The following is a 144,179-nucleotide window of genomic DNA, read 5'->3' on the forward strand; positions in this document are numbered from 1 at the left end:
TGTGAAAAAATATAATTTTTTATTTTTCGGCTCTGCGTTGTAAACTTCTGTGAAGCACTTGGTGGCTTAAAGTGCTCACCACACATCTAGATAAGTTCTTTAGGGGTTCTACTTTCCAAAATGGTGTCACTTGTGGGGGTTTCAATGTTTAGGCACATCAGGGGCTCTCCAAACGCAGCATGGTGTCCCATCTCAATTTCAGTCAATTTTGCATTGAAAAGTAAAACGGCGCTCCTTCCCTTCCGAGCTCTGCCATGCGCTCAAACAGTGGTTTACCCCCACATATGGGGTATGGGCATACTCAAGACAAATTCTACAACAACTTTTGGGGTCCATTTTCTCCTGTTACTTTTATTAGAATAAAACAAATTGGAGCTGAAGTAAATTTTTTGTGAAAAAAAGTTAAATGTTAATTTTTTTTTAAACATTCCAAAAATTCCTGTGAAACACCTGAAGGGTTAATAAACTTCTTGAATGTGGTTTTGATCACTTTGAGGGGTGAAGTTTTTAGAATGGTGTCACACTTGGTTATTTTTTTATCATATAGACCCCTCAAAATGACTTCAAATGTGATGTGGTCCCTAAAAAAAATGGTGTTGTAAAAACGAGAAATTGATGGTCAAATTTTAACCCTTATAACTCCCTAACAAAAAAAAATGTTGGTTCCAAAATTGTGCTGATGTAAAGTAGACATGTGGGAAATGTTACTTTTTAAGTATTTTGTGTGACATATCTCTGTGATTTAAGGGCATAAAAATTCAAAGTTGGAAAATTGCAAAATTTTTTAAATTTTCGCCAAATTTCTTTTTTTTTCACAAATAAACACAGGTAATATCAAAGAAATGTTACAACTATCATAAAGTACAATATGTCACGAGAAAACAGTGTCAGAATTATCAGGATCCGTTGAAGCGTTCCAGAGTTATGACCTCATAAAGGGACAGTGGTCAGAATTGTAAAAATTGGTCCGGTCCTTAACGTGCAAACCACCCTTGAGGGTAAAGGGGTTAATAAAGTTGTGACACCATATCCGCAGTGAGAGCCCCACTGCCAGAAGGAAATTAACCTTATTCCTCCCAGCAGGTTCGGTCCTTCAGTCATAGGGTTGGCGCCACCACGGTTTCAGTCACTGCTCTGTACCTGGAGAGCAGCGGTTGTAACTGTGCCCCCGACACTGACTGACAACGGGCTCTAATGCTGCTCTGGTGCCCTGCACAAAATATGGTATTATTGGTACTTTTGGTCCTAGTATAGTGAATTTTGACCTGTAACAGGATGGTTCTTATATTCAGACCCTATGTAGTGATTAATATAGTAATGATTTGGTGGTTTTTCATCCCTTACCATTTTCTTGCTGGCTGAAAGCTTTATCTTTATTATAGCGTATAAGGAGAAATCTGTCAATCAGCAGCTTTTGTGTGGGGTGTGCAGTGTTAACATGATGTTCAGCGATATAGAGAAAATTATTTGTGTTTTATACTACTGATATTGATATAATTTAGGCACTATGCCATTGTTATGCATTGCAAAATTACCGCGTATACTCGAGTATAAGCCGACCCGAGTATAAGCCGACCCCCCTAATTTTGCCACAAAAAACTGGGCAAACTTAATGACTCGAGTATAAGCCTAGGGTGGAAAATGCAGCAGCTACTTGTAAATTTCAAAAATAAAAATAGATACCAATAAAAGTAAAATTAATTGAGACGTCAGTAGGTTGTGTTTTTGAATATCCATATTGAATCAGGAGCCCCATATAATGCTTCATACAGTTCATGATGGCCCCTTAAGATGCTCCATACAGTTCATGATGGCCCCATAGGATGCTCCATATACAAATATGCCCCATATAATGCTCCATGCAGTTCATTATGGCCCCATAAGAGGCTCCATATACAAATGTGCCACATGTAATGCTCCATGCAGTTCATTATGGCCCCATAGATGCTCCATATCCAAATATGCCCCATATAATGCTCCATACAGTTCATTATGGCCCCATAAGATGCTCCATATAACAATGTGCCACATATAATGCTGCTGCTGCAATAAAAAAAATGACATACTCACCTGTCGTTGCTGTCACGGGAAGCCTAGGTGGGCAAGAGCTAGTAACCTGGGCCCCTGCAATTTCCCTCAGACTAGGGAAATCCTGACTGACCCTCTACCTAGAGTTTACACTGATGGTGTGCATGTCTAGGCCTCCACCCTCTCCCTGTCTCCTGTTTCAACCCTAGGGGGAAAACACCACCCTCCACCCAGTGAAGAGATAATACACCAATACCCACAGTTAGCACAGACAAGGATAACGGAAAATATACACCACGCCGCAGTCACTCAGGAATACACTATAAATGCACAGGGCAAAGTAAATACAAATATAGGAAGGAGTAAATAAGACAAAGGGAAATACACCACCAGATACGATACTCCAACTCCTAGCTCACCACTCCAGACCGAGATAACCACGCACTAGACAGAAGCTATCGGCGACGCCCAATGTTCAGGAGAACTATTTAAAGGCAGTGGGCATGGCCCAGCTTCCAATCTGAGCACCAGGTAAATTAACCCTGGATCAGCTAGATAAAATCTAGCCAACGCCAATGAGCGCATAGTGGTCAAAAGCGGAATTACCGCTGTCTGTCGAACGACCTGGTCTGAACAGTGTCCGACATGACAGTTGCTGCTTCTCAGCGTCCCGTCTCTCCGCACTGACTGTTCAGGCCGAGGGCGGCGCGCACACTAATATGTCATCGCGCCTTCTGACCTGAACAGTCACTGCAGAGGACGCGTGGACGACTGAGCGGCGCCGACGCTGGAACGAGGGACAGGTGAATATGAAATACTCACCTGCTCCCGGCGCGGTCCCTGGCAGCTTCTCACGGACAGATGGTCTGCGGGCGCGGCAACTTCTTCCTCTGTCAGCGATCACTGGTACCGCTCATTACAGGAATTAATATGTGGCTCCACCTCCATGGGAGTGGAGTCCATATTCATTACTTTAATGAGTGGTACCACATGACCGCTGAACAGGGGAAGAAGGTGCCGGTGCTGGAGACCATGGGACATGCATGGACCGCGTCAGGAGTGCCAGTAGCAGGTGAGTATGTAACATTCGTCGCTTCCCCTCACCCGCAGGCCCCCCCGCCGACCATGACCCAAGTATAAGCCAAGAGGGGCACTTTCAGCCCATTTTTTGGGGCTGAAAATCTTGGCTTATACTCGAGTATATACGGTATAATAACTAGTCAAGGCGAAAGTGTTGTGTGCGGAGATAGCTTCTCTGTTATCAATAAAGAGAGTAATATTCTTTATTTCCATTAGATTAAATCCTTGAAAGTTTAAACTTTCCTTGTCTGGTGACATATTATTACACAGTGGCAGGGATGCAGTTAATGCATTATTATACATCACAGTTATCATGTAGGCATAGTAGATGTGAATGAGCAATCTGTATTTTACAGCCGACAGTCCATTCTAACACCTAACATGTATTATTATTTATTTATACAGTATAGCACCATTGATTCCATGGTGCTGTATATGAGAAGGGGTTACATACAAATAACATATATCACTTACAGTAAGCAAACTAACAATGACAGACTGATACAGACGGGAGAGGACACTGCCCTTGCGGGCTTAAATTCTACAGGATGGTGGGAAAGGAGATAGTAGGTTGGGGGGTTGCAGCAGCTCCGCTGTTGTTGAGGTGGTAGCTCAGGTAGTGGTGAGGAGGCAGCGGGGTCAATGCAGGCTGTAAGCTTTCTTGAAGAGGTGGGTTTTCCGGTTCCATCTGAAGGATCCAAATGTGGTTGATAGTTGGACATGTTGGGGCTAGTAGCGTACCTACCAGGGGGCAGAGTGGGCGGTCGCCCAATGCCCCGTGCTGTGAGGGGGCCCAACCGGAGCTACGCTACTGCAACTGTATCAGCGCGTGCAGCACGCTGATACAGTTACATTCTGCAGCAGAGCAGATCTCCCTGCTCTGTTGCCCGGCCGCTATGGGGCCCCTGAGCAGGAGGGGAGCCCCAGTGCCAGCAGTGGGCCCCCTGCCCATCATCGGAACATCAGCATTTAGCCGATACAGCTGATCGCATTGATGGGAGAAGGAGCGTAGCGCTCCTTCTCCCATCATCCCCCTCTCAGCATCTGATGTCACCGACGCAGACACTGACAGGGGGCACGATGACGTCACTAGCCGGCGCCCGCTGTCAGGAGATGAGAGGGCACTCAGAGCTGCGGAGGAAGAGAGGTGAGTATTTATTTTTTACGGGTGCTGCCTTATACTACAAGTGCTGCCTTATACTACAGGATCTGCCTATGGGGGTGCTGCCTTATATTTGAGGGTCTGCCTATAGGGGTGCTGCCTTATATTACATGATTTGCCTATAGGAGTGCTGCCTTATATTACAGGGTCTGCCTGTAGGGGTGCTGCCTTATATTACAGGGTCTGCCTATATGAGTTCTGTCTTATACTACAGGATCTGCCTATGCGGGTGCTGCTTTATACTACAGGGGGTGCTGCTTTATACTACAGGGTTTGCCTATAGGGGTGCTGCCTTATATTACAAGGTCTGCCTATGGGGGTGCTGTCTTATACTACAGGATCTGCCTATGGGGGTTCTGCCTTATACTACAGAGTCTGCCTATAGGGGTGTTGCCTTGTACTAAAGGGTCTGCCTATGGGGGTACTGCCTTATACTACAGGGTCTGCCTATAGGGGTGCTGCCTTATACTACAGGATCTGCCTATGGGGGTGCTGCTTTATACTGCAGGGTCTGCCTATAGGGGTGCTGCCTTATATTACAGGGTCTGCCTATGTGAGTGCTGTCTTATACTACAGGATCTGCCTATGGGGGTGCTGCCTTATACTACAGGGTCTGCCTATAGGGGTACTGTCTTATACTACAGGATCTGCCTATGGGTGTGCTGCCTTATATTACAGGGTCTGTCTATAGGGGTGTTGCCTTATATTACAGGGTCTGCCTATTGGGGTGCTGTCTTATACTACAGGATCTGCCTATGAGGGTGCAGCCTTATATTACAGGGTCTAACTATGGGGGTGCTGTCTTATACTACAGGGTCTGCCTATGGGGGTGCTGCTTTATACTACGGGGGTGCTGCTTTATACTACAGGGTCTGCCTATAGGGGTGCTGTCTTATACTACAGGATCTGCCTATGGGGGTGCTGCCTTATACTACAGGGTCTCCGTATAGGGGTGCTTTCTTATACTACAGGATCTGCATATGGAGGTGCTGCCTTATACTACAGGGTCTGCCTATAGGGGTGCTGCCTTATACTACAGAGTCTGCCTATGGGGTACTGCCTATACTACAGGGTCTGCCTATGGGGGTGCTGCTTTATACTACAGGGTCTGCCTATGGGGTGCTGCCTGATATTACAGAGTCTGCCTATGGGTGCTGCCTTGTGCTATAGAGTCTGACTATGGGTGCTGCCTTGTGCAATAGAGTTGGCCTATGGCGATGCATTATACAGTATAGTGTTTGACTATGTGGGCTGCCTTGTGCTATAGAGTCTTCCTTATGAGGGGTGCATTATACAATATATAGTAGGCCTATGGGGAGTGCATTATACTATATGGAGGCTTATGGGGAGTGCTTTATACTACATTTAGGACTATCTGGCACATTATACTATATGGAGGCAATCTAGGGGACCATCATATAGTGTGGAGATTACAGTGAGGGGGCCATCATACTGTGTTGGAGCCATCAAACAGTTTGGAGGCTACTAAGGGGTCACTATACTATGTGGGTATACACATAGATACAGTGAGGGGCATTATACTGTGTATAAGAGAGCATCATACTGTGTATAGGGGAGCTGTACAGGGGGAGACTTGGGACATTATTAAATGTAAAGTGGGCACTTATTGTTATGGTGAACTCCGGTTACTGTTACTATCAAAGGGGCACACACAGGACATTATTACTTTCTAGAGGGCAAAATATGAGCACTATTTTCTAGACCACTTGCGCACTGCATTACTATATTATAGAGGGTTGCTTTAAAATTTAGAGGGCACAGAGAACCACACAGCAGGTGCAGTAATAGGGACATATATACGGCAGCAGCGGCTCAGTATTGGGAAATCAGCAGGATGAAGAATTTCTGCAGGTTGGCAATAGATGGTTATGGCTGGAATATGAGAAGTGAGACGTGTCTTTGATGCATTCTCTGCAGACGAGTCCTGGCTGGAAGAAGTTGTGTCGGTCTGGGCCAGATGGAAAAGACGGAAAAAATTAACGATGCCAGCAGAAAGAACGTCAGTGGTAAGTCATTATCTGTAACTGTGCTGTGAACTCTTATACAGCATGTTCTGGTATCTACCACTGACCATATGGTGGTAATATCCATGTTGGTCTTTATATAGAGATTATCTTCAGTAACAGCGCTGTCATCTGCTGAGGTTCTCCTCCACTACTAAGGTGCGTCACCCAGATGTAATCAAGGTTACCTGGTTAGGGGCCCACTCAGAAGCTTCGCCCCCCTGAGTCAAAACCCTAGCTACGCCTCTGGTTGGGGCACAGAATTCCATTTTAGTAGATTGAGGGTTGAGGAAAGGAAAGATTCTGGAAATATTTGTGAGCTGGAGGTGCAAAGAGCTTGGATGTGTGGTTTAAAGGACAGGGCAGAGTCAAGGGTTGCTCAGAGGCAGTGGACTTCCGGTATGGGGGAAATCGTGATGTAATTTATTGTGATAGATAGATCAGGTAAGGAAGATCTGTGAGATGGAGGAAAGATGATGAGTTCAAATTTGTCCACATTGAGTTTGAGGAAGCGAGAGGAGAAGAAGGAGGATATGGCTGATAGACACTCCGGTATTCTGGACAGCAGAGAAGTGACGTCTGGGCCAGAGAGGTAGATCTGAGTGTCATCAGTATAAAGGTAGTACTGGAATTCATGGGAGTTGTCCCAGGCCAAGTGTATAGATTGAAAAGAGTAGGAGTCCTAGAACAGAGCCTTGGGGGACTCCAACAGAGAGAGGGTGGGATGAGGAGGTAGTGTGGAAGTGGGAGACGCTGAATGTGCGGTTGGAAAGGTATGAGGAGATCCAGGATAGGGCGAGGTCTCTGATGCCAAAGGAAGAGAGGATCTGTAGTAGGAGGCAGTGGTTTTCTGTGTCAAAAGCAAAGGACTGATCTAGAAGGAGGAGTATAGAGTATTGTCCGTTAGCTTTGGCTGTAAGTAGGTCTTTAGTAATTTTGATCAGGGCAGTCTCAGTGGAATGATGGTTTTCAAGCGAATGGGAGCAGCGATATTGGGTGATAACTGGACATAGAGGTTGGGCCAAGGGTTGGCTTTTTAAGGGTAGGTGTGATTGTGGCATGTTTGAAAGCAGAAGGGAAGGTACCAGAAATTAGTGATATGTTGAAGAAATGGGTTAGGGATGAGGTAAGTGTGCTGGTGAGGTTGGGGAGGAGGTGTGATGAGATGGGGTCTAGTGCACAAGTGGTGAGGTATAATTTGGAGAGGAGACAATTATGTCAATTCTACTGGTGGACTCTACTCCAACACTGCATATATACCATATACATACAGTGGGTTCAGAAACTATTCAGACCCCTTTAAACTTTTCACTCTGTTTCTTTGCAGCCATTTGGTAAATTCAAAAATGTTCATTTTTTTCACATTAATGTACACTCTGCACCCCATCTTGACTGAAAAAAGCAGAAAGGTAGAAATTTTTGAAAATGTAATAAAAAAGAAAACTGAAATATCACATGGTCATAAGTATTCAGACCCTTTGCTCAGACACTCATATTTAAGTCACATGCTGTCCATTTCCTTGTGATCCTCCTTGAGATGGTTCTACCCCTTCATTGGAGGCAAGCTGTGTTTAATTAAACTGATAGGACTTGATTTGGAAAGGCACAAACCTGTCCATATAAGACCTCACAGTTCACAGTGCATGTCAGACCAAATGAGAATTATGAGGTCAAAGGAACTGGCCAAGGAGCTCAGAGATGAATTGTGGCAAGGCACAGATTTAGCCAAGGTTACAACAGAATTTCTGCAGTACTCAAGGTTCCTAAGAGCACAGTGGCCTCCATAACCCTTAAATGGAAGAAGTATGGGACTACCAGTAGTCTTCCCAGACCTGGCCATCCAGCCAAACTGAGCAATCGTGGGAGAAGAGCCTTGATGAGAGAGGTAAAGAAGAACCCCAAGATCACTGTGGCTGAGCTCCAGAGAAGCAGTAGGGAGATGGGAGAAAGTTCCACAAAGTCAACTATCACTGCAGCCCCCCACCAGTCGGGCCTTTATGGCAGAGTGGCCCGACGGAAGCCTTTTCTCAGTGCAAGACATATGAAAGCTCGCATAGAGTTTGCTAACAAACGCATGAAGGACTCCCAGACTATGAGAAATAAGATTCTCTGGTCTGATGAGTCGAAGATACACCATTTTGGTGATAATTCTAAGCAGCATGTGTGGAGAAAACCAGGCACTGCTCATCACCTGCCCAAAACAATCACAACAGTGAAATATGGTGGTTGCAGCATCATGCTATGGGGGTGCTTTTCAGCTGCAGGGTCACGATGACTGGTTGTCATTGAATGAAACATGAATGCGGCCAAGAACATAGATATCCTGGAAGAAAACCTCTTCCAGAGTGCTCTGGACCTCTGACTTGGCCAATGGTTCACCTTCCAACAAGACAATGACCCTAAGCACACAACTAAACCAGCAAAGGAGTGGCTTCAGAACAACTCTGTGACCATTCTTGACTGGCCCAGCCAGAGCCCTGACCTAAACCCAATTGAGCATCTCTGGAGAGACCTGAAAATGGCTGTCTACCAATGTTCATCATCCAACCTGACGGAACTGGAGAGGATCTGCAAGGAAAAATGGCAGAGGATCCCCAAATCCAGGTGTGAAAACATGTTGGATCATTCCCAAGAAGACTCATGGCTGTACTAGCTCAAAAGGGTGCTTCTACTCAATACTGAGCAAAGCATCTAAATACTTATGACCATGTGATATTTCAGTTTTTCTTTTTCAACCCCTTTCTGACATCTGATGTACTATCCCGTCGAGATGACCATCGACGGGATAGTACGTCATACGCGATTAGCAGCACTCACAGGGGGAGCACGGCCGATTGTGGCCGGGTGTCAGCTGATTATCACAGCTGACATCCGGCACTATGTGCCAGGAGCAGTCACGGACCACCCCCGGCATATTTACCCCCAGAACACTGCGATCAAACATGATCGCAGCGTTTCGGTGGTATAGGGAAGCATCGCGCAGGGAGGTGGCTCCCTGCGTGCTTCCCTGAGACCCTCAAAACAATGCGACATGATAGCGTTGTTCCGAGGGTCTCCTACATTCTCCTCCCTGCAGGCTCCGGATCCAAGATGGCTGTGGGTGTCCTTCCGGGTCCTGCAGGGAGGTGGTTTGCGAGTGCCTGCTGAGAACAGGCGCAGACAAACCTCCTGTATTGCCTGTCAGATCACTGATCTGACACAGTGCTCTGCAAAGTGTCAGATCAACGATCTGACAATATAGTGATGTCCCACCTTGAGACAATGTAAAAAAGAAAAAAAAATTACACTATGTAAAAATATTTTTTTTTAATTCCTAAATAAAGAAAAAATAAATATTGTTCCAATGAATACATTTCTTTAAGTAAATTAAAAAAACAGTAAAAGTACACATATTTAGTATTGCTGCGTTCGTAACGACCCGACATATAAAACTGTCCAACTAGTTAACCCCTTCAGTGAACAACGTAAAAAAAGGCAAAAAACAATGCTTTATCATCATACTTAAATTCAAAGTCATGAGTCTGACCAGACGTGTCTGACCATCTTTCAAATTCCATCTTTTAAATTACAGATTTTTAATTACTATGAATTAGACTAGAACTCCATGATGCACTTACCCATTCATCACTCCTGTACTATCATCATCCTCCTCACCACCTGTATCATCTAATCGAGTTACTTTGTCTACCCACAGGTATGCTCATCTACTCAGCTTTTCCTGCTATGTCTGTCTATATGAAGTGCATATAATCTCCACCTGGTATGCTCATGTACTCAGCTTTTCCTGCTATGTCTGTCTATATGAAGTGCATATAATCTCCAGCTGGTATGCTCAACTACTCAGCTTTTCCTGCTATGTCTGTCTATATGAAGTGCATATAATCTCCACCTGGTATGCTCATCTGCTCAGCTTTTCCTGCTATGTCTTTCTATGTGAAGTGCATATAATCTCCACCTGGTATTCTTTGCTTACCCATTATTTTCTATCCATATGTACTTCATTCCTCTTGCTTCTCCCTTGAATACCTGAGTGGTCAATCTACCCCACCCCCTCTTTATGACCTGGCTTAACTGTGAACATGTGCTCTGGACACACATGTGTTGTGAACTATACTTTTTGGCTCCCTCTTGTGGTCACTAGTGATTTGGCACTTGGATTGTCTTTTACCAGGTTGGTACTCACCTGCTTCGTTAGGCCTGGGGTGTTGCTATTTAAACTTCCTGGATTCTCAGTCCAGTGCCTGGCATCGTTGTAATCAGTTCACTTCTGTTTGCTCCTGTCTTCAGGTCCTGGTTCTTTGCAAGATAAGCTAAGTCCTGCTTTCGTACTTTTGATCATTGCATTGTTCATATTTTTTGTCCAGCTTGTACAAAATGTGATTCCTGATATCGCTGGAAGCTCTAGGGGGCTGATATTCTCCCCCCACACCGTCAGTCGGTTTGGGGGTTCTTGGATATTCAGCGTGGATATTTTGCAGGGTTTTTTGCTGACCATATAAGTCTTCTTACTGTATTCTGCTATTAGTCAGTGGCCCTCTCTTTGCTAAATCTGGTTCATTCTTACGTTTGTCTTTTCTTCTTACCTCACCGTTATTATTTGTTGGGGGCTTGTATTACTTTGGGGTCTTTTCTCTGGAGGCAAGAGAGGTCTTATTTTCCCTGATAGGGTTAGTTAGTTCTCCGGCTGGCGTGAGACGTCTAGGATCAACGTAGGCACGTTCCCCGGCTGCTGTTAGTGTTTGCGCTAGGATCAGGTATATGGTCAGCCTAGTTACCACTTCCCTATGAGCTGGTATTTATGTTTTGCAGACTTGCTGTAATCTCTGAGGTCCCCTGCCATTGGGATCATAACAGTATGCCAGGCCTATAAATAGTTAATGCATTGCTGAAGTGGGATTAAAAGAAAAGAAGTTCTGAGTTTTTTTTTTTCTTCTTTTTCTTCCTCCCCTTTATCTCTGAGTGTCTTGAAGCTTTGCTGCAGACATGAATGTTCAGACCTTGATTACTAGTGTGGATCAGCTTGCTGCACGTGTGCAGGGCATTCAGGATTTTGTTGTTAGCAGTCCTATGTCAGAGCCTAAGATACCTATTCCTGAGCTGTTCTCTGGAGATCGATTTAAATTTAGGAATTTTAGGAATAATTGTAAATTGTTTCTATCTTTGAAACCTCGTTCGTCTGGAGATTCAGCTCAGCAAGTTAAAATTGTTATCTCCTTCTTGCGTGGCGACCCTCAGGATTGGGCTTTCTCGTTAGCGCCAGGAGATCCTGCATTGGCGGATGTTGATGCGTTTTTTCTGGCGCTCGGATTGCTTTATGAGGAGCCTAATCTTGAAATTCAGGCAGAAAAAGCTCTACTGGCCATCTCTCAGGGCCAGGATGAAGCTGAGGTGTACTGCCAAAAATTTCGGAAATGGTCCGTGCTTACTCGATGGAATGAATGTGCTCTGGCCGCAAAATTTCAGAAATGGCCTTTCTGAAGCCACTAAGAATGTGATGGTGGGTTTTACAATTCCTACAAGTCTGAATGATTCTATGGCGCTGGCTATTCAGATTGATCGGCGTTTGCGGGAGCGCAAATCCGCTAAACCTCTGGCGGTGTTGTCTGAACAGACACCTGTCTCAATGCAATGCGATAGAATCCTGACTAGAACCGAACGACAAAATCATAGACGTCAGAATGGGCTGTGTTTTTACTGTGGTGATTCTACACGTTATATCAGCATGCTCTAAACGCCTAACCAAGGTTGTCAGTCCTGTCACCATTGGTAATTTGCAGCCTAAATTTATTTTGTCTGTGACTTTAAATTGTTCATTGTCTTCCTACCCCGTTATGGCATTTGTGGATTCAGGTGCTGCCCTGAGTCTTATGGACTAGGGTTGAGCGACTTTCATTTTTTTAAGATCGAGTAGGGTTTTGGGAAACCCGATTTTGTCCAGAGTCGAGTCGAGTGCAGTCGGCCGATTATCGCTAAAAGTCGGGGATCGACCGAAACACGAAACCCAATGCAAGTCAATGGGGAAGCATAGTCGGCAGTGAGTGGAGGCCAGGAAAACACCTACAGTGCCCATTTTAATGCCAAAAACATCCATTCTTGTTTCTGAAGCTTGCCAATCTTAATTAACTGTATAATAATAGTTGGGCATAGGGAATTGGGGGAAAGTTGTGGGGGGAGTAGGGCTGGCTCAAGTTTTTCGTGGGCCCAGGAAATGCGGACTACGTCACGGCGGTGTTGCAGGGAAAGGTAAGTATTTAAAAGTTGCAAGTGCTGTGATCCTGAGCAAGCAGGGGGGGGCCCACTCGTTCGCATTGCCACTGGCACAGGGCCCCTCAAAGTACGGCGGTGTGTTTGCATGGCGGGGGCGCCTCCCACCAGCAGCGACACTTTTGCGTACTCTGAGGGGCCCTGTGCCAGTGACGTCGCCAACGAGTATGCCCCCCCACCTGATGAAGGAACCTGCACTTTCATCTGCACCTTCCTCTTTGTCCCTGTGTAAGGTGGTATAACATGCGGGAAGGGGAACCTTACTTTCAGCAGGGACAGATTCTGGCTGTGTAGAGTACAAGGGGAATGTAGTGGTCTAGGTCAATGTACCAGCAGACTCATTTAGCAGTGGCTGGGCAATGGGCAGGATGAGGAGGAAACAGATATAGGGCCAAAGAATAAAGTAGGCTACATGCAGTTCAAAATTGGTAACAGGACTAAACAGGCGGCATTGCTTTGTTCAGTGGAGTAGCAAACCCAAGAGCAGCAGACACTGTTTCAAGGGCCTAACCACACTAGTAGGCCAAATGCAGTTTAATATCTGATAGTATAGGGCGAAAGCCAGAATGTGGAAGCTCAGCTTTGTTCAGTTGAGGACAACACCAGGGAGGGGCAGACACCTTTAGTAGGCCGGAAAAGCCTATTGCATTTTTTAAAATGGTAATTTGGAGCAGAAGGTTGAAGCTCAGCTTTATTTAGTTGAGGGCAACACCAGGGAGGGGCAGAAGCCGTTAGTAGGCCCTAACCACCATTTTTTTTTTTAAAACCACTTAATGAGAGCCGGAAGGTTGAAGCTCAGCTTTATTTAGTTGAGGACAACACCAGGCAGGGGCACACAGACAGACACCTTTAGTAGGCCGGAAAAGCCTATTGCATTTTTCAAAATGGTAATTTGGAGCAGAAGGTTGAAGCTCAGCTTTATTTAGTTGAGGGCAACACCAGGCAGGGGCACACAGACAGACACCTTTAGTAGGCCGGAAAAGCCTATTGCATTTTTCAAAATGGTAATTTGGAGCAGAAGGTTGAAGCTCAGCTTTATTTAGTTGAGGGCAACACCAGGGAGGGGCAGAAGCCGTTAGTAGGCCCTAACCACCATTTTTTTTTTTTAAAACCACTTAATGAGAGCCGGAAGGTTGAAGCTCAGCTTTATTTAGTTGAGGACAACACCAGGCAGGGGCACACAGACAGACACCTTTAGTAGGCCGGAAAAGCCTATTGCATTTTTCAAAATGGTAATTTGGAGCAGAAGGTTGAAGCTCAGCTTTATTTAGTTGAGGGCAACACCAGGCAGGGGCACACAGACAGACACCTTTAGTAGGCCAGAAAAGCCTATTGCATTTTTCAAAATGGTAATTTGGAGCAGAAGGTTGAAGCTCAGCTTTATTTAGTTGAGGGCAACACCAGGGAGGGGCAGAAGCCGTTAGTAGGCCCTAACCACCATTTTTTTTTTTTAAAACCACTTAATGAGAGCCGGAAGGTTGAAGCTCAGCTTTATTTAGTTGAGGACAACACCAGGCAGGGGCACACAGACAGACACCTTTAGTAGGCCGGAAAAGCCTATTGCATTTTTCAAAATGGTAATTTGGAGCAGAAGGTTGAAGCTCAGCTTTATTTAGTTGAGGGCAACACCAGGGAGGGGCAGAAGCCGTTAGTAGGCCCTAACCACCATTTTGTTTTTTAAAAACCACTTAATGAGAGCCGGAAGGTTGAAGCTCAGCTTTATTCAGTTGAGGACAACACCAGGCAGGGGCACACAGACAGACACCTTTAGTAGGCCGGAAAAGCCTATTGCATTTTTCAAAATGGTAATTTGGAGCAGAAGGTTGAAGCTCAGCTTTATTTAGTTGAGGGCAACACCAGGCAGGGGCACACAGACAGACACTTTTAGTAGGCCGGAAAAGCCTATTGCATTTTTCAAAATGGTAATTTGGAGCAGAAGGTTGAAGCTCAGCTTTATTTAGTTGAGGGCAACACCAGGGAGGGGCAGAAGCCGTTAGTAGGCCCTAACCACCATTTTTTTTTTCTTAAAACCACTTAATGAGAGCCGGAAGGTTGAAGCTCAGCTTTATTTAGTTGAGGACAACACCAGGGAGGGGCAGAAGCCGTTAGTAGGCCCTAACCACCATTTTTTTTTTTAAAACCACTTAATGAGAGCCGGAAGGTTGAAGCTCAGCTTTATTTAGTTGAGGACAACACCAGGCAGGGGCACACAGACAGACACCTTTAGTAGGCCGGAAAAGCCTATTGCATTTTTCAAAATGGTAATTTGGAGCAGAAGGTTGAAGCTCAGCTTTATTTAGTTGAGGGCAACACCAGGGAGGGGCAGAAGCCGTTAGTAGGCCCTAACCAAAGTTGAAGGCCAAATGCAGTTTAATTTCTGATACTATAGGCCGAAAGCCAGAAGGTGGAAGCTCCGATTTAGACAGTGGAGGACAATTTGAATTAGGGACTGCAGACAGACTTAGTAGGCTGTCCCCTGTGGACCATGCATCCACCACATTAACCCATTGCGCCGTAATGGACACGTAATCTTCCGTGGCCATGCCTACATGTCCATGCGTCTGTTGTCAGGTGCACCTTTGTACTCACAGATTGCCAGAGTGCATGGACAATGCGGTCTTCTACATGCTGGTGGAGGGTTGGGATGGCTTTTCTCGCAAAAGAAGTGTCGACTCGTTAGCTTGTAGCGTGGTACAGCGTAGTCCATCATGGCCTTATTAATAGTAAATAAAATATATAACTAGGCTCTATGAACTTTTAAATAGGTTCCAGGGGTACACGGGCAGCATTGGTGTGGTCAGTGGAGGAGTATTGCAAGTAGGGGCTGCAGACAGGCTATCAAAGGCCTAAAATAACAAACAGTAGGCAGTCATGGCAGTTTTACATCGGTTACATGGATACACAGGCAGGCACTCCAGGCAGCATTGTGGTCAGTGGAGGAGTATTGCAAGTAGGGGCCGCAGACAGGCTATCAAAGGCCTAAAATAACAAACAATAGGCTCATGGCAGTTTTACAGCGGTTACATGGATACACGGGCAGGCAGCTTGGTGGTGGTGAGTGGAGGAGTATTTAAAGTAGGGACCGCAGACAGGCTTCAAAGGCCTAACATAAGAAAATGGGCTGGCTGTAGGCACTTTATAATTGGTTCCAGGGGTACACGGGCAGCAGTGGTCTGGTCAGTGGAGGAGTATTGCAAGTAGGGGCTGCAGACAGGCTACCAAAGGCCTAAAATAACAAACAGTAGGCAGTCATGGCAGTTTTACATCGGTTACATGGATACACAGGCAGGCACTCCAGGCAGCATTGTGGTCAGTGGAGGAGTATTGCAAGTAGGGGCCGCAGACAGGCTATCAAAGGCCTAAAATAACAAACAATAGGCTCATGGCAGTTTTACAGCGGTTACATGGATACACGGGCAGGCAGCTTGGTGGTCAGTGGAGGAGTATTTAAAGTAGGGACCGCAGACAGGCTATCAAAGGCCTAACATAACAAACAATAGGCTCATGGCAGTTTTACAGCGGTTACATGGATACACGGGCAGGCAGCTTGGTGGTGGTGAGTGGAGGAGTATTTAAAGTAGGGACCGCAGACAGGCTATCAAAGGCCTAAAATAACAAACAATAGGCTTATGGCAGTTTTACAGCGGTTACATGGATACACGGGCAGGCAGCTTGGTGGTCAGTGGAGGAGTATTTAAAGTAGGGACCGCAGACAGGCTATCAAAGGCCTAAAATAACAAACAATAGGCTCATGGCAGCTTTACAGCGGTTACATGGATACACAGGCAGCTTGGTGGTGAGTGGAGGAGTAGTGCAAGGAGTGTCTGTCCCAGTACTCCCAAAATATAAATAGATGTTAATGTCTCGCAAAACAACCAAAACAAAAAAAAAGGTGGCATACTTAGGTACAGGGGTGGGCTCATCTACTGAGTTTCTGACATAGTAATTTGGCAGTAACTATTTAATGGTGCCAATATAGGACACAGACACAGACTACTTTAAGTTGCATCATAGATGTCTACAAATTTGTATTGTCAGTGCCAGACATTGAATGATGTCAGCGAATAGACTAAAGATTGGTGGAGCTGTGCGACATAATTTTGGACGTGGTAGAGCACATTTTGAGCTGGGGTAGGGGGGAACTCTCTTGAGGCCGGCGGGACCGCCCCAGGGCCCCTCATGTTACAACGGTGTGTCTGACGTTGGGTGCGCACCACCACCGCCAGAGACACTACATTGTACTATGAGGGACCCAGTAGCAATGCCGTCAACCAAAAGCGAGCACACCCACCTCTTCAGACAAACAGCAGTCTCACGGGTGCTTGCGCCAAGTCGCGATACCACGGCCCCGTGTGGGGAGTTTTGCCATTTAGGGAGGTGTAAACATGTCGTATGCTGTACAATCAGCTGCAGCAAATTAGACATTAGAAAAGTAATTCACAGGCAAGAGCTTTTCATAGGAAAGCTAGGTGTCGGCCGGGCAAGGTGGGGCAAAAGATTTCGAAATCCAGTTGTGGTTCATTTTAATGAATGTTAGATCGTCAACATTTTGGGTAGCCAGACGAGTCCTTTTTTCGGTTAATATTGAACCTGCAGCACTGAATACTCTTTCTGATAGGACACTTGCTGCCGGGCAAGCAAGCTCCTGCAATGCATATTCTGCCAATTCTGGCCAGGTGTCTAATTTGGAGGCCCAGTAATCAAATGGGAATGACGGTTGAGGGAGAACATCGATAAGGGATGAAAAATAGTTAGTAACCATACTGGACAAATGTTGTCTCCTGTCACTTTCAATTGATGCAGCAGTACCTGTCCTGTCTGCGGTCATAGCAAAATCACTCCACAACCTGGTCAGAAAACCCCTCTGTCCAACGCCACTTCTGATGTGTGCACCCCTAACACTCCTAGTCTGCTGCCCCCTGGAGCTCGTGTGAGAACGATCACGTGCGCTGTGTGCTGGGAATGCCTGAAGCAAACGGTCAACAAGAGTTGATTGTTTGGTTGCTAATATTAGTTCCAAGTTCTCATGTGGCATAATATTTTGCAATTTGCCTTTATAGCGTGGATCAAGGAGGCAGGCCAACCAGTAATCGTCATCGTTCATCATTTTCGTAATGCGTGTGTCCCTTTTTAGGATACGTAAGGCATAATCCGCCATGTGGGCCAAAGTTCCAGTTGTCAAATCTCCGGTTGTGATTGGTTGAGGGGCAGTTGCAGGCAAATCTACGTCACTTGTGTCCCTCAAAAAACCAGAACCCGGCCGTGACACGCAACCAATTTCCTGTGCCCCCGGGAAAGGTTCGGCATTAAAAATATACTCATCCCCATCATCCTCCTCGTCCTCCACCTCCTCTTCGCCCGCTACCTCGTCCTGTACACTGCCCTGACCAGACAATGGCTGACTGTCATCAAGGCTTTCCTCTTCCTCTGGTGCAGACGCCTGCTCCTTTATGTGCGTCAAACTTTGCATCAGCAGACGCATTAGGGGGATGCTCATGCTTATTACGGCGTTGTCTGCACTAACCAGCCGTGTGCATTCCTCAAAACACTGAAGGACTTGACACATGTCTTGTATCTTAGACCACTGCACACCTGACAACTCCATGTCTGCCATCCTACTGCCTGCCCGTGTATCCTCCCACAAATAAATAACAGCACGCCTCTGTTCGCACAGTCTCTGAAGCATGTGCAGTGTTGAGTTCCACCTTGTTGCAACGTCTATGATTAGGCGATGCTGGGGAAGGTTCAAAGACCGCTGATAGGTCTGCATACGGCTGGCGTGTACAGGCGAACGTCGGATATGTGAGCAAAGTGCACGCACTTTGAGGAGCAGGTCGGAGAACCCAGGATAAGTTTTCAATAAGCACTGCACCACCAGGTTTAAGGTGTGAGCCAGGCAAGGAATGTGTTTCAGTTGGGAAAGGGAGATGGCAGCCATGAAATTCCTTCCGTTATCACTCACTACCTTGCCTGCCTCAAGATCTACTGTGCCCAGCCACGACTGTGTTTCTTGTTGCAAGAACTCGGACAGAACTTCCGCGGTGTGTCTGTTGTCGCCCAAGCACTTCATAGCCAATACAGCCTGCTGACGCTTGGCAGTAGCTGGCCCATAATGGGACAACTGGTGTGCAACAGTGTCATCTGCCGATGGAGTGGTTGGCAGACTGCGTTCTGTGGAAGAGCTGTAGCTTCTGCAGGAGGACGAGGAGGAGGAGGAGGAGGGGGTGCGAACGCCTACAGCCAACTGTTTCCTAGACCGTGGGCTAGGCACAACTGTCCCTAAATTGATGTCGCCTGTGGACCCTGCATCCACCACATTCACCCAGTGTGCCATGATGGACACATAACGTCCCTGGCCATGCCTACTGGTCCATGCATCTGTAGTCAGGTGCACCTTTGTACTCACAGATTGCCTGAGTGCATGGACGATGCGCTGTTTAACATGCTGGTGCAGGGCTGGGATGGCTTTTCTGGAAAAAAAGTGTCGACTGGGTAGCTCGTATCGTGGTTCAGCGTACTCCATCAGGGCTTTGAAAGCTTCGCTTTCAACTAACCGGTAGGGCATCATCTCTAACGAGATTAGTCTAGCTATGTGGGCGTTAAAACCCTGTGTACGCGGATGCGAGGATAAGTACTTCCTTTTTCTAACCAGAGTCTCATGTAGGGTGAGCTGGACTGGAGAGCTGGAGATCGTGGAACTTTCGGGTGTGCCGGTGTACATGGCAGACTGAGAGACGGTTGGAGACGGTATTGTTTCCGCCGGTGCCCTAGATGCAATATTTCCTCCTACAAAACTGGTGATTCCCTGACCCTGACTGCTTTTGGCTGGCAAAGAAACCTGCACAGATACTGCCGGTGGTGCGGAAAATGGTGGCCTTACAGTGACGGAAGGGATGTTGCGTTGCTGACTAGCTTCATTGGCCGAGGGTGCTACAACCTTGAGGGACGTTTGGTAGTTAGTCCAGGCTTGAAAATGCATGGTGGTTAAGTGTCTATGCATGCAACTAGTATTTAGACTTTTCAGATTCTGACCTCTGCTTAAGCTAGTTGAACATTTTTGACAGATGACTTTGCGCTGATCAGTTGGATGTTGTTTAAAAAAATGCCAGACTGCACTCTTCCTAGACTCGGATCCCTTTTCAGGGATTGCAGACTGAGCTTTAACCGGATGGCAACGCTGTGCTCCAACAGGTTTTGGCTTTGACACGCGTTTTGGGCCAGATACGGGCCCGGCAGATGGAACCTGTTGCGATGTTGATGCCTGCTGCGGCCCCTCCTCCACCTCCGCTTCTGAACTACTGCCGCCTGCACCCTGTTCCCCCAATGGCTGCCAATCGGGGTCAATAACTGGGTCATCTATTACCTCCTCTTCGAGCTCGTGTGCAACTTCGTCTGTGTCACTGTGTCGGTCGGTGGTATAGCGTTCGTGGCGGGGCAACATAGTCTCATCAGGGTCTGATTGTGGATCTGTACCCTGAGAGGGCAATGTGGTGGTCTGAGTCAAAGGAGCAGCATAGTACTCTGGCTGTGGCTGTGCATCAGTGCACTCCATGTCAGAATATACTTGTAATGGGCATGGCCTGTTAAATGTTTCACTTTCTAAGCCAGGGACGGTATGTGTAAAGAGCTCCATGGAGTGACCCGTTGTGTCGCCTGCTGCATCCTTCTCTCTTGTTGTAGTTTTTGCTGAGGAGGACAAGGAAGCGACTTGTCCCTGACCGTGAACATCCACAAGCGACGCGCTGCTTTTACATTTACCAGTTTCGGAAGAGGAGGCAAAAGAGCTAGAGGCTGAGTCTGCAATGTAAGCCAAAACTTGCTGTTGCTGCTCCGACTTTAAAAGCGGTTTTCCTACTCCCAGAAAAGAGAGCGTTCGAGGCCTTGTGTAGCCTGACGACGAAACTGGCTCCACAGCTCCAGACTTAGGTGGAATATTTTTATCCCCACGACCACCTGATGCTCCACTACCACTACCATCATTACCAGCTGACAATGAACGCCCACGACGACCTCTTGCACCAGACTTCCTCATTGTTTTAAAATCTTAACCAAAGTAACTTTATTTGTTGCTGTCAAACAACTTACACGGTGAGCTATAACTTCAGTATGATTTCAATATCCCTTAACAGGTTGGTGAGACCACAAGGAAAATCAGGCACAATGTTACACACTCTGTTTTCTGTGGCACAAAATCACAGAGATGACACACACGCAGGACTGTCACTCAAGCACTAATGTCAATATTAATCTCCCACCTAATTTATGTTTTTTTTTTTTTCAGGGAGACTTTAGAAACCAAATAATATTAAAAAAAAAAAAAAAAAAAGGCTTTCTATGGCCCACAATTAGAGAGAGAGAGGTGGCACACCCAGGAGTCAAGACTGGCACACAAGCTGAAAGGGCAATATTACTCTCCCACTGTTTTTTTATGTTTTTTTTTTTTTCAGGGAGACTTTAGAAACCCAATAATATTTAAAAAAAAAAATAAATAGGCTTTCTATGGCCCACTGAATGAAAGGGAGAGAGGTGGCACACCCAGGAGTCAAGACTGGCACACAAGCTGAAAGGGCAATATTACTCTCCCACTGTTTTTTTATGTATTTTTTGTTTTTTAAGGGAGACTTTAGAAACCCAATAATATTAAAAAAAATAAATAAATAGGCTTTCTATGGCCCACTGAATGAAAGGGAGAGAGGTGGCACACCCAGGAGTCAAGACTGGCACACAAGCTGAAAGGGCAATATTACTCTCCCACTGTTTTTTTATGTATTTTTTGTTTTTTAAGGGAGACTTTAGAAACCCAATAATATTTAAAAAAAAAATAAATAGGCTTTCTATGGCCCACTGAATGAGAGGGAGAGAGGTGGCACACCCAGGAGTCAAGACTGGCACACAAGCTGAAAGGGCAATATTACTCTCCCACTGTTTTTTTAGTTTTTTTTTTTTTTTTCAGGGAGACTTTAGAAACCAAATAATATTAAAAAAAAAAAAAAAAAAAAATAGGCTTGCTATAGCCCACTGAATGAGAGATAGCACACACAGCAGTGGCACACAAGCCCTGACTGAGGCCAATATTTTTCTCCCACTGATTGATGTAGTGTTTTTGTGTTGAGGTAGAATTTAGAACACAAATCACGGAAAAAATAAATAGGCTTTCTATGGCCCACTGAATGAGAGGGAGAGAGGTGGCACACCCAGGAGTCAAGACTGGCACACAAGCTGAAAGGGCAATATTACTCTCCCACTGTTTTTTTTATGTATTTTTTGTTTTTTAAGGGAGACTTTAGAAACCCAATAATATTTTTAAAAAAAAATAAATAGGCTTTCTATGGCCCACTGAATGAGAGGGAGAGAGGTGGCACACCCAGGAGTCAAGACTGGCACACAAGCTGAAAGGGCAATATTACCCTCCCACTGTTTTTTATGTATTTTTTGTTTTTTAAGGGAGACTTTAGAAACCTAATAATATTTTAAAAAAAAATAAATAGGCTTTCTATGGCCCACTGAATGAGAGGGAGAGAGGTGGCACACCCAGGAGTCAAGACTGGCACACAAGCTGAAAGGGCAATATTACTCTCCCACTGTTTTTTTAGGTTTTTTTTTTTTTTTTCAGGGAGACTTTAGAAACCAAATAATATTAAAAAAAAAAAAATATATAGGCTTGCTATAGCCCACTGAATGAGAGATAGCACACACAGCAGTGGCACACAAGCCCTGACTGAGGCCAATATTTTTCTCCCACTGATTGATGTAGTGTTTTTGTGTTGAGGTAGAATTTAGAACACAAATCACGGAAAAAATAAATAGGCTTTCTATGGCCCACTGAATGAGAGGGAGAGAGGTGGCACACCCAGGAGTCAAGACTGGCACACAAGCTGAAAGGGCAATATTACTCTCCCACTGTTTTTTTATGTATTTTTTGTTTTTTAAGGGAGACTTTAGAAACCCAATAATATTTAAAAAAAAAAAATAAATAGGCTTTCTATAGCCCACTGAATGAAAGGGAGAGAGGTGGCACACCCAGGAGTCAAGACTGGCACACAAGCTGAAAGGGCAATATTACTCTCCCACTGTTTTTTTAGTTTTTTTTTTTTTTTTTCAGGGAGACTTTAGAAACCAAATAATATTAAAAAAAAAAAAAAAAAAAATAGGCTTGCTATAGCCCACTGAATGAGAGATAGCACACACAGCAGTGGCACACAAGCCCTGACTGAGGCCAATATTTTTCTCCCACTGATTGATGTAGTGTTTTTGTGTTGAGGTAGAATTTAGAACACAAATCACGGAAAAAATAAATAGGCTTTCTATGGCCCACTGAATGAAAGGGAGAGAGGTGGCACACCCAGGAGTCAAGACTGGCACACAAGCTGAAAGGGCAATATTACTCTCCCACTGTTTTTTTAGGTTTTTTTTTTTTTTCAGGGAGACTTTAGAAACCAAATAATATAAAAAAAAAAAAAAAAAAAAAATAGGCTTGCTATAGCCCACTGAATGAGAGATAGCACACACAGCAGTGGCACACAAGCCCTGACTGAGGCCAATATTTTTCTCCCACTGATTGATGTAGTGTTTTTGTGTTGAGGTAGATTTTAGAACACAAATCACGGAAAAAATAAATAGGCTTTCTATGGCCCACTCAGTGAGAGATGGCACACACAGGGATGGCACTGTAGCAGAAATGCCAATCTTAATCTCCCACAAAAAAAAACAAAAAAAAAAAAAAAACTGTCCTACAATTACTATCTCCCTGCAGTAATGTAAGCCAGGTATGGCAGGCAGCAATAGGAGTGGACTGATGCACAAATTAAATAAAAAGTGTGGACAAACAAAAAAGATAGCTGTGCAGAAAGGAAGGAACAAGAGGATATGTGCTTTGAAAAAAGCAGTTGGTTTCCACAGTGGCGTACACACAGCAATACAGCTATCACGGAGCCTTCTAGGGCAGCCCAATGAGCTACAGCGCTGAGGGGAAAAAAAAAAAAAAATAGCTTCCACAGTCCCTGCACACCGAAGGTGGTGTTGGACAGTGGAAATCGCTGCAGCACAAGCGGTTTGGTGGTTAGTGGACCCTGCCTAACGCTCTCCCTGCTTCTGACAAAGCGGCAGCAACCTGTCCCTAAGCTCAGATCAGCAGCAGTAAGATGGCGGTCGGCGGGAACGCCCCTTTATAGCCCCTGTGACGCCGCAGACAGCAAGCCAATCACTGCAATGCCCTTCTCTAAGATGGTGGGGACCAGGATCTATGTCATCACGCTGCCCACACTCTGCGTTCACCTTCATTGGCTGAGAAATGGCGCTTTTCGCGTCATTGAAACGCGACTTTGGCGCGAAAGTCGCGTACCGCATGGCCGACAAGCACAGGGGTCGGATCGGGTTTCATGAGACGCCGACTTAGCCAAAAGTCGGCGACTTTTGAAAATGATCGACCCGTTTCGCTCAACCCTATTATGGACTTGTCGTTTGCCAAGCGCTGCGGTTTTGTTCTGGAGCCTTTAAAGGTTCCGATTCCTCTCAGAGGAATTGATGCTACGCCACTGGCGGAAAATAAACCGCAGTATTGGACACAAGTGACCATGTGCATGACTCCTGAACATCGGGAGGTGATTCGTTTTCTTGTTCTGCATAAAATGAATGATTTGGTCATTTTAGGTCTGCCATGGTTACAGACCCATAATCCTGTTTTGGATTGGAAGGCTATGTCTGTCTCAAGTTGGGGTTGTCAGGGAATTCATGACGATTCTCCGCCGGTGTCTATTGCTACTTCTACTCCTTCAGAAGTTCCTGAGTATTTGTGTGACTATCAGAATGTATTCAGGGAGTCCAGGTCCAGTGCTCTTCCTCCTCATAGGGACTGTGACTGTGCTATAGATTTGATTCCTGGCAGTAAATTTCCTAAGGGACGATTATTTAATTTGTCTGTACCCGAGCATGCCGCGATGCGTTCTTATGTCAAGGAGTCTTTGGAGAAGGGGCATATTCGTCCATCCTCTTCCCCTCTCGGTGCGGGATTCTTTTTTGTGGCCAAGAAAGACGGGTCTTTGAGACCTTGTATAGACTATCGGCTTCTGAATAAAATCACTGTTAAGTTTCAGTATCCTTTGCCACTATTGTCAGACTTGTTTGCTCGGATTAAGGGCGCCAAGTGGTTCACCAAGATAGATCTTCGTGGTGCGTACAACCTTGTGCGCATTAGGCAGGGAGATGAATGGAAAACTGCATTCAATACGCCCAAAGGTCATTTTGAATACTTGGTGATGCCCTTTGGGCTCTCTAATGCCCCTTCAGTGTTTCAGTCCTTTATGCATGATATCTTTCGGAAGTATCTGGATAAATTTTTGATTGTGTATCTGGATGATATTCTAGTTTTCTCGGATGATTGGGATTCTCATGTAAAGCAGGTCAGGATGGTGTTTCAGGTTTTCCGTGATAACGCTTTGTTTGTGAAGGGCTCAAAGTGTCTCTTTGGAGTGCAGAAGGTTTCCTTTTTGGGTTTTATTTTCTCCCCTTCTGCTGTGGAGATGGACCCAGTCAAGGTCCGAGCTATTCATGATTGGACTCAGCCCACGTCTGTTAAGAGTCTTCAGAAGTTCTTCAGGTTCGCTAATTTCTACCGTCGCTTTATCGCTAATTTTTCTAGCGTTGTTAAACCTTTGACGGATATGACCAAGAAAGGTTCTGATGTCGCTAATTGGGCTCCTGCAGCCGTGGAGGCCTTCCAGGAGCTGCAGCGCCGGTTTACTTCGGCGCCTGTTTTGTGCCAGCCTGATGTCTCACTTCCCTTTCAGGTTGAAGTGGATGCTTCTGAGATCGGTGCTGGGGCTGTTTTGTCGCAGAGAGGCTCTGGTTTTTCTGTGATGAGACCATGTGCCTTTTTCTCTAGGAAGTTTTCGCCTGCTGAGCAGAACTATGATGTTGGTAATCGGGAGTTGTTGGCCATGAAGTGGGCATTTGAGGAGTGGCGTCATTGGCTCGAGGGTGCTAAGCATCGTGTGGTGGTCTTGACTGATCACAAGAATCTGATGTATCTCGAGTCTGCTAAGCGCCTGAATCCTAGACAGGCTCGTTGGTCATTGTTTTTCTCTCGTTTTGACTTTGTGGTCTCGTATCTGCCTGGTTCGAAGAATGTTAAGGCTGATGCTCTCTCTAGGAGCTTTGTGCCTGACTCTCCTGGAGTCTCGGAGCCAGCTGGTATTCTTAAAGAGGGAGTGGTCGTGTCGGCCATATCTCCGGATTTGCGACGTGTGTTGCAGAGATTTCAGGCTGGTAGACCTGACTCTTGTCCACCTGACAGACTGTTTGTTCCTCATAAGTGGACCAGCAGAGTCATTTCCAAGGTTCATTCCTCGGTGTTGGCAGGGCATCCGGGAATTTTTGGTACCCGAGATTTGGTGGCCAGGTCCTTTTGGTGGCCTTCCTTGTCACGGGATGTGCAGTCATTTGTGCAGTCCTGTGGGACTTGTGCTCGGGCTAAGCCTTGTTGTTCTCGTGCTAGCGGGTTGCTTTTGCCCTTGCCCATCCCGAAGAGGCCTTGGACACACATTTCCATGGATTTCATTTCTGATCTTCCGGTGTCTCAAGGAATGTCTGTCATCTGGGTGGTGTGTGATCGTTTTTCCAAGATGGTCCATTTGGTACCCTTGCCTAAGTTGCCTTCCTCTTCCGATCTGGTTCCTTTGTTTTTTCAGAATGTGGTTCGTTTACACGGCATTCCGGAGAATATCGTGTCCGACAGAGGATCCCAGTTTGTGTCCAGATTCTGGCGATCTTTTTGTGCTAAAATGGGCATTGATTTGTCGTTTTCATCTGCCTTCCATCCTCAGACTAATGGTCAAACGGAGCGAACTAATCAGACACTGGAGGCTTATTTGAGATGTTTTGTTTCTGCGGACCAGGATGATTGGGTGACCTTCTTGCCATTGGCAGAGTTTGCCCTTAATAATCGGGCTAGTTCCGCTACTTTGGTTTCGCCATTCTTCTGCAACTCTGGTTTTCATCCTCGTTTCTCCTCGGGTCATGTTGAGTCTTCTGACTGTCCTGGGGTGGATTCCGTGGTGGATAGGTTGCAGCGGATTTGGAATCATGTGGTGGACAACTTGAAGTTGTCACAGGAGAAGGCTCAGCGTTTTGCCAACCGCCGTCGCGGTGTGGGCCCCCGACTTCGTGTTGGGGATTTGGTTTGGTTGTCTTCTCGGTATGTCCCTCTGAAGGTTTCCTCTCCTAAGTTTAAGCCTTGCTTTATTGGTCCTTATAAAATTTTGGAAGTTCTTAACCCGGTTTCTTTTCGTTTGGATCTTCCGGTGTCGTTTGCCATTCACAACGTGTTCCATAGGTCTTTGTTGCAGCGGTACGTTGTGCCTGTGGTTCCTGCTGTTGAGCCTCCTGCTCCGGTGTTGGTTGAGGGCGAGTTGGAGTACGTGGTGGAGAAGATCTTGGATTCTCGTCTCTCTAGACGGAGGCTCCAGTATTTGGTCAAATGGAAGGGCTATGGTCAGGAGGATAATTCCTGGGTGGCCGCCTCTGATGTTCATGCGGCCGATTTGGTTCGTGCCTTCCACGCTGCTCATCCTGGTCGCCCTGGTGGTCTTGGTGAGGGTTCGGTGACCCCTCCTTAAAGGGGGGGGTACTGTTGTGAACTATACTTTTTGGCTCCCTTTTGTGGTCACTAGTGATTTGGCACTTGGATTGTCTTTTACCAGGTTGGTACTCACCTGCTTCGTTAGGCCTGGGGTGTTGCTATTTTCCTGGATTCTCAGTCCAGTGCCTGGCATCATTGTAATCAGTTCACTTCTGTTTGTTCCTGTCTTCAGGTCCTGGTTCTTTGCAAGATAAGCTAAGTCCTGCTTTCGTACTTTTGATCATTGCATTGTTCATATTTTTTGTCCAGCTTGTACAAAATGTGATTCCTGATATCGCTGGAAGCTCTAGGGGGCTGATATTCTCCCCCCACACCGTCAGTCGGTTTGGGGGTTCTTGGATATTCAGCGTGGATATTTTGCAGGGTTTTTTGCTGACCATATAAGTCTTCTTACTGTATTCTGCTATTAGTCAGTGGCCCTCTCTTTGCTAAATCTGGTTCATTCTTATGTTTGTCTTCTCTTCTTACCTCACCGTTATTATTTGTTGGGGGCTTGTATTACTTTGGGGTCTTTTCTCTGGAGGCAAGAGAGGTCTTATTTTCCCTGATAGGGTTAGTTAGTTCTCCGGCTGGCGTGAGACGTCTAGGATCAACGTAGGCACGTTCCCCGGCTGCTGTTAGTGTTTGCGCTAGGATCAGGTATATGGTCAGCCTAGTTACCACTTCCCTATGAGCTGGTATTTATGTTTTGCAGACTTGCTGTAATCTCTGAGGTCCCCTGCCATTGGGATCATAACACACATGCCCACATCCCCTCTCAGCTGCGAGCCCTTAGGTGCACATAAATTCAAAGCCATGAGTCTGACCAGACGTGTCTGACCATCTTTCAAATTCCATCTTTTAAATTACAGATTTTTAATTACTATGAATTAGACTAGAACTCCATGATGCACTTACCCATTCATCACTGCTGTACTATCATCATCCTCATCACCACCTGTATCATCTAATCGAGTTGTTTTGTCTACCCACAGGTATGCTCATCTTAGCTTTTCATGCTATGTCTGTCTATATGAAGTGCATACAATCTCCACCTGTTATGCTCATCTACTCAGCTTTTCCTGCTATGTCTGTCTATATGAAGTGTATATAATCTCCACCTGGTATTGTTTGCTTATGCAGCGCCCCAGGGTCCTGGCCATTGCAGTAATGTCATTCTTCCACCAGGGAGAGTGATGTTATGTCTGAAGGCAATAAAGGAGATCCCTTTACCAGGTATCACAAACTATACAACAAATTTCACACTCCACTCCACCAGGGGGAGCTATGCTCCTATTTATTAGGGCACTCTTCACAATCAGGTAAAACTGGTGGTCTGGATAGGAAGTTAGGCAGAAGCTGACTGGGCTTCACCCAGGCAGCACCTGTCAGGCAGACAGAGGGGAAGGAGGAACACCTAATAGCTGCTGACAGGGTGGTCCCTGACAGGGGTGGGATCCTGTCAGAGGCCTAGACAGAAGGCCACGGAGCTGCGCCTGCCCCACGTGCGGCAGCATCCTAAGAAAGAGACACGAACAGCGAACTGTATTGTAGAGGGTGAGAAACAAAGTCATAGCAAAAGGAGAGGAAAACAGAAGGAGTTCTGCCCTTCTTTCTGATGCATATCCGGTAGCCGGAACACCGAGGGAGCAACCGTCTCCAAGCCTTGCTCCAGAGACCGGCAGGACAGCTAATTCCAAGTTACTGATCCGCCCTACACCCAGGAGGCATGGTGGCAACTTGTGGGGGCCGGGGCGTGCTAGAGTCCCTGTAAAAAGCCTCAGGCCATCAGTCATGTGGGTTTGTTCCTATCCATCTGGGGCACAAAGAGAGAGAGACATAACATCTAGAACACCAACATCAGTTGTGAGGACCTTACCGAGAAGCTCAGCAGGAAGGCACTACAACACCCAGGCGCTAGAGGAAGGCTACTGATTTCCACCTGGATAAGGGGACTCTGGGTTTGCCTTCAGACCGGCCGGACTCTGCCTGCCCTGTGATCTGGTGCTCTGGACTGTGGACGCTGAAGCCTTCAGTAAAGGTAAAGAGACTGCAACCTTGTGTCCTCGTTCTTCACTGCACCTCACACCATCCACCATCTACACATTGGGAAGCCCTGGGGACATACTTCACCTGTGGGAAGGTATACCATCTAGCTGCCATAACATCACCCCAGCGGACCCCTTAATGCAGCTTCGGTCACCCTGACTGAATACCACAGGTGGCGTCACGAACATTTCCCCTTTAAAGACCTTTCTCCCATTTACAATGGACCTCCCGAGGGCCACGGACCAGGTCAGCCACCATGACATCCCCCCGAGAACCGAAGGACCCGGTACCGAGTACCCCTTGCCCTACACGGGGGCGCTCCACTTACCCATTATTTTCTATCCATATGTACTTCATTTCTCTTGCTTCTCCCTTGCATACCTGAGTGGTCAATCTACCCCACCCCCTCTTTATGACCTGGCTTAACTGTGAACTATGAATTAGACTAGAATTGGACTGGAATTGACTGGAAGGTAAAGGAATAGAAATCTACTATAATGTTTCTGTTTCTTTTAACATTCACCCCCATACTACTTTATTTCTTCCTATCTCCTGTAATCCCTCCACCCAGTAAGGAACTAGTCATTTCTTCCTCCATCCTCCCCAGCCACCTCACCTCCTCCACAGAACTGTTCCTCCACATACAATCCTTTTTCTCCAGACACACACGGCCACACCGCGTCCTATCCAGCTCCCAACTTCTAACGCTCTGTCTGCTGCTCCTCATTGCTGGTGACGTATCCCCTAATCCCGGCCCTCCTCAACACATCCCCACACTCATTTCTAATCCCCTGCCATGATCCTCCACACATCTTCGCAACCGCAGTAACCTCATTCCCATTCATCCAGCCCCACTCCCCTGGTCCCCCTACCTGGAGCACTGTGGAACGCACGCTCTGTCTGCAATAAACTGTCATTTATCCATGACCTATTTATCAATAACAAACTCCTTCCTCTGCATCACTGAAACCTGGCTCACCCCCTCTGATTCAGCCTCTCCAGCTGCGCTTTCCTATGGTGAATTCCACCTCTCTCACACCCCTTGCCCCAGCAACAAACGTGGTGGAGGAGTTGGCTTGCTCCTGTCCAATACCTGCTCCTTTACCCCAATTCCACTACCACCCTCCGCTACTCTTCCCTCATTCGAGGTGCACTCCCTCAGCATCTACTCCCCTTCCAACCTCCAGCTGGGTGTCATCTACCGCCCCCCAGAACTAGCCATCTCCACCTTTCTTGACCACTTCTCCACCTGGCTACTTCATTTCCTCTCAGCCGACATCCCCACTATCATCATGGGTGACTTCAATATCCCCATTGACACTTCCACCTCATCCGCCTCTAAACTTTTCTCGCTCACTGCCTCCTTTGGTCTCACTCAATGGTCATCCGCAGCCACCCATAAAGATGGCCACACATTGGACCTCATTTTCACCCACCTCTGTTCCCTTACAATCTCACTTACTCACCTGTTATGACCCCAATGGCAGAGGGTCTCAAAAGTACATACCAAGTCTGCAAACATAAAAAACCAGCTCATAGGGCATTGGTAACTGGGCTAACCGTATATCTAATCCTAGCACCACAAATAGCAGCAGCCGGGGAACGTGCCTACGTTGGTTCTAGACGTCTCGCGCCAGCCGGAGAACTAACTAACCCTAGAAGGGAAAAGATAGACCTTTCTTGCCTCCAGAGAAAAGACCCCAAAAGTTGGATACAAGCCCCCCACAAATAATAACGGTGAGGTAAGGAGAAAAGACAAACGTAAGAATGAACTAGATATTTAGCAAAGAGAGGCCCACTGACTAATAGCAGAATATAGTAAGATGACTTATACGGTCAGCAAAAACCCTATCAAAATTTCCACGCTGGATATTCAAGAACCCCCGAACCGTCTAACGGCCCGGGGGGAGAATACCAGCCCCCTAGAGCTTCCAGCAAAATCAGGAATCACATTTAGTACAAGCTGGACAGAAAATAAGAGCAATACAGATAACCAAAAAACAAGGAAGCAGGACTTAGCTTAATTTTGCAATAACCAGGACCAGCAGACAGGAGCAAACAGAAAGGATCTGATTACAACGATGCCAGGCACTGGACTGAGGATCCAGGAAGTTTATATAGCAACACCCCTGGACTAACGACCCAGGTGGGTGCCAAACTGAGGAAAGACAATCCCAGAGTCATATCACTAGTGACCACAAGAGGGAGCCAAAAAAGTCTAATTCACAACACTCACCCCTCCCCCTGTGTGACCACAACCTACTGACATGTTCTTCCCTCTCCCCTCCTAGTGCGCAACCTCCACTCCACAAACTCACTCACCCTCGCAGAAATCTCAACCACCTCAATTTCCACTCACTCTCCAAGTCCCTTCTCCCTCTTACAGACATAGCTTACTTCCATGACACAGATGCTGCTGCCACTTTTTATAACACCACAATAACAGCTACACTTGATTTGGCCACCCCCCTCACGCATAGCAAAACTCGTGGAATCAACAGGCAGCCCTGGTTAACCAGCCTGACCAAAGAACTGAGACGGGCTTCCAGGGTCGCTGAGCGGAGATGGATGTGATCTCGTTCTGCTGGTCACTTCACTGCATACAAGCAGTCCCTCGCCAACTTCAAGTCCACGCTCACTGCCGCAAAACAAACTTATTTCTCATCTCTCATATCCTCCCTGACTCACAACCCTAAACAGCTCTTCAACACTTTCAATTCTCTACTTCGCCCTCCAGCATCTCCTCCCTCCCCTATCATTTCTGCTGAAGAATTTGCCTCTTTCTTTAAGCAGAAGATCGATAACATCAGACAAAGCTTTGGCCACCAGCTCACAATGCCCCTCCTCTTGACTTCTCAGCCCTGTTCCAAAGCCAGCTTCTCCACCATGACAGATGATCAGCTCTCCATCCTTCTGTCAAGATCACATCTTACCACTTGCACGCATGACCCGCTCCCGTCCCATCTCATCCATAACCTCGCAAAAGTCTTCATCCCAACCCTAACACAACTCTTCAACCTCTCACTTACAAACGGTGTCTTCCCCTCATCCTTCAAACATGCATCAATCACACCTATCCTCAAAAAACCCTCCCTCTACCCATCCTCTGTGTCCAGCTATCGCCTGATATCCCTTCTCCCTTATGCCTCAAAACTACTGGAACGGCATGTCCATCTTGAACTGTCCTCCCACCTATCCTCCTGCTTCCTCTTTGACTGGTTACAATCTGGCTTCCGACCACATCACTCAACTGAAACTGCCCTATCTAAAGTGACCAATGACCTACTAACCGCCAAGAGCAAGCCACCCTACTCTGTCCTCCTCCTCCTGGACCTGTCTTCAGCCTTCGACACTGTGGATCACTCCCTCCTGTTACAGATTCTCTCATCTCTTGGCATCACAGACTTGGCCCTATCCTGGATCTCATCATATCTAACAGACTGGACATTCAGTGTCTCCCTCTCCCACACCACCTCCTCATCTTGCCCCCTGTCTGTCGGTGTTCCCCAAGGCTCAGTTCTAGGATCCCTATTCTTCTCCATCTACACCTTCGGCCTGGGACAGCTCATAGAATCCCACGGTTTACAATATCATCTCTACACTGATGACACACAGATCTACCTTTCTGGACACCTGACCTCACTTCCTTACTGACCACTTTCCCACAATGTCTGTCTGCTCTTTCATCCTTCTTCTATGCTTGTTTTCTAAGACTGAACATGGACAAAACAGAATTCATCATCTTTCCCCCACCTCACTCTACCCCTCCACCTGACCTATCCATCAATGTCAATGGCTGCTCATTTTCCCTGGTCCCACACGCTGAATGCCTCAGTGTGATCCTTGACTCTACCCTCTCTTTCAAGCCACATATCCAAGCCCTTGCCTCCTCTTGCCGGTTCCAACTCAAAAACATTTCCCGGATCTGTGCATTCCTTGACCATGAAACCACAAAAACACTTGTACATGCCCTTATCATCTCCCACCTCGACTACTGCAACCTCCTACTCTCTGGCCTCCCCTCTAGCACTCTGACACCACTCCAATCCATCCTAAACTCTGCTGCCCGACTAATCCACCTGTCTCACCATTATTCCCCAACTCTCCTACTGTATCCTCACCCATCCTATGTAGACTGTGAGCCCTCGTGGGCAGGGTCCTCTCTCCTCCTGTACTTTTGTGTGCCTTGTTTTACTCATGTTTATTGTACTTGTCTTCAGGAAGCCGACCTCTGTCAATTCTTTGTTACACGCTACCTCTGCTCACCATCCAGCCACTGTGAGGGCCGTCCCGGTCGGACAGTTTCTCAGGATGCGGCGAATTTGCTCCTCTGAGACCAAATTCGAACTACAGGTGGGGGATCTCAAACAGAGGTTTAAGGCCCGTGGCTACAGCCACAGATCTATTAAAACTGGCTATGACCGCGCAAGGGCAACCCCACGGAGTGATCTTCTGCACCGTACTACTCAACGTCGTGCTGCGAGTAAGGGTGGACCGATAAGATTCATTTCCACCTACAACCACAAGTGGGAGAACATGCGCTCTATCTTTGTTAAACATTGGCCTGTCCTCTACACTGAGCCCTCCCTGCGTGCTGCCCTGGGTAATTATCCCCTTATGACTCCTAAAAGATGTAGGAATCTTAATGATTTGTTGGTCAGGAGCCATTACATTCTGGCCCCAACAAACCCCTTTGGTACGGGGGCCCCCGTCCGGGGTGTGTTCCATGTGGGCGCTGTCTTGCCTGCGCCAATGTCCTTCGCTGCTCTGACTTTACCTCAAGTGATGGTTTGAGAACATTTCAAATTAGACAGCGCATAACTTGCAGTACCACCAATGTCATCTATTATGCTACCTGTCCATGTCCAAAAATGTATGTTGGACTCACCACCCGTGAATTCAGGGTTCGCGTGCGGGAGCACGTGCGGGACATTGGCGTGGCCAAGACGGCGCTCTCAATAACCGACCTAAAAACAATTCCACGCCATTTTAGGTTACACCACAACTGTAATGATAAATTGCTCTCGGTTAGTACTTCACCTCGGCAGTAGAGGTGGTGACTAGTGTTGAGCGATACCGTCCGATACTTGAAAGTATCGGTATCGGAAAGTATCGGCCGATACCGGCAAAGTATCGGATCTAATCCGATACCGATACCCGATACCAATACAAGTCAATGGGACTCATGTATCGGACGGTATTCCTGATGGTTCCCAGGGTCTGAAGGAGAGGAAACTCTCCTTCAGGCCCTGGGAACCATATTAATGTGTAAAATAAAGAATTAAAATAAAAAATATTGCTATACTCACCTCTCCGACGCAGCCTGGACCTCACCGAGGGAACCGGCAGCGTTGTTTGCTTAAAATTCGCGCGTTTACTTCCTTACGTGAAGTCCCGGCTTGTGATTGGTCGCGTGCCGCCCATGTGGCCGCGACGCGACCAATCACAGCAAGCCGTGACGTAATTTTAGGTCCTTCAGGATTTTAAAATTACGTTCTGGCTTGTGATTGGTCGTGTCGCGGTCACATGGGCGACGCGACCAATCACAAGCCGTGATGTCACGGGAGGCTGGACACGCGCGCATTTTAAAATGCGCGCTTGTCCTGCCTCCCATGACGTCACGGCTTGTGATTGGTCGCTTCGCGACCAATCACAAGCCAGAACGTAATTTTAAAATCCTGAAGGACCTAAAATTACGTCACGGCTTGCTGTGATTGGTCGCGTCGCGGCCACATGGGCAACGCGACCAATCACAAGCCGGGACGTCACGGGAGGCAGGACAAGCGCGCATTTTAAAATGCGCGCGTGTCCAGCCTCCCGTGACGTCACGGCTTGTGATTGGTCGCGTCGCCCATGTGACCGCGACGCGACCAATCACAAGCCAGAACGTAATTTTAAAATCCTGAAGGACCTAAAATTACGTCACGGCTTGCTGTGATTGGTCGCGTCGCGGCCACATGGGCGGCACGCGACCAATCACAAGCCGGGACTTCAAGTAAGGAAGTAAACGCGCGAATTTTAAGCAAACAACGCTGCCGGTTCCCTCGCTGAGGTCCAGGCTGCGTCGGAGAGGTGAGTATAGCAATATTTTTTATTTTAATTCTCTCTTTTACACATTATTACATTAATGTTGTTTCGATACCGATACCCGATACAACAAAAGTATCGGATCTCGGTATCGGAATTCCGATACCCGCAAGTATCGGCCGATACCCGATACTTGCGGTATCGGAATGCTCAACACTAGTGGTGACTATAAAAAACGCCTTGCACAGATTGAATCCAGGTGGATTTTTCTACTTGATACTCTGACCCCGAGGGGTCTGAACAAATCCTTAAGCTTCACTCCTTATCTCTAGTACAGTTTGAGATTAGTCTTTGTTGTGCCTCATCTTTGTCCCTCGGGACTTTTTTGTTTTTAGTTTATTTTCTTGTTCATGGTTTTAAAACCCCTTAATGACAGCCAATACGTCTTTTAACTGACCTGAGATATATGAGAATAGCCTCCCCATACAGGTGACAATCTAGCAGCTGTCGGCTGTACACTATAGCTGACAACTTGCTGCATCAGCCACGATCAGTGTTTGCACCTTGCATATCTGTTTAACCCCTTAGATGCTGCTGTCAATAGTGACTACATCATTATAAATGGTTAACAGAGTGTGGGGGCTTCCTCTTTATCCCAATTGGTGCCCTCAGATCATGATCGTGTGGTCCTGATGTTTGCGATGGCTATTCATGACCAATTTGCGGCCTTAGAGTCTAACGGCTGTAGTAATCTGTTCAGAAGTTAGAGGCTTTAAGGTGGTAAAAATACACATTTTCATTCCTGTCATGCCACCTTGCATTAATTCCTGTAAAGCACCTGAAGAGTTAATAAACTACCTGACAGCAGTTTTCAATACGTCAGGGGGTGCGGTTTTTAAATTGGTATAACGTTTGGGGGTTTCCCAATATATAGGACCCCTAAAGTCACTTCAAACATGGATAAGTTCCTAAAAAAATAAATTTTGTAAATTTCCTTGAAAAAATGAAAAATTGCTGCTACATTTTAAATCCTCCTAAAATGCTAACAAACTAAAATAACATTTTATAAATGGTGCTGATGTAAAGCCGACATGTGGGAAATGTTATTTATTAATGTTTTGCTGGTGTATGACTTTCTGGATTAAAGGGATAATCATTCAAAGTTTGAAAATTGCTAATTTTTTTACATTTTTCTCAAATTCCTGATATTTTTTATAAATAAACACAAAAGATATTGACTTAAATTTACCATTATCATAAAGTATAACGTGTCACGAAAAAACAATATCAAAATCACTGGGATTTGTTGAAGCGTTCCAGAGTTATTACCACATAAAGTGACACTGGTCAGATTTCAAAAATTTGGCTCCGTCACTAAGGGGTTAATGTTCTTTTTGTTTTTTTATCACCAGTAACACTTTCGCATCTATGGGCCCTCCCTTGATCCCTGCTTCAGTTGGAACATATGCAATATAAAAAAATTCTATCTATATCTTGCTGTTTGAAACTATGGACCCTTTTTCCCTTTTTCTGGTTCTGAGCCAGCTACCCTGATGTACGGGATATGCAATGGACTACGTTTATATGTATATTGTATGCATGTATACATTTTGCTGTTTTTGTATTATGTATATTTCTACAAAATAGGGGGCTTTATGTAGCTATGTTGGTGCCGCTTATGTTATTGTTATTTTTATGTCCTGTTCCCTTCCTCTTTACTCTAGTGTACTATAATGGTGGGGATCTATTTGGGGTCTTGATTTATCTTTGTATGTGGCACGGCACCCCTGTGCTATGATTTGGCACCTTAGTATATTTTACTGTCAAGATCGCCCTTATTTATGCATTTTTCATAGGGTTAGATTTTTCTTCTCTTCCGTATTAGCCGTTGCAGCATCCGCCTTTGTGTGCTCACCCGTGCGGCCGTGCGCATCGCGCTGTGTACGGGCGGCTCCGGTCTGTGGGCGGGCGTCTCAGTGCCACGTGCACGATCTCCAGGGCTTTGCCTGGCGCTTGCGCACTGGGTCTGACGCCCGTCCCCCATTCCTGACCCGTCAGTCGCAGTGCGCATGCGCCGTTGGCGCCGCTCGGATTGGCTGGGATCGCACATGTGACCGGGGTCGAGGGGGGGTTATTAGCAGGTCCTGCACCGCCATATACCTCATCTCCTTGAGAAAGAGGCGTGGTAAAGCCGCGAAAGGCGCGTCGGGGCGCTTTTTTGTTCCGGTGGGACCCCCCTTCTTTGCCCTCCTTATCGGTAAGCTCACCGGTGGTATCTACCATACTATTATGCACTACCTACCATCTTTATTACAGCCTCTTCTGGCTACTGCACTGGCTTAAGATATACCCTGGTTTGCTCAGCTTTACTCTTTTTGTGAGGGGCTTTTTCTGCTCTCCTTTTATGATTATTCATGTACTTATATATGGGGGCAATATAGGGGGGACCTCCCCTTCTTGTGCTTGACTGGGTAATACCAACTATTTGGAATGTATTACTGTTTTAAACTTTTGTATCAATAAAAGATATTTATTTATATAATACTATATGCTCCTTATTTCCTCCTGTCTATTTGTGTATATTTGCCCAGTTCACATATAAAGCGCCATGGAATAAATGGCACTATAAAAATGTATTATAATAATAATAATAATAATAATAATACCGCCGAACAAAAAGTGGAATAACACCCGATCAAAAAGACAGATATAAATAAACATGGTACCGCTGAAAAAGTCATCTTGTCCCACAAAAAACGAGCCACCATACAGCATGATCAGCGAAAAAAAAAAGTTATAGCCCTCAGAATAAAGCGATGCAAAAATAATTATTTCTTATATATAATAGATTTTATTGTATAAAAGCGCCAAAACATAAAAAAATGATATACATGAGGTATCGCTGTAATCGTACTAACCTGAAGAGTAAAACTGCTTTAATAATTTTACCAAGCGCAGAACGGTATAAACGCCCCAAAAGAAATTCATGAATTGCTGGGATTTGTTCATTCTGCCTAACGAAAATCAGAATAAAAAGCGATCAAAAAATGTCATGTGCCCTAAAATGGTACTATACTAATAAAAACATCAACTCATCCCGCAAAAAACAAGACCTCACATGACTCTGTGGACCAAAATATGGAAAAATTATAGCTATCAAAATGTGGTGACGCAAAAACTATTTTTTGCAATGAAAAGCATCTTTTAGTGTGTGACAGCTGCCAAACATAAAAACCTGCTATAAAAACCCGCTATAAATAGTAAATCCAATGCCCCTTTATCACCCCCTTAGTTAGGGAAAAATAATAAAATAAAAAAAATGTATTTTCCATTTTCCCATTAGGGTTAAGGTTAGGGTTGGGGCTAAAGTTAGGGTTAGGGTTGGGGCTAAAGTTAGGGTTGGGGCTAAAGTTAGGGTTAGGGTTGGGGCTAAAGTTAGGGTTAGGGTTTGGATTATGTTTATGGTTGGGTTAGGGGTGTGTCAGGGTTAGTGGTATGGTTAGGGTTATAGTTAGGGTTGTGATTAGGGTTAGGGGTGTGTTGGGGTTAGGGGTGTGGTTAGGGTTGGGAATAGGGTAAGGGGTGTATTGGGGTTAGGGTTGGAGCTAAAATTGGGGGGTTTCCATTGTTTAGGCACATCAGGGGCTCTGCAAACGCAACGTGAGGCCCACAGACCATTCCATCAAAGTCTGCATTCCAAAACGCCACTTCTTCCCTTCCGAGCCCCAACGTGCGCCCAAACAATGGTTTACGCCCACATATGGGGTATCAGTGTACTCAGGATAAATTGGACAACAACTTTTGTGGTCCGATTTCTCCTGTTACCCTTGGGAAAATAAAAGTTTGGGGGCTAAAAAAATCATTTTTGTGGGAAAAAAAATATTTTTTTTTTTCACGGCTCTGCGTTATAAACTTTAGTGAAACACTTGGGGGTTCAAAGTTCTCACAACTAGTGTTGAGCATTCCGATACTGCAAGTATCCGGTATCAGCCGATACTTACGGTATCGGAATTCCGATACCGAGATCCGATACTTTTGTGGTATCGGGAATCGGAAGTTCCCAGTGTATGGTTCCCAGGGTCTGAAGGAGAGGAAACTCTCCTTCAGGCCCTGGGATCCATATCCATGTAAAAAATAAAGAATTAAAATAAAAAATAGGGATATACTCACCCTCTGACGCGCCCTGGTAGTAACCGGCAGCCTGCTTTGCTTAAAATGAGCGCGTTCAGCACCTTCCATGACGTCACGGCTTCTGATTGGTCGCGTGCCGCTCATGTGACCGCCACGCGACCAATCACAAGCCGTGACGTCATTCTCAGGTCCTAAATTCCTAATTCTAGGAATTTAGGACCTGAGAATGACGTCACGGCTTGTGATTGGTCGCGTGGCGGTCACATGAGCGGCACGCAACCAATCAGAAGCCGTGACATCATGGAAAGCCCTAAACGCGCTCATTTTAAGCAAAGAAGGCTGCCGGTTACCAGTGGTGATGTCCAGGGGCCTCCGGAGAGGTGAGTATATCAATATTTTTTATTTTAATTCTTTATTTTACACAGTAATATGGATCCCAGGGCCTGAAGGAGAGTTTCCTCTCCTTCAGACCCTGGGAACCATCAGGATACCTTCCGATACTTGGTGTCCCATTGACTTGTATTGGTATCGGGTATCGGTATCGGCGATATCCGATACTTTTCGGGTATCGGCCGATACTATCCGATACCGATACTTTCAAGTATCGGACGGTATCGCTCAACACTACTCACAACACATCTAGATAAGTTCCAAAGCGGGTCTAGTTTCCAATATGGGGTCACTTGTGGGGGGTTTCTACTCTTTAGGTACATAAGGGGCTCTGCAAATGCAACATGACGCCTGCAGACCGTTCCATCTAAGTCTGCATTCCAAAACGGTGCTCCTTCCATACCGAGCTCTGCCATGCATCCAAACGGTGGCTCCCCTGTCATGATCTCCATGGCCAGAGAACTAGCATAAGCCTCAATAGGAACAAGCTCTTGGAAGATGTAACTATACTGACCATGAACTAAACCTACCGCATCATCTAGAAGTAGCCAGGTAGCATGTCCTACTTTTTATCCCTATATGCCCAGCGCCGGCCGGAGAACTAAATAATGCTAGCAGAGGGAAATATAAGACCTGACTCACCTCTAGAGAAATGCCCAAAAAGGAGACAGAGGCCCCCCACATATATTGGCGGTGATATGAGATGAAACAACAAACGCAGCAGGAAAATAGTTTTAGCAAATTTGAGGTCCGCTTTCTAGATAGCAGAAGACAGAAAGCATACTTTCATGGTCAGTAGAAAACCCTAACAAAACACATCCAGAAATTACTTTAGGACTCTGGCATTAACTCATAATACCAGAGTGGCAATTCCTGATCAACAAGAGCTTTCCAGACACAGTAACGAAACTGCAGCTGTGAACTGGAACCAAAATACAAAAACAAAACATGGACGAATGTCCAACTTATCTAGTAGATGTCTGGGAGCAGGAACAAGCACAGAGAGGCTTCTGATAACATTGTTGACCGGCAAGCATCTAACAGAGAAGCCAGGTTATATAGCGACACCCAGATCTAATCAGAACAGGTGAACAGGGAAGATGATGTCACAAGTTCAATTCCACCAGTAGCCACCGGGGGAGCCCAGAATCCAAATTCACAACAGTACCCCCCCCTCAAGGAGGGGGCACCGAACCCTCACCAGAACCACCAGGGCGATCAGGATGGGCCCTATGAAAGGCACGAACCAGATCAGAGGCATGAACATCAGATGCAGTGACCCAAGAATTATCCTCCTGGCCGTATCCCTTCCACTTGACCAGATACTGGAGTCTCCGTCTGGAAACACGGGAGTCTAGGATTTTTTCCACAACGTACTCCAACTCACCCTCAACCAACACCGGAGCAGGAGGCTCAACGGAAGGCACAACCGGTGCCTCATACCTGCGCAATAACGACCGATGAAAAACGTTATGAATAGAAAAGGATGCAGGGAGGTCCAAACGGAAGGAAACAGGGTTAAGAATCTCCAATATTTTATACGGACCGATGAACCGAGGCTTAAACTTAGGAGATGAGACCCTCATAGGGACAAAACGAGAAGACAACCACACCAAATCTCCAACACAAAGCCGAGGACCAACACGACGGTGACGGTTGGCAAAAAGCTGAGTCTTCTCCTGGGACAACTTTAAATTGTCCATCACCTGCCCCCAGATATGATGCAATCTCTCCACCACCGCATCCACTCCAGGAAAATCCGAGGATTCCATCTGACCGGAGGAAAATCGAGGGTGGAACCCCGAATTACAGAAAAACGGGGACACCAAAGTGGCAGAGCTGGCCCGATTATTGAGGGCGAACTCCGCCAATGGCAAAAAAGCAACCCAATCATCCTGGTCAGCAGACACAAAACACCTCAGATATGTCTCCAGGGTCTGATTAGTCCGCTCGGTCTGGCCATTAGTCTGAGGGTGAAAAGCAGACGAAAAAGACAAATCTATGCCCATCCTAGCACAGAATGCCCGCCAAAATCTAGACACAAATTGGGTTCCTCTGTCAGAAACGATATTCTCAGGAATACCATGCAAACGAACAACATTTTGAAAAAACAGGGGCACACACTCGGAAGAAGAAGGCAATTTGGGCAGGGGAACCAAATGGACCATCTTAGAAAAACGGTCACACACCACCCAGATGACAGACATCTTCTGAGAAACAGGCAGATCTGAAATAAAATCCATCGAGATGTGTGTCCAAGGCCTCTTAGGAATAGGCAAGGGCAACAATAATCCACTAGCCCGAGAACAACAAGGCTTGGCCCGAGCACAAACGTCACAAGACTGCACAAAGCCTCGCACATCTCGTGACAGGGAAGGCCACCAGAAGGATCTTGCCACCAAATCCCTGGTACCAAAAATTCCAGGATGACCTGCCAATGCAGAAGAATGTACCTCAGAGATGACTCTACTGGTCCAATCATCAGGAACAAACAACCTATCAGGCGGACAACGATCCGGTCTATCCGCCTGAAACTCCTGCAAGGCCCGCCGCAGGTCTGGAGAAACGGCTGACAAGATAACTCCCTCCTTAAGAATACCTGTGGGGTCAGAGTTGCCGGGTGAATCAGGCTCAAAACTCCTAGAAAGGGCATCCGCCTTAACATTCTTAGAACCCGGTAGGTACGATACCACAAAATTAAACCGAGAGAAAAATAATGACCAGCGCGCCTGTCTAGGATTCAGGCGCCTGGCGGTCTCAAGATAGATCAAATTTTTGTGGTCAGTCAATACCACCACCTGATGTCTGGCCCCCTCGAGCCAATGGCGCCACTCCTCAAACGCCCACTTCATGGCCAAAAGCTCCCGATTCCCAACATCATAATTCCGCTCAGCGGGCGAAAATTTACGGGAAAAGAAGGCACAAGGCCTCATCACGGCGCAGTCAGAACTTTTCTGCGACAACACTGCCCCAGCCCCGATCTCAGAAGCGTCGACCTCAACCTGAAAAGGAAGAGTCACATCAGGCTGACGCAACACAGGGGCAGAAGAAAAACGGCGCTTAAGCTCCTGAAAGGCCTCCACAGCATCAGTGGACCAATTAGCAACATCAGCACCCTGTCTAGTCAAATCGGTCAATGGCTTAACGACATCCGAAAAACCAGAAATAAATCGACGATAAAAGTTGGCAAAGCCCAAAAATTTCTGAAGACTTTTAAGAGAAGAGGGCTGCGTCCAATCACAAATAGCTTGAACCTTGACAGGATCCATCTCAATGGAAGAGGGAGAAAAAATATATCCCAAAAAGGAAATTCTCTGAACCCCAAAAACGCACTTAGAACCCTTGACACACAGAGAATTAGACCGCAAAACCTGAAAAACCCTCTTAACTTGCCGGACATGAGAGTCCCAATCATCCGAAAAAATCAGAATATCATCCAGATACACTATCATAAATTTATCCAAAAAATCGCGGAAAATATCATGCATAAAGGACTGGAAGACTGAAGGGGCATTAGAAAGACCAAAAGGCATCACCAAATACTCAAAGTGGCCCTCGGGCGTATTAAATGCGGTTTTCCACTCATCCCCCTGCCTGATCCGCACCAAATTATACGCCCCACGGAGATCAATCTTAGAGAACCACTTGGCCCCCTTTATGCGAGCAAACAAATCAGTCAGCAACGGCAATGGGTATTGATATTTAACCGTGATTTTATTCAAAAGCCGATAATCAATACATGGTCTCAAAGAGCCGTCTTTTTTTGACACAAAGAAAAAACCGGCTCCTAAGGGAGATGACGATGGACGAATATGTCCCTTTTCCAAGGACTCCTTTATATATTCTCGCATAGCAGTATGTTCAGGCACAGACAGATTAAATAAACGACCCTTTGGGTATTTACTACCCGGAATTAAATCTATAGCACAATCGCACTCACGGTGCGGAGGTAGTGAACCCAGCTTGGGTTCTTCAAAGACGTCACGATAATCAGACAGGAACTCAGGGATTTCAGAGGGAATAGATGATGAAATGGACACCAAAGGTACGTCCCCATGAGTCCCCTTACATCCCCAGCTCAACACAGACATAGCTCTCCAGTCAAGGACTGGGTTGTGAGACTGCAGCCATGGCAATCCCAGCACCAAATCATCATGTAGATTATACAGCACCAGAAAACGAATAGTCTCCTGGTGATCCGGATTAATACACATAGTCACTTGTGTCCAGTATTGTGGTTTATTATTAGCCAATGGGGTGGAGTCAATCCCCTTCAGAGGAATAAGAGTCTCCAAAGGCTCTAAATCATACCCACAACGATTGGCAAAGGACCAATCCATAAGACTCAAAGCGGCGCCAGAGTCGATATAGGCGTCCGTAGTAATAGATGACAAAGAGCAAATCAGGGTCACAGACAAAATAAATTTAGACTGTAAAGTGCCAATGGGAACGGATTTATCAAGCTTTTTAGTACGCTTAAAGCATGCTGATATAACATGAGTAGAATCCCCACAATAGAAACACAACCCATTTTTCCGTCTAAAATTCTGCCGCTCGCTTCTGGACAGAATTCTATCACACTGCATGTTTTCTGGCGTCTTCTCAGTGGACACCGCCAGATGGTGCACTGGTTTGCGCTCCCGCAGACGCCTATCGATCTGAATGGCCATTGTCATGGACTCATTCAGACTTGCAGGCACAGGGAACCCCACCATAACATCCTTAATGGCATCAGAAAGACCCTCTCTGAAAGTAGCCGCCAAGGCACACTCATTCCACTGAGTAAGCACAGACCATTTACGGAATTTTTGGCAGTAAATTTCAGCTTCATCTTGCCCCTGCGATAGGGACATCAAAGTTTTTTCTGCCTGAAGTTCCAAATGAGGTTCCTCATACAGCAAGCCCAAGGCCAGAAAAAACGCATCCACATTGCGCAACGCAGGATCCCCTGGTGCCAATGCAAAAGCCCAATCTTGAGGGTCGCCGCGGAGCAAGGAAATCACAATCCCAACCTGCTGTGCAGGGTCTCCAGCAGAACGAGATTTCAGGGACAAAAATAACTTACAATTATTTCTAAAATTCTGAAAGCTAGATCTATTCCCTGAGAAGAATTCCGGCAAAGGAATTCTCGGCTCTGATACCGGAGCATGAACAACAAAATCCTGCAAACTTTGCACTTTCGTGGCGAGATTATTCAAACCTGCAGTTACACTCTGTAGATCCATTATAGACAGGTGAACATAGAGCCATTCAAAGATTAGAAGGAGAGAGAAAAAAAAAGAAAGACTGCAGCATAGACAGACTGGCAAGTGATCCAATTAAGAGCACACTAACTACTAGAGAAAAAAAAAAAAAAAAAAAAAAATTTCAGCAGACTTCTTATTTCTCTCCTTTCTCAGCCAAGGATTTTAACCCTTTAGTGGGCCGGTCAAACTGTCATGATCTCCATGGCCAGAGAACTAGCATAAGCCTCAATAGGAACAAGCTCTTGGAAGATGTAACTATACTGACCATGAACTAAACCTACCGCATCATCTAGAAGTAGCCAGGTAGCATGTCCTACTTTTTATCCCTATATGCCCAGCGCCGGCCGGAGAACTAAATAATGCTAGCAGAGGGAAATATAAGACCTGACTCACCTCTAGAGAAATGCCCAAAAAGGAGACAGAGGCCCCCCACATATATTGGCGGTGATATGAGATGAAACAACAAACGCAGCAGGAAAATAGTTTTAGCAAATTTGAGGTCCGCTTTCTAGATAGCAGAAGACAGAAAGCATACTTTCATGGTCAGTAGAAAACCCTAACAAAACACATCCAGAAATTACTTTAGGACTCTGGCATTAACTCATAATACCAGAGTGGCAATTCCTGATCAACAAGAGCTTTCCAGACACAGTAACGAAACTGCAGCTGTGAACTGGAACCAAAATACAAAAACAAAACATGGACGAATGTCCAACTTATCTAGTAGATGTCTGGGAGCAGGAACAAGCACAGAGAGGCTTCTGATAACATTGTTGACCGGCAAGCATCTAACAGAGAAGCCAGGTTATATAGCGACACCCAGATCTAATCAGAACAGGTGAACAGGGAAGATGATGTCACAAGTTCAATTCCACCAGTAGCCACCGGGGGAGCCCAGAATCCAAATTCACAACACTCCCCCCCACATATGGGGTATCAGCCTATTCAGGACAAATTGTACAACAACTTTTGGGGTCCAATTTCTCCGGATACCCTTTGGAAAATAAAAAATTGGTGGCGAAAATATCATTTTTGTAAAAAAAAAGATTTTTAAATTTTCACAGCTCTATATTATAAACTTTAATGAAGCAATTGGGGGTTCAAAGTGCAAACCACACATCTAGATAAGCTCCTTAGGTGGTATAATTTCCAAAATGGGGTCACTTGTTGCGGGTTTCCACAGTTTAGGCACATCAGGGGCTCTCCAAACGAGACATGGCGTCTGATCTCAATTCCAGCTAATTCTGCGTTGAAAAAGTCAAACGGTGCTCCTTCACTTCTGAGCTCTGCCATGCGCCCAAACAGTGGTTTACTCCCACATATGGGGTATCAACGTACTCAGGACAAATTGGACAACAATTTTCGTGGTCCAATTTCTCCTGTTACCCTTGGGAAAATAAAAAATTGGGGTGAAAAGATCATTTTTGTAAAAAAAATATGATTTTTTATTTTTACAGCTCTACATTATTAACTTCTGTGAAGCACTTGGGGGTTCAAAGTGCTCACCACACATCTAGATACGTTCCTTAGGGTGTCTACTTTCCAAAATGGTGTCACTTGTGGGAAGTTTCCACTGTTTAGGCACATCAGGGGCTCTCCAAACGTGACATGGCATCCTATCTGTTGTGTATCCGCTTTTTGGGCTCCCCTGGTGGTTGCTGGTGGTACTGGTGACTTGTTTGTACTTTGCTGCTTCTGTTCACCTGCTTCCATCAGTGTTTGGGAGTTTCCTATTTAGCCTTGCTCTCCAGTCATTTCCTTGCCGGTCATCATTGTAACCAGAGCCTTCGGTTGCATGTTCCTGCTACTAGTCTGCTGATCAGCTAAGTGGACTTTGTCCTTTTGTTTTGTACCTTTTGTCCAGTTTGCAGTTTTTGTAATTCTCTGTAGCTGGAAGCTCTTGCGGGCTGAAATTGCCACTCCTGTGTCATGAGTTGACACAGGAGTCTTAAAGTAATTTCAGGATGGTTTTTGAAAGGGTTTTCAGTTGACCGTGAAGTCCTCTTTTGTATCCTTCTGCTATCTAGTAAGTGGACCTCTCTTTGCTAAATCTACTTTCATACTGTGTATGTATTTTCCTCTTAATTCACCGTTATTACATGTGGGGGGCTGCTATCATCTTTTGGGGTATTTCCCTAGAGGTAAGCCAGGTCTGTTTCTTCCTCTACCAGGCGTAGTTAGTCCTCCGGCTGGCGCGTGGCATATAGGAAGCCGTAGGTATGCTCCCTGGCTACTGTTAGTTGTGTGGTAGATTTAGCTCACGGTCAACTCGAGTTTCCATCACCCGAGAGCTCGTTCGTTACTTATATGTTTCTTACGTTCCCTTGCCATTGGGAACCATGACAGTATGACCGGCCTGTGTTAAACTTATTGGCAGAAGAAAGGAGAGAAAAAAGAAGTCTGTAAAATTTTTTTTTTTTCCCTTTTTCCTCTATGCTTGCTCCATAGTTGGATCAGTTGTATTTCAGCTTTAATTACAGCCTTTGCCTTTCTCTCCTTATAATCCTTGAATGGCTCTGAGCTCACCTGTTTAAAGATGGATCCTCAGAGTTTGGCTGCAGGTTTAAATAATCTTGCTACGAAGGTTCAAAATTTACAAGATTTTGTTTTACATGCTCCTATTTCTGAATCTAAAATCCCTACACCAGAGGTGTTTTCCGGAGATAGATCTCGGTTTTTGAATTTCAAATATAATTGTAAATTATTCCTTTCTCTCAGACCTCACTCCTCAGGAGATCCTGTCCAGCAGGTTAAGATTGTAATCTCTTTGCTGCGAGGTGACCCTCAAAATTGGGCATTTTCATTGGCACCAGGGGATCCTGCGTTGCTCAATGTGGATGCGTTTTTCCTGGCTTTAGGGTTGCTTTATGAGGAACCTAATTTGGAGATTCAAGCTGAAAAAGCTTTGATAGCCCTATCTCAAGGGCAAGATGAAGCGGAGATATACTGCCAAAAATTTCGTAGGTGGTCTGTGCTTACTCAGTGGAATGAGTGCGCCTTAGCGGCAAATTTCAGAGAGGGCCTTTCTGATGCCGTTAAAGATGTTATGGTCGGGTTCTCTGCGCCTACAGGTCTGAATGAGTCCATGACAATGGCAATTCAGATTGATCGGCGTTTGCGGGAGCGCAAACCCGTGCACCATTTGGCGGTATCTTCTGAAGAGACGCCAGAGAAAATGCAATGTGACAGAGTTATGTCCAGAAGCGAGCGGCAGAATTATAGGCGTAAAAGTGGGTTATGCTTCTATTGTGGTGATTCTGCTCATGTTATATCGGCATGCTCTAAGCGTACTAGGAAGGTTGACAAGTCCATTTCAATTGGCACTTTACAGTCCAAATTTATTTTGTCTGTAACCTTGATTTGTTCATTATCAGTTATTACCGTGGATGCCTATGTGGACTCTGGCGCCGCTCTGAGTCTTATGGACTGGTCCTTTGCCAGGCGCTGTGGGTTTGATTTAGAGCCTCTGGAAGTCCCTATACCTCTGAAGGGTATTGATTCTACACCTTTGGCTTGTAATAAACCACAGTTCTGGACGCAAGTGACTATGCGTATGACTCCAGACCATCAGGAGGTGATTCGCTTCCTTGTGTTGTACAATTTACATGATGTTTTGGTGCTTGGATTACCATGGTTACAGTCTCATAACCCAGTCCTTGACTGGAAGGCTATGTCTGTGTTAAGCTGGGGATGTCGGGGGGCTCATGGGGACACTCCTATGGTGTCCATTTCGTCATCTATTCCATCTGAGATTCCGGCATTTTTGTCTGATTATCGTGATATTTTTGAAGAGCCTAAGATTGGTTCACTCCCTCCTCACAGGGATTGTGATTGCGCCATAGATCTGATTCCTGGCAGTAAATTTCCAAAGGGTCGTTTGTTTAACCTATCTGTACCTGAACATGCTGCTATGCGCGAGTATATTAAGGAGTCCCTGGAAAAGGGACATATTCGTCCTTCTTCATCACCTTTAGGAGCCGGTTTTTTCTTTGTCTCTAAAAAGGATGGCTCTCTGAGGCCTTGTATTGATTATCGTCTCCTGAATAAAATTACAGTCAAATATCAGTATCCGTTGCCTTTGCTGACTGATTTGTTTGCTCGCATAAGGGGGGCTAAGTGGTTCTCTAAGATTGATCTTCGTGGGGCGTATAATTTGGTGCGAATTAAGCAGGGGGATGAGTGGAAGACCGCATTTAATACGCCTGAGGGCCATTTTGAGTATTTGGTAATGCCTTTTGGCCTTTCTAATGCACCTTCTGTCTTTCAGTCCTTAATGCATGATATTTTCCGTGAATATTTGGATAAATTTATGATTGTGTACTTGGATGATATTTTGATTTTTTCTGATGACTGGGAGTCTCATGTTCAGCAGGTCAGGAGGGTTTTTCAGGTTTTGCGGGAGAATTCTTTGTGTGTAAACCATTGTAAACCTGTGCACCATTTGGCGGTGTCTACTGAGAAGACGCCAGAAAATATGCAATGTGATAGAATTCTGTCCAGAAGCGAGCGGCAGAATTTTAGACGAAAAAATGGGTTGTGCTTCTATTGTGGTGATTCAACTCATGTTATATCAGCATGCTCTAAGCGTACTAAGAAGCTTGACAAGTCTGTTTCAATTAGCACTTTACAGTCTAAGTTTATTCTATCTGTGACCCTGATTTGTTCTTTATCATCTATTACCGCGGACGCCTATGTCGACTCTGGCGCCGCTTTGAGTCTTATGGATTGGTCCTTTGCCAAACGCTGTGGGTATGATTTGGAGCCTTTGGAAGCTCCTATACCTCTGAAGGGGATTGACTCCACCCCATTGGCTAATAATAAACCACAATACTGGACACAAGTAACTATGCGTATTAATCCGGATCACCAGGAGATTATTCGCTTTCTGGTGCTGTATAATCTACATGATGTTTTGGTGCTAGGATTGCCATGGCTGCAATCTCATAACCCAGTCCTCGACTGGAAAGCTATGTCTGTGTTAAGCTGGGGATGTAAAGGGACTCATGGGGACGTACCTTTGGTTTCCATTTCATCATCTATTCCCTCTGAGATTCCTGAATTCTTGTCTGACTATCGTGACGTTTTTGAAGAACCCAAGCTTGGTTCACTACCTCCGCACCGGGAGTGCGATTGTGCCATAGATTTGATCCCGGGTAGTAAATACCCTAAGGGTCGTTTATTTAATCTGTCTGTGCCTGAACACGCTGCTATGCGAGAATATATAAAGGAGTCCTTGGAAAAGGGACATATTCGTCCTTCGTCATCTCCCTTAGGAGCCGGTTTTTTCTTTGTGTCTAAGAAAGATGGCTCTTTGAGGCCGTGTATTGATTATCGGCTTTTGAATAAAATCACGGTTAAATATCAATATCCGTTACCACTGCTGACTGATTTGTTTGCTCGTATAAAGGGGGCCAAGTGGTTCTCTAAGATTGATCTCCGTGGGGCGTATAATTTGGTGCGAATCAAGCAGGGGGATGAGTGGAAAACCGCATTTAATACGCCCGAGGGCCACTTTGAGTATTTGGTGATGCCTTTTGGTCTTTCAAATGCCCCTTCAGTCTTCCAGTCCTTTATGCATGACATTTTCCGCGATTATTTGGATAAATTTATGATTGTGTATCTGGATGATATTCTGATTTTTTCGGATGACTGGGACTCTCATGTCCAGCAGGTCAGGAGGGTTTTTCAGGTTTTGCGGTCTAATTCCTTGTGTGTGAAGGGTTCTAAGTGCGTTTTTGGGGTTCAAAAGATTTCCTTCTTGGGATACATTTTTTCCCCCTCTTCCATCGAGATGGATCCTGTCAAGGTTCAGGCTATTTGTGATTGGACGCAACCCTCTTCTCTTAAGAGTCTTCAGAAATTTTTGGGCTTTGCTAACTTTTATCGTCGATTTATTGCTGGTTTTTCTGATGTTGTTAAACCATTGAGTGATTTGACTAAGAAGGGTGCTGATGTTGCTGATTGGTCCCCTGATGCTGTGGAGGCCTTTCGGGAGCTTAAGCGCCGCTTTTCTTCCGCCCCTGTGTTGCGTCAGCCTGATGTTGCTCTTCCTTTTCAGGTTGAGGTCGACGCTTCTGAAATCGGAGCTGGGGCGGTGTTGTCGCAGAGAAGTTCCGACTGCCCCGTGATGAGACCTTGTGCTTTTTTTTCCCGTAAATTTTCGCCCGCCGAGCGGAATTATGATATTGGGAATCGGGAGCTTTTGGCCATGAAGTGGGCTTTTGAGGAGTGGCGTCACTGGCTTGAGGGGGCCAGACATCAGGTGGTGGTATTGACTGACCACAAAAATTTAATTTACCTTGAGTCTGCCAGGCGCCTGAATCCTAGACAGGCGCGCTGGTCGTTGTTTTTCTCTCGGTTTAATTTTGTGGTGTCATACCTACCGGGTTCTAAGAATGTTAAGGCGGATGCCCTTTCTAGGAGTTTTGAGCCTGACTCCCCTGGTAATTCTGAGCCCACAGGTATCCTTAAGGATGGAGTGATATTGTCTGCCGTTTCTCCAGACCTGCGGCGGGCCTTGCAGGAGTTTCAGGCGGATAGACCGGATCGTTGCCCACCTGGTAGACTGTTTGTTCCTGATGATTGGACCAGTAGAGTCATCTCTGAGGTTCATTCTTCTGCGTTGGCAGGTCATCCTGGAATCTTTGGTACCAGGGATTTGGTGGCAAGGTCCTTCTGGTGGCCTTCCCTGTCACGAGATGTGCGAGGCTTTGTGCAGTCTTGTGACGTTTGTGCTCGGGCCAAGCCTTGTTGTTCTCGGGCTAGTGGATTGTTGTTGCCCTTGCCTATTCCGAAGAGGCCTTGGACGCACATCTCGATGGATTTTATTTCGGATCTGCCTGTTTCTCAGAAGATGTCTGTCATCTGGGTGGTGTGTGACCGTTTCTCTAAGATGGTCCATTTGGTTCCCTTGCCTAAGTTGCCTTCTTCTTCCGAGTTGGTTCCTCTGTTTTTTCAAAATGTTGTTCGTTTGCATGGTATTCCGGAGAATATCGTTTCTGACAGAGGGACCCAATTCGTGTCTAGATTTTGGCGGGCATTCTGTGCTAGGATGGGCATAGATTTGTCTTTTTCGTCTGCTTTCCATCCTCAGACTAATGGCCAGACCGAGCGGACTAATCAGACCTTGGAGACATATTTGAGGTGTTTTGTGTCTGCGGATCAGGATGATTGGGTTGCTTTTTTGCCATTGGCGGAGTTCGCCCTCAATAATCGGGCCAGCTCTGCCACCTTGGTGTCCCCGTTTTTCTGTAATTCGGGGTTTCATCCTCGATTTTCCTCCGGTCAGGTGGAATCTTCGGATTGTCCTGGAGTGGATGCTGTGGTGGAGAGGTTGCATCAGATTTGGGGGCAGGTAGTGGACAATTTGAAGTTGTCCCAGGAGAAGACTCAGCTTTTTGCCAACCGCCGTCGTCGTGTTGGTCCTCGGCTTTGTGTTGGGGACTTGGTGTGGCTGTCTTCTCGTTTTGTCCCTATGAGGGTTTCTTCTCCTAAGTTTAAGCCTCGGTTCATCGGCCCGTACAAGATATTGGAGATTCTTAACCCTGTGTCCTTCCGTTTGGACCTCCCTGCATCTTTTTCTATTCATAATGTTTTTCATCGGTCATTATTGCGCAGGTATGAGGTACCGGTTGTGCCTTCCGTTGAGCCTCCTGCTCCGGTGTTGGTTGAGGGTGAGTTGGAGTACGTTGTGGAAAAGATCTTAGACTCCCGTGTTTCCAGACGGAAACTCCAGTATCTGGTCAAATGGAAGGGATACGGTCAGGAGGATAATTCTTGGGTGACTGCCTCTGATGTTCATGCCTCCGATCTTGTCCGTGCCTTTCATAGGGCTCATCCTGATCGCCCTGGTGGTTCTGGTGAGGGTTCGGTGCTCCCTCCTTGAGGGGGGGGTACTGTTGTGAAATTGGATTCTGGGCTCCCCCGGTGGCCACTGGTGGAATTGAACTTGTGTGCATCATCCTCTCTGTTCACCTGTTCCCATCAGGATGTGGGAGTCTCTATATAACCTTGCTCCTCTATCAGTTTCATGCCGGTCAACAATGTAATCAGAAGCCTTTCTTTGCATGTTCCTGCTACTAGACAACTCCCAGCTAAGTTGGACTTTCGTCCTTGTTTGTTTTTGCATTTTGTTCCAGTTCACAGCTGCTGTTTCGTTACTGTGTCTGGAAAGCTCTTGTGATCTGAAATTGCCACTCTGGTGTTATGAGTTAATACTAGAGTCTTAAAGTAATTTCTGGATGGTGTTTTGATAGGGTTTTCAGCTGACCATGAAAGTGCCCTTTCTGTCTTCCTGCTATCTAGTAAGCGGACCTCGATTTTGCTAAACCTATTTTCATACTACGTTTGTCATTTCATCTAAAATCACCGCCAATATATGTGGGGGCCTCTGTCTGCCTTTTGGGGAAATTTCTCTAGAGGTGAGCCAGGACTGTATTTTCCTCTGCTAGGATTAGTTAGTCCTCCGGCTGGCGCTGGGCGTCTAGGGATAAAACGTAGGCACGCTACCCGGCCACTGTTAATTGTGCGGCAGGTTTAGTTCATGGTCAGTTTAGATTCCATCTTCCAAGAGCTAGTTCTTATATATGCTGGGCTATGTTCTCTCGCCATTGAGAATCATGACACGTCGCGGTCACATGGGCAACACGACCAATCACAAGCCGTGACGTCACGGGAGGCTGGACATGCGCGCATTTTAAAATGCGTGCGTCTCCTGCCTCCCGTGATGTCACGGCTTGTGATTGGTCGCGTCGCCCATGTGACCGCGACGCGACCAATCACAACGCCGGAACGTAATTTTAAAATCCTGAAGGACCTGAATTACGTCACGGCTTGCTGTGATTGGTTGCGTCGCGGCCACATGGGCGGCACGCGACCAATCAGAAGCCGTGACGTCACGGAAGGAAGTTAAAGCGCGAATTTTAAGCAAACAACGCTGCCGGTTCCCTCGGTAAGGTGCAGGCTGCGTCGGAGAGGTGAGTATAGCAATATTTTTTATTTTAATTCTTTCTTTTACACATTAATGTTGTTTCGATACCGATACCCGATACCACAAAAGTATCGGATCTCGGTATCGGAATTCCGATACAGCAAATATCGGCCGATACCCGATACTTGCGGTATCGGAATGCTCAACACTAGTTGTGATTAGAATTATGGATCGGGTTGAGATTAGGGTTAGGGGTGTGTTGGAGTTAGGGTTGGAGTTATAATTTGGGGGTTTCCACTGTTTAGGTACATCAGGGGGTCTCCAAACACGACAGCCAATTTTGCGCTAAAAAAGTCAAATGGTGCTCCCTCCCTTCTGAGCTCTGCCGTGCGCCCAAACAGTGGTTTACCCCCACATATGGGGCATCAGCGTACACGGGATAAATTGGACAACAACTGTTGGGGTCCAATTTCTCCTGTTACCCTTGTGAAAATAAAAACTTGGGGGCTAAAAATCTTTTTTGTGGGAAAAAAAAATATTTTTTTATTTTCGCTACTCTGCATTATAAACTTCTGTGAAGCACTTGAGCATTCAAAGTTCTCACCACATATCTAGATAAGTTCCTTAGGGGGTCTAGTTTCCAAAATTTGGTCACTTGTGGGGGGTTTCTACTGTTCAGGTACATCAGGGGCTCTGCAAACACAACATAACACCCACAGACAATTCTATCAAAGTCTGAATTCCAAAATGGCGCTCCTTCTCTTCCGAGCTCTGCCGTGTGCCAAAACAGTGGTTTACCCCCACATATGGGGTACCAGCATACTCAGGACAAATTGGAGAACAAATATTGGCATCCAATTTTTCTTGTTACCCTTGTGAAAATAAAAACTTGGGGGCTAAAAAATAATTTTTGTGGAAAAAAAAATATTTTCTATTTTCACTACTCTGCATTATAAACTTCTGTGAAGCACTTGGGCATTCAGAGTTCTCACTACATATCTAGATAAGTTCCTTGGGGGGTCTAGTTTTCAAAATGGGGTCACTTGTGGGGGGTTTCTACTGTTTAGGTACATCAGTGGCTCTGCAAACGCAACATAACGCCCGCAGACCATTCTATCAAAGCCTGCATTTCAAAATGGCGCTCCTTCCCTTCCGAGCTCTGCCGTGCGCCCAAACAGTGGTTTACCCCCACATATTGGGTACCAGCATACTCAGGACAAATTGGACAACAACTTTTGGGGTCCAATTTCTCTTGTTACCCTTGTGAAAATAAAAACTTGGGAGCTTAAAAATCTTTATTGTTAACCCCTTCATGACCCAGCCTATTTTGGCCTTAATGACCTGGCCGTTTTTTGCAATTCTGACCAGTGTCCCTTTATGAGATAATAACTCAGGAATGCTTCAACGGATCCTAGCGATTCTGAGATTGTTTTTTCGTGACATATTGGGCATCATGTTAGTGTTAAATTTAGGTCAATAATTTCTGAGTTTATTTGTGAAAAAAACGGAAATTTGGCGAAAATTTTGAAAATTTTGCAATTTTCACATTTTGAATTTTTATTCTGTTAAACCAGAGAGTTATGTGACACAAAATAGTTAATAAATAACATTTCCCACATGTCTACTTTACATCAGCACAATTTTGGAAACAAATTTTTTTTTTGCTAGGAAGTTATAAGGGTTAAAATTTGACCAGTGATTTCTAATTTTTACAACAAAATTTACAAAACCATTTTTTTAGGGACCACCTCACATTTGAAGTCTTTTTGAGGGTTCTATATGGCTGAAAATACCCAAAAGTGACACCATTCTAAAAACTGCACCCCTCAAGGTGCTCAAAACCACATTCACGAAGTTTATTAACCCTTCAGGTGTTTCACAGCAGCAGAAGCAATATGGAAGTAAAAAATGAACATTTAACTTTTTAGTCACAAAAATGATCTTTTAGCAACAATTTTTTTATTTTCCCAAGGGTAAAAGGAGAAACTGGACTACGAACGATGTTGTGCAATTTGTCCTGAGTACGCTGATACCTCATATGTGGGGGTAAACCACTGTTTGGGCGCACGGCAGGGCTCGGAAGGAAAGGAGCGCCATTTGACTTTTTGAATGAAAAATTGGCTCCAATCTTTGGCGGACACCTTGTCGCGTTTGGAGAGCCCCCGTGTACCTAAACATTGGAGCTCCCCCACAAGTGACCCCATTTTGGAAACTAGACCCCCCAAGGAACTTATCTAGAAGCATAGTGAGCACTTTAAACCCCCAGGTGCTTCACAAATTGATCCGTAAAAATGAAAAAGTACTTTTTTTTTCACAAAAAAATTATTTTAGCCTCAATTTTTTCATTTTCACATGGGCAACAGGATAAAATGGATCCTAAAATTTGTTGGACAATTTCTCCTGAGTACACTGATACCTCACATGTGGGGGTAAACCACTTTTTGGGCACATGGTAAGGCTCGGAAGGGAAGGAGCGCCATTTGACTTTTTGAATGAAAAATTATCTCCATCGCTAGCGGACACCATGTCGCGTTTGGAGAGCCCCTGTGTGCCTAAACATTGGAGCTACCCCTCAAGTGACCCCATTTTGGAAACTAGACCCCCCAAGGAACTTATCTAGAAGCATAGTGAGCACTTTAAACCCTCAGGTGCTTCACAAATTGATCCGTAAAAATGAAAAAGTACTTTTTTTTTCACACAACATTTTTTTAGCCTCAATTTTTTCATTTTCACATGGGCAACAGGATAAAATGGATCCTAAAATTTGTTGGACAATTTCTCCTGAGTACACCGATACCTCACATGTGGGGGTAAACCACTGTTTGGGCACATGGTAAGGCTCGGAAGGGAAGGAGTGCCATTTGACTTTTTGAATGGAAAATTAGCTCCAATCGTTAGCGGACACCATGTCGCGTTTGGAGAGCCCCTGTGTGCCTAAACATTGGAGCTCCCCTACAAGTGACCCCATTTTGGAAACTAGACCCCCAAGGAACTTATCTAGATGCATAGTGAGCATTTAAAACCCCCAGGTGCTTCACAGAAGTTTATAACGCAGAGCCGTGAAAATAAAAAATAATTTTTCTTTCCTCAAAAATGATTTTTAGCCTGGAATTTTTTATTTTCCCAAGGGTAGTAGGAGAAATTGGACCCCAAATGTTGTTGTCCAGTTTGTCCTGAGTACGATGATACCCCATATGTGGGGGTAAACCACTGTTTGGGCACATGGTAAGGCTCGGAAGGGAAGGAGCGCCATTTGACTTTTTGAATGAAAAATTATCTCCATCGCTAGCGGACACCATGTCGCGTTTGGAGAGCCCCTGTGTGCCTAAACATTGGAGCTACCCCTCAAGTGACCCCATTTTGGAAACTAGACCCCCCAAGGAACTTATCTAGAAGCATAGTGAGCACTTTAAACCGTCAGGTACTTCACAAATTGATCCGTAAAAATGAAAAAGTACTTTTTTTTCACACAAAATTTCTTTTAGCCTCAATTTTTTCATTTTCACATGGGCAACAGGATAAATTGGATCCTAAAATTTGTTGGACAATTTCTCCTGAGTACACCGATACCTCACATGTGGGGGTAAACCACTGTTTGGGCACATGGTAAGGCTCGGAAGGGAAGGAGCGCCATTTGACTTTTTGAATGGAAAATTAGCTCCAATCGTTAGCGGACACCATGTCGCGTTTGGAGAGCCCCTGTGTGCCTAAACATTGGAGCTCCCCTACAAGTGACCCCATTTTGGAAACTAGACCCCCAAGGAACTTATCTAGATGCATAGTGAGCACTTAAAACCCCCAGGTGCTTCACAGAAGTTTATAACGCAGAGCCGTGAAAATAAAAAATATTTTTCTTTCCTCAAAAATGATTTTTAGTCTGGAATTTTTTATTTTCCCAAGGGTAATAGGAGAAATTGGACCCCAAATGTTGTTGTCCAGTTTGTTTTGAGTACGATGATACCCCATATGTGGGGGTAAACCACTGTTTGGGCGCACAGCAGGGCTAGGAAGGGAAGGCACGCCATTTGGCTTTTTGAATGGAAAATTAGCTCCAATCATTAGCGGACACCATGTCGCGTTTGGAGAGCCCTTGTGTGCCTAAACATTGGAGCTCCCCCACAAGTGACCCCATTTTGGAAACTAGACCTCCCAAGGAACTAATCTAGATGTGTGGTGAGCACTTTGAACTCCCAAGTGCTTCACAGAAGTTTATAACGCAGAGCCATGAAAATAAAAAATAATTTTTCTTTTCTCAAAAATTATTTTTTAGCCCACAATTTTTTATTTTCCCAAGGGTAACAGGAGAAATTGGATGCCAAACGTTGTTGTCCAGTTTCTCCTGAGTACGCTGATACCCCATATGTGGGGGTAAACCAATGTTTTGGCACACGTCGGGGTTCGGAAGGGAAGTAGTGACATTTTGAAATGCAGACTTTGATGGAATGCTCTGCGGGCGTCAGGTTGCGTTTGCAGAGCCCCTGATGTGCCTAAACAGTAGGAACTCCCCACAAGTGACCCCATTTTGGAAACTAGACCTCGAAGGGAACTTATCTAGATGTGTGGTGAGCACTTTGAACCCCCAAGTGCTTCACAGAAGTTTATAACGCAGAGCCGTGAAAATAATAAATGTATTTCCTTTCCTCACAAATATTTTTTTAGCCCAGAATTTTTTAATTTTCCCAAGGGTAACAGGAGAAATTTGACCACAAAAGTTGTTGTACAGTTTCTCCTGAGTACGCTGATACCCCATATGTGGGGGTAAACCACTGTTTGGGCACATGCCGGGGCTCGGAAGGGAAGTAGTGACGTTTTGGAATGCAGACTTTGATGGAATGGTCTGTGGGCATCATGTTACGTTTGCAGAGCCCCTGATGTGCCTAAACAGTAGAAACCCCCCACAAGTGACCCCATTTTGGAAACTAGACCCTCCAAGGAACTTATCTAGATGTGTGGTGAGCACTTTCAACCCCCAAGTGTTTCACAGAAGTTTATAACGCAGAGCCGTGAAAATAAAAAATAATTGTTCTTTCCTCAAAAATTATGTTTTAGCAAGTAATTTTTTATTTTTGCAAGGGTATCAGGAGAAATTGGACCCCAATAGTTGTTGCCCAGTTTGTCCCGAGTACGCTGGTACCCCATATGTGGGGGTAAACCACTGTTTGGGCGCACGTCAGGGCTCGGAAGGGAAGTAGTGACATTTGAAATGCAGACTTTGATGGAATGGTCTGCGGGCGTCATGTTGCATTTGCAGAGCCCCTGATGTGCCTAAACAGTAGAAACACCCCACAAGTGACCCCATTTTGGAAACTAGACCCCCCAAGGAACTTATATAGATGTGTGGTGAGCACTTTCAACCCCCAAGTGTTTCACAGAAGTTTATAACGCAGAGCCGTGAAAATAAAAAATAATTGTTCTTTCCTCAAAAATTATGTTTTAGCAAGTAATTTTTTATTTTTGCAAGGGTATCAGGAGAAATTGGACCCCAATAGTTGTTGCCCAGTTTGTCCTGAGTATGCTGGTACCCCATATGTGGGGGTAAACCACTGTTTGGGCGCACGTCAGGGCTTGGAAGGGAAGTAGTGACATTTGAAATGCAGACTTTGATGGAATGGTCTGCGGGCGTCATGTTGCATTTGCAGAGCCCTTGATGTGCCTAAACAGTAGAAACACCCCACAAGTGACCCCATTTTGGAAACTAGACCCCCCAAGGAACTTATCTAGATGTGTGGTGAGCACTTTCAACCCCCAAGTGTTTCACAGAAGTTTATAACGCAGAGCCGTGAAAATAAAAAATAATCGTTCTTTCCTCAAAAATTATGTTTTAGCAAGTAATTTTTTATTTTTGCAAGGATATCAGGAGAAATTGGACCCCAACAGTTGTTGCCCAGTTTGTCCTGAGTACGCTGGTACCCCATATGTGGGGGTAAACCACTGTTTGGGCGCACGTCGGGGCTTGGAAGGGAGGGAGCACCATTTGACTTTTTGAACGCAAGATTGGCTGGAATCAATGGTGGCGCCATGTTACGTTTGTAGACCCCTGATGTGCCTAAACAGTGGAAACCCCTCAATTCTAACTTCAACGCTAACCCCAACACACCCCTAACCCTAATTCCAACTGTAGCCATAACCCTAATCACAACCCTAACCCCAACACACCCCTAACCACAACCCTAACCCTGACACAGCCGTAACCCTAATCCCAACCCTAACCCTAATCCTAACCCTAATCCCAACCCTAACCCTAATCCCAACCCTAACCACAACTGTAACCCCAACACACCCCTAACCCTATCCATAACCCCAACCACAAGCCTAATCTTAACCCTATTTCCAACCCGAGCCCTAATTCCAACCCTAACTCTAATTCCAACCCTAACCCTAAGGCTATGTGCCCACGTTGCGGATTCGTGTGAGATTTTTCCGCACGATTTTTGAAAAATCTGCAGGTAAAAGGCACTGCGTTTTAGCTGCGGATTTACAGTGGATTTCCAGTGTTTTTTTGTGCGGATTTCATCTGCGGATTCCTATTGAGGAACAGGTGTAAAACGCTGCGGAATTCGCACAAAGAATTGACATGCTGCGGAAAATACAACGCAGCGTTTCCGCACGGAATTTTCCGCACCAAGGGCACAGCGGATTTGGTTTTCCATAGGTTTACATGGTTCTGTAAACCTCATGGAAAACTGCTACGAATTCGCAGCGGCCAATCCGCTGCGGATCTGCGGCCAATCCGCTGCACATCCGCGGCCAATCCGCTGCGGATCGGCAGCCAAATCCGCACTGTGTGCACATGCCCTAACCCTACCCCTAACCCTAACCCTAACCCTACCCCTAACCCTAACCCTAGTTCTAACCCTAACCCTAGTGGAAAAAGAAAAAAAAATATTTTCTTTTTTTTATTATTGTCCCTACCTATGGGGGTGATAAAGGGGAGGGGGGCTATTTATTATTTTTTTATTTTGATCGCTGTGATAGAACCTATCACAGCGATCAAAATGTACTTGTAATGAATCTGCCGGCCGGCATTTTGGAAGATGGCGGCGCCCATGGAGAAGACGGACGGGCACCGGGAGCCTCGGTAAGTATAAGGGGAGGAGATCGGGGCACGGGGGGGCGTCGGAGCACAGGGGGGTGGCATAGGAGCACGGGGGGAGCGGACAGCAGGACGGGGGAGCGGAGCACAGGACGGAGGGGACTACGGGACAGATCGGTGGCTTGGGGGGGCGATCGGTGGGGTGGGGGGGTCACATCAGTGTTTCCAGCCATGGCCGATGATATTGCAGCATCGGCCATGGCTGGATTGTAATATTTCACCAGTTTTTCAGGTGAAATATTACAAATCGCTCTGATTGGCATTTTCACTTTCAACAGCCAATCAGAGCGATCGTAGCCACGGGGGGGTGAAGCCACCCCCCCCTGGGCTGATGTACTACTCCCCCTGTCCCTGCAGATCGGGTGAAATTGGAGTTAACCCTTTCACCCAATCTGCAGGGACGCGATCATTCCATGATGCCACATAGGCGTCATGGGTCAGATTGGCATGGGTTTTCATGACGCCTACGTGGCGTCATGGGTCGGGAAGGGGTTAAAAAAATATTTTTTTATTTTCACGACTCTGCATTATAAACTTCTGTGATGCACTTGGGCATTCAAAGTTCTCACTACACATCTAGATAAATTCCATGGGGGTCTAGTTTCCAAAATGGGGTCACTTTTGGGGGGTTTCTACTGTTTAGGCACATCAGGGGCTCTCCAAACGCGACATGGCGTCCGATCTCAATTCCAGTCAATTTTGCATTGAAAAGTCAAATGGCGCTCCTTTGCTTCCGAGCTCAGCCATGCGCCCAAACAGTGGTTTACCTCCACATATGGGGTGTCGGCGTACTCAAGACAAATTGTACAACAACTTCTGGGGTCCATTTTCTCCTGTTACCCTTGGTAAAATAAAAATTTGGAGGCAAAAAGATCATTTTTGTAGAAAAAATGCGATTTTTTTATTTTCACGGCTCTACATTATAAACTTCTGTGAAGCACCTGGGGGTTTAAAGTGCTCACCACACATCTGGATAAGTTCCTTAAGGGGTCTAGTTTCCAAAATGGTGTCATTTGTGGGGGGTCTCCACTGTTTAGGCACATCAGCGGCTCTCCAAACGTGACATGGCGTCCGATCTCAATTCCAGCCAATTCTACATTGAAAAAGTAAAACGACACTCCTTCTCTTCCAAGCTCTGCGGTGCGCCCAAACAGTGGTTTACCCCCACATATGGGGTATCGACGTACTCAGGAGAAATTGCACAACAACTTTTGTGGTCTAATTTCTCCTGTTACCCTTGTTAAAATAAAAATTTTGGTGCAAAAAGATCATTTTTGTAGAAAAAATGCAATTTTTTTATTTTCACGGGTCTACGTTATAAACTTCTGTGAAGCACTTGGGGGTTCAAAGTGCTCACCACACATCTAGATAAGTTCCTTAAGGGGTCTAGTTTCCAAAATGGTATCACTTGTGGGGGGTTTCCACTGTTTAGGCACATCAGGGGCTCTCCAAACGCGACATGGCATCCGATCTCAATTCCAGCCAATTCTGCATTGAAAAAGTCAAACGGTGCTCCTTCACTTCCAAGCTCTGCGGTGCGCCCAAACAGTGGTTTACCTCCACATATGGGGTATCGACGTACTCAGGAGAAATTGCACAACAACTTTTGTGGTCTAATTTCTCCTGTTACCTTTGTGAAAATAAGAATTTGTGGGCGAAAAATCATTTTTGTGAAAACAAATGCGATTTTTTATTTTCACGGCTCTACGTTATAAACTTCTGTGAAGCACTTGGGGGTTCAAAGTGCTCACCACACATCTAGATAAGTTCCTTAAGGGGTCTAGTTTCCAAAATGGTGTCAATTGTGGGGGGTTTCCACTGATTAGGCACATTAGGGGCTCTCCAAACGCGACATGGCGTCCAATCTCAATTCCAGCCAATTCTGCATTGAAACAGTCAAACGGCGCTCCTTCACTTCCAAGCTCTGCGGTGCGCCCAAACAGTGGTTTACCTCCACATATGGGGTATCGGCGTACTCAGGAGAAATTGCACAACAAAATTTGTGGTTAAATTTCTGTTTTTACACTTGTGAAAATTAAAAAAAATGGTTCTGAAGTAAAATGTTTGCAAAAAAAAGTTAAATGTTCATTTTTTTCTTCCACATTGTTTCAGTTCCTGTGAAGTACGTAAAGGGTTAATAAACTTCTTGAATGTGGTTTTGAGCACCTTGAGGGGTGCAGTTTTTAGAGTGGTGTCACACTTGGTTATTTTCTATCATATAGACCCCTCAAAATGACTTCAAAGGTGATGTGGTCCCTAAAAAAAACATGGTGTTGTAAAAATGAGAAATTGCTGGTCAACTTTTAACCCTTATAACTCCCTAACAAAAAAAAAAAATTGTTTCCAAAATTGTGCTGATGTAAAGTAGACATGTGGGAAATGTTATTTATGAACTATTTTTTGTGACATATCTCTCTGATTTAAGGGCATAAAAATACAAAGTTTGAAAATTGCAAAATTTTAAAAATTTTCGCCATATTTCCATTTTTTTCATAAATAATCACAAGTAATATCGAAGAAATGTTACCACTAACTTGAAGTACAATATGTCACGAAAAAACAATCTCAGAATCAGCGGGATCCGATAAAGCGTTTCAGAGTTATAACCTCTTAAAGTGACACTGGTCAGAATTGTAAAAATTGGCTCAGTCATTAAAGGTAAGGTACCGCGTTTGTAGATCATTAATAAATCACTGTAATGTAGCATAACATGCTGCTATAACCAAGTTTTAAATGCATGTGAAACAGATTTCGTGTGTTATATGTGTTTAAAGAAGGAACTGGGGCTGACATCTTGGTTTCACAGCAGTTCACGACACTAACAGTGTCATTTTACAGCACCTCATGGACATAGGAGATAATAGACCGGCGCTGACCCTATCTTTAACATTGGAGAGGCGTTAGCAGTGAGCTGGGCACGCCTCTGTGGGCTGCACAACTCACTGCTGTAGGTGTGACTAGCAGCCATTTTATTATAGCCCAGTGCTATCTGCCGAGCTCCACTTACTCTCTATCACAGGAGCTCCATTCACTCCATTAAGCTGCATTCACAGCCTGCAGAGAGAGGTGACACCTGACACCTCTCTCTGCCATACAATGTATCTCTCTCCTCCCTCCACAATGCCTGGCCATTCCCTGCAGACCTGGAGCTCCTTCTTATCTTACTGAGGGATGAGTCACAGACAGCTCTGCACAGACAATGCTGCTCCATACACACCACATAAACTAACTGTGCTTCTGATGCACTTAGGCCATGTGCACACGTTCAGGATTTTTAGCGTTTTTTTCGCGTTTTTTCGCTATAAAAACGTGATAAAAACGCGAAAAAAACGCTAACATATGCCTCCTATTATTTACAGTGTATTCCGCATTTTTTGTGCAAATGTTGCGATTTTTTCCGCGAAAAAATCGCATCGCGGAAAAAAAAGCAACATGTTCATTAAAAATGCGGAATTGCGGGGATTCCGCACACCTAGGGGTCCATTGATCTGCTTACTTCCCGCACGGGGCTGTGCACACCATGCGGGAAATAAGCAGATTATGTGCGGTTGATACCCAGGGTGGAGGAGAGGAGACTCTCCTCCACGCACTGGGCACCATATAAGTGGTCAAAAATAAAGAATTAAAATAAAAAATAGTCCTATACTCACCCTCGATGTCTTCCTGCCTCTCAGCTGCATGCTGCCGCTTCGGTTCCTGTAGCTGATGTGCGGTGAAGGACCTGCGATGACGTCACGGTCTTGTGACCGTCCTGTGATTGGTCGAGACCGGTCATGTGACCGCGACGTCATGGAAGGTCCTGCGCGCACACCATCTATACGGAACGGACGCCGGTGAGGATATCAGCTGTCTGCGGGTGAGTATAAGCATTTTTTTTATTTTTTTTATTATTTTTAAACATTCTATCTTTTACTATAGATGCTGCATAAGCTGCATCTATAGTAAAAAGATGGTCACACTTGTCAAACAGTATGTTTGACAAGTGTGACCAACCTGTCAGTCAGTTTTCCAAGCGATGCTACAGATTGCTTGGAAAACTTTAGCATTCTGCAAGCTAATTACGCTTGCAGAATGCTAAAAAAACGCGAAAAAAACGGAAAAAAAACGCAAAAAAAAAAATGCGGATTTCTTGCAGAAAATTTCCGGTTTTCTTCAGGAAATTTCTGCAAGAAATCCGCAACGTGTGCACATACCCTAACTGCTGGTGATAGCAGATCACAGGTCAGTCATACACAAAATGGCTCTGCCCTGTGATGCTGCTCTTCATTCTGCCCCAGGGATACTAGACCACCCAAAAGGGGAGGGAAATGCTGATGTCAGCAGTTACTGCCCAGATTTTCCAGCTAACAGTAAAGCTGGTAAGTCTCACTATAGCTGCTTGAGGTCTAAAACGGAAAATGCTCCCCCTAGTGGTCAATATATATATTTGTAAGAAAATATATAATATTTTTCATATAGAAATGTTTGCAAACAGTGCAAACATTGCATTAGTACATTTTATTTACTATTTTAAGCTTAATTTCACAAAAAAACAAACTACAAGAAAACTGGTGGCACCTTCCCTTTAAGTACCAAATTGGCTCTGTCACTAAGGGGTTAATCCACGCCTGCATGCATTTGTATTCAGCCCCCCTCGGTCAATATTTTGTAAGACCACATTTTGCTGCAATTACTGCTGCAAGTCTTTTGTGGTATGCCTCTACCAGCTTTGCACTTCGAGAGGCTGAAATGTTTGCTTATTCTGTGAACTTTAATTTTCAAGTCTTTCCACAGATTCTCAATGGGATTTAGGTCTGGACTTTGACTGGGCCATTCGCACACGTGAATATGCTTTGTTCTAAACCATTCTATTGTAGCTCTGGCATTATGTTAAGCGTCATTGTCCTGCTGGAAGGTTAACCTATGCTCCAATCTAAATTCTTTTGCAGTCTTTATGAGGTTTTCTTGCACTAAATAGTGCTCGCCTTGCTTGGGATGTCAGTTTAGGTGGACGGCCATGCCCTTGTAGGATTGCAGCTGTCTCATAATACTTCTTCCATTTTTAGGTGATGGATTAAACAGAGCTCTCTGAGATGTTAAGAGCATGGGCTATTTTTGATATCCTAACCCTGCTTACTCTTCTACACAACTTTATCCCTTACCTGTTTGGTGTGTTCCTTAGTTTTCATGATACTGTTTGATCCATAATGTTCTCAAACAAACCTCTGAGTCCTTCACAGAACAGCTGTTGTTATACTGAGAATAATTTACACAGAGTTGGACTCAATTCACTATTTAGGTGACTTCTGGAGGCATTTGGTCACCCAGGATTTTATTTAGGAGTATCAGACTACAGGGGGCTGTACACAAATGCACATCACAATATTCAGATTCATATTGTTAAAATAATTAGCCGTTTGTCATTTCCTTTACCCTTCACAAATACTTGCTACTTTGTGTTGGTCTATCACATAAAATTCCAATAAAATACAGTACATTTAAGCTTGTCGGTAAAACATGAGAAAATATGGAAAAGTTCACAGGGTATGAATACTTTTTCAAGACACTGTAAGTGTATACCAGCATCCACCAATGAATAAACCGTACCCATAAATAGGTATCAGCAGTGAAGAAACTATATATATAAGTATATACCGGCATGCATCAATGAATAAAACATACCGAAAAAAAAACAGTATATGCTGGTATATACTTATATGTATGGTTTCTACACTACTGATACTTCAGCAATGAAAAATGGATAAAATAAGTATATATAAGTAGGCAGTAATGAATAAAACTCAAATGTAACAGCAGTAATAATCATCCATCATCTAACCCCAGATCATAATCACGGTTACTATTGCAGCAGGCATGCCCTTCACCCCGGTTTATTATCATACATTGCAATAATCATTCATCATATATTATTTGCTATCCCCACTGTTCTACAATATTTATTTTCAGATAGTAACCATGATGGCGTGCAGTAGTCATCAATCATATGCTCTTAGACTAGCCAAGCTAATGTTTTTTTTAGATGTAGCAATAATTGAGGAACAAGTGTTCATAGTACCACTTGTTCCAGGCTATTAGGTCATCCAAACAGGCTAACATTCACACAATTTGTTTGTCAAGTTTGTTAAGTGTAATAACTTTTTTAGCAGAGTTAAAAATCATTGTTAACAGAAGCATATTTGATTGTGTAAATAGGTTATGTGCTGCAGAGAACATGACAGTGTATGTGAATGTTAATGATTATTCTGTGTACATAGAATAATTGGCTATTAAACAACAGTCAATTATAATACCATGTGATGTATAATTACTTATTGCACAAGTGTATTTCCTGTGCTGGGCTATGTAAGACAGTAACCAAGATGTGCAGTAATCATATATTACAGGCTTGTAGTCTCACTTAGTAATTACTAATACCAGCAACACTCTTCTAAATTTTGCATGAGAGAGTTTAACCCCTTCATGACCCAGCCTATTTTGGCCTTAATGACCTTGCCGTTTTTTGAAATTCTGACCAGTGTCCCTTTATGAGGTAATAACTCAGGAACGCTTCAACGGATCCTAGCGATTCTGAGATTGTTTTTTCGTGACATATTGGGCTTCATGTTAGTGGTAAATTTAGGTCGATAATTTCTGAGTTTATTTGTGAAAAAAACGGAAATTTGGCAAAAAATTTGAAAATTTCGCAATTTTCACATTTTGAATTTTTATTCTGTTAAACCAGAGAGTTATGTGACACAAAATAGTTAATAAATAACGTTTCCCACATGTCTACTTTACATCAGCACAATTTTGGAAACATTTTTTTTTTTTGCTAGGAAGTTATAAGGGTTAAAATTTGACCAGTGATTTCTTATTTTTACAACAAAATTTCCAAAACCATTTTTTTTAGGGACCACCTCACTTTTGAAGTCATTTTGAGGGTTCTATATGGCTGAAAATACCCAAAAGTGACACCATTCTAAAAACTGCACCCCTCAAGGTGCTTAAAACCACATTCAAGAAGTTTATTAACCCTTCAGGTGTTTCACAGCAGCAGAAGCAACATGGAAGTAAAAAATGAACATTTAACTTTTTAGTCACAAAAATGATCTTTTAGCAACAATTTTTTTATTTTCCCAGCGGTAAAAGGAGAAACTGGACCACGGACGTTGTTGTCCAATTTGTCCTGAGTACGCTGATACCTCATATGTGGGGGTAAACCACTGTTTGGGCGCACGGCAGGGCTCGGAAGGGAAGGAGCGCCATTTGACTTTTTGAATGAAAAATTGGCTCCAATCTTTAGCCCACACCATGTCACGTTTGGAGAGCCCCTGTGTGCCTAAACATTGGAGCTCCCCCACAAGTGACCCCATTTTGGAAACTAGACCCCCCAAGATACTTATCTAGAAGCATAGTGAGCACTTTAAACCCCCAGGTGCTTCACAAATTGATCCGTAAAAATGAAAAAGTACTTTTTTTTCACAAAAAAATTATTTTAGCCTCAATTTTTTCATTTTCACATGGGCAACAGGATAAAATGGATCCTAAATTTTGTTGGGCAATTTCTCCTGAGTATGCCAATACCTCATATGTGGGGGTAAACTACTGTTTGGGCACATGGTAAGGCTCGGAAGGGAAGGAGCGCCATTTGACTTTTTGAATGAAAAATTATCTCCATCGTTAGCGGACACCATGTCGCGTTTGGAAAGCCCCTGTGTGCCTAAACATTGGAGCTCCTCCACAAGTGACCCCATTTTGGAAACTAGACCCCCCAAGGAACTCATCTAGAGGCATAGTGAGCACTTTAAACCCCCAGGTGCTTCACAAATTGATCCGCAAAAATGAAAAAGTACTTTTTTTTCACACAAAATTTCTTTTAGCCTCAATTCTTTCATTTTCACATGGGCAACAGGATAAAATGGATCCTAAAATTTGTTGGGCAATTTCTCCTGAGTATGCCGATACCTCATATGTGGGGGTAAACCACTGTTTGGGTGCACGGCAAGGCTCGGAAAGGGAGGCGTGCCATTTGACTTTTTGAATGGAAAATTAGCTCCAATCGTTAGCGGACACCATGTCGCGTTTGGAGAGCCCCTGTGTGCCTAAACATTGGAGCTCCCCTACAAGTGACCCCATTTTGGAAACTAGACCCCCCAAGGAACTTATCTAGATGCATAGTGAGCACTTATAACCTCCAGGTGCTTCACAGAAGTTTATAACGCAGAGCCGTGAAAATAAAAAAATAATTTTTCTTTCCTCAAAAATGATTTTTAGCCCAGAATTTTTTATTTTCCCAAGGGTAATAGGAGAAATTGGATCCCAAATGTTGTTGTCCAGTTTGTCCTGAGTACGATGATACCCCATATGTGGGGGTAAACCACTGTTTGGGCGCACGGCAGGGCTCGGAAGGGAAGGCACGCCATTTGGCTTTTTGAATGGAAAATTAGCTCCAATCATTAGCGGACACCATGTCGCGTTTGGAGAGCCCCTGTGTGCCTAAACATTGGAGCTCCCGCACAAGTGACCCCATTTTGGAAACTAGACCTCCCAAGGAACTAATCTAGATGTGTGGTGAGCACTTTGAACCCCCAAGTGCTTCACAGAAGGTTATAACGCAGAGCCGTGAAAATAAAAAATGTGTTTCCTTTCCTCAAAAATATTTTTTTAGCCCAGAATATTTTTATTTTTGCAAGAGTAACAGGAGAAATTGGACCCCAAAAGTTGTTGTCCAGTTTCTCCTGAGTACGCTGATACCCCATATGTGGGGGTAAACCACTGTTTTGGCACACGTCGGGGTTCGGAAGGGAAGTAGTGACGTTTTGAAATGCAGACTTTGATGGAATGCTCTGCGGGCATCATGTTGCGTTTGCAGAGCCCCTGATGTGCCTAAACAGTATGAACTTCCCACAAGTGACTCCATTTTGGAAACTAGACCCCCAAGGGAACTTATCTAGATGTGTGGTGAGCACTTTGAACCCCCAAGTGCTTCACAGAAGTTTATAATGCAGAGCCGTGAAAATAATAAATGTGTTTCCTTTCCTCAAAAATATTTTTTTAGCCCAGAATTTTTTATTTTTGCAAGAGTAACAGGAGAAATTGGACCCAAAAGGTTGTTGTCCAGTTTCTCCTGAGTACGCTGATACCCCATATGTGGGGGTAAACCACTGTTTGGGCACATGCCGGGGCTCGGAAGGGAAGTAGTGACGTTTTGGAATGCAGACTTTGATGGAATGGTCTGCGGGCATCATGTTACGTTTGCAGAGCCCCTGATATGCCTAAACAGTAGAAACCCCCCACAAGTGACCCCATTTTGGAAACTAGACCCCCCAAGGAACTTATCTAGATGTGTGGTGAGCACGTTCAACCCCCAAGTGCTTCACAGAAGTTTACAACGCAGAGCCGTGAAAATAAAAAATCATTTTTCTTTCCTCAAAAAAGATGTTTTAGCAAGCAATTTTTTATTTTCACAAGGGTAACAGGAGAATTTGGACCCCAATATTTGTTGCCCAGTTTGTTGTGAGTACGCTGATACCCCATATGTGGGGGTAAACCACTGTTTGGGCGCACGTCAGGGCTCGGAAGGGAAGTAGTGACATTTGAAATGCAGACTTTGATGGAATGGTCTGCGGGCGTCACATTGCATTTGCAGAGCCCCTGATGTGCCTAAACAGTAGAAACACCCCACAAGTGACCCCATTTTGGAAACTAGACCCCCGAAGGAACTTATCTAGATGTGTGGTGAGCACTTTCAACCCCCAAGTGCTTCACAGAAGTTTATAACGCAGAGCCGTGAAAATAAAAAATAATTGTTCTTTCCTCAAAAATTATGTTTTAGCAAGTAATTTTTTATTTTTGCAAGGGTAACAGGAGAAATTGGACCCCAACAGTTGTTGCCCAGTTTGTCCTGAGTACGCTGGTACCCCAAATGTGGGGGTAAACCACTGTTTGGGCGCACGTCGGGGCTTGGAAGGGCGGGAGCACCATTTGACTTTTTGAACGCAAGATTGGCTGGAATCAATGGTGGCGCCATGTTGCGTTTGGAGACCCCTGATGTGCCTAAACAGTGGAAACCCCTCAATTCTAACTTCAACACTAACCCCAACACACCCCTAATCCTAATCCCAACTGTAGCCATAACCCTAATCACAACCCTAACCCCAACACACCCCTAACCACAACCCTAACTGCAACACACCCGTAACCCTAATTCCAACCCTAATCCTAACCCTAATCCCAACCGTAACCCTAATCCCAACCCTAACCACAACTGTAACCCCAACACACCCATAACCCTATCCGTAACCCTAACCACAAGCCTAATCTTAACCCTATTTCAAACCCTAGCCCTAATTCCAACCCTAACTCTAATTCCAACCCTAACCCTAAGGCTATGTGCCCACGTTGCGGATTCGTGTGAGATTTTTCCGCACGATTTTTGAAAAATCTGCAGGTAAAAGGCACTGCGTTTTACCTGCGGATTTACAGCAGATTTCCAGTGTTTTTTTGTGCGGATTTCACCTGCGGATTCCTATTGAGGAACAGGTGTAAAACGCTGCGGAATCCGCACAAAGAATTGACATGCTGCGGAAAATACAACGCAGCGTTTCTGCACGGAATTTTCCGCACCATGGGCACAGCGGATTTGGTTTTCCTTAGGTGTACATGGTACTGTAAACCTGATGGAAAACTGCTTCGAATTCGCAGCGGCCAATCCGCTGCGGATCCGCGGCCAATCCGCTGCCAATCCGCTGCGGATCCGCGGCCAATCCGCTGCGGATCCGCTGCCAATCCGCTGCGGATCCGCGGCCAATCCGCTGCGGATCCGCTGCGGATCCGCTGCGGATCCGCTGCCGATCCGCTGCCGATCCGCGGCCGATCCGCTGCCGATCCGCTGCCGATCCGCTGCGGATCCGCGGCCGATCCGCTGACAATCCGCTGCCGATCCGCTGCGGATCCGCTGCGGATCTGCGGCCGATCCGCTGCGGATCCGCGGCCGATCCGCTGCGGATCCGCGGCCGATCCGCTCTGTGTGCACATGCCATAACCCTACCCCTAACCCTACCCGTAACCCTAACCCTACCCCTAGTTCTAACCCTAGTTCTAACCCTAACCCTAGTGGGGAAAAAAAAAAAAAAAAATTCTTTATTTTATTATTGTCCCTATGGGGGTGATAAAGGGGGGGGGGGTTATTTATTATTTTTTTTATTTTGATCGCTGTGATAGAACCTACCACAGCGATCAAAATGTACCTGTAAGGAATCTGCCGACTGGCAGATTCGGCGGGCGCACTGAGCATGCGCCCGCCATTTTCCAAGATGGCGGCGCCCAGGGAGGAGACGGCCGGACACCGGGAGGATCGGTAAGTATGAAGGGGTGGTGGATCGGAGCACAGGGGGGGTGATCGGAGCACAGGGGGGGGGGATCTGAGCAAGGAGGGAGCGGACAGCAGGACGGGGGAGCCGGCAGGCGGACGGAGGGGACCGGAGGACTAACGGAGCACTGGGGGGGCGATCGGTGGGTGTGGGGGGGGGGCACTTTAGTATTTCCAGCCATGGCCAATGTTATTGCAGCATCGGCCATGGCTGGATTGTAATATTTCACCAGTTTTTTAGGTGAAATATTACAAATCGCTCTGATTGGCAGTTTCACTTTCAACAGCCAATCAGAGCGATCGTAGCCACGGGGGGGTGAAGCCACCCCCCCTGGGCTGAAGCACCACTCCCCCTCTCCCTGCAGATCGGGTAAAATAGGAGTTAACCCCTTCACCCGATCTGCAGGGACGCGATCATTCCATGACGCATACGCTGCGTCATAGGTCGTTTTGGCACCGACTTTCATGACGCAGCGTATGCGTCAAAGGTCGTTAAGGGGTTAAAAGTATAACAAGCCTGAATCAGAATAGCATGGGTACATCACAGATTCAACCGACACATCAGAAGGTTAATTTCTAGCTGGCCAGACTGATTGGAGTCAACTGCAGACAGAGCTGAGCGAAACCAATTGTTGCAGTGACAGAAAGAATGTCTTATCCACTCAGGACGGACACAATGTGATGCTGCACACCAATGCTCAGCATCTCAGATCAGAGTGGAAGGCAGCAGCATTTTGCCACTTCAGAGATGGGAGATGCGGCCCTACTTCTAGCCTACTTCCCAAACATCCTGGATCCTACGAGACTGCCCCGAATTGGGATGATGTCCTGCAAGGTCAGAGTTATGTCCCAGCTCTTCAGCACAGTGATATCTGCTTTGTCTAGGCTCAGATGCTACTGTGATTGCTCAGTGCCTCCTCTGACTCAGGAGGGGTGGATTTTGTCTGTGTTCTGCACAATAGACGGATAGATGAATATGAATTGTGAAATGAAAAAAAAAACTGTCCCGACCTCTAAGTAATAAAATTTTGTTTCTTAGAAATTCACTTTATTATTGTGACACTGACAGAGGCTGGCTGGCACTTTTCAGCCTGGGGGGCAATCACAAGGCAGTGGCCCTCCAGTTGCGGTGCTTTTGCCCTGCTTATCTCTGGCCGCTGCATTAAAGCAGCAGAGATAACAGGCTTTAAAAACAGGCTGGTACATAGATATGGGAACAGAACGGAGCTAGCTGCATATATATGGAAGCAGAACCAAGCTTGCTGCCTACATAGACACTGTAACAGAAGCAAGCTGACTGCATAGACACGAGACCGGAACCAAGATTGCTACGTAGACAAGGAAACTGACTGGAGCTTACTACAGATATATGGGAGCAGGACTGAGCTTACCACAGAGATATGGGAGAAGACCCTAGCTTACTGCAGAGATAAGGGAGCTGAACTGAGCTTACTATGTCTGCTACAAGATACGGAAACAGAACCAATACATATCGTACCAGAAACTAGATTACTACATTGATACAGTACCAGAACCAAGATTACAGCTTAGATATTGTACCATAACTGAGCTTACTTACAAACATACATACAACTCCAGAAACACAGTCATGTAAACAAACAGTATGGCAGGGGCATTGCTAGGCTCCTTAAAGATCAAGGGCCCAAGCCCCAAAGTGCATGTCTCCCCATACGATCATCCTGTAGCCATTTAAAATCGCATGTATATACACTGCTCAAAAAAATAAAGGGAACATTAAAATCCCACGTCCTAGATATCACTGAATGAAATATTCCAGTTGTAAATCATTTTTCATTACATAGTGGAATGTGTTGGGAACAATAAAACCTAGAAACGATAAACGTAAATCACAACTAATATCCTATGGAGGTCTGGAGTTGGAATAATGCTCAAAATCAAAGTGGAAAATGAAGTTACAGGCTGATCCAACTTCAGTGGAAATGCCTCAAAACAAGGAAATGATGCTCAGTAGTGTGTTTGTGGCCTCCACATGCCTGTATGATCTCCCTAAAACGCCTGGGCATGGTCCTGATGAGGCGGTGGATGGTCTCCTGAGGGATCTCCTCCCAGACCTGGATTAAAGCATCCGCCAACTCCTGGACAGTCTGTGGGGCAACACGACTTTGGTGGATGGTGAGAGACATGATGTCCCAGATGTGTTCAATCGGATTCAGGTCTGGGAAATGGGCGGGCCAATCCATAGCTTCAATGCCTTCATCTTGCAGGAACTGCTGATACACTCCAACCACATGAGGTCTGGCATTGTCCTGCACGGTGTTGGGCTGTGAGCACAACCCCCATCTGCAGATGTTGGGCACTTAGACCATCCTCATGGAGTTGGTTTCTAACTGTTTGTGCAGACACATGCACATTTGTGGCCTGATGTAGGTCATTTTGCAAGGCTCTGGCAGTGCTCCTTCTGTTTCTCCTTGCACAAAGGCTGAGGTAGCGGTCCTGCTGCTGGGTTGTTGCCCTCCTATGGCCCCCTCCACATCTTCTGGTGTACTGGCCTGTTTCCTGGTAGCGCCTACAGCCTCTGGACACTACGCTGACAGACTGTTGTGAATTCTGTTGTGGGTTCTGCTCTTGGGCTCCCTCCGGTGGTTATAAGTGGTAGTGCTGCTGTTTGTCCTTCACAGCAGTCATCAGCTGCTTCCACTTTGGACGGGGCTATTTAGTCTGGCTCCTTCCTTTAGTGAGTGCCAGTTGTCCATTGTTTTCTAGGGATCCACATCTCTGCTTGGTTTCTCCTTCTGGATTGTCCAAATCATCAAAGATAAGTCCTGGCTCTGTTTTTGCAGTCCACATGCGGTGGACTTAATAGTTCTGTGAATTGCTATGTTTATTCTTGTCCAGCTTTGTCTGTGTAAAGATTTATTCAGCCAAGTTGGAAGCTCTGGAGTCACAGAGTTACCCTCCATGCCTTTAGTTAGGTGTGGAGATTTTTGTATTCTCTGTGGTGGATTTTGTAGTATTTTTTATACTGACCGCACAGTACTCTGTCCTGTCTTTTCTTTCTAGGTAGCGTGGCCTCATTTGCTAAATTCTGTTTTCAGTCTGCGTTTGTAATTTCCCTCTCCTCTCACAGTCAATATTTGTGGGGGGCTGCCTTTCCTTTGGGAATTTTCTCTGAGGCAAGATAGTATTCCTGTTTCTTTCTTTAGGGGTAACTAGTCCTCCGGCCGTGACGAGGTGTCTAGGGAGTGACAGGAACATCCCACAGCTACTTCTAGTTGATGTGTTAAGTTCAGGGTCTGCGGTCAGTATAGAGGCCACCTACTCCAGAGCTCATCCATGCTGCTCCTAGGCCACCAGTTCATAACAGTACAACTGGCCAACAATGAGTTAACCGCATCTCAAAAGAAGGGAAAGAAAGTGCTGAGCCATTTTTTTTTTCTGTACTCTGTTGTGTTTCTTTTTCCCTCTTCACTTCTGGGTGGCTCAGGAGTTAGGCGTTGACATGGATGTTCAGGGACTTGCTTCTCGGGTGGATCAACTTGCTGCTAGAGTACAGGGTATTTCTGATTATATCGTGCAGACTCCTGTTTTAGAGCCTTGAATTCCTACCCCCGATCTGTTCTTCGTGGACAGGTCCAAATTTTTGAGCTTTAAAAATAACTGTAAACTGTTTTTTGCTCTGAAGCCCCGTTTCTCTGGTGATCCCATCCAGCAGGTAAAAATTGTCATTTCTCTGTTGCGTGGTGACCCGCAGGATTGGGCATTTTCCCTGGAATCTGGGAATCCGGCCTTGCTTAATGTAGACACCTTTTTTCAGGTGCTTGGGTTATTGTATGATGAACCTAACTCTGTAGAGCATGCTGAGAAAACACTTTTGGCCCTGTGTCAGGGTCAAGAAGCGGCAGAGTCATATTGCCAGAAATTCAGAAAATGGTCTGTGCTTACTAAGTGGAATGAGGATGCTTTGGCGGCAATTTTCAGAAAGGGTCTTTCTGAATCTGTTAAAGATGTTATGGTGGGGTTCCTGTTGTGAATTCTGTTCTCGAGCTCCCTCCTGTGGTTATGAATGGTACTTCGGCGAGTTCTGTTCATGGACTCCCTCTGGTGGCTGTGAGTGGAGCTGCTGGTTCTGAGGTTCCTTCTCCAGCTGATCTCGTTTAGGCCTTGGCTGGCTGCTCTATTTAACTCCACTCAGATCGTTACTGGATGCCAGCTGTCAATGTCCTAGTACTGGTTCAGTTCTCTTGGATCTTTCGGGTGACCTGTCTACTTCAGCAAAAGCTAAGTCCCTGCTAGCTTACTTGTTACCACTGTGTTTTTGTCCAGCTTGCTATTATGATTTTGTCTTGTTAGCTGGAAGCTCTGGGATGCAGAGTGGCACCACCGCGCCGCCGTGAGTCGGTGCGGTGGTTTCTTTTGCACACTCTGCGTGGTTTTTTGTTAGTTTTTTATGCTGACCGCAAAGATACCTTTTCTATCTTCAGTCTGTTTAGTTAAGTCTGGCCTCCTATGCTGAAACCTATTTCATTCCTGTGTTTGTGACTTCCATCTTAACTCACAGTCAATATATGTGGGGGCTGCCTATTTCTTTGGGGAATTTCTCTGAGGCAAGGTAGGCTATATTTTCTATCTTTAGGGGTAGTTAGCTCTTAGGCTGTGAAGAGGCGTCTAGGCAGAGTCAGGAACGCTCCACGGCTATTTCTAGTTGTGTTGATAGGATCAGGGGTTGCGGTCAGCAGAGCTCCCACTTCCCAGAGCTCGTCCTGTATTGCTAGTTTGCTCATCTGGTCATTTCTAGTGCTCCTAACCACCAGCCCAACATAACAGTACAGCTGGCCTACAAAGTGTTAATGCATCTCAATAGAGGGATAAGAGAAGTTCTGAGACCATTTCTTTTTCTCTGCAGTGTGTTTTGTATTTCTTTTCCCCTCAACCTCTGGGTGGTTCAGGACCCAGGTGTAGATATGGACATTCAAGGTCTGTCCTCTTGTGTGGATCAACTCACTGCAAGGGTACAAAGCATTCAAGATTATGTAGTTCAGAACCCGATGTTAGAACCCAGAATTCCAATTCCTGATTTGTTTTCTGGGGATAGATCTAAGTTCCTGAATTTCAAAAATAATTGTAGACTGTTTTTTGCTTTGAAACCCCGCTCCTCTGGTGACCCCATTCAGCAAGTAAAAATCAATATTTCTTTGCTACGTGGCGACCCTCAAGACTGGGCATTTTCCCTTGCGCCAGGAGATCCTGCATTGCGTAATGTAGATGCGTTTTTTCTGGCGCTTGGATTGCTTTATGATGAACCAGATTCAGTGGATCAGGCAGAGAAAATTTTGCTGGCTTTGTGTCAGGGTCAGGATGAAGCGGAGGTATATTGTCAGAAGTTCAGAAAGTGGTCTGTGCTTACTCAGTGGAATGAGTGTGCCCTGGCAGCAATTTTCAGAAAGGGTCTTTCTGAAGCCCTTAAGGATGTTATGGTGTGATTCCCCACGCCTGCTGGTCTGAATGAGTCTATGTCCTTGGCCATTCAGATCGATCGACACTTACGTGAGCGCAAAAATGTGCACCATTTGGCGGTGTTTCCTGACCAGAAGCCTGAGCCTATGCAATGTGATAGGACCTTGACCAGAGCTGAACGGCAAGAATACAGACGTCAGAATGGGCTGTGATTTTACTGTGGTGACTAGTGTTGAGCATTCCGATACTGCAAGTATCGGGTATCGGCCGATACTTGCTGTATCGGAATTTCTGATACCGAGATCCGATACTTTTGTGGTATCGGGTATCGGGTATCGCAACAACATTAATGTAATAATGTGTAAAAAAGAGAATTAAAATAAAAAATATCGCTATACTCACCTGTCCGACGCAGCCGGGACCTCAGCGAGGGAACCGGCAGCGTTGTTTGTTTAAATTTCGCGCTTTTACTTGGTTACGTGAAGTCCCGGCTTGTGATTGGTCAGGGCGGCCATGTTGCCGGGACGCGGACCAATCACAGCAAGCCGTGACGAAATTACGTCACGGCTTGCTGTGATTGGTCCGCGTCCCGGCAACATGGCCGCCATTAACCAATCACAAGCCGTGACGTCACAGGAGGCTGGACATGCGCGTATTTTGAAAAGCGCGCGTGTCCAGCCTCCAGTGACGTCCCGGCAACATGGCCGCCATTAACCAATCACAAGCCGGGACGTCACGGGAGGCTGGACATGCGCGTATTTTGAAAAGCGCGCGTGTCCAGCCTCCAGTGACGTCCCGGCAACATGGCCGCCATTAACCAATCACAAGCCGGGACGTCACGGGAGGCTGGACATGCGCGTATTTTGAAAAGCGCGCGTGTCCAGCCTCCAGTGACGTCCCGGCAACATGGCCGCCATTAACCAATCACAAGCCGGGACGTCACGGGAGGCTGGACATGCGCGTATTTTGAAAAGCGCGCGTGTCCAGCCTCCAGTGACGTCCCGGCAACATGGCCGCCATTAACCAATCACAAGCCGGGACGTCACTGGAGGCTGGACACGCGCGCTTTTCAAAATACGCGCATGTCCAGCCTCCCGTGACGTCACGGCTTGTGATTGGTTAATGGCGGCCATGTTGCCGGGACGCGGACCAATCACAGCAAGCCGTGACGTAATTTCGTCACGGCTTGCTGTGATTGGTCCGCGTCCCGGCAACATGGCCGCCCTGACCAATCACAAGCCGGGACTTCACGTAACCAAGTAAAAGCGTGAATTTTAAACAAACAACGCTGCCGGTTCCCTCGCTGAGGTCCCGGCTGCGTCGGACAGGTGAGCATAGCGATATTTTTTATTTTAATTCTTTATTTTACACATTAATATGGTTCCCAGGGCCTGAAGGAGAGTTTCCTCTCCTTCAGACCCTGGGAACCATCAGGAATACCGTCCGATACTTGAGTCCCATTGACTTGTATTGGTATCGGGTATCGGTATCGGATTGGATCCGATACTTTGCCGGTATCAGCCGATACTTTCCGATACCGATACTTTCAAGTATCGGACGGTATCGCTCAACACTAGTGGTGACTCCACTCATACTATGTCTGATTGTCCTAAGCGCACTAAACGGTTCGCTAGGTCTGCCACCATTGGTACGGTACAGCCAAAATTTCTTTTGTCCGTTACTCTGATTTGCTCTTTGTCGTCCTATTCTGTTATGGCATTTGTGGATTCAGGCGCTGCCCTGAATTTGATGGACTTGGAGTTTGCCAGGCGCTGTGTTTTTTTCTTGGAGCCCTTGCAGTATCCTATTCCATTGAGAGGAATTGATGCTACACCTTTGGCCAAGAATAAGCCTCAGTACTGGACTCAATTGACCATGTGCATGGCTCCTGCACATCAGGAGGATATTCGCTTTTTGGTGTTGCATAATCTGCATGATGTGGTCGTTTTGGGTTTGCCATGGCTACAGGTCCATAATCCTGTATTGGATTGGAAATCAATGTCTGAATCCAGTTGGGGTTGTCAAGGGGTATATGGGGATGTCCCATTGTTGTCTATTTCATCCTCCCATCCTTCTGAAGTCCCTGAGTTCTTGTCAGATTACCGGGATGTATTTGATGAGCCCAAATCCAGTGCCCTATCTCCTCATAGGGATTGCGATTGTGCTATTAATTTGATTCCTGGTAGTAAGTTTCCGAAGGGCTGACTGTTCAATTTATCTGTGCCAAAACACTCTGCAATGCGGAGTTATATAAAGGAGTCCTTGGAGAAAGGGCATATTCGCCCGTCGTCGTCACCGTTGGGAGCAGGGTTCTTTTTTGTGGCCAAGAAGGATGGTTTTCTGAGACCTTGTATAGATTACCGCCTTCTCAATAAAATCACCATCAAATTTCAGTACCCTTTGCCGCTACTGTCTGATTTGTTTGCTTGGATTAAGTGAGCTAGCTGGTTCACCAAGATAGATCTTCGAGGGGCGTATAATCTTGTGCGTATTAAACGGGGCGACGAATGGAAAACAGCATTTAATACGCCCGAGGGCCATTTTGAGTACTTGGTGATGCCATTTGGGCTTTCTAATGCTCCATCTGTGTTTCAGTCCTTTATGCATGACATCTTCCGAAAGTACCTGGATAGATTCATGATTGTATATTTGGATGATATTTTGGTCTTTTCGGACGATTGGGAGTCTCATGTGAAGCAGGTCAGAATGGTGTTCCAGGTCCTTCGTGCTCATTCCTGGTTTGTGAAGGGGTCTAAATGTCTCTTTGGAGTTCAGAAGGTTTTATTTTGGGGCTTCATTTTTTCCCCTTCTACTATCGAGATGGACCCTGTTAAAGTTCAGGCCATTTATGATTGGACTCAGCCTACTTCTGTGAAGAGCCTTCAGAAATTTCTGGGTTTTGTTAATTTTTACCGTCGCTTCATCGCTAATTTTTCTAGTGTTGTTAAACCATTGACTGATTTAACCAAGAAAGGTGCTGATGTGGTCAATTGGTCCTCTGCGGTCGTTGAGGCTTTTCAGGAGCTGAAGCGTCGTTTTTCTTCTGCCCCTGTGTTGTGTCAGCCAGATGTTTTGCTCCCGTTTCAGGTCGAGGTGGATGCTTCTGAGATTGGAGCAGAGGCTGTTTTGTCTCAAAGAGGTTCTGATGGCTCTGTGATGAAACCATGTGCTTTCTTTTCTAGAAAGTTTTCGCCTGCTGAGCGCAATTATGATGTGGGTAATCGAGAGTTGTTGGCTATGAAGTGGGCATTTGAGGAGTGGCGACATTGGCTTGAAGGAGCCAAACATCGCGTGGTGGTCTTGACGGATCACAAGAATCTGACTTATCTCAAGTCTGCCAAGTGGTTGAATCCTAGACAGGCTCGATGGTCGCTGTTTTTCTCCCGCTTCAATTTTGTGGTTTCGTACCTTCCGGGTTCTAAGAATGTGAAGGCTGATGCCCTTTCAAGGAGTTTTGTGCCTGATTCTCCGGGAGTTCCTGAGCTGGCTGGTATTCTCAAAGAGGGGGTAATTTTGTCTGCCATCTCCCCTGATTTGCGGCGGGTGCTGCAGGAGTTTCAGGCTGATAGACCTGACCGTTGCCCAGCGGAGAAGCTGTTTGTCCCTGATAGATGGACTAATAGAGTTATCTCTGAGGTTCATTGTTCGGTGTTGGCTGGTCATCCTGGAATCTTTGGTACCAGAGATTTGGTGGCTAGATCCTTTTGGTGGCCTTCCTTGTCACGAAATGTGCGTTCTTTTGTGCAGTCCTGTGGGACTTGTGCTCGGGCTAAGCCCTGCTGTTCTCGTGCCAGTGGGTTGCTTTTGCCCTTGCCGGTCCCGAAAAGGCCCTGGACGCATATTTCCATGGATTTTATTTCAGATCTCCCTGTCTCTCAGTGGATGTCAGTTATCTGGGTGGTTTGTGATCGCTTCTCTAAGATGGTCCATTTGGTACCTTTGCCTAAATTGCCTTCCTCCTCTGATTTGGTTCCATTGTTTTTCCAGCATGTGGTTCGTTTACATGGCATTCCGGAGAACATCGTGTCGGACAGAGGTTCCCAGTTTGTTTCAAGATTTTGGCGGTCCTTTTGTGCTAAGATGGGCATTGATTTGTCTTTTTCTTCAGCTTTCCATCCTCAGACAAATGGCCAAACCGAACGAACCAATCAGACTTTGGAAACATATCTGAGATGCTTTGTTTCTGCTGATCAGGATGATTGGGTGTCCTTCTTGCCTTTGGCTGAGTTCGCCCTTAATAATCGGGTCAGCTCGGCCACTTTGGTTTCGCCTTTTTTCTGTAATTCTGGTTTCCACCCTCGTTTTTCTTCAGGGCAGGTTGAGCCTTCAGACTGTCCTGGTGTGGATTCTGTGGTGGACAGGTTGCAGCAAATTTGGACTCACGTAGTGGACAATTTGACATTGTCCCAGGAGAAGGCTCAACGTTTCGCTAACCGCCGTCGCTGTGTTGGTCCCCGACTTCGTGTAGGGGATTTGGTTTGGTTGTCGTCTCGTTTTGTTCCTATGAAGGTTTTGTCTCCTAAGTTTAAGCCTCGTTTCATTGGTCCTTATAAGATTTCTGAAATTATTAATCCTGTGTCATTTCGTTTGGACCTTCCAGCTTCCTTCGCCATCCATAATGTGTTCCATAGGTCGTTGTTGCGGAGATATGTGGCTCCTATGGTTCCCTCCGTTGATCCTCCTGCCCCGGTGTTGGTTGAGGGGGAGTTGGAGTATGTGGTGGAGAAGATTTTGGATTCTCGTATTTCGAGACGGAAACTTCAGTACCTAGTCAAGTGGAAAGGTTATGGTCAGGAGGATAATTCCTGGGTGGTTGCCTCTGATGTTCATGCTGCCGATCTTGTTCGTGCCTTTCATTTGGCTCATCCGGAGCGGCCTGGAGGCTCTGGTGAGGGTTCGGTGACCCCTCCTCAAGGGGGGGTACTATTGTGAATTCTGTTCTCGAGCTCCCTCCTGTGGTTATGAATGGTACTTTGGCGAGTTTTGTTCATGGACTCCCTCTGGTGGCTGTGAGTGGAGCTGCTGGTTCTGAGGTTCCTTTTCCAGCTGATCTCGTTTAGGCCTTGGCTGGCTGCTCTATTTAACTCCACTCAGATCGTTACTAGATGCCAACTGTCAATGTCCTAGTACTGGTTCAGTTCTCTTGGATCTTTCAGATGACCTGTCTACTTCAGCAAAAGCTAAGTCCCTGCTAGCTTATTTGTTACCACTGTGTTTTTGTCCAGCTTGCTATTATGATTTTGTCTTGTTAGCTGGAAGCTCTGGTATGCAGAGTGGCACCACCGCGCCGTGAGTCGGTGCAGTGGTTTCTTTTGCACACTCTGCGTGGTTTTTTGTTAGTTTTTTTATGCTGACCGCAAAGATACCTTTTCTATCTTCAGTCTGTTTAGTTAAGTCTGGCCTCCTATGCTGAAACCTATTTCATTCCTGTGTTTGTGACTTCCATCTTAACTCACAGTCAATATATGTGGGGGCTGCCTATTTCTTTGGGGAATTTCTCTGAGGCAAGGTAGGCTATATTTTCTATCTTTAGGGGTAGTTAGCTCTTAGGCTGTGAAGAGGCATCTAGGCAGAGTCAGGAACGCTCCACGGCTATTTCTAGTTGTGTTGATAGGATCAGGGGTTGCGGTCAGCAGAGCTCCCACTTCCCAGAGCTCGTCCTGTATTGCTAGTTTGCTCATCTGGTCATTTCTAGTGCTCCTAACCACCAGCCCAACATAACAGGTTCCCCACGCCTGCAGGTCTGAGTGATTCTATGTCTCTGGCCATTCAAATTGATCAGCGCTTGCGTGAGCGCAGAGTTGTGCACACTATGGCGTTGTCTTCCGAGCGGAGTCCTGAGCCTATGCAGTGTGATAGGATTGTGTCTAGAGCGGAACGCCAAGGATTCAGACGTCAGAATAGGTTGTGCTTTTACTGCGGCGATTCTGCTCATGTTATTTCTGATTGCCTTAAGCGTGCCAAGAGAATCGCTAATTCCATTACTATCAGTACTGTACAACCTAAATTTCTGTTATCTGTGACCCTGATCTGCTCATTATCGTCATTCTCTGTCATGGTATTTGTGGATTCAGGCGCCGCTTTAAATTTGATGGACTTAGAATTTGCCAGACGTTGTGGTTTTTCCTTACAGCCGTTGTGGAGTCCTATCCCTTTGAGGGGGATTGATGCTACACCATTGGCTAAAAATAAACCTCAGACTTGGACACAGTTAACCATGTGCATGGCGCCAGCCCATCAGGAAGATTGTCGCTTCCTGGTGTTACATAATTTGCATGATGCTGTTGTGCTGGGGTTTCCATGGTTACAGGTACATAATCCGGTGTTGGATTGGAAATCTATGTCCGTGACTAGTTGGGGTTGTCAGGGGGTTCATGATGACGTTCCTCTGATGTCAATTTCCTCCTCCCCCTCTTCTGAAATTCCTGAGTTTCTGTCAGTTTTCCAGGATGTTTTCGATGAGCCCAAGTCCAGTTTCCTTCCACCGCATATAGTCCGGTTCACTATGTAATTTCGCCGGAATTTTCTGGAGAGTTTCAAATATGTACATTTTTGGAAAGGCTATGGTATAAGCAATAAGAAAAACAATGTTTCCATTTGCCCCGAGTCCTAAGTGGCCGCCATCTTGGATTTTACAAAATGGCTGATTTACATCGATTTTCGTTAATATCTCAGCTTGTAAGTAACGTAAAACTTAAATTTTGACAGCTAAACATACATTTTGAGTACTAAGAAATGCAGTGGTATCCAAATAAATACTCTATATACGACTACAAATTGTATCGGTTTATATTTGAACAAATTTTCGAACTCGAAAAGCAGAGAGTTAATGTTTTTAACTTTTGAACAACCAGAGTGTCTTTACATATCGCCACCATCACTGTCATCATCAGTTTCATATTTGGTCTGAGTGTCCTCGTCATTCATACACTCGCTGTCACACTGACAAAGATCGGTACAGGATAAGTTATTTTTTCGGCACGAACACCTTGAAGAAGAACAGTCATGTTTGCATTGACAACTAATCATCTCGATTATTGCTTTTGGAGCTGGAAGAACATCTGTCATGGTTGGTTTCAACTGTCCATCCAACCCTTTGTGATAGCCATTCTTCTCGGGATCCAGCTGAGAATCCTGCAAAGCAATGTTAGCTTGTCCCCACACTCTGGCTTGGATATGGACTCTGAGGACATGTTGTTTTAGAGCTCCGAGTGTAGGAGGTAACCTGTCACTTTCTGCCATATGCTTGCAAAATAGATGCCATCGCAGTTCGGGAATATTCTTAATAAAAATGCCTTTTGGAGAGTAAGCAAAACATACGAAGGTAGCAAGAGTTGACAACATAGTTTCGCTCACTTCTTTTTCAGTCGAAAGCATCTGCAGAGAACTGATTACATCTGGTGTTGCGTTCATGTAAGCTTGCAGCCAGATTGCTTTGCCAATTCGAGAGAACCTTCCAGTTGTGTCAGCACCAGTGAATGCATGGAAGGCTGTCAAAGCCTTTGCTCTGTCTGCCCCTATGACTCGCCTTATTGGCTCTATCTCGATCATCCCAGAGACCATTGAAATCGATGTATTCTTCAGCATGAGGTCATAGTTAGCTATGACCAACACCAGTACATCGGTATCAGGGGAGAAGAAAACCATCCTTGCATCCGGTGGGTTTCGTTGTGTTGCCAAGACAGCTTGGTAGATCAACAGTGTGTCTGCTTCTTCGTGATTGTTGTCGTCGAAAACTAAGTTTTTGTTGCTCCTGGTACACCCTGAAGAACAAGTGATGACCAGTTTTTGTGATGAACTGTTGAACTCTAGAGTCTTTGCAGCAAGATAGTTGGTCAGGTCAGCCTTTGTCTTGTCATGTGAAAGGAACCTGTTCATTGGAATATGATTAATGTTTGTTTCATCTCTGACCTGGTACTGAATTGGTGCCTTTCCTTTTCTTCTTTTATCCCTGGTAGCATCCTTGAGAGAATTTTCCCTATACGTATCAAACACAAGGATTATTTCATCGTAATTTTCTGTGAGAGACATAAGCCTGTCATTGAAGCAGTAACTGAGATCTTTGACTGTCACTAGTGTTGCCGGTTTCTTGGCCATCTTTTGCAGAAGAACCATTCCATCTACCAGGGCTATCTTGCGACTTGGAGCATCTGATCTTGTGTCCATCCTATCTTCTGGCTGCAGATCTTTCTGTGGAGTTTCTACTATAACCAACTTGTTAAGGAGACTGATCAGTTTTGATTTGTCATGGCATGGTAACATTGTACCATCTGGAGCAAAAAAGGCTCTTGGGGTCAGAGTGAATTCGTAGTTCCCAATGGCCACTTTCTGGTTTATGTCTCTGTTGGACCTTGCCAAAACCATCATTCTTCCATACAAGTCCTTGGTCTCCTTAAGATCAACAGTCTTGTCTCGGAGTTTTACTGTGGTTTTCTTGTTTGCCGACATGAACATCCTGTTGTTCTCCTTCTTTACTGGTGCCCATAGGCTAACATCCCCATTGATTCGCGCCAACACATAGTCTTCATACAGCTTTTGACCTGTCTCATCTGCATTCAGGATCATTTTTACGTACTCATCAGGGATGTAGGCATGGGTGATTACATTGTGCAACTTGTCACCTACAACAGCAAATGGGTTGCCATGTTTCAAAATTGCTTCCTTAATCTTGTCAATAACATGATGACACTTCTTGACTGCACTTGGCCCAAGATCGTGATGCTCTCTGGTTTTGTCACGTTCTAAATCAAACTGTCTGGTATATTCTTTGACAACTCGGGAGAGTTCAGGTGTGGCCATGAAGAATCTCTGACGAGCATTGGCATTGTTCGAGATGCCGACTATGCCAGCATGGATTTTCATCAGCTTGTTCAGATGCTCGCATGCATGGTCCGCCCCAATGGATACAAATGGGATAGCACTTTTCGTGACTGAAATGTTACCCGCTTTCATTTCTTCCCATGTTTGAGGGTGATTTATTTTAAGGTCATGCATGTCCGTGATATACCTTGGCCACAATCGCTTGTATTTCATCCGGTCAAATGCAAAGAAGAGCTTGCTGAGCTGCTCTCCGGCTTGAAGATGAAGCTCAAGGTCTGCATTCCTGGTTGCAGCAACAAATAAAAGGATTGTTTCCACTCGCTGTAGGTAGTTCATCATTGACTTGAACATTGCATTTTTGGATCTCTGTTTCACCCATGTTTGAAAGACTGTGATTATGTCAGCAGTGGTCAAGGCCTCTAGTAGGGAAGTGCTTGCTTGTTTCACTGACTTACTTTTTGTGTTCTTGTTTTCCTCAGAACAGGCAGCTTCAATTCCCTCTGTTGCCATCAAACACACCTGTTTTAGTTCTGGATTATCAATGAAGAACTCGTCCAGCAACAGTTCATACAGAGCAACATATGTATATGTGTGAGCACGAAGAGCACGCTTGTAATGGGTACATTTCAGTATTTGCCTTGTTGTTGCAGACCCATACACATCACCTTCTATCCATGCATCATCAATACCCGAGTTCTCCGTAGAGGTACCCAGAGCACGCAGGGCAGCCATTACAACATGTAGCTCTCCCAGTCGTGGAACAACGGTGCGTTTCAGATCAGGTCTTGCATCTAGAAGTTGGACAACCTTCTCATACAGAGCCATATCAAATGAAATAACAGTGGGATGATCTTCACCAACAGTCAACTTCCTCCGTTCACTTGCTTGCATGATCACAGTCAGCAAGGTTGACCACTCGTGTGCTAGCTCTGGTAGCAGTGGTAAGGCTCCAACGTTGGTAAATCGCTTGCTTTCGGACAACAGTGAGTTGTATCCTGACCATCCAGGAATTTTGCTCGATGCTTTCTCTAGTTGCTGCATTCTGGATACAGCAGTAGCAACAATCCATCCAAATTGTGAAAGTTGGGAAGAACCTGATATTTCCTTGTTTGTGACAAAGTGTTCTGATCTTTGGGTATGTTGTACTTTTGGCTTGTCACAGTGCAACATATGTACATGGTATGGAGTGACAGATAAAGTGTGGGCATCTGTTATCTTCAAGGGTGGTGCAACTGGTTCTCCAACAGCATCTACTTGCTGATATACAGCAGTAATAGTTCCATGTGTGGTTCCTTTCCCATCAGGGGTATCCTCTGCAAAGTCTGTGTTATCAACTGCAAAGAACACAAAGGTACCCTTCTTCAAGAATGGTGGCACGTAAAGACCTTTTAACTCTCGGGTGTTTTCTACAACAGCATTAGCCAAAGCAGTTTCCATTCGTAGGGTACGGCCATAGGGAACACAAAACCCATGTGAACTAAGAAGATTCATTAATTTCTTATCGCGAGTGGTGTGATGAACAGTCAGAGCTAGCCCCAGGACCTGTGGGTTTTCTCGTGCGTTGGGTTGTCTGAATACTGATGATTCGGTTTTTGGCTTGTAGTTGACCTGGCGTTTTGATTTGAATTCATACATGATGTTCTGACTCATAGTGAGTGCTGCTCGGTCAACAATTTTGGTCCTTCTTTGAGTTTCAAGGCTGTTAATCGGCCCTGTTATGATCCAACGGATAGCGGAATATAATTCTGCTGGAACGTCGTGTATGTCACTAGTGACCGTTATGGTGTTTTTATCATTGACTTCCGTTGTAAAATTAGCAATGCTTTTCCTAATTAACTGTGCTGCTTTGTAGATTGTCTGCATGTTGTCTGCATCATCACTACGACATTCCATTGCAGAATTAACCATGATTTCCTCACAGGCTTCTGGTGAATAAAGAACTGCTGATTCCCTTCTGTTTTTTGAAAGACAGGATTTCAGATGTGGCAAGGCATTCATTATAATTTCTTTGAGCCACTTTCTAGTGAATGTAGGTTTGTGATTTTCCACGCCTTCTATACCAAGCATATTCAAATAAGTGGTTTCGATATCTTGTATAGATAGATATGATTGGTTCTGTGTTTGAATATCCACTAGGTTTAGCAACTCTAGCAGACTTGCACGTTGTAATAAGGGTTCTTTGTGGTCTGTTCTGTTGGTACTACGTTCTCGTTGTCCATGAAAAACATGCTTTGTCCAACAGCTTTTGTGGTACCGGACGTCAATAGAATGTGCATCCCCTGGTGCAATGCATGTGTTCAGTCTTGTTTTCAGTGTTAAATTATCTGATGTTTCAATAGCTTGTTTCAACGATTTCCCTGCGTTGACTGTCCTCACATTATAAAGCTTCTCATTCTCATCGTTCTGACAAAAGAAACATTTTTCCTTATCCAGTGGCCATGTATGTGACCTCGTGAATGGTGATGAAGAGTCAGATGTTAATGAACCTGATTCGTCCATTTCAGCACGTCCTCTTTTTAATCCTCGTTTCTTGGTAATGTGGCTACCAGTAGCTAATGCATGTGCATAACAGTCCCGAGCTCGTTGTATTTGGTCGTTGTTAATTGCATTTGTGTAACAACTTCGATGGTAGACAGCCTGATGTGTAGCGATTGTGTCTTTCCTGTTGCTAATCCGTCGATGGATATCAACATAGTTGCCATCTTGTAAACTTGCCCTCTCTGCTACTATGTCCAAAACGCGCTGGTAAGACTGTATCCGAGGATTTTGCACCAACTTCTCATTGCCATTGGAAGACTGACAGAGCATACATAGCTTCCAGTTGATAGGTGCCTCACCTTCACAAGTGACTTCAGTAGCTTGTGGTTTGTCTGTCATGTTCAACTCCTGTAATAAAAGAAAAAAAAACCATGTGATTCCTGTCATTATGTATTATTATGTCAATACTAATTAATTATAAAAAACTGCTGTAGTAAATATCTAAAACACATCTGCAACTAGTAATATTGCATTTCTTAGCCCTAAAATGTATGTTTAGCTGTCAAATTTTATTTTTATGTTATTTATAAGCTGAGATATTAACGAAAATTGGTTTTACGTCAGCCATTTTGTAAAATCCAATATGGCGGTCACGTGGGACTCGGGGCAAATGGAAACATTGTTTTTCGTATTGCTTATACTATAACCTTTCCAAAAATGTATAGTTTTCAGACTCTCCAAAAAATTCCGGCGAAGGCCTAAATCAATACATAGTGAACCGGGCTAATAGGGACTGTGATTGTGCTATTGATTTGATTCCAGGCTGTAAGCTTCCTAAGGGCCGACTTTTCAACCTGTCTGTGCCTGAACATGCCGCCATGCGGAGCTATGTAAAGGAGTCTTTGGAGAAGGGGCATATTCGGCCATCTTCTTCTCCATTAGGAGCAGGTTTTTTTTTTGTTGCCAAGAAGGATGGCTCCTTGAGACCCTGTATTGATTATCGCCTCTTGAATAAGATCACGGTCAAATTCCAATACCCTTTGCCTTTGCTTTCTGATTTGTTTGCCAGAATTAAGGGGGCTAGTTGGTTTACTAAGATTGACCTTCGAGGGGCATATAATCTGGTTCGTATTAAGCAGGGTGATGAATGGAAAACTGCGTTTAATACGCTCGAGGGCCATTTTGAGTATCTTGTGATGCCATTCGGACTCTCTAATGCCCCATCTGTGTTTCAGTCCTTCATGCATGATATTTTTCGGAATTATCTTGATAAATTCGTGATTGTATATTTGGATGATATTTTGATTTTTTCAGATGATTGGGAGTCTCATGTGAAACAAGTTAGGATGGTATTTCAGGTCCTTCGTGACAATGCCTTGTTTGTGAAAGGGTCTAAGTGCCTCTTTGGAGTACAGAAGGTTTCTTTTTTGGGCTTCATTTTTTCTCCATCATCTATAGAAATGGATCCGGCTAAGGTTCAGGCCATTCATGATTGGATCCAGCCCACATCCGTGAAGAGCCTTCAGAAATTTTTGGGCTTTGCTAATTTTTATCGCCGTTTCATTGACAACTTCTCCAGTGTGGTTAAACCCCTGACCGATTTGACGAGGAAGGGCGCTGATGTAGCGCCGATTTACTTCTGCCCCTGTGTTGCGTCAGCCGGATGTTTCTCTTCCTTTTCAGGTTGAGGTTGATGCTTCTGAGATTGGGGCAGGGGCCGTTTTGTCTCAGAGGAATTCTGATGGTTCCTTGATGAAACCGTGTGCCTTCTTTTCTCGAAAGTTTTCGCCTGCGGAACGCAATTATGATGTCGGCAATCGTGAGTTGTTGGCTATGAAGTGGGCATTTGAGGAGTGGCGACATTGGCTTGAGGGGGCCAAGCACCGTATTGTGGTCTTGACCGATCATAAGAATCTGATTTACCTCGAGTCTGCCAAATGGCTGAATCCTAGACAGGCCCGATGGTCCCTGTTTTTCTCCCGTTTTGATTTTGTTGTCTCGTATCTTCCAGGTTCTAAGAATGTTAAGGCTGATGCCCTCTCTAGGAGTTTCTTGCCTGATTCCCCTGGGATTCTTGAGCCGGTTGGTATTCTTAAGGAGGGGGTGATTCTTTCTGCCATCTCCCCAGATTTGCGACGGGCTCTTCAGGAGTTTCAGGCTGATAAACCTGATCGCTGTCCAGCGAGGAAACTGTTTGTTCCTGACAGATGGACTAGTAAAGTGATTTCTGAGGTTCACTGTTCTGTGTTGGCTGGCCATCCTGGGATTTTTGGTACCAGAGATTTGGTTAGTAGGTCCATTTGGTGGCCTTCTTTATCATGTGATGTGCGTTCTTTTGTGCAGTCCTGTGGGACTTGTGCGCGGGCCAAACCTTGCTGCTCCCGCGCCAGTGGGTTGCTTTTGCCTTTGCCGGTCCATGAGAGGCCTTGGACGCATATTTCTATGGATTTTATTTCGGATCTTCCTGTTTCCCAGAGGATGTCTGTTATCTGGGTGGTCTGTGACCGGTTTTCTAAGATGGTTCACTTAGTACCTTTGCCTAAGTTGCCTTCCTCTTCTGAGTTGGTTCCGTTGTTTTTTCAGCATGTGGTTCGTTTGCATGGCATTCCGGAGAATATTGTGTCCGATAGAGGTTCCCAGTTTGTTTCTAGGTTTTGGCGGTCCTTTTGTGCTAAGCTGGGCATTGATTTGTCTTTTTCTTCCGCATTTCATCCTCAGACAAACGGCCAAACCGAGCGAACTAACCAGACTTTGGAAACTTATTTGAGATGCTTTGTGTCTGCCGATCAGGATGATTGGGTGGCTTTCTTGCCATTGGCCGAGTTTGCCCTTAATAATCGGGCTAGCTCTGCTACCTTGGTGTCACCATTCTTTTGTAATTCTGGGTTTCATCCTCGTTTTTCTTCAGGGCAGGTTGAGTCTTCTGATTGTCCTGGGGTGGACTCTGTGGTTGACAGGTTGCAGCAGATTTGGGCTCATGTTGTGGACAATTTGGTGTTGTCTCAGGAGGAGGCTCAGCGTTTTGCCAACCGTCGTCGGCGTGTGGGTTCCCGGCTTCGGGTTGGGGATTTGGTCTGGTTGTCTTCTCGTCATGTTCCTATGAAGGTTTCTTCCCTGAAGTTCAAGCCTCGGTTTATTGGTCCTTATAGGATTTCTGAGATTATCAATCCAGTGTCTTTTCGTTTGGCCCTTCCAGCCTCTTTTTCCATCCATAATGTTTTTCTTAGATCTCTGTTGCGGAAATATGTGGTGCCCGTGGTTCCCTCTGTTGATCCTCCTGCCCCGGTGTTGATTGATGGGGAGTTGGAGTATGTTGTGGAGAAGATCTTGGATTCTCGTTTTTCTAGACAGAGGCTTCAGTATCTTGTCAAGTGGAAGGGTTATGGCCAGGAGGATAATTCTTGGGTTGCTGCCTCCGATGTTCATACTGACAATTTGGTTCGTGCCTTCCATTTGGCTCGTCCGGATCGGCCTAAGGGCTCTGGTGAGGGTTCGGTGACCCCTCCTCAAGGGGGGGGGGTACTGTTGTGAATTCTGTTGTGGGTTCTGCTCTTGGGCTCCCTCCGGTGGTTATAAGTGGTAGTGCTGCTGTTTGTCCTTCACAGCAGTCATCAGCTGCATCCACTTTGGACGGGGCTATTTAGTCTGGCTCCTTCCTTTAGTGAGTGCCAGTTGTCCATTGTTTTCTAGGGATCCACATCTCTGCTTGGTTTCTCCTTCTGGATTGTCCAAGTCATCAAAGATAAGTCCTGGCTCTGTTTTTGCAGTCCACATGCGGTGGACTTAATAGTTCTGTGAATTGCTATGTTTATTCTTGTCCAGCTTTGTCTGTGTAAAGATTTATTCAGCCAAGTTGGAAGCTCTGAAGTCACAGAGTTACCTGTTGTGGATTCTGTTTTTGGGCTCCCTCTGGTGGTTACAGCTGGTACTGGGTGACTTTGGTGGGTTGCGGTCTCTGGTTTCCACCTGTCCATCAGAGGCTGGGTGTTTCCTATTTAACCTGGCTTTCCTGTCATTCCCTTGCCGGCTATCAATGTATCAGTGTGTCTCTGTTACCTTTGCTACCTGCTCCTAGGCCTTCAAGACAAGCTAAGTCTGGATTTCCCTGTTTCATGTTTGCTTTCATGTTTTTAGTCCAGCTTGCAGATATGTAATTCTCTGCTGCTGGTTGCTCTAGTGGGCTGAAATTACCACTCATGTACCATGAGTTGGCACATGAGTTCAAGTAATTTCAGGATGGTATTTTGAAGGGTTTTAAGCTGACCGCGCAGTTCACCTTTTGTATCCTCTGCTATCTAGCTTAAGCGGGCCTCATTTTGCTGAATCTGTTTTCATAACTACGTTTGTGCCTTCCTCTCATTTCACCGTCATTATATGTGGGGGGCTGCTATTTCTGTGGGAATATTTCTCTGGAGGCAAGATAGGTCTGTGATTCTTCTGATAGGGGTAGCTAGATCTCCGGCTGGCGCGAGACGTCTAGAGTCCCCCCAGGAATGTTCCCCGGCTGCTGTTAGTTGAGTGTTGAGGTTCAGGATCGCGGTCAGCTCAGGTTCCATCACCCTAGAGCTCGTCCTGTTTTTGCCCGTGTTATGTGTTTAATTCCCTGCCATTGGGAACATGACAGTATAGCCGGCCCACAAAGTGTTAATTGTTTGGGCTGAAGCAGGAGAAAAAGAAGTGTTGAAGGGAAATTTTTTTTTTTTTTCCCTCAGAGTTTTGCTGCCTAGCCCTTAATTGCTGTCTAGCTGCTTCTTACCTCCTCTTAACCCTTGAATGGCTCTGACCTTAGCTGTTTAACATGGATGTCCAGAGTTTGGCTTCCAGCCTGAATAATCTTGCTGCAAAAGTTCAAAACATACAGGATTTTGTTGTTCACACTCCTATGTCTGAACCTAGAATTCCTATTCCAGAGTTTTTTTCTGGAGATAGATCTACCTTCCTGAATTTCAGGAATAATTGCAAATTGTTTCTTTCTTTGAAATCTCGCTCCTCTGGAGACCCTGCTCAGCAGGTCAAGATTGTAATATCATTCCTGCGGGGCGACCCTCAGAATTGGGCATTTGCATTGGCACCAGGGGATCCTGCATTGCTCAGTGTGGATGCGTTTTTTCTGGCACTGGGATTGCTCTATGAGGAACCTAACCTGGAGATTCAGGCTGAAAAGGCTTTATTAGCCCTCTCTCAGGGGCATGATGAAGCGGAAGTATATTGTCAAAAATTTCGGAAATGGTCGGTGCTTACTCAGTGGAATGAGTGCGCCCTGGCTGCAAACTTCAGAGATGGTCTTTCTGAGGCCATTAAGGATATTATGGTGGGGTTCCCTGCGCCTACAGGTCTGAATGAGTCTATGGCTATGGCCATTCAGATTGATCGGCGTTTACGGGAGCGCAAACCTGTGCACCAGTTGGCGGTGTCTTCTGAACAGGCACCTGAGACTATGCAATGTGATAGAATTCAGTCCAGAAGTGAACGGCAAAATTATAGGCGGAAAAATGGATTGTGTTTTTATTGTGGTGATTCAGCTCATGTTATATCAGCATGCTCTAAACGCACAAAAAAGGTTGATAAATCTTTTGCCATTAGTACTCTGCAGTCTAAGTTCATTTTGTCTGTAACTCTGATTTGTTCACTGTCATCCATTTCCGTCGATGCCTATGTGGATTCGGGCGCTGCCCTTAGTCTTATGGATTGGTCATTTGCCAAACGCTGCGGTTTTAGTCTGGAGCCTCTGGAAGTTCCTATTCCTTTGAAGGGAATTGACTCTACACCATTGGCTATGAATAAACCGCAGTACTGGACACAAGTGACCATGCGCATGACTCCCGTTCATCAGGAGGTGATTCGCTTCCTTGTACTGTATAATTTACATGATGTACTAGTGCTTGGTCTGCCATGGTTACAAACTCATAATCCAGTCCTGGATTGTAAAACAATGTCTGTGTTAAGCTGGGGATGTCAGGGGGTTCATGATGATGCACCTCTGATTTCAATCGCTTCATCTACTCCTTCTGAGGTCCCTGCGTTTTTGTCTGACTATCGGGATGTTTTTGAGGAGCATAAGCTCAATTCGCTCCCTCCTCATAGGGATTGTGACTGTGCTATAGAATTAATTCCTGGCAGTAAGTTCCCTAAGGGTCGTTTATTTAATCTGTCAGTGCCAGAGCATACTGCTATGCGGAATTATATTAAGGAGTCCTTGGAAAAGGGACATATTCGTCCATCTTCGTCCCCTCTGGGAGCAGGTTTTTTTTTCGTGGCAAAAAAAGATGGTTCCCTGAGGCCTTGTATAGATTATCGCCTTCTGAATAAGATTACAGTCAAATATCAGTATCCATTGCCATTATTGACTGATTTGTTTGCTCGCATTAAGGGGGCTAGGTGGTTCACTAAGATAGATCTTCGCGGTGCGTATAATCTTGTGCGGATAAAGCAGGGTGATGAGTGGAAAACCGCATTTAATACGCCTGAGGGCCATTTTGAGTATTTGGTAATGCCTTTTGGACTTTCTAATGCTCCTTCAGTCTTTCAGTCCTTTATGCACAATATTTTCCGTGAATATCTGGATAAGTTTATGATTGTGTATTTGGATGATATTTTGGTGTTTTCTGATGACTGGGAGTCTCATGTTCTACAGGTCAGGAAGGTGTTTCAAGTCCTGCGGGCCAATTCTCTGTTTGTGAAGGGCTCAAAATGTCTCTTCGGAGTCCAGAAGATTTCTTTTTTGGGGTACATTTTTTCTCCTTCTACTATTGAGATGGATCCCGTCAAGGTTCAGGCGATTTGTGACTGGACACAACCTACATCTGTTAAGAGTCTTCAGAAGTTCTTGGGTTTTGCTAATTTTTATCGTCGGTTCATTACTAATTTTTCCAGTGTTGTTAAACCTTTGACGGATTTGACTAAAAAGGGTGCTGATGTTGCTAATTGGTCTCCTACGGCTGTGGAGGCCTTTCAGGAACTTAAGCGCCGGTTTTCTTCTGCTCCTGTGTTATGTCAACCAGATGTTTCACTTCCTTTTCAGGTTGAGGTTGATGCTTCCGAGATTGGAGCGGGGGCGGTTTTGTCACAGAGAAGTTCCGATGGCTCGGTGATGAAGCCATGTGCGTTCTTTTCTAGAAAATTCTCGCCCGCCGAGCGCAATTATGATGTGGGTAATTGGGAGCTTTTGGCCATGAAGTGGGCATTTGAGGAGTGGCGTCATTGGCTTGAGGGTGCTAGACATTGTGTGGTGGTCTTGACTGATCACAAAAATCTGATTTACCTTGAGTCTGCCAGGCGTCTGAATACTAGACAGGCTCGTTGGTCGTTGTTTTTTTCTCGTTTCAATTTTGTGGTTTCATACCTGCCAGGTTCAAAGAATGTGAAGGCAGATGCTCTTTCCAGGAGTTTTGTGCCTGACTCTCCTGGAGACTCTGGGCCTACTGGTATCCTTAGGGATGGGGTAATATTGTCCGCCGTCTCCCCAGACTTGCGACGTTCATTGCAGGAGTTTCAGGCGGATAAACCTGATCGTTGTCCACCAGAAAGACTGTTTGTTCCGGATGATTGGACCAGTAGAGTCATCTCCGAGGTCCATTCTTCTGTGTTGGCTGGTCATCCTGGAATATTTGGTACTAGAGACTTGGTGGCCAGGTCTTTTTGGTGGCCTTCCTTGTCAAGGGATGTGCGCACCTTTGTGCAGTCTTGTGAAGTGTGTGGTCGGGCTAAGCCTTGCTGTTCTCGGGCCAGTGGGTTGTTGTTATCCTTGCCTATCCCGAAGAGGCCTTGGACGCACATTTCCATGGATTTTATTTCAGATCTCCCTGTCTCACAGAAAATGTCCGTTATCTGGGTTGTGTGTGACCGCTTTTCTAAGATGGTTCATTTGGTACCCTTGCCTAAGTTGCCTTCCTTCTCTGAGTTGGTCCCTTTATTTTTTCAGAACGTGGTTCGTTTGCATGGGATTCCGGAGAATATCGTTTCTGACAGGGGATCCCAGTTTGTGTCTAGATTTTGGCTTACGTTTTGTGCTAAGATGGGCATTGATTTGTCTTTCTCGTCTGCATTCCATCCTCAGACGAATGGCCAGACGGAGCGAACTAATCAGACCTTGGAAACTTATTTAAGGTGTTTTGTTTCTGCTGATCAAGATGACTGGGTTGCCTTTTTGCCACTGGCCGAATTTGCCCTTAATAATCGGGCTAGTTCTGCTACTTTGGTTTCTCCTTTCTTTTGTAATTCGGGGTTTCATCCTCGTTTTTCCTCTGGTCAGGTGGAGCCTTCGGATTGTCCTGGAGTGGACGTGGTGGTGGACAGGCTACATCAGATTTGGAATCAGGTGGTGGACAATTTGAAGTTGTCTCAGGAGAAGACTCAGCAGTTTGCTAATCGCCGTCGCCGCGTGGGTCCCCGACTTCTTGTTGGGGACTTGGTGTGGTTGTCTTCTCGTTTTGTCCCTATGAAGGTCTCTTCTCCTAAGTTCAAGCCTCGGTTCATCGGTCCTTATAAGATCTTTTAGATTCTTAACCCTGTATCTTTTTGTTTGGATCTCCCAGCATCGTTTGCTATTCATAATGTGTTCCATCGGTCGTTATTGCGGAGGTATGAGGTGCCCGTTGTTCCTTCGGTTGAGCCTCCTGCTCCGGTGCTGGTGGAGGGAGAATTGGAGTATGTTGTTGAGAAGATCTTGGATTCTCGTGTTTCCAGACGTAAACTCCAGTATTTGGTTAAGTGGAAGGGTTATGGTCAGGAGGATAATTCCTGGGTGGTCGCCTCTGATGTTCATGCGACTGATTTGGTCCGCGCCTTCCATAGAGCTCATCCTGATCGCCCTGGGGGTTCTTGTGAGGGTTCGGTGACCCCTCCTCAAGGGGGGGGGTACTGTTGTGGATTCTGTTTTTGGGCTCCCTCTGGTGGTTACAGCTGGTACTGGGTGACTTTGGTGGGTTGCGGTCTCTGGTTTCCACCTGTCCATCAGAGGCTGGGTGTTTCCTATTTAACCTGGCTTTCCTGTCATTCCCTTGCCGGCTATCAATGTATCAGTGTGTCTCTGTTACCTTTGCTACCTGCTCCTAGGCCTTCAAGACAAGCTAAGTCTGGATTTCCCTGTTTCATGTTTGCTTTCATGTTTTTAGTCCAGCTTGCAGATATGTAATTCTCTGCTGCTGGTTGCTCTAGTGGGCTGAAATTACCACTCATGTACCATGAGTTGGCACATGAGTTCAAGTAATTTCAGGATGGTATTTTGAAGGGTTTTAAGCTGACCGCGCAGTTCACCTTTTGTATCCTCTGCTATCTAGCTTAAGCGGGCCTCATTTTGCTGAATCTGTTTTCATAACTACGTTTGTGCCTTCCTCTCATTTCACCGTCATTATATGTGGGGGGCTGCTATTTCTGTGGGAATATTTCTCTGGAGGCAAGAGAGGTCTGTGATTCTTCTGATAGGGGTAGCTAGATCTCCGGCTGGTGCGAGACATCTAGAGTCCCCCCAGGAACGTTCCCCGGCTGCTGTTAGTTGAGTGTTGAGGTTCGGGATCGCGGTCAGCTCAGGTTCCATCACCCTAGAGCTCGTCCTGTTTTTGCCCGTGTTATGTGTTTAATTCCCTGCCATTCGGAACATGACAGTTACCCTCCATGCCTTTAGTTAGGTGTGGAGATTTTTGTATTCTCTGTGGTGGATTTTGTAGTATTTTTTATACTGACCGCACAGTACTCTGTCCTGTCTTTTCTTTCTAGGTAGCGTGGCCTCCTTTGCTAAATTCTGTTTTCAGTCTGCATTTGTAATTTCCCTCTCCTCTCACAGTCAATATTTGTGGGGGGCTGCCTTTCCTTTGGTAATTTTCTCTGAGGCAAGATAGTATTCCTGTTTCTTTCTTTAGGGGTAACTAGTCCTCCGGCCGTGACGAGGTGTCTAGGGAGTGACAGGAACATCCCACGGCTACTTCTAGTTGATGTGTTAAGTTCAGGGTCTGCGGTCAGTATAGAGGCCACCTACTCCAGAGCTCGTCCATGCTGCTCCTAGGCCACCAGTTCATAACACAGACACAGCAAACATTCTTGCCACAGCTCGCATTGATGTGCCATCCTGGATGAGCTGCAGTACCTGAGCCACTTGTGTGGTTTGTAGAGTCTGTCTCATGCTACGAGTGTGAAAGCACAACCAATATTCAAAAGTGACCAAGACATCAGCCAGAAAGCATTGGTACTGAGATGTGGTCTGTGGTCCCCACCTGCAGAACCACTACTTTATTGAGCGTGTCTTGATAATTGCCAATAATTTCCATCTGTTGTCTATTCCATTTGCACAACAGCATGTGAAATTGATTGTCAAAGAGTGTGGCTTCTCCCTCTTAATCCCCATCGGCACACTGAAATCATGCTTGTGCGGTCCTGATGTTTGTCATGGCAATTCACAAGCAAATATCGGCCTTAAGGTACCGTCACATTTAGCGACGCTGCAGCGATCTAGACAACGATCCCGATCGCTGCAGCGTCGCTGTGTGGTCGCTGGAGAGCTGTCACACAGACAGCTCTCCAGCGACCAACTATGCGAAGTCCCCTGGTAACCAGGGTAAACATCGGTTACTAAGCGCAGGGCCGTGCTTAGTAACCCGATGTTTACCCTGGTTACCAGCGTAAACGTAAAAAAAACAAACACTACATTCCAGTGTCTGTTCCCCAGCGCTGTGCTTCTCTGCACTGTGTAAGCGCCAGCCGGAAAGCACAGCGGTGACGTCACCGCTGTAATCTGCTTTCCGGCCGGCGCTTACACAGTGCAGGGAAGCGGACGCCGGGGGGCAGACACCGGAATGTAAGTATGTAGTGTTTGTTTTTTTTACATTTACGCTGGTAACCAGGGTAAACATCGGGTTGCTAAGCGCGGCCCTGCGCTTAGTAACCCGATGTTTACCCTGGTTACCAGTGAAGACATCGCTGGATCGGTGTCACACACGCCGATTCAGCGATGTCTACGGGAGATCCAGCGACGAAATAAAGTTCTGGCCTTTCTGCTCCGACCAACGATGGCACAGCAGGATCCTGATCGCTGCTGCCTGTCAAACTCAACGATATCGCTATCCAGGACGCTGCAATGTCACGGATCGCTAGCGATATCTTTTAGTGTGAAGGTACCTTTAGAGTCTGCCGGCTACACTGACCTGTTAAAAAGTCTACGACATTTAGGTTGAAAAAATCCTTCTTCTCCTTTCACTTCCTCAAACTCAATGTGGATAAATCTGGACTCATCATCTTTCCTCCATCTCACACATCTTCCTTACCTGATCTATCTATCACAATTAATGACATCACACTTTCCCCCGTACCGGTAGTCCGCTGCCTCGGAGTAACCCTTGACTCTGCCCTGTCCTTCAAACCGCACATCCAAGCTCTTTCCACCTCCTGTCGCTCCCAGCTCAAAACTATCTCCAGAATCTGTCCTTTCCTCAACCCTCAATCTACTAAAATGCCTGTGCATGCTCTCATCATCTCCCGCCTCGACTACTGCAACATCCTTTTCTGTGGCCTCCCGGCTAACACTCTTGCACCTCTCCAGTCCATCCTTAACTCTGCTGCCCGACTAATTCATCTCTCTCCTCTCTACTCCTCTGCTTCTCCCCTTTGCAAATCTTTTCACTGACTTCCATTCCCTCAGCGCATCCAGTTCAAATTACTAATACTGACCTACAAAGCCATCCATAACCTGTCTCCTCCATATATCTCTGAACTAATCTCCCGATATCTTCCTTCACGTAATCTCCGGTCCTCCCAAGGTCTCCTTCTCTCCTCCACACTTATTAGTTCCTCACCTAATCGCCTCCAAGACTTCTCCCGAATATCCCCCATCCTCTGGAATTCTGTGCCCCAACATGTCCGACTATCAACCACATTTGGATCCTTGAGACGGAACCTGAAAACTCACCTCTTCAAGAAAGCCTACAGCCTGCAATGACCCCGCTGCCTCCTCATCACTACCGGAGCTACCACCTCACCAACACTGGAGCTGCCGCAACCCCCCAACCTATGGTCTCTTTTCCCACCATCCTGTAGAATGGAAGCCTGCAAGGGCACGGTTCTCTTCCCTCTGTATCAGTCTGTTATTGTTAGTTTGTTTACTGTAATTTGTATGTAACCCCCTTCTCATGTGCAGCACCATGGATTGAATGGTGCTATAAATAAATAATAATAATAATAATAAATAATGATAAATAGTTGACAGCAGAAAAAAGATACTATCCAGCCCAAATCTAAGTCAAGAGTAATCTGGGATAGATACAATATAAACTTCTATTCCATGCCAAATTGTATCACTGGTAAACATGGTAATAAATAATATTTACTAGAGAATAGTGAGTCTTTTGAAATTTGAATTTACCAGCTTTGCCAAATTTTTCTCCAAAATTCAATTTGTAGTAAGTTGCAAGTACTCTACATATCCTGAAAAGTCATCTACAATATTATAACGTACCTTGGACTGTTTCCAATCCTTGTCAAGCTTTTTAACTTAACACGGTATTAGTAATGTCAAAGTGACATCAATATATATGGCTATAATTAAATGGATGGTAAATAATGTTCTTTGCTATGCTGTCATATACACTATCCGTAGAATGTGTTCATTTTTTTACTTTCTATTTTACACTATTTGGATAACGCAGGACGCGTCATCCACATGAAGCAAACAGGAGGACGGCAATCGCAAGAAGAGAGAAGCCTCCGGATAAGACCAGCAAGGCACATCAGACCGGATGCAGCGTAAGTGAGCATGATAAAAGCCCTTTTTTGTGTTATGCATAGCTCATTGGGGACATAAATAATGCATTCGAGAACCCTGTATGTGAGGGCGTACTGGTGCTGGCCCTAGATTATATGAGAAAAATCTGGTGCAGGGTTCCTTTAATTAAAAAAAATCTAAAAGCCAGAAGATGGGAAAAATCTCTTTCCAGATTCGTCTGGATGCATAGAAATGAATAGTTTATTTAATGTCCTCCATCTTCTACTACTAATGGGTTGTAGACAAGTTGTCATCAGCTACAAGAGAATCTATGTATCTTTCCTTTTTAGTCTAGTGTAATCTGGAAGCAGTCTGCTCTCAAGGCATTAATTTGTACAGCTTTACAAAATAGATTAGAAAGAAAAGAGATTGTGTGAATAGGATGGCATTTCACAGAGGAGAATGTAATCAGATAGTCTAGCGCCATAAGTGAGACATAGCTTTACCCACCATAATAAATCAAGATAATTGTAGGATGGCAACCACAGGGCAACCAAGTGTGCGTATGTTTATCCACTTATCCATTTATAATAGGTCACTAGTTTGACTGAAATTTTAACCTAACTTGACTTGATATATAAGGGTTGGCCAGGGCAGTAGTCATGGCTGAGAGCAATCCCTTTATCACACCGTGGCCTCCACCCACAATACAATAATGTCTTTCCTTCTGTGTACCTGTGTCCTGGGACTCTGCGCCGTCAGGGTCCACTCTGGGCTGTCGAAGGCTCCTTATAGATGGCACCACACAAAGAGGTGGTTCCTCAGCATCCTCCCTGGCCAGGCTCACATTGTTCAGGAAATCCCTCAGCCGTTTCGGCCCGGTTCTGAGGGCCTCAGCCCACGCCATAAGCCGCCACATGATGAGTGACCTGCCCATACTGCTTATTCTTCCTGTAGCAACTGCAGTCCCACTTATACTGCACCGCTAGCACTGCTGCACTGCTGATGTTCCACCCAGAAGCTAGATGGCCGGGCCCTTTCCTTGTGGCAAATGTTACGTGACACGGTGTTGCCCAGGGGCTATAGAGCCGTTCTGTGCTCAACGGGCGCCCTGGCCCTCACTGACTCTACCAGGAAGTCTTCCCTGCCTTATCCACCGTGCCTCTCCTATGTTTAACTATTTACTATCTGAAACTCCTATGCTGTTTTCCTACTATACTATGTACAGTCCAATGGTCTCTGTGCCCGCATCTTGTGACTGAACTAAGCACTGCACTTTCCCTATAGTAAAACAATATACACTGTGCAGCAGCAGATAGAATGCTATATATGAATACACTTGTCACATATATATATAACATACACAGTAATAATAGATCACATATAACCAGGATGTAATTAAAGGGATAGGGGTACACATCAGTCCTTGTAACACCTTACAGATATATTTAGAAATGTATCCAATAAGGCAGCTCCTGAAAACACTATGCAATGACCTAATGTTGGTTTGTCTATTAAAGGGAATCTGTCAGGTCTCCCATGCCCTCCAACCCAGCAGCATTCACTCTTTTATGAGTAAATTCCTGCCTAACCAGCGTTGTATAACATTTATCAGTAAAAAATTATGTTTAAAAAAAGCATTTATATTCTACTGGTTTCTTAGGCTAATTAGAGATTTGACTAGTCATTGTGCATTAGTTGCTCCATACTAGTCAGCCCTCTTTCCATGTGATCATGCCCCTGTGGGTGTGATAAGATAATTAGCAGGAGATATTGTCATCGTCAGCTCCTGTGAATCTCACGCACATGCGCTGCATATTTCGTCTCTAAAGCGGGGTGTACGCTTGCTGCACTGAGCATGACTGGCAAATTCAAGGATTCATGCATGAGGGAGATGTTTTGAATTTTTCACCTGGATTGTTTGACATCTACAGGGTTAAATATCACAATAGAAAAATGTGTTTAATAGTTTGTTATTTAACCATAGGTCAAATTATATATATATATATTCTTTTTATTATATATATATATATATATATATATATATATATATATATATATATATATATATTTATATTAGAATTTTTTATTTTTTTATATATTTTTTTATTGTTATTTTTTTATTAATTTTATTGTTATTGTTCTTGTTCTTATCATTTTGTTTGTATAACATGTATAGATGTTTTAAAAGGCAAGAGTATAGTCTAAATGAACTAAATGAAATGAAGATATGTAATTTCCTGTGAGGGACATCTCAGGAAGCCATGTTCTGTAGTGTATATAGCAGTTAGAAAGTTATTTCTCTATCCAGATGAAGGTAAATCCTGAAACCGGTAGACTTGGCTGTGTTTGTTTATTTGTTATTGAGTTGTAAAAATCTTTTCATCCATTAATTTTGCGAGTCTCTGGCTGGATTGGCAATCACTCATAGTTACATAGTTACATAGGTTGAAAAAAAGATCTAGGTCCATCAAGTTCAACCTTCCTCCACCAATTGTATATTTTGTCACTAATTTACTAAAACTCACAATTAGAGTTGAGCGACTTTTACTTTTTTCGGATCATACATACTACCACAAGAGGTAGTAACGGCAGACACTATAACAGCTTTTAAAAAAAGGTTGGAAGACTTCCTTGATACACATAACTAGGGTTGAGCGACTTTTACTTTTTCAGGATCGAGTCGGGTTTCGCGAAACCCGACTTTGTCAAAAGTTGGGTCGGGTGAAATCGGCCGATTATTTTGAAAAGTCGGGGGCCGACTGAAACACGAAACCCAATGCAAGTCAATGGGGAATCAAAGTCGGCAGTGAGTGGAGGACAGGAAAACACCTAGAGTGCCCATTTTAATGCCAAAAACATCAATTCTTATTACCTAAGCTTGTAAATCTTAATTCACTTTATAATAATAGTTAGGCATTGAAAATTGGGGGTCATTTGGTTAAAGTTGTGGGGGGGTAGGGCTGGCTCAAGATTTTTGTGGGCCCAGGAAACGCGGAATACGTCACGGCGGTGGAGCAGGGAGAGGTAAGTATTTCAACTTTGCAAGTGCTGTGATCCTGAGCAAGCAGGGGGGGCCCACTCGTTGGCATTGGCACTGGCACAGGGCCCCTCATAGTACAGCGGTGTGTTTGATGGCGGGTGGCACCTCCCACCGTCAGAGACACTTTTGCGTACTATGAGGGGCCCTGTGCCAGTGATGTCGCCAATGAGTATGCCCCCCACCTGATGAAGGTACCTGCACTTTCATCTGCACCTTCCCCTTTGTCCCCGTGTAAGGTGGTATAGTATGCGGGAAGGGGAAACTGACTTTCAGCAGGGTCAGATTCTGGCTGTGTAGAGTGCAAGGGGAATGTAGTGGTCTGGGTCAATGTACCAGCAGACTCATCTATCAGTGGCTGGGCAATGGGCAGGATGAGGAGGAAACACAGATATAGGCCCAAATAATCAAGTAGGCTAAATGCAGTTCAAAATTGGTAACAGGACTAAATAGGCGGCATTGCTTTGTTCAGTGGAGGACAACTGTTATGAGTGGCAGACACAGTTAGTAGGCCCAAATAATCAAGTAGGCTAAATGCAGTTCAAAATTGGTAACAGGACTAAACAGGCGGCATTGCTTTGTTCAGTGGAGGACAACTGTAATGAGTGGCAGACACAGTTAGTAGGCCCAAATAATCAAGTAGGCTAAATGCAGTTCAAAATTGGTAACAGGACTTAACAGTTGGCATTGCTTTGTTCAGTGGAGGACAACTGAAATGAGTGGCAGACACAGTTAGTAGGCCCAAATAATCAAGTAGGCTAAATGCAGTTCAAAATTGGTAACAGGACTAAACAGGCGGCATTGCTTTGTTCAGTGGAGGACAACTGTAATGAGTGGCAGACACAGTTAGTAGGCCCAAATAATCAAGTAGGCTAAATGCAGTTCAAATGTGGTAACAGGATGTCATGTTGGACGCTATTCACACTAGGGCATCTGACAGACAGCGGTAATTCCGCATTCGCCCACTATGCGCTCAGTGGCGCCGGCTAGATTTCTTCTGGGTTGTCCGGGGTTAATCTAGCTGGTACTCGGATTGGAGGCTGGGTCTCGCCCACTGCCTTTAAATAGTTCTGCTGAACTTTGGGCTTTGCTGATTATAGCTTGTGTCTTGTGCCTGGTGATTTTGGTCTGGTGTGGTGGTCTAGGAGAGGAAATATCATATCTGGTGGTGTATTATCCTTCGTCTTATTTCTCCTTCCTATATTTGTATTTGTTTTGCCCTGTGCACATTATAGTGTTTTCCTGTGTGTCTGCGGTGTGGTGCGTTTTTAGTTTTCCCTGTCTGTGCTTTCTTTAGGGGTTGGTGTGAGGTTTTATCTCTGGGTGGTGGGTGGAGGTTTCAGCTTAGTACTGAAACAGGAGTCAGGGTCAGGCCTGGCGGCCCAGACATGCACACCTTTAGTGTAAACTCTGGGAGAGGGACAGACAAGGTTTCCCTAGTCTGAGGGATATTGCAGGGGCCCGGGTAATCAGCTGTAGTCTACCCAGTACCCCCGTGACATTATAATCGGACCCAAAATTTTGTATTCCATGGATCCCATGACTTCCATAACCCGCCAGCTGGAGGCGCTGTCCTTACAGGTCACTGAGTTGAAAGGGGCAGTCCAGCAGCAGGGTCTTGTAGTATCTAATGTGCAAGCTGAAAATGAAGGTAGAGTTGCAGAGCCAAAGATCCCTTTGCCTGAGAGGTTTGCTGGGGAACGCAGTAAATTTGTTGTCTTTCATGAAGCTTGCAAATTGTATTTTCGTATGCGACCGCTTTCCTCAGGTAATGAGGCTCAGCGTGTGGGCCTGGTGTTGTCATTGCTGTACAGAGACCCCCAAGCTTGGGCATTTTCTTTACCATCTGATTCAGCTGCATTTAACTCAGTGGAGAGTTTTTTTTCGGCTCTTGGACTCCTCATTTATGATGATCCTGACAGATTGGCTTTAGCAGAATCTAAAATTTGTGCTCTCCACCAGGGGGAGCGAATGGCGGAGGATTACTATTCTGAATTTTGCCGCTGGGCGGTGGACATACAGTGGAATGACCCGGCGCTGCGGAGTCAATTTGTTCATGAGGTTTCGAGAAGGGTTAAACAAGCCCTTCTGATGTATGAGACTCCTGCTTCTCTAGAGTCTGCTATGAGTCTTGTTGTTCACATTGATCGCCGTTTGCGTCAGGGGGTGCAAGAGATGCCGCCTTTGGGTGAAGGCGTAGGTGCACATGAGGTTGCTGCAGGTGAGCCCACGGAGCCTATGCAAATCACAGGGGTGTCACATCCTCGAGTCCCCTCGCTCAGGAAGCAGGGAGCCTGTTTTTGCTGTGGTAAGGATGGGCATTATGTAAATGCTTGTCCTCTTTTACCTAAGGAAAAGCGCATTGGCGGAAAACTACTAAGCTCAGAGGGTGTGGAGGAGACTAATCTGAGTTTATGCATATCTTCCATTGTGGTCTCTTAATGTATGCTCCCTGCCAGGGTTATGGTCGCTGGCAGAGAGCTGCCTATCACTGTTTTTGTGGATAGTGGTTCGGCCACTAATCTCATTGATGAGGAGTTTGCGCGCACGGCCGGGTTCACGGTCAAAAAACTGCCTCATCCTATCCGGGTGGTCACCATCAATGCTGCTCCTCTCCCACAGGGGGAAATTACTGAGTTTGTGGCTGAAGTGAAACTCCACATTGGGGTACTACATTTCGAGCAGGTTACATGTAGGGTGCTCAGTAATCTTCCTGCACAAATGGTTTTGGGTTTTCCATGGTTATCTTTGCATAACCCAGTGATTGACTGGAAAACTCAGGACATAATTCAGTGGAGTGGATTTTGCCAGGAGAATTGCCTGGCCACATGTGGGTCCGCCGTGACTCCTAGCATCCCAGAGTCACTGCTGGATTTCGCAGATGTGTTCTCAGAAAAGGGTTGCTCAGAATTGCCACCACATCGTCCCTATGACTGTACTATTAGGTTTAAACCTGGGGCCAAATTGCCTAAAGCTAGGGTGATTAACATCTCTGGTCCTGAGAGGCAAGCTTTAAAGGACTACATTGCTGAGAGTTTGAGCAAAGGGCACATCAGGCCTTCGTCCTCGCCTGTGGCAGCGGGGTTCTTCTTTGTTAAAAAGAAAGATGGCGGATTACGCCCGTGTATGGATTTCAGGGAGTTAAACCAGATTACGGTTCGTGATCCATACCCTATGCCACTTATACCTGATTTGTTCAACCAGGTGGCTGGTGCTAAGTGGTTCTCCAAGCTTGACCTCAGGGGGGCGTACAACCTTATAAGAGTCCGTCAAGGTGATGAGTGGAAGACGGCTTTTAATACTCCTGAGGGTCATTTTGAAAATTTGGTGATGCCATTTGGGTTGACAAACGCGCCTGCAGTATTTCAACATTTCATAAATGATGTGTTCTCGCATGTTTTGGGGAAATTTGTTATTGTGTACTTAGGTGACATTCTCATTTATTCTTTATACATGCGACCGTGATACTCATTTAGAGCATGTCAGGCAGGTGTTACAGCTTCTCAGAGAGAATAAGCTCTATGCTAAACCTGAGAAATGTGTATTTTTGGTTCAGGAGTTGCCTTTCTTGGGTTATATTGTGTCCGCTTCAGGGTTTAAAATGGACGCCGCTAAGGTGCAAGCGGTGCTGAGTTGGGAACGGCCTGATAACCTAAAAGCGCTTCAGCGGTTCCTTGGGTTTTCAAAATACTATAGGAAGTTTATCAAAGATTTTTCTACCATTGCTAAACCGCTTACTGACATGACGAAAAAGGGTGCCAATTTCTCCGCCTGGACTGAGGCTGCTGTGCGCGCATTCGAATTTCTTAAGAACAGTTTTGCTTCGGCCCCCATTCTGGTGCAGCCGGACGTATCGAAACCATTTACCGTGGAAGTCGATGCGTCTGAGGTTGGAGTGGGGGCGGTGCTGTCAGAAGGCTCATCTTTGGGCGAGTTGCGTCCATGCGCCTACTTTTCCAAGAAGCTGTTGCCCGCCGAACGTAACTACGATATCCGCAACAGGGAATTGTTGGCTATCAAGTTGGCTTTTGAGAAATGGCGACACTTCTTGGAGGGGTCGGTCCACCAGGTTACAGTTATCACTAGTGTTGAGCATTCCGATACCGCAAGTATCGGGTATCGGAATTCCGATACCGAGTTCCGATATTTTTGTGATATCGGAAATCGGAATCGGAAGTTCCCAGTGTATGGTTCCCAGGGTCTGGAGGAGAGGAAACTCTCCTTCAGGCCCTGGGATCCATATTAATGTAAAAAATAAAGAATTAAAATAATAAATATGGATATACTCACCCGTCCGGCGGCCCCTGGACCTTACCGCTGTTAACCGGCAGCCTCCGTTCCTAAGAATGAGGAGTTTAGGACCTGCGATGATGTCGCAGCTTCTGATTGGTCGCGTGAGCGGTCACATGAGCGGTCACACGACCAATCACAAGCCGCGACGTCAGCCGCGACGTCATCGAAGGTCCTAAACTCCTCATTCTTAGGAACGGAGGCTGCCGGTTACATCGGTAAGGTCCAGGGGCCGCCGGACGGGTGAGTATATCCATATTTTTTATCTTAATTCTTTATTTTTTACATGAATATGGATCCCAGGGCCTGAACGAGAGTTTCCTCTCCTTCAGACCCTGGGAACCATCCAGGATACCTTTCGATACTTGTGTCCCATTGACTTGCATTGGTATAGGGTATCGGCGATATCCGATATTTTTTGGATATCGGCCGATACCATCTGATACCAATACCTTTGAGTATCGGAAGGTATCGCTCAACACTAGTTATGGCAGCTTCTAGTCTCCCATGGAGACTATTGAAGCATGCCAAAAGTAAAAATATTTAAAAATATTAAAAAAATAAAAAATAAAAGTTCAAATCACCCCCTTTTCGCCCCAAATAAATATGGTTTCAAAATAAAACAAAAAAATCAAGCATACACATATTTGGTATCACCGCATTAAGAATTACCCGATCTGTCAATATAAAAAAAGAATTAACCTGATCGCTTAACGGCGTAATGAGAAAAAAATTCAAAATGACAGAATTCCATTTTTGGTTGCCGCAACATTGAATTAAAATGCAATAACGGGCGATCAAAAGATCATATCTGCATTAAAAATGGTATCATTAAAAATGTTAGCTCGGCATGCAAAAATAAGCTGTCAGCCAACCAGAGATCATGAAAAATGGACACGCTACGGGTCTCGGAAAATGATGCAATTTGTTTTTTAAACAAAATTTGGATTTTTTTTTTCGCCACTTAAATATAAAAGAACCTAGACATGTTTGGTGTCTATGAACTCGTAATGATCTTGAGAATCATAATGGCAGGGCAGTTTTAGCACTTGGTGAATGTGGTAGAAAAAAATCCAAAAAAAACGGTGTGGAATTGCATTCTTTTTGCAAGTTCATCGCACATGGATTTTTTCCCCATTTTTGAGTACACAATATGGAAAAACCAATGGTGTCGTTCAAAAGTACAACTTTTCCCACAAAAAACAAGCCCCCACATGGCCATATTAATGGAAAAATAAAAAAGTTATGGCTCTGGGAAGAAGCGAGCGAAAAACAGAAACGCAAAAATGAAAAAGGGCTCCTTCATGTAGGGGTTAATAAGATGGTGAATCAGTTCTAATTGGTGTAGGAGTTTGTGAAACCAGACACTGCAATCTTCTGGCCCCTCTCTGTCTCGGTATCCCATGACAGTATCCCCCTCTATCTGGGCAATGATGTAATAGACAAAAAAAACTGTTCCTCCTTGGGTACTCCAGAAGAACGATTCCTATTGAAGGAGCAGAACTGAGGATTATATACTTTTTGCATTTAGCCTAGGGAGGGAGACAGAGTTGCAGGAGCAGTGAGAGTGGCTGAATACAGTCCCCAGGCAGGGACTAGGGCTTTGCAGTCCATTACACTATATATAGCAGCAGTTGACTACATTTTTGGGGGGATAGGAGGGAAAAAATGGACTATATTGTCATCTACAGAGTATTATGTGCTTTGTGGTACATTTCTGTTTTTTATAACACTCCAAAAAAGCGTTGAAACATTTTTATGGATTCAATTACTCACCCATAGGGTATTGTGGGCTTGCTGGTACATTTTGGTGTTATATAACACTCCGAAAAAGTGTTGAAATTTTTTTCTGTATTAAATTACTCCTCCATATACTATTATGTGTTCTGTGGTACATTTTGGTGTTAAATAACATTCCAAAAAAGTTTTGAAACTTTTTTCTGTATTCAATTACTAATCCATATACTATTACAGGCTCTGTGGTACATTTTGGTGTTATATAACAGTCCTAAAAAGCATTGAATTATTTTTCTGTAATAAATTACCCAGCAATCAATTATTAAATGTTCAAGATGAAGAAAAAGTGACACGGCACCACTACAACCACAAAACCAATGTCTCCACAGCTGTGTGCCGCTGCTATGCCATATATGCCTAAAAAACAGACACTCGGGTGCACTAAATCCAGCAATATGAAATAGTCCAAATGAGAAAAAACGAAAGTGCACTCACCGGTGCTGAAAAACACTGATCCTTTATTTAGAACATGTGCAGGTAACAACACGGAGAACGTGGACAGAAAGGACGATGGCCGTTTTGCGCTAACGCGCTTTGATCAGGACCCGTAGAAGCACGTCAGCGCGAAATGGCCATCGTCCTTTCTGTCCACGTTCTCCCTGTTGTTACCTGCACATGTTCTAAATAAAGGATCGGTGTTTTTCAGGACTGGTAAATGTTGTGTGGTATCTTTAAATGTTATATAACATACCAAAAAGTGTTGAAAAAAAATTTCTATCCAATTCCTCATCCATAGAGTATTACATGCTCTGTAGGTAAAAAATATGTCAGAATAAAGCTAGACTCCTGATGGAGTGACCCAAGAAATTTCATAGCCAGAGGAAGCTGGTGTGACAATGGAGGTGCAAGGAGCCTGTGGACCGGAACCAGTCACTTTCCTGGAACCACCAAGGCACGAACCCAGGCCACAGCTTTCACCGCTGGCGTTTTTGCGGATTGAAAACGGGAGAGACAGGACAGTTTGAGACCTGTTATTGCATCTCATTCAACTAGCGGGCAGTAGAACACTTGCCTTGAAGTCTGCAAGAGATGACGGCTGGAACCAGGGTCACAGTCCTCAAAATTGACGGTCAACATTGCTGGTATGTGGTGCATGTGATCTGAGAAGGAAGGGACAAGGATGAACCCTTCTTGAGAAATGAATGTGTCTGGAATAGGCTCCTCGAGGCGAGGTGAGATGGGGCTACCACTCCCAAGAGATTGGACCGTCCTTGGGGTTCCCTACCTCTGATGCGTGAGCAGACAATAATGAGGCACAGGGGGCTGTTGCACATTTCTATATGTTGGAGGCTCCAGCAATACCTGAATTTGGGTCACTTACAGCCAAGGCAACTGGGAATCAGGCTCCAGGAAATAGGTGAAGGCAGCCACACAATCCTCCCGAGGAAAGAGAAGAAGAAACGTTCACCTGAGGAGGATTAGTATATTACACTCATTATAATTTTTTCCTGCCTTTACATATTGTACAAAGCCTTTATGAGTATAGAAGTATAGCAACTACACTTTACAAATATTTGAATGAGGCTTGTCAGTTGTTGCTTTTCAGGCCTCTAGGGATGACTCTCCTTATAGTTTTTGCCTTGCTTTGCATTTTCTGCACAGCCTTTATGAGTGTAAAAGTATATCAACTACACTTTCAAAATATTTACATTAACATTTTTGTTCTGGATTCAATTAGTCATCCATACAGTTTATTGCGGTAATTGTTACATTATGGTGGTATGTAAAACTCAAAGCGTTGATAAATACTTCTGAATTCAATAAGTCATCAAAAGACTATTACGTGCTTTCTGTTAAATTTTGGTGTTATATAACAGTCCAAAAAAGCGTTAAAAATTATTTCTGGATTCAATTACTCACCCATACAGTATTACGTGCTTTCTGTTACAAGTTACAAAAAGCATTGAAAAATATATTTGGATTCAATTGGTCATCCATAGTGTATTGCGTGATTTCTGTTACATTTTGGAGTTAATTAATACGCCAATAAATTGTTGAAAAACATTTCAGGATTAAATTAGTCATTCATAGAGTATTATGTGCTTACTGTTATACTTCAATGCTATATAACACTCTAAAAAGCAATGAAATTCACCCACAGAGTATTACGTGCTTTGCAGTATATTTGAGGTTTCTATAACACTCCAAATAAGCATTGGAAAATATTTCTGGATTCAATTAGTGATCCATAGAGCATTACGTGCTATCTGGGACATTTCAGTGTTATACAACAATCAAAAAAGTGTTCAAAAATATTTCTGGATTCATTTAGTCATCCATAGAGTATTAGATGCTTTGCAGTACATTTTGTGTTTATATAACACTTCAAAAAAGCATTCAACGATTTTTGTGGATTCAATTACTCACCAATAGAGTATTACTTGCTTTGCAGTACATTTTGGTGTTTATATAGCACTCCAAAAAAGCATTGAAAAATATTTCTAGAGTCAATTAGTCATCCATAGAGTATGATGTGCTTTGCAGTACATTTCGTGTTTATATAGCACTCCAAAAAAGCATTCAAAGATATTGGTGGATTTAGTAACTCACTCATAGAGTATTACTTGCATTGTGGTAAATTTTAGATTTATATAATACTCCAAAAAAGGGTTCAAAATATTTCTGAATTCAATTAGTCATCCATAGAGTATTACATGCTTTGCCATACATTTGAAGTTGATATAACACTCCAAATAAGCATTCAAAGATATTTGTGTATTGAAATGCTCAACCCTAGATTATTATTTGCTTTGCGGTACATTTTGGTGTTAGTTAACAATCCAAAAAAGCATTGAAAATAATTTCTGTGTTCAATTAGTGATCCATAGAGCATTATTTGCCTTCTGTGACATTTTGGTGTTATACAACAGTTCAAAAAAAGCGTTCAAAAATATTTCTGGATTCAATTACTCACCCATAAAGTATTACGTGCTTTGCAGTACATTAAGGGTATATATAACACTCCAAAAAGCATTCAAAAATATTTATGGACTAAATTACTCACCCGTAGAGTATTACATGCTTTGCAGTACAATTTGTGTTTATATAAGACTCCAAAATGCGTTCAAAGATATTTGTAGATTTAATTCCTCACCCATTGAGTATTACATGCATTACGGTATATTTTAGTGTTTTATAATACTCCAAAAAAGGGTTGAAAAATATTTCTTGATTCAAGTACTCACCTATAGAGTATTACGTGCTTTGCAATACATTTTGTGCTTATATAACACTTCAAAAACCATTCAAAAATATTTCTGGATTTAATTACTCATCTAGAATATTACTTGTTTTGCGGTACATTTCAGTGTTATATAATACTCCAAACAGTGTTGAAAAATATTTCTGTATTCAATTAGTCATTTATAGAGTAGTACATGATTTCTGTTACATTTTGGTTTAATATAACTCTCCAAAAAAGCATTGAAAGATATTTCTGAATTCAATTAGTCATCCATAGAAAATTATGTGCTTTCTGATACACTTTGGTGTTATATAGCACTCCAAAAAAGCATTGAAAAAACTTTCTGGACTCAATTAGCCATCCATAGAGTGCTTTCTGTTACATGTTGGTGTTTCATAACAGTCCAAAAAGTGTTGAAGATATTTTTTTTTAATTCAGTTACTCACACAAAGAGTATTAAGTGCTTTGTGCTACATTTCAGTATTAGATAACACTCCAAAAAGCATTAAAAAATATTTCTGGATTCAGTTAGTCATCCATAGAGTATTATGTGCTTTCTATTATATTTCGGTGTGATATAATATCCAAAAAAGCATTGAAAAATCTTTCTGGATTCAGTTAGTCATCCATAGAGCATTACATGCTTGGTGGTACATTAAAGTGTAATATATCACTCAAAAAAGCATTGAAAAATACTTCTGGATTACATTAGTCATACATAGAGTATTAGGTGCTTTCTGTTACATTAAGGTGGTATATAACGCTCCAAAAAATCATTGGAAACTATTTCTGAATTCAATTCCTCACCCATAGAGTATAAAGTGCTTTGTGGTACATTTCTGTGTTATATAACACTCCAAAAAAGTGTTCAAAACTTTTTTTTCAGCATTATATTACTCATCCATATTGTATTATGTGCTTCCTGATACATTTACGTGATTCATCTTTATTGAAGGTACTGAATTGTGAATGGAAGCCACATGCACCAAAAAATGGCAACTTACCAGTACGATAACACAAAATCAGCAAGTGGTAGAAAAGAAGACCGATCCTACTGGTTACCTGGCACAGAAAACATCTAAGGTAAGTCTCCAAACTGGTTTTGGTGTTCAGTCCGGCTATTAGTTTGAGGATGGAACATCGAGAAAAAGGTTAGATATATGCCTAAATGAGGACAAAACACCCCCCAAAATTCAGGTACAATTAAATTGGGTCCCCCCATCTGACACCAGACGGACGAGTATGAAGGGTCGTCGCACAGACAAATGCACAACCTGCACAGACAAATGAAAACACAAGCTTAATTATCGTTACACAACCTTGGTCAGCAAAAACGATGAGAAAGGAGGCCCGAGGTGACCTTACTACCTGGCTGACCAGCCAGAGCCAAGTTATGATGTGCCTTCAAAATTTTACGATGCAGATGTACAGGCACAAACAATTTTCCTGAAAGACCAGCAGGGGCATCCCCCTGAGTCTTCAATACATCACCCTCAAGTTTAGAACATACTGAAGAGATGTCCACCCCTTCCTGTAAAATAGGTAGAGCATCGTCAGTTCTCCGACCCCCAGGGAAACTCCACGACAAAGCATCCGCTTTGACATCTTTTATCCCAGGACAATCATACATATGATGGGGAGGCAGTTGTTGACACCTCCTCAACATCAGACATGAAATATTGAGTATTTTTAGTGGCTACACTAGAGATAATGGCACCTAGGCAATTATTTTTGCAACAATCACTTCACTTAATTATCTCTCTGGCCTGCCAGTCTATGACTGGATTACGCTTAGTCAACCAGGGCAGACCCAACACTATAGGAGTAGGGAGACCTTCCAAGATATAACAACAAAGGAGCTTCCTTTGAAGAGCCCAATGAGCAGGTTCACACCATGCACTACTTGCATACAATTTCCTTGACTGAAAGAGCAGAGTCAATTGCAAATATGGAGACGGGCTTCGCCACAGTACTACAGGGAAGTCCAACGTTCCATGTGAACTTAGCATCCACCATATTGGCTTACGACCCACTATCCAAGAGGACAGATATTCTATGAGTTTTCATACCCATAACCACTTCTGTGGGTACGAAAAACCGAGACACACCTGCAGAGGAGATACACACACCCAGATTACCATCCCCTACACAACCTGTGGGCAGACCCCAATGAAATGGCTCTTTTGGCCAAGGAAAAAACACAACCCCCATTTTATGGTGAACCACTAGAGACTCATACCGAGTTGAGGACCTTCCCAACGGTATCGGTTCTCCAGAATACATAAGGAGATCCTCAGTTTTAGAGAGTACCATAGGGGTGGAGTCTCTAGTAAGTTTTTTAATCTTTCAGACAGGCCCTGACAAAACTGACTCCAAAGAGCAGGGTTGTTCCACCGAGTGTCAGTGGCCCATGTATGGAACTCTGAGCAGAATTCCTCTGCCAGCCAGTTTCCTTGCTGGAGCTTATGTAGCTTAGACTCAAGCAAGGGAGACACAGTCTGGATCACCATACACAAGGCCTAGAGCCTCAAAAAAAACATAAACTGACTGGAGAGACAGTGAGTCTGATGAAAGTGGAAAGGCCCTGGATTGTGGATCTCGTTGAAGAAGAGAAATAACAATCCCAACACCTTTCTCCTCACTCCCAGATGAAGGGGACAAAGCCTAAAATAAAGCCTGCAGGCTTCATGGAACACAATAAATTTATCCCGTACCCAGAAAACCTATCTGGGAGGCAACCTCAGGTTCCGGTTCAGCCTGACTGCCTGCCAGACCAACAGTCTGATGCTGTGAGACCCTGTGAGAACAGGTCTGACAGTTCAAGATACAAACACTGCAATTGTTTGGCAAGGACTACAATGAGATCCATACAAAGGTACAAAATGTGGGGCCAGTGGAAATGTCACACTATGACGGTCTTCAGTAAGGAAGGGGGGCCTCAAACTGTCCCTGAAACTAGGACCCTAACTATCCCTGTCCCGGGTTTACTCTTGAAGGTAGAAAGGAACAACCCCAACTCTCTGACCTTACTACGCTCCTGTTATCCACTGAAATCTCCCCTCCCCCACCCCATGAAGCTTGGGACAGAAATATAGGGCAAACAAGACAAAATAGGACTAAGGGTACCGTCTCACATAACGATTTACCAACGATCACGACCAGCGATACGACCTGGCCATGATCGTTGGTAAGTGGTTGTGTGGTCGCTGGGGAGCTGTCACACAGTCAGCTCTCCAGCGACCAACGATGCCGAAGTCCCCGGGTAACCAGGGTAAACATCGGGTTACTAAGCGCAGGGCCGCGCTTAGTAACCCAATGTTTACCGTGGTTACCAGCGTAAAAGTAAAAAAAAAAAAAACAGTACATACTTACATTCCGGTGTCTGTCCCCCCGGCGATAATCATCTTTATTGAAGGTACTGAATTGTGAATGGAAGCCACATGCACCAAAAAATGGCAACTTACCAGTACGATAACACAAAATCAGCAAGTGGTAGAAAAGAAGACCGATCCTACTGGTTACCTGGCACAGAAAACATCTAAGGTAAGTCTCCAAACTGGTTTTGGTGTTCAGTCCGGCTATTAGTTTGAGGATGGAACATCGAGAAAAAGGTTAGATATATGCCTAAATGAGGACAAAACACCCCCCAAAATTCAGGTACAATTAAATTGGGTCCCCCCATCTGACACCAGACGGACGAGTATGAAGGGTCGTCGCACAGACAAATGCACAACCTGCACAGACAAATGAAAACACAAGCTTAATTATCGTTACACAACCTTGGTCAGCAAAAACGATGAGAAAGGAGGCCCGAGGTGACCTTACTACCTGGCTGACCAGCCAGAGCCAAGTTATGATGTGCCTTCAAAATTTTACGATGCAGATGTACAGGCACAAACAATTTTCCTGAAAGACCAGCAGGGGCATCCCCCTGAGTCTTCAATACATCACCCTCAAGTTTAGAACATACTGAAGAGATGTCCACCCCTTCCTGTAAAATAGGTAGAGCATCGTCAGTTCTCCGACCCCCAGGGAAACTCCACGACAAAGCATCCGCTTTGACATCTTTTATCCCAGGACAATCATACATATGATGGGGAGGCAGTTGTTGACACCTCCTCAACATCAGACATGAAATATTGAGTATTTTTAGTGGCTACACTAGAGATAATGGCACCTAGGCAATTATTTTTGCAACAATCACTTCACTTAATTATCTCTCTGGCCTGCCAGTCTATGACTGGATTACGCTTAGTCAACCAGGGCAGACCCAACACTATAGGAGTAGGGAGACCTTCCAAGATATAACAACAAAGGAGCTTCCTTTGAAGAGCCCAGTGAGCAGGTTCACACCATGCACTACTTGCATACAATTTCCTTGACTGAAAGAGCAGAGTCAATTGCAAATATGGAGACGGGCTTCGCCACAGTACTACAGGGAAGTCCAACGTTCCATGTGAACTTAGCATCCACCATATTGGCTTACGACCCACTATCCAAGAGGACAGATATTCTATGAGTTTTCATACCCATAACCACTTCTGTGGGTACGAAAAACCGAGACACACCTGCAGAGGAGATACACACACCCAGATTACCATCCCCTACACAACCTGTGGGCAGACCCCAATGAAATGGCTCTTTTGGCCAAGGAAAAAACACAACCCCCATTTTATGGTGAACCACTAGAGACTCATACCGAGTTGAGGACCTTCCCAACGGTATCGGTTCTCCAGAATACATAAGGAGATCCTCAGTTTTAGAGAGTACCATAGGGGTGGAGTCTCTAGTAAGTTTTTTAATCTTTCAGACAGGCCCTGACAAAACTGACTCCAAAGAGCAGGGTTGTTCCACCGAGTGTCAGTGGCCCATGTATGGAACTCTGAGCAGAATTCCTCTGCCAGCCAGTTTCCTTGCTGGAGCTTATGTAGCTTAGACTCAAGCAAGGGAGACACAGTCTGGATCACCATACACAAGGCCTAGAGCCTCAAAAAAAACATAAACTGACTGGAGAGACAGTGAGTCTGATGAAAGTGGAAAGGCCCTGGATTGTGGATCTCGTTGAAGAAGAGAAATAACAATCCCAACACCTTTCTCCTCACTCCCAGATGAAGGGGACAAAGCCTAAAATAAAGCCTGCAGGCTTCATGGAACACAATAAATTTATCCCGTACCCAGAAAACCTATCTGGGAGGCAACCTCAGGTTCCGGTTCAGCCTGACTGCCTGCCAGACCAACAGTCTGATGCTGTGAGACCCTGTGAGAACAGGTCTGACAGTTCAAGATACAAACACTGCAATTGTTTGGCAAGGACTACAATGAGATCCATACAAAGGTACAAAATGTGGGGCCAGTGGAAATGTCACACTATGACGGTCTTCAGTAAGGAAGGGGGGCCTCAAACTGTCCCTGAAACTAGGACCCTAACTATCCCTGTCCCGGGTTTACTCTTGAAGGTAGAAAGGAACAACCCCAACTCTCTGACCTTACTACGCTCCTGTTATCCACTGAAATCTCCCCTCCCCCACCCCATGAAGCTTGGGACAGAAATATAGGGCAAACAAGACAAAATAGGACTAAGGGTACCGTCTCACATAACGATTTACCAACGATCACGACCAGCGATACGACCTGGCCATGATCGTTGGTAAGTGGTTGTGTGGTCGCTGGGGAGCTGTCACACAGTCAGCTCTCCAGCGACCAACGATGCCGAAGTCCCCGGGTAACCAGGGTAAACATCGGGTTACTAAGCGCAGGGCCGCGCTTAGTAACCCAATGTTTACCGTGGTTACCAGCGTAAAAGTAAAAAAAAAAAAAACAGTACATACTTACATTCCGGTGTCTGTCCCCCCGGCGTTCTGCGTCTCTGCACTGTGTCTGCGCCAGCCGGAAAGCACAGCGGTGACGTCACCGCTGTGCTCGCTTTCCGGCTGGCCGGCGCTCACAATGCAGAGACGCAGAACGCCGGGGGACAGACACCGGAATGTAAGTATGTACTGTTTTGTTTTTTTTACTTTTACGCTGGTAACCATGGTAAACATCGGGTTACTAAGCGCGGCCCTGCGCTTAGTAACCCGATGTTTACCCTGGTTACAAGCGAACGCATCACTGGATCACTGTCACACACAACGATCCAGCGATGACAGCGGGAGATCCAGCGACGAAAGAAAGTTCCAAACGATCTGCTACGACGTACGATTCTCAGCAGGGTCCCTGATCGCTGCTGTGTGTCAGACACAGCGATATCGTATGGATATCGCTGGAACGTCACGGATCGTACCGTCGTAGCGACAAAAGTGCCACTGTGAGACGGTACCCTAACAGAAAGCAGCAAATATATAAACACTCATCAAAGGTAAAGAGTTATATACAGTAGGGAAGGACAGGAATGTACAGTTGAAACCATAAGTTTACATACACTACATAAAAAGACACATATGTATGCTTTTCTCAATATCTATCATGAAATCAGAATAAACCTTTCCCATTTTAGGTCATTTAGGATTACCATAATTATTAATACATACACTAAAATTACTATGCCTTTAAACAATTCTGGACTGCCCATATGATGTCATGTGTTTGGAAGCTTTTTGGCAACATCTGAGATAATTAGAGACACACCTGTCGATGTATTTTAATACACACCTGAAACACACTGCTTCTTTGTATAGCATCATGGGAGAGTCTCAAGAAGTCATCCAAGATATCAGGAAAAGAATTGCACAAGTCTTGCCCATCCTTGGGTATATTTTCAACATACCTGAAGATGCCTCGTTCATCTTTACAAACAATTATACGCAAGTAAAAAGATGGGAATGTCCAGTCATCATACCGTTCAGCAAGGAGACAGGTTCTGTGTCCCAGAGATTAACGTGCTTTGGTCCAACATGTGCATATCAACCCAAGGACAAAAGCAAAACACCTTGTGAAGATGATGGTGGAACCTGGTAAGATTGTGTCAATACCCACAGTGAAACGAGTACTGTATCAACATGGGCTGAAAGGTCACTCTGGCAGGATGAAGCCATTACTCCTAAAGAAATATAAAAAGCCAGATAAATATTTGCAAATGCACACAGGAACAAAGACCTTAATTTTTGGAGACGTCCTGTGGCCTGATTTAACTAAAATTGAACTTTTTGGGCATAATGACCATCGGTACGTTTGGAGGAGAAAGGGAGAAGCTTAGAAGCCTGAAGAACACCATCCCAACTGTGAAACACGGGGGTGGCAGCATCATGTTGTGGGGTGGTTTTGCCAAAATGGTAGCAAAGTGGCTTAAGGATAACAAGTAAATGTTTAGGAGTGGCCATCACAAAGCCCTGATCTCAATCCTATTGAAAATTTATAGACAAAGCTGAAAAGGCAGGTGCGAGCAAGGGGACCTACAAACCTGGATCAGTTATACCAGTTTTGTCAGGAGGAATGGGCCCAAATCCTGACCAATTATTGTGAGAAGCTTGTGGAAGGATATCCCAAACGTTTGACCCAAGTCATTCAGTTTAAGGGCAATAGTACCAAATACTAATGAAATGTATGCAAACTTTTAACTTTGCAGTAAGTAATAAAAATGCCCGAAAACATTCTCTCTCTCATTATTCTGGCATTTGGCAAATATTAATAATTCGATGGTGGCCCGATTCTAACACATCGGGTATTCTAGAATATGTAAGACAGAACTTGCTCAGTAAACGTAAACGTAGCATATAACAGCCCACGTAGCATATAGCACAGCCCATGTAGCATATAGCACAGCCACATAGCATATAACACAGCCCACGTAGCAAATAGCACAGCCACATAGTATATAACACAGCCACATAGCATATAGCACAGCCACGTAGCATATAACAGCCCACGTAGTATATAGCACAGGCACATAGTATATAACACAGACACGTAGTATATAGCACAGCCATGTAGCATATAACACAACCACATAGCATATAGCATAGCCACGTAGCATATAACAGCCCACGTAGTATATAGCACAGGCACATAGTATATAACACAGACACGTAGTATATAGCACAGCCACGTAGTATATAGCACAGCCACGTAGCATATAACACAGCTACGTAGTATATAACACAGCCCACATAGCATATAACAGCCCACGTAGTATATAGCACAGCCACGTAGTATATAGCCCAGCCTCGTAGCATATAGCACAGCCACGTAGTATATCACACAGCCTACATAGCATATAACAGCCCACGTAGTATATAGCATAGCTACGTAGCACAGCCACGTAGCATATAGTATAGCATATAGCATATATATATAGCATATATATATATTAGTGATGAGCGAATATACTCGTTACTCGAGATTTCCCTAGCACGCTCGGGTGACCTCCGAGTATTTTTTAGTGCTCGGAGATTTAGCTTTCTTCACCGCAGCTGAATGATTTACATCTGTTAGCCAGCATAAGTACATATGGGGATTCCCTAGCAACTAGGCAACCCCCACATGTGCTTATGCTGGCTAACAGATGTAAATCATTCAGCTGCGGCAAAGAAAACTAAATCTTTGAGCAATAAAAACACTCGGAGGTCACCCGAGCGTGCTCGGGAAATCTCGAGTAACGAGTATATTCGCTCATCACTAATATATATATATATAGCATATATAGTATAGCATATAGTATATAGCACAACCACGTAGCATATAACACAGCCCACGTAGTATATAGCACAGCCATGTAGCATATAACAGCCCACGTAGTATACAGCACAGCCATGTAGCATATAGCACAGCCACGTAGCATATAACACAGTCCACGTAGCATATAGAACAGCCATGTAGTATCTAACAGCCCACGTAGCATATAACACAGCCCACATAATATATAGTACAGTCCACATAGTATATAGCACAATTCACGTAGTATTATAGTACAGTCGATGTAGTATATAGTACAGTCCACGTAGTATGTAACACAGCCACGTAGTATATAGCACAATCCACGTAGTATATAGTACAGTCCATGAAGTATATAACACAGCCCATGTAGTATATAGTACAGTCCACGTAGTATATAACATAGCCCAAGTAGTATATAGCACAATGCACATAGTATATAGCACAATCCACGTAGTATATAGTACAGTCAATGTAGTATATAGCACAGCCACGTAGTGTCTAGCACAGCCACATAGTGTATAGCACAGGCACAGCCCACGTAGTGTGTGGCACAGCCACGTAGTATATAGCAGCCACGTAGTATATAACACAGCCCACATAGTATATAGCACAGTCCACATAGTATATAGCACAATCCACATAGTATATAGTACAGTCCACATAGTATATAACACAGCCATGTAGTATATAACACAGGCACAGCCCACGTAGTGTATAGCACAGCCATGTAGTATATAGCAGCCACGTAGTATATAACACAGCCCACGTAGTATATAGCACAGTCCACGTAGTATATAGCACAATCCACGTAGTATACTGTATACTACAGTCCACATAGTATATAACACAGCCACGTAGTATATAGCACAGCCACGTAGTATATAGCACAGCCACGTAGTGTATAGCACAGCCACATAGTATATAGCACAGGCACAGCCCATGTAGTGTATAGCACAGCCTTGTAGTAAATAGCAGCCACGTAGTATATAACAAAGCCCACGTAGTATATAGCACAATCCACGTAGTATATTACACAGTGCATGTAGTATATAACACTGCCATGTAGTATATAGCACAGCCACATAGTATATAGCACAGGCACAGCCCACGTAGTGTATAGCACAGCCACATAGTATATAGCAGCCACGTAGTATATAGCACAGCCATGGAGTATATTACACAGCCCACATAGTATATAGCACAGCCCACATAGTATTTAGCAGTGTGGGCACCATATCCCTGTTAAAAAAATAATTAAAATAAAAAATAGTTATATATTCACCTTTCCGGCAGCCCCCGGATCCAGCCAGTAGTTAGCGATGCTCTAGCCAGGTCCGTTCCCAGTGATGCTTTGCGGCAATAACCCGGGATGACGTAGTGGTCTCGCGTGATCCTACGTCATCTGGAGTCATTTCGCAAAGCATTACTAGGAACATAGCTGCCGAGAGCATAGCGAGGATGGGAAAGGCGTCGGGGGCCGCAGGAAGGTGAGAATAGCACGATTTTTTTATTTTTTTATTATTTTTAACATTATGTATTTTTACTATTGATGCTGCATAGGCAGCATCAATAGTAAAGCCTGTCGCTGATTGGTCGCGGCCGGCTGGGCGCGACCAATCAGCGACGCGGGATTTCCGTTACAAACAGACAGAAATGGACCTTAGACAATTACCGTATATAGATTATGGTAATCTTATTTAACCTAAAACAGAAAAGGTTTATTCTGATTTCATGTCAGAAATTGAGAAACACATGCATGTGTCTTTATATAGTGTATGTAAACTTCTGGTTTCAACTGAATATAAATCTTTTTGCAGTCTAATTGTCAATTTGGGGTGTCAGATGTCAGACTACCTTTCAGCAAGCTTAAAAATCATTTCACCCAACAAATGAACATTTTGCTCATGTATCGGGTGATTGACAGCCTGTTTATATAGATCGATAATCAGTTTCCCATTATTGGCTGCAGTGTTAAATGGGATGTCTGGTCTAAAACTACAAATCTGCAGTTACTCTGCAGACTTGTGAATCTGCACATCATGCACTGCTTGCTGTGAGGATTCTCCGATCTTAACGTTGGGAACAGCAGTCATGTGACGGCAAATATATGATTTGCATAGTTCTGGCCACAATCTGTCTAGACGTGTCCGACCTCTTCATTTACTTGCATTGAGTGAGGCTGCTCCCATCTAATAGAATTGTGGCTAGGAGTGTGCATATCGCATACTTGCTGTCACATGACCACTGTTCCCGGTGCTGACACCAGAAAATGCGTTGGGAGGGTTCACAACTCTGCAGTCACAAAGAGTGACTGCAGATTTGTAGTTTTAGACCAGACATTCCCTTTAATGTTCCTTAAAGGAGTTGTTTCAAGATTGAAAGTTATCCCCTATCCGCAGGTAGTCGGACTCTCAGTGTTTCTGAGAACTGGCACAGAAGTCAATCATCCACACTATCGCTCCATTCACTCTTTAAAGAAAACCTAGTGTGGAATGTAAATGGTACAAATTTGGGATATATTGAATCATAAAAAAGACTTTTCGTGTGCATTACCAACCACTTTTTATTTACAGATCAGTGGCTACAGAAGATACACCACAACATATCAGAGCTATGCTATAAATGTATCAGTGGGGATACCCATTAAAGGGGTTGTCTGGTCCAAATCGATAAATTTACAGTCGGTCTGTGTGACTGCAGACTTATGAATGAATTGCCTCAGCGCACGCAGTGTGCGCTGCCAGGATTTGCCGGTTTCTGAGCCGGGACAGGAAGGTATGTATCTGTTATACATAATCCCGGTCAAGGCCCGTCTAGTGGGCGTTCCCTCGCACCATACACTTGTATTGAGCGAGGCTGTGCCCAATCGAGTGATGCGGCCATCCAGTGGGAGTGGCCAACTAGAGGGCGTGTCCTTGCTCCATACAAGTAATTGGAAGCGAGGCCGCACCCACTGCCCAGGAGTATGTATAAAAGATAAATACCCTCTGTTCCTGGGAATGAAACCAGTGAATCCCCGCAGCACACAGTGCATGGAATTCATGGGGGAATTCATAAGTTTGCAGTCACACAGAATGACTGCAAACTTATCAGTTTAGACTGGACAACCCCTATAAGTTCTTTTTGGCACCCACCAAGCACTCACAGGAGCAGATGGACTGTAAAACTACATACATTTATACGATCATTCAGCTTTACAGAAACCAAATCAAGAATGAAAAGCCTGAGTTTCTCAATTTATATTAAAAGCATCATGTCAAATTTAAGATATTGCTACTCTTGGCTGCACTGTAACTTTTAGTGTGTAGCAGTTGAACTGTAAATTCCTTTTCAGAATAAGAAACAGTAAGCTAAAGTTGCAGAGATCAAAATTTCCTAGATGCTCCACTAAGCATTTCTTGCAATGCTTCCCTATTTCTTTGTAACAAATGCAAAATCCATTAAGACGGGAGAATATTTCCTATAAAGAAATAATGGCTTGCATAGCAATTGTGTGAACACAAATAGTAACAATATAAAAAGAAAAAGAAAGATACTTTTATTTAACTGATTCTATATTGTTTTAAGCTTTGTGTCAATGTTTCACTCATTTTCAGAATTTAAAGGCAATTGAGCAAGCACAATAACAGAACATTTATAATACTGCTCGACAATGGAGATAGTGTTAAATACAATGCAAGGAAACATTAAAGGGCTTCTCGAGTAGCTTAAGAAACATGCATTACTATAATAAAGTACATTTTTTCATTTTCAGCTAAACAATGCTCACCGCTATGGGGTTGTTTTTACTGCCAACCAGCTCTCTGTGGGTGGGTCTGTAGTTCAGGCAGTGTGATTGAAAGGACAGTTCTAAAAATAAAGGTTTTATGTTTGGCCATTTCTCCATGCAGATCTCCTCTAGAGCAGTGATGTTTTGGGCCTGTCACTGGGCAACACGGACTTGAGATCTGCAGACTGGCTAGGCCACTCCAGGACCTTCATATGCTTCTTATGAAGGCACTTGTTCATTGCCCTGGCAGTGTGCTTGGGATCATTATCATGTTAAAAGACCCCTCCACGTTTCATATTCAATGCCCTTGCTGATGAAAGAAGATTTGAACTCAAAATCTCATGATACACGGCCCCATTCATTCTTTCATGTAAACAGATCAGTCGTCCTGGTCCCTTTGCAGTGAAACAGCCCCAAAGCATGATGTTGCCACCCCCATGCTTCACAGTAGGTATGGTGTTCTTTGGATGCAACTCAGCATTCTGTCTCCTCCAAACAGTTCTACTTTGATTTCATCAGACCATATGACATTCTCCCAATACTCTTCTGGATAATCCAAATGCTCTCTAGCAAACTTCAGATGGACCAGGACATGTACTGGCTTAAGCAGGGGGACACGTCTGGCACTGTAGGATCTGAGTCCCTGGCAGTGTTGTGTGTTACTGATAGTAGCCTTTGCTACAGTGGTCCCAGCTCTATCCAGGTCATTCACTAGGTCCCCCTGTGTGGTTCTGGGATTTTTGCACACCGTTCTAGTGATCATTTTGACCCCATGGGTTGAGCTCTTGTGTGGAGCCCCAGATCGTGGGAAATTATCAATGGTCTTGTATGTCTTCCATTTTCTTATTACTGCTCCCACAGTTGATTTCATCACACCAAGCTGCTTGCCTATTGCAGATTCAGTCTTCCCAGCCTGATGCAGGGCTACAATTTTGTTTCTGGTGTCCTTCGACAGCTCTTTGATCTTCACCATAGTTGAGTTTGGAGTGTGACTGTTTGAGGTTGTGGACAGGTGTCATTTATACTCATTACAAGTTCAAACAGGTGCCCTTACTACAGGTAATGAGTGGAGGACAGAGGAGTCTTTTAAAGAAGAAGTTAGAGGTCTGCAAGAGCAAAAAATCTTGCATGTTTTAAGGTGACCAAATACTTATTTTCCACCATAATTTGAAAAATAAATCTTGCCAAATTAGACAAGGTGATTTTCTGGATTTGTTTTCTCAATTTTGACTCTCATAGTTGTGGTCTACCTATTATGTCAATTACAGGCTTCTCTCATCTTTTTAAGAGGGAGAATTTGCACAATTGGTGGCTGACTAAATACTTTTTTTCCCCCACTGTAAGTGAGCACACATTGCATGAACAGCAGGTAAAGGAAAGACATAAATAACATATAGCATAAAGCAATCAGTACCTTTCCCCGTAAGTCAGAAGTTGTAGGGCAGCGGTGATAGAAGCCGCAGGGCTGCAGTCACTTCTCTATCTCAATCACCGCTATTAATTCTAGGAACTCATTAGAGAACTGTGGTGAAAGAAGCTGTGGTAAGTGACTGCCCCATGATGACATCCTGTTTCAGGGGAGTGATAGAAGCTGCAGCTAAGTTAGTGCCGCCCCTTTCTCCTGATGACGTCCAGTTTCAGATTCCTGTCAAATGAAACATCACACAAAATAAAGTAAGAAAAACTGTTAGCTTTATAAAAATTACAGTCTAAATGTTCAAATGAAGCAAATTACAAAACTGGTCAGAGCTTAAAAGAAGATGTCACATCTCTACCAGACCCTGCTCCTGCTTCTCTCACCAGGCGCTACTGTATTGACTCTGCGGGCAGCGCTGGTGATAGAGGGGATGTCAGAACTAGATGTTCTGGAAGAAGCAAGCTCTGTCCAGCCACTAAGGTTAGAGTGGCTGGGACCTGTAATCCCGTCGGTCTGGCAGTATGGGTGTGAGTGAGCTTCAAGCAGGAAGAAGGGAGGAAGTACGCTGCCATCCGCAGCCCTCCCGACCACAAATGTGAAACCAGCCTAAGCGTCTTCTGCTTCTGTTTGGTTTAGTGTATTCCTGTTTTGACCCAGGTTTGTTTCTGGTTATCCTTACGGATCCTAATTTTGTCCTTGACATGACCTCTAGGTCCTGCCCCTGCTTGGAGACCATGCCTACCTCTGGACGGCACCCCTTTCATTGCAGCATTCCATTGGGTCCTATTGTAAAACCAGACCCCTGAACAGGGATTAAGTATTAAAGAGCATTAGGATTTCTCTGGAGTCTGCCAGATGTACTGGCATGTGCTAAGTCTGTCCGAGGCAGCCTTATGACCCTGTGGTCTCAGGCAGATGTTACAAATATGTATACAGGGCCTTTTATGTATCGGACAGCCACTTTATTGCCTTATGTGATAGAGGGTACCAAATACTTGCTTTGCCCCAAATTCAGGAAACCCACACTACTCCTCCAGCTAGCTGAACTGGTGAAACTCCAAAGTAATTCCCTCTTTCCATGCATTACTATTACACTATTAGTAATACTGAACAGTGTCCGCGCCCCCTGCACAAACTACTCAATGTCTGAACAGCGCTTTTCTTGATTCTTTTTTTCTGTTGGTTATGGCAACATAATTAGTAAATGTTTAAAATTATCAGTGTTGACTCTTTGTTTAGTGGAGAGGGGAAATTGTTTTTTTCACTGTGCTTACACAGAAAAATAAAAGATCAAGTGAAATTCAGAGGGATATGGTAAACTGTCAATTAAACTTTGCCTGTCTGAGCCAGCAAGAAGTGCAGGACCACTTTAACCCAATAACGACCTTAAATCTATGGTGCTTTAAACCTGTGTTGAATGTACTGCACAGGGCTAAAGCTCCTGATCTTGCAATACAGTTAGATGAATATAAGTCACACAGTAACATAGGATAAATTTCAAAAATAACTCACATTCCTATTCATATATCTATATATGTGAAGAGAGAAATTTCATATGCGTCACCCCCGTGCACTGTGTAACAATTCACTGTGGAAACCACAGCAGTAACCAAACTAAAACCAAAACAATTCAGTAGGGGTCAAAAAGAGCCAAATGAGATATCAAGACGTGGACGTATAGAAATAAACTTTTATTAATATTGTGTGTGACGGTGGTTACAAAGTATATTAAAATTACATAAATCCACAAATATAAAACCGTATATAAACATTGATGATTAAAAACAAAAAATGCGCTGCACCAGGAAGATCAGGATGAAAGAGTGAAATATCACTCCTAACTACAGCCCCACTGTAATAACAGGATGTCTTAGATTATGCTGGCACCATGTAATTAAAAGTATCTCTGCCAAGTCCAACTCAAAGAGAACAACAATAATACAAAAAATATATAAAAATATAAAAGTGCCCCAATGCCAAGTCAAATTTTAAAGTGGCATTGCTAAGTTCAACTCAATAACATAATTAAAAGTGCATAAGTGCCAAATCAAACCACTCAGGATTATAAGTTGATACAAATCACTGCATAAAGTGACAGTGCAGAAAATGTGAATAGCACAAAAATATACCAACAAAAGTGCCTAATACGATGTTGGAGATAGCAAATTATAAAACAGTGGTGTCAGCAATTATATGTTAATTTATACCTGCGGGGGCTGAATCCTGGACCTGCGCTTCTCCCGACGCGCGTTTCGGATTCAATATATCCTTCTTCAGGGGGATAGTTAGGTGGTAATATGGGGGGCTTTTTATAGTGTCTTTATTCTGACCGCCGCGGCCCGATTATGTGCGGCGCATGCGCAGTCCGGAGGACCGGAAGTTCCGGCCCCTACGTCACATGATCGGTCGCATGGGGCCGGAGTACCCAGCGTTACCTAGATACATGGACGCAGGAAGCCGAAACCTCAGGACACAGACCGCGCAAGCGCACCAACAGGGGCGCGGTGTGAGAACAGCAATACAATGAAACAGAATCTCTACTCTATGGTAGTTGATGGCTAAATAACTAAAAAGTGTGTCAAAAATGTGGGAGGATTGTTCACTAAGTGCATATAGCAGTGAAACTTAAGTAGTAATTATAACAGGTACCAAATATATATAAATATACCCAAAAGTGATATAGTTATGTATCATGACTGTAACTAGAAAAGAAGACATAAAAAAAAATAAATAAACAATAATAATAATAAATAATAAGAGAAGAAATAATGTATAACATATCAAAAATTGAATAAATAAACAAAATTATCAAAAAACAACAACACCTTAATTAATCATAACAGATATTTTATATCTACAGTAGCATTTAATATATAATAAATAATATAATACATTAATATTTTAAATTTTATATATATCTATACACGAACAATACTCTATAAGACTAATCATGACAATACCCATCTATCCATCTAAAACCGTAGTTATGGATAATTATAGCTCATGTCCAATCGCATTAGATGATTTTGTCCTATATATACATATATATGGTTAGTTATAGATCTTTTCTTCTCATCTATAGATATGAATTACTTCTTCCAGACTCTCCAATGCAGTATCCACATCAGGTAAGTTCATCATATAAGTGAATCATGGATCCATCCTCATAGTGTCATAGAGTAACGCTACTATACAAGAGAATATAATAAGAATTATTAATATTTAAAATTATTAATATAACAGCCAAAAACTAAAAGACCATACAAAGAGATATTAATTAAATTAAGGCCCCATAAAAATAATATAAAATATTTAAAATTAATAAAATCAAATATTAAATACTTAAACTCCATTAAGAGCTAACTACAAGGAATTACTAATCACTAATATACTGATGGTTATTACAAGAATGGCACAAAGCTCAGATTTTCGTTAAGGCCCTTAGGTGATACAGTATCAAGAGTCCATATCCATTTAGTTTCTTTCTTAGCTAGAGCTGTGCTTATTTTACCCCCTCTCTCATTGGTCCTTATCATATCTATACCAGTTATCTTCAATAGAGACGCATCACATCCATGGTATAGTTTAAAGTGTTTTGGGATGGTTTTCAACACTGACAGGTCATCTATTTCTTTGGCAGCTATAATGCCCCGAACATGTTCCCTGGCACGCACCTTTAACTGTCTCGTTGTCATGCCCACATATACAAGGGAACAGGGACATGTAGCATGATAGATTACAGTTTTCGTTGTACATGTTATAACATGCTTAATTTTGTATTGGGTTGTCCCATTAAAATTACAGTTAGAGAAGGTCAGTTCCTCAGCTGTCAGGCACATCTTGGGATTCTGTGCAGATAGACATGGTTTATTTCCATTTTTGTCTAAATCTACAAAGTGTTTACATCTTGCAAAAAAACAGTTGATCAGTGGGGTTCATATGCCCAGATATCACCCTTAATATTTTGGTGACAATATTAAGGGAATGTAATTGAGGGCGTTATTATAATATTGTTTGCACAATATTCTGGGGTGGACATACAGCTCTGGCAAAAATTAAGAGACCACCACATCAAAACCCTGTCATGGGCAGCCCAATCTCCAGACCTGAACCCCATTGAAAACCTCTGGAATGTAATCAAGAAGATGATGGATAGTCACAAGCCATCAAACAAAGAACTGCTTAAATTTGTGCTCCAGAAGCAGTGTGAAAAGCATGCCAAGACGCATGAAAGCTGTCATTAACAATCATGGTTGTTCCACAAAATATTGATTTCTGAACTCTTCCTGAGTTAAAACATTAGTATTACTGTTTCTAAATGATTATAAACTTGCTTTCTTTGCATTATTTGAGGTCTGAAAGCACTGTTTTTTTATTTGAACCATTTATCCTTTTCAGAAAAAAAAATATATATATATATATTGCTTGGAAATTCTGAGACATGTTGTCAGAAGTTTATAGATATAAGAACAATTTAAATTTTACTCAAAAATATAGCTATAAAGAGAAAAATCAGACAACCTGAAAATTTTGTAGTGGTCTCTTAATTTTTGCCAGAGCTGTAGCATTATAAGGGAGCCCACTTCCATTTTCAATGCAGCAAGCAGCTTCTACCATCGACACCTTACTTGACTGAAAAGGAACAAAATGCTGTTCTTGCATGGGGCCCTTGTGTTTCTGTGTCTTCCCATGTTTTGTGTATGATACTGAAAGATTTCTCAATGATATTATACATATAATTACTTACCAGCATGAGTTTATAAAGGATCAAGAAAACCTAACCAACTTTTCTAAAGAGATAAGTTCTAAACTGAGGCATTGGGTGTGATATACCACAATTTAAAGAAAAAATATATATTAAATACTGTATTATAAAATGAACATAAAATAAGACTGGAGAGTAATGTCTGCAAATGGGTGAATGCCTCAATAATAGGAAACAAATTAAGTTTTGTAAAAAACACATAATATCTTGAGTCCCCATTAACAGAGGGGTATCATACAAGTCAGTATTGGGACCTACTCACTTAAATATATTTCTTAATGACCTTGTAAAGGGATTGCACACTAAATATCAAAGATGCTAAACTCAGCGTAAATCAACTCCCGACTGGCAAAATGTTTGACATGTTTACATAGATCAACCCTACTTCAGATGTGTCTTGACTCTTGAACGATCTGATCATTGCGTGCACATAGTCTGTCATTATACTAGGCAGCACAGGTCCTGATTAAACAGGATGTGTGCTACCGATAACAATGCTTTTTTGTGCAAACCAAAAGATCGTTTCACCCAACGAACTAGGGATCTGTATGAATCTATGAATGTTTCCATCAGTTCACCTATTTTCTTCCATTGGTTTTGGAGAGCCTTAGACTTTACTTTTTGCCAGATGATGACAGAAACTGTAAAAAAGACAGTAGGTTGTGCTCTCAATCCACGACTAAAATTCATCTTCTTTATTTAATGGATACAATTAAATCCATATTTGCTGGAGTGGTTATAATTCATCACGTTGAATCATTGTCGCTCCACCTAATATTGATTTGAAAACGTCTTTTCAAACAACACAAGGAGTAGAAAAAGAAGCAAAAACAAAAGGATCATTCTAAAATATTTGGTGTATTATGCACTAGAAATGATTTAATAGGGGAATTCACTAATAAAAAGAAAAGAAAGAATGCTTCTTTTATTTTTATAAAAAAGCATCTGGAAAAATGAGAGTTGGATTTTGATTCTTATGGGTGACTTCTATACTTGTCCTTAACACCAGTTTGGATAAATCTCCTCTATTTGTACTTTGCTCTGACAGGAAATGATTACACAGAGTAAAAGCTGCTTGAGAATGTATTTGACAACCAAATATATCACTGCTGCCCATTGCAATGTACTAAGTCCTATGCTACTCCTACACAATGGGCACATTTGCATACATTTGTGTACTATGTTATAGAATATAATAATATTCAATAGAATCAACATCTTTATGGCCAAAGAATAATGATGTTTTTCTTCACTTTTTTATAGGCCGAGTTCAGATAGGTATGGGTCCTACTCTCTTAAATATATATACTAGTGTATATATATATATAATTATTGGTCTTGTAAAGGGATTTCATCCAGAAAATCATCCACTTGTCATCCATAATGCATCCGTTTATTAACAGTTAATTACGTATAAAAGATCAAATACAGTTTCCAATACTATTAATCAAATTCATTTTTATGTTGCTACCTGCAGGGCTGCCACCATGCATTGCAGGGCCCCATACTGGCAAAATTTTGGGGCCCCCTTGAGACTCCGCCAAAACACCGCCTCCACCTCTTGAATCTTCCACAGTCCCACCGCCCACTCATAGAAAAACTCAATTTATGCACCACGTCCACACCAATCACCCATTAACAGTTTCCATCAAGCGCCATATCACATACATAATGTTAGGGGTCGAGTTCCCGCCTCTGCACAGGGGGAATCTCGGGCCATCTCCGCTGCGGTCTCCCATTCTTCTCCTGCCACAGTGAAGCCTGCTCAGCGGAGACGTCGGTCCCAGCGTCTCGCTCAGTCTGACTCTGTACAGAGAGTTACTGCTGCTTTTCCTGCTTCTGCCATTGGAGTCAGTGCTGGGCAGCGGCGAGCAGACGCTTCTGGGACTAAGTCCTGCTTTTCTCGTTCTGAGCATGCCCAGAGTAAGATCTCTCAGTGGAGATCGAGGGTCACATGATCAGACACTACAGCTAAGGCCATTGGTCCTTCAGGAAGGTCCTGTAGGTGCTCACGCTCTGTGGCAGCCTCTCATTGGTCCTTCTAACTTAAGGTCCTGTACGTGCTGCAACTATTTAAGGCTCGCATGGCCGCATGGCCATGCGCTAGTATTGTTCTAAGTTATGTACTTTGCGCCAGTGTGGTCATGTATGATTGTGTTCAGGGACCCGGCTGAAATAAGCCCCTAGAATGCTGGCACCTCCGTCGAGGAGTTTGTGTGCGTGTTTATTCAGGGACCTGGCTGTGAAAAGCCCCTAGAACGCTGGCACCTCCGGCTAGGAGTTTCGTGTGCGTGCATGACCACTGACTGCTCTCGTTTGGGTAGTTAGCCTGTGCCACTGTGAAGTCTAACAGGGCGCAGTGCTTTGAGTTCACGGCTACTCTGTGAAGTAACAGAGTTAGCTCATACCGCCATATTGTTCCGCCGTTTGCTAGCAGCAGGTTCGCCTGCATGGTGGACCCCGGGCTGCGAATGCATCTATTATAATTAAATCTCTATATTCATTTGGTGCGTTCCGCTAGCCCTAACATAATACTAGCGCCAGGGTCTGGCTAGTAAATGGCAGACATTCAGCAATCTTTGCGGTATTTCCAGCAGTTGGAGGGTAGGTTGGCGGCTCTCGAGAGCTCAACCTCAGCTGTGGATGTTACCGCAGTTGCTGTACAGGCTGCTAGCATGGCTGCAGCAACCCTGTCCACTGCCACCCCTGTTCCGACATTATCTCGCCTTCCGCTGCCAGAGAAATTTTCTGGTGACAGCAAGTCCTGTAGGAGATTCGGGAGTCAGTGCTGTATTCACCTCGAGCTCCTGGCTGCACGTTTTCCCACAGAGCGAGCAAAGGTGGGATTTATTGTTTCCCTCTTGTCGGACAGGGCGTTGGAGTGGGCTACACCACTGTGGGAGCGTGGTGATCGTGTGGTGCAGAGTGCTCCGCTGTTCCTGAGCACTTTGAAACAGGTCTTTTTAGGACCTCGAGTCACCCATGACACTGCGCTCCAACTTCTGGCATTAACTCAGGGTGAGTCCTTGGTCAGCCAATTTGCCGTCCACTTTCGTACTTTAGCTTCTGAGCTGGAGTGGTCGGATAAAGCCCTTATCCCCATATTTTGGAGGGGGCTGGCTGGTCACGATAAGGATGCTCTGGCCACTAGGGAGATTCCTGCCACACTGTAGGAGTTAATATCTGTCTCCACTCGTATTGACCTCCGTTTTAACGAGGGGAGGTTAGAGAGAGCTCAGTGTAGGCAGAGGTTTCGGCTGGCTCCCACCTTTGCCAAACCTCTGGAATCTCCGGTCCTGGTTCCTGAGTCACATGTGGCCATGGAAGTGTCACATGAGGGATCTAAGTCCCGGACCGCTTGTGCACACAAGGTCTGTCAAGTTTGCCAGCAGTCAGGACATCTTGCCACCAGATGTCTCCAGCGGCCGAGGAAACGTCAGCGTCTAGTGGTAGTAGGTGGAGGTACACTAGACACGGCGACGTTTGCCTCCAAATTGTCCTTTAAGGGGACAATAATTATTGGCTCATCCACCCACTCGGTAGAGCTCTGCGTGGATTCTGGGGCGGAGGGCAATTTTATGTCTTCAGCCTTCGCCCAACGTCACGCAATACCCCTGGTTATGCTAGCTCAACCAGTAACGGTACGAGTGGTGAATGGGTCGACACTGCCCTCACAGATAACACACCAAACCATCCCTCTTACTCTGTCCATGTCGCCATCCCATCAGATTATATCTCTGCTCGTCATTCCTGAAGGAATTGATGAGGTCCTGTTGGGGATACCATGGCTACGGTACCACTCTCCTCATATCGAGTGGTCCTCAGGCAGAATTTTGGGTTGGGGTGAATCTTGTGGGGGTAGGTGTCAGAGGGAGTGCGTTCAGGTTGCTACAACAGAGATACCCGCAGATCTATCCTCTTTCCCCAAGCAATATTGGCCTTATGCAGACGTGTTCTCCAAAAAGGCGGCAGAGACCCTTCCGCCCCATCGCCCCTATGACTGTCCTATTGATCTCTTGCCTGGTTCTGAGTCTCCCCGGGGTCGAGTTTATCCGTTATCTCTCCCGGAGATGGAGGCCATGTCTCAGAACATTCAAGAGAATCTGGCAAGAGGGTTCATCAGGAAGTCAGTGTCGCCTGCTGGAGCTGGGTTCTTTTTCGTGCAGAAGAGTGGGGAACTGCGTCCATGCATAGACTATAAGGGTCTTAACGCCATCACCGATAAAAATAAGTATCCTTTGCCCTTGATATCTGAGCTCTTCGATAGGCTTCGGGGAGCAAGGGTGTTTACTAAACTAGATCTGCGGGGAGCTTACAACCTGATTCGCATCCGTGAGGGGGACGAATGGAAGACGGCTTTTAACACCAGGGATGGGCACTATGAATATCTAGTGATGCCCTTCGGGCTCTGTAATGCCCCAGCCGTTTTCCAAGACTTTGTGAACGACATCTTCCGGGATATGCTCACCACCTCGGTCGTAGTCTATCTGGATGATATTCTCATCTACTCTCCAGATATTGACTCCCACCGGAGAGATGTTTGCAAAGTCTTCAACCTCCTATGGGCAAACTCCCTCTATGCCAAGTTGGAGAAGTGTATGTTCGAGCAGGAGTCCTTACCTTTCCTGGGCTATATCATCTCCGCCCAGGGATTGGCTATGGATCCTGCCAAACTACAGGCTGTGTTGGACTGGCAGGTGCCAGCGCTTTATGGGGTTCATTAATTATTATCGTCAGTTCATTCCGCACGTCTCAACTTTGGTAGCTCCCTTGGTTGCCCTCACCAAGAAGGGGGCAAATCCCAAATTGTGGTCTGAGGAGGTCTCCAAGGCCTTTAACTCCATAAAGACACACTTCGCTAGCGCTCCCATCCTACATCGCCCCGATGTAGATAAGCCATATATCATGGAGGTGGATGCCTCATCTGTTGGTGCTGGAGCAGTCCTCTTCCAAAAGGATGCTCAAGGTCGGAAGCATCCTTGCTTCTTTTCAAAGACCTTCTCACCAGCAGAGAGGAACTATTCCATCGGGGACAGGGAGTTGCTAGCCATGAAGTTGGCCTTCTCGGACTGGAGACATCTCTTGGAGGGAGCTCGTTTTCCATTCCAAGTCTTCACAGACCATAAAAATTTGATGTACCTGCAGACAGCCCAGCAGTTAAATTCTCGCCATGCCAGATGGTCCTTGTTCTTCTCCCGGTTTCATTTCACTCTCCATTTTCTTTCTGGGGAGAAGAACATTCGTGCCAACGCTCTCTCTCACTCCGTTGTGTCATCTATGGAGGAGGAAGAGGAGCCTCGGCTTATTGTCCCCACTGAGAGCCTGAGAATCGTGGCCCCGGTTTTGCTAGAGTCTGTGCCTCCGGGCAAGACTTTTGTACCATCCAGTTTGCGACCAGAGGTTCTCTCTTGGGCACACTCGTCCAGGGTGGGTGGACATTTTGGTTCCAAAAAAACATCTGAGTTACTGGCGAGGACATACTGGTGGCCGCATATGGCTCGTGATGTCGCAGACTATGTTCGGGCGTGTGTCTCTTGCGCCAAGAACAAGTCCCCTCGGCAATGGCCAGCTGGATTGTTTTACCCTCTGCTGGTGGCGGACAGGCCCTTGTTACCGTGGGCTGAGTTTGCCCTTAACAACGCTGTAGCTGACTCCACTGGTCAGACTCCTTTCCTCCTTAATTACGGCCAACATCCACAGGTTCCTGTGCCTATGCCCATGTCCTCTGCTGATTCCAGGGTGGCAGACTGGGCAGTGGAGGCGCGAGACATTTGGGACCGCACTCAGGATGCTATCCAGGCCTCCAAGGAGAGAATGAGTTCCTCCGCCGATGCACATCGGCGCCCTGCCCCGACCTTTGCTCCGGGCGACTTAGTGTGGCTCTCCTCCCGTAACATCAGGCTGCGTGTTGAGTCCACTAAGTTTGCACCTCACTACTTAGGTCCCTTTAAGGTCCTCGAACAGGTTAACCCTGTGGTCTACCGTCTAGCCCTTCCTCCATGCCTAGGTATCACCGACACCTTTCATGTGTCCCTCCTTAAGCCCGTATACATGTCCCGGTTTTCTGAGTCATCTGCTGGGACATCGGGTTCATCTACAGACGATTACGAGGTGAACGCTATTTTGGGGTGCAAAGTGGTTTGTGGCATAAAATTTTATTTGGTGGACTGGAAGGGTTACGGTCTTGAGGAGAGGTCCTGGGAGCCAGCTGAGCACATTTGGGCTCCACAGCTCATTGCTGCCTTTGAACGTAGCGAGGCCCCAGGAGGGGGTGGGCCTAGGGGGGGTAATGTTAGGGGTCGAGTTCCCGCCTCTGCACAGGGGGAATCTCGGGCCATCTCCGCTGCGGTCTCCCATTCTTCTCCTGCCGCAGTGGAGCCTGCTCAGCGGAGACGTCGGTCCCAGCGCCTCGCTCAGTCTGACTCTGTACAGAGAGTTACTGCTGCTTTTTCTGCTTCTGCCATTGGAGTCAGTGCTGGGCAGCGGCGAGCAGACGCTTCTGGGACTAAGGCCTGCTTTTCTCGTTCTGAGCATGCCCAGAGTAAGATCTCTCAGTGGAGATCGAGGGTCACATGATCAGACACTGCAGCTAAGGCCATTGGTCCTTCAGGAAGGTCCTGTAGGTGCTCACGCTCTGTGGCAGCCTCTCATTGGTCCTTCTAACTTAAGGTCCTGTACGTGCTAGTACATGCGCTAGTATTGTTCTAAGTTATGTACTTTGCACCAGTGTGATCATGTATGATTGTGTTCAGGGACCCGGCTGAAATAAGCCCCTAGAATGCTGGCACCTCCGTCGAGGAGTTTGTGTGCGTGTGTATTCAGGGACCTGGCTGTGAAAAGCCCCTAGAACGCTGGCACCTCCGGCTAGGAGTTTCGTGTGCGTGCATGACCACTGACTGCTCTTGTTTGGGTAGTTAGCCTGTGCCACTGTGAAGTCTAACAGGGCGCAGTGCTTTGAGTTCATGGCTACTCTGTGAAGTAACAGAGTTAGCTCATACCGCCATATTGTTCCGCCGTTTGCTAGCAGCAGGTTCGCCTGCACGGTGGACCCCGGGCTGCGAACGCATCTATTATAATAAAATCTCTATATTCATTTGGTGCATACCGCTAGCCCTAACACATAACCATCAGCATTTGTTTTGGCCAAAAGATTTTTTAAGTCACCACAATGACAAGGTCATACAATAACCAGACCTCATATTACCACCACATAGTGACCGAATAATACCACATACAAGGAACAAATACCGCCATACCATGACCAGACCACATAATACCACATACAAGGAACAATTACCACCATACCATGACATAACCACATATAGTGTACAAGTAATACAGTGATTACCAGTAACATTATACACAGGAGCTCTGCATTGAGAGTATAGTGTACAGGTAACACAGTGATCACCAGTGACATTGTCCACAGGAGCTCTGTATGTAGTGTCAGTGTACAGGTAATACAGTGATCACTGATGTCATTATACACAGGAGCTCTGTATATAGTGTATAATGTACAGGTAATACAGGGATCACCAGTGACATTATACACAGCGGTTTTGTATATAGTATGTAGTGTACAGGCAATAAAGTAATCAACAGTGATATTATACACAGGAGCTCTGTGTATAGTGTAAGGTAATACATGGATCACCAGTGACATTAAACACAGAAGCTCTATATATAGTATATAGTGTAATACAGGTAATACGGGGTTCCTCAGTGACATCTCTAGTTGAAGTAATTAATCTGCTTTTCTTCTTCATCCAGCATAGACTGGTATCACTTCTTCCAACCTGGACTCATCTTTTCAGAAAATAACACACAGTTATCTAGAGTACTGCTTCCAGAGCACATTCCCCACACTTTTTCCCCATCTTCAACACTACGTAGCTAAATACAGACTTGCACCCACCATTAATATATAATTAGTTATTATGCAACCCACCATTCCAAATATAAATTATAATCCACCACTGTGCCCCCACTAGCTATAGATAGCCGCCACTTTCCCCACCCAATAAATATAAATTAATTAGCACCTGTACTCTTTCACCCAATTAAATAACAGTCACACTTCTATATCCTCAATACCCACCCACTCTGTACCTCCTGCTCCCCCCATTCATTATATTTACATGACCCCCTCCGTCCCAATTCATTATGTCATGCCCTCTCCCACACCCACCCTCTATTTATTATAATTTGGTCTCCCCCGCTCTCAATACAGCATCATTTGGTCTCCCCCACCCACAGTTTATCATTATTTTCTGCCCCCCACCCCCAATTCATCATCGCATGGTCTCCCATCACTAAATCCTCCTAAGAGGCTGCACCAACCAGTACTGCCTGGCTTAGAAAAGCTCACCCAGCTTATCTTTCTGGAAGAGATACAGTTGTGTGAAAAATGTTTGCCTCCTTCCTAAGTTCCTAATGTTTTGCATGTTTGTCACAAATAATAATAATAATTTTATTTATATAGCGCCAGCATATTCCGCAGCGCTTTACAAATTATAGAGGGGACTTGTACAGACAATAGACATTACAGCATAACAGAAATCACAGTTCAAAATAGATACCAGTAGGAATGAGGGCCCTGCTCGCAAGCTTACAAACTATGAGGAAAAGGGGAGACACGAGAGGTGGATGGTAACAATTGCTTTAGTTATTCAGACCAGCCATAGTGTAAGGCTCGGGTGTTCATGTAAAGCTGCATGAACCAGTTAACTACCTAAGTATGTAGCAGTACAGACACAGAGGCTATTAACTGCATGAAGTGTATGAGAACATGATGTGAGGAACCTGATTATGTTTTTTTTGTTTGTTTTTGAATAAATTAAAAAAAACATTTCAAATAAATGTTTTGGATCACTAAACAAATTTAACCCCTTAACGACCGCCGATACGCCTTTTAACGGCGGCCGCTAAGGGTACTTAAACCACAGCGCCGTTAATTAACGGCGCTGTGGAAAAAGTGAATAGCGCCCCCCAGAGTCGGATTTTCTCTGGGGTCTCGGTTGCCGAGGGTAGCCGAGACCCCAGAGAACATGATTCGGGGGTTTTTTACCGACCCCCGAGTTGCGATCGCCGGTAATTAACCGTTTACCGGCGGTCGCAACAAAAAAAAAAAAAACGCGATTTGCCGTTTAATTTCTCTGTCCTCCGATGTGATCGCACATCGGAGGACAGAGAAATGTGGTCCCCGATGGCCCCCAATAGCCCCCCAATACTTACCTACCTCCCCCGGTGCTCCTCGTGTCTCCCCATGGGCGCCGCCATCTTTTTTCTGGGAAAAAATGGCGGGCGCACGCGCAGTGCGCCCGCCGCCCGGCACCCGGATGTTCTTTGGGGTCTCGGCTGCCGGGGGTAGCCGAGACCCCAAAGAACATGATCGGGGTCGATTTGCACCGACCCCTGCTTTGCGATCGCCGGTAATTAACAGTTTACCGGCGACCGCAAAAAAAAAAAAAAAAGCGATCAGTTATTTCTCTGTCCTCTGATGTGATCGCACATCAGAGGACAGAGAAATAGGGGGATTCGGGGACCCTATCATACTCACCCGGGGTCCCTGGGTCCTCTTCTGTCTTCTCCTGCCAGCCGGCTTTTTCATCATGGCGAGCGCATGCGCAGTGCGCCCGCCATCTGCTGCCATCTGCCGGCCGGCAGGAGAAGACAAGTTGGGGCTAAAATTAGGGTTAGGGTTAGGGTTAGGGTTAGGGTTAGGGTTAGGGTTGGGGCTAAATTTAGGGTTAGGGCTAGGGTTAGGGTTAGGCTACTTTCACACTAGCGTTTTTTGGCTTCCGTCGCAATGCGTCGTTGGAGAAAAAACGCATCCTGCAAAAGTGCTTGCAGGATGCGTTTTTTCTCCATTGGCTTGCATTAGCGACGCATTGCGACGGATTGCCACATGTCGCATCCGTCGTGCGACGGATGCGTCGTGCTTCGGCGGACCGTCGACACAAAAAAAAACTACATGTAACTTTTTTGTGCGACGTGTCCCACATATTTCAGTGCCACGTGCCACGTATTTAAGTGACACGTGCCACGTATCAAAGTGCCACGTGCCACATATTTCAGTGCCACGTATCAAAGTGCCACGTGCCACGTATCAAAGTGCCACGTGCCACGTATCAAAGTGCCACGTGCCACGTATCAAAGTGCCACGTGCCACGTATCAAAGTGCCACGTGCCACATATTTCAGTGCCACGTGCCACGTATCAAAGTGCCACGTGCCACGTATCAAAGTGCCACGTGCCACATCTTTCAGTGCCACGTGCCACGTATTTAAGAGACACGTGCCACGTATCAAAGTGCCACGTGCCACATATTTCAGTGCCACGTGCCACGTATTTAAGTGACACGTGCCACGTATCAAAGTGCCACGTGCCACATATTTCAGTGCCACGTATCAAAGTGCCACGTATCAAAGTGCCACGTGCCACGTATCAAAGTGCCACGTATCAAAGTGCCACGTGCCACATATTTCAGTGCCACGTGCCACGTATCAAAGTGCCACGTGCCACGTATCAAAGTGCCACGTGCCACATCTTTCAGTGCCACGTGCCACGTATTTAAGTGACACGTGCCACGTATCAAAGTGCCACGTATCACGTATTTCAGTGCCACGTATTTAAGTGACACGTATCACGTATAAGTGCCACGTGTCACGTATTTAATTGCCACATATTTAAGTGCCACGTATCAAGATTTTCCATGGAGAACAGACACATCCAGAGATATGTCTGCTCTCCACGGCTGCAGCAACACACTGACAGGAGCCATAGTTCCTGTCGGTGTGTCACTGCGCATGCGCGAGCGAGTTTACCGGCGGTCATTGACCCCGGCACTCTCGCTTAACGGCAGTGCTGCGTGGGAAAGTTCAACGCAGCTGTACTGCTGTTAACCGAGACGCCGGAGTCATTGAACTCCGGAACAGTACGCGATACACTGCTAGGAGCTTCGCTCCTGGCAGTGTATCGCCGGAGAGCAGCCGATCGGCGTGGGACACTCGTTTTATGGATTCTGCGGACAGGGAGTATGAATTTGGTTTATTATTTTTGGATTTTTTCCTGGAGGATCGAGGGCTTCGCCTACAAGTGTGCTGTTGGTGAGTATATACTCTGTGTTATATGTTGTATGTACTGTGTGTCATGTATGTGTATTGTGTGTAGGTGTTTTGTGTAACTTTACAATTGTGCTAAGTCGCCGGACACAGGGACAACTCTCCCATCCTAATACCGGATGGGAGTAGTAGTCCCATACGGCGACTTAGCACAATGGTGGCACTAGCGTCGCATGGGGACACACACACGCATACACACACGCACACACACGCACACACACACACACACAGAAGGACTCCATGCTGCTTCACTGGGGGGCGGGGGCTTCCCTCTTCCTGTCCGACGTCACGTCCGGTCCTGGGTGTCAACCCCTCCGTACAAAGACGCCGACACCC

This window comes from Ranitomeya variabilis, chromosome 5 (assembly GCF_051348905.1).
Source record: "Ranitomeya variabilis isolate aRanVar5 chromosome 5, aRanVar5.hap1, whole genome shotgun sequence".
NCBI lineage: Eukaryota > Metazoa > Chordata > Amphibia > Anura > Dendrobatidae > Ranitomeya > Ranitomeya variabilis.